The 144,179-nt window shown below is 41.1% G+C and overlaps 6 protein-coding genes and 1 non-coding gene across 13 annotated transcripts in view; 5 read left to right on the top strand and 2 right to left on the bottom strand.

The window, feature by feature from the left end:
* Positions 1–7,960, top strand: part of LOC131461407 (WD repeat-containing protein 37) — a 16,317-nt gene extending 8,357 nt beyond the window's left edge. For 2 of the 3 annotated variants that reach the window (XM_058632655.1, XM_058632667.1), the window contains 9 exons: positions 1,023–1,158; positions 1,301–1,372; positions 1,549–1,593; positions 1,673–1,743; positions 1,822–2,065; positions 2,488–2,629; positions 3,048–3,182; positions 3,269–3,383; positions 3,752–7,960. In XM_058632655.1, the coding sequence (XP_058488638.1) occupies positions 1,023–1,158; positions 1,301–1,372; positions 1,549–1,593; positions 1,673–1,743; positions 1,822–2,065; positions 2,488–2,629; positions 3,048–3,182; positions 3,269–3,383; positions 3,752–3,883 (1,092 nt within the window). In that variant the 3' untranslated portion in view covers positions 3,884–7,960. Of the gene's footprint in view, positions 1–1,022; positions 1,159–1,300; positions 1,373–1,548; positions 1,594–1,672; positions 1,744–1,821; positions 2,066–2,487; positions 2,741–3,047; positions 3,184–3,268; positions 3,384–3,751 lie in introns of those variants that run through there. The other variant, XR_009240475.1, reaches the window with a different exon arrangement.
* Positions 7,961–8,870: 910 nt separating this feature from the next.
* Positions 8,871–35,847, bottom strand: LOC131451698 (double-stranded RNA-specific editase B2-like). 4 transcript variants are annotated; one of them, XM_058622324.1, is made up of 10 exons: positions 35,652–35,847; positions 23,318–23,506; positions 15,702–16,606; positions 14,165–14,276; positions 13,626–13,794; positions 13,401–13,555; positions 12,627–12,783; positions 12,374–12,555; positions 11,869–12,065; positions 8,871–10,100 (listed from the first exon to the last, which is right to left on the bottom strand). In XM_058622324.1, the coding sequence occupies exons 2-10, from the start codon at positions 23,385–23,387 to the stop codon at positions 9,963–9,965; spliced, it is 2,085 nt and encodes a 694-aa protein (XP_058478307.1). In that variant the 5' UTR covers positions 23,388–23,506; positions 35,652–35,847; the 3' UTR covers positions 8,871–9,962. The 4 variants fall into 4 exon arrangements, with proteins under 4 accessions (XP_058478307.1, XP_058478333.1, XP_058478316.1 ...); XM_058622350.1 differs by having other exon boundaries at positions 12,651–12,783; XM_058622333.1 differs by lacking the exon at positions 35,652–35,847 and adding an exon at positions 24,793–24,883.
* Positions 19,626–19,707, bottom strand: trnas-cga (transfer RNA serine (anticodon CGA)). Its single transcript has one exon. It is a non-coding gene; the product is annotated as a tRNA-Ser (tRNA).
* A 4,473-nt stretch (positions 35,848–40,320) lies between the features above and the next one.
* Positions 40,321–61,599, top strand: LOC131451540 (solute carrier organic anion transporter family member 5A1-like). The gene is made up of 9 exons (XM_058622312.1): positions 40,321–42,686; positions 50,879–51,011; positions 52,406–52,623; positions 53,679–53,843; positions 54,548–54,746; positions 56,874–57,033; positions 57,136–57,380; positions 57,454–57,518; positions 57,781–61,599. Exons 1-9 carry the CDS (start codon positions 41,726–41,728, stop codon positions 58,299–58,301), a joined length of 2,667 nt encoding a protein of 888 aa, XP_058478295.1. The 5' UTR covers positions 40,321–41,725; the 3' UTR covers positions 58,302–61,599.
* Positions 61,600–68,671: 7,072 nt separating this feature from the next.
* Positions 68,672–97,024, top strand: vipr2 (vasoactive intestinal peptide receptor 2). The gene is made up of 13 exons (XM_058612349.1): positions 68,672–68,948; positions 77,301–77,412; positions 79,420–79,533; positions 82,859–82,950; positions 83,765–83,862; positions 86,619–86,751; positions 88,033–88,183; positions 88,737–88,797; positions 89,757–89,826; positions 91,121–91,212; positions 91,431–91,560; positions 92,616–92,657; positions 95,108–97,024. The coding sequence occupies exons 1-13, from the start codon at positions 68,898–68,900 to the stop codon at positions 95,282–95,284; spliced, it is 1,323 nt and encodes a 440-aa protein (XP_058468332.1). The 5' UTR covers positions 68,672–68,897; the 3' UTR covers positions 95,285–97,024.
* A 2,194-nt stretch (positions 97,025–99,218) lies between these two features.
* Positions 99,219–106,393, top strand: stard3nl (STARD3 N-terminal like). 2 transcript variants are annotated; one of them, XM_058650457.1, is made up of 9 exons: positions 99,219–99,346; positions 99,773–100,126; positions 101,945–102,022; positions 102,153–102,230; positions 102,414–102,467; positions 102,695–102,812; positions 104,659–104,757; positions 105,096–105,151; positions 105,261–106,393. In XM_058650457.1, the coding sequence occupies exons 2-9, from the start codon at positions 99,920–99,922 to the stop codon at positions 105,321–105,323; spliced, it is 753 nt and encodes a 250-aa protein (XP_058506440.1). In that variant the 5' UTR covers positions 99,219–99,346; positions 99,773–99,919; the 3' UTR covers positions 105,324–106,393. The 2 variants fall into 2 exon arrangements, with proteins under 2 accessions (XP_058506440.1, XP_058506448.1); XM_058650465.1 differs by having other exon boundaries at positions 105,096–105,163.
* Positions 106,394–108,235: 1,842 nt separating this feature from the next.
* On the top strand, positions 108,236–143,931 carry LOC131458573 (extended synaptotagmin-2-like). Its single transcript, XM_058627750.1, has 23 exons — positions 108,236–108,410; positions 110,237–110,624; positions 116,505–116,546; positions 117,357–117,491; positions 118,021–118,097; positions 118,314–118,386; positions 121,411–121,500; positions 123,780–123,835; positions 126,223–126,343; positions 126,735–126,911; positions 127,053–127,135; positions 127,423–127,471; positions 127,815–127,904; positions 128,028–128,123; positions 136,512–136,586; positions 137,381–137,467; positions 138,053–138,202; positions 138,756–139,201; positions 140,078–140,176; positions 140,284–140,415; positions 140,956–141,061; positions 141,148–141,197; positions 141,419–143,931. Exons 2-23 carry the CDS (start codon positions 110,244–110,246, stop codon positions 141,462–141,464), a joined length of 2,661 nt encoding a protein of 886 aa, XP_058483733.1. The 5' UTR covers positions 108,236–108,410; positions 110,237–110,243; the 3' UTR covers positions 141,465–143,931.
* Positions 143,932–144,179: the final 248 nt, after the last annotated feature.

Below are 144,179 nucleotides of genomic sequence, written 5' to 3'. Positions count from 1 at the left end.
TTATTAGATGAGCAATTTATTAAGTGGCTAAAATCACTTCAGGGTCAAGGGTCAAGATCTTTCATAACCACGCTTCAAAAAACACCAAACTATCCCTTTAATGTGTCTGTTGATGCCAGATCTGGGTTGACGGTCATTGACGGTGTTTGTTTTAAAGCACACAGAGCATCACATTGGTGGATCCCTGCACTCATTTGCTCAGAAAAACTCCAACACTGATGTTCATGGTCTTGAACCCAGAACTTAAATGAATAACTCTGTTGACTGCCAAAGCTTCTTATTAGTCCCGGGCTGGCATATGATACAAGAACCCCTGCTGAGCAGCTCCTCGTGACCCTGCTTCCTCCCTCCACCACAGCAGGGCTCCTACACAGCTGCAAAACTCTAATCACACCAAGGCCTCACAATGATCATTCATCATTTGACTTGATTTAATCAGGGCTGATGTTTTTATATTACAGCCTGTGTGTTGCATTCAGGTGACTGCATGTATGTGCTGCTATAAACTACTTATTCTCCTGCACCAAAGTCCACAGAGAAAATCAGTGATTTTAGCTCACAGGAGCTGCTGGTCCTCTGCTGCCTCGCGTGGGCACTTTGTGTCACTGAGGTCAATCTGAACAAAGGATTTCAAACACTGAATTTTACAAAATAAGAAATCCAAACTTAGTGATGGAGGCAGCAGTGGATCAACAACTCCTTTGTGTGTGATGTTGAAATCACTGATTTTCTGACTTTGGTGCAGGGGAATGAGCGTTTTACAAAGTGACGCAAATTTAGTTTTCCTGTAAGAAAAGTCTTAACAGTTGAGATAAAGCTGTGAAAATATAGTATTAAGATGTTGTAGATCTCTCACCTGTATGTCACACACAGAGGACTCTAAAATACTGAAAAATCCATCTTCATGACCTGATGAAGACGCCATGATGACACATACAGTGTGTAGGAGCCCTCTTAAAGACACGGCCGTGTTTTGGTTTTTTGTGTTTGCGTGTTAACTGGACTTCTAACTTCGGTGACAGATTGTGTCCAGCTTCAAAGCTACCACGTCCAGAGCAGTGTGTCAGCTGGTCAGAGAGTATGTCGGCCACAGAGACGGCATCTGGGACCTCGGCATCACCAGGACACAACCAGTGGTGCTGGGCACAGCATCTGCAGGTATGACGCTCATGTTCTCTGCCACAGCAAGTCACACTGTGTTTGTTCCTGAAATTCTTATTATTCACTACACTACACCACGCTACACTGTGCTACTCTGGTTTGAGTTTGTACAAAGTGCTCCTCTTCCTTTGGTCCACAGACCACACTGCAATGCTGTGGAGCATTGAGACGGGGAAGTGTCTCCTCAAGTATCTGGGACATCAAGGTTCAGGTAAAACCTTAGAGACATGTTGCACTTGTGTTTGTGATTTCATATCTTTTGTTATTCAGTCATTTTTAAACCCTCTTAATATTTTAATAAGGACCTTTTTTTGTCTGAATGAAACTGGACAGTTCAGTGTTTGTTGTCATGTGAAGTAAATAAAGCTCTGAACTGTTTGTCCACAGTCAACTCCATAAAGTTCCACCCCACAGAACAGATGGCTCTGACAGGTACTGAATCCAACATCCAATGTGTTGTCATGGTAGTTGTGTATCGTCTCTTATCGTCTCCTCGTCCCCGTGTCCTCAGCGTCTGGAGACCAGACGGCTCACATCTGGAGGTACATGGTGCAGCTGCCGACTCCTCAACCTGTAGCTGAGGTGAGTGTAAGCATGGACAGCTCACATGTTTATTTCTCTGTGATGTAACTCCCCTCTTATATGTCCGTCTCTCGGCAGCAGCAGCAGACGCCCTGCGAAGACGACGTGGATTTCTCAGACAAAGACGAAGCGGACGGCGAAGTCGAGGGTCCGAACGACTGTCCCTCCGTCCGCGTGGCAACCACGACTCTGCGCAGCCACCAGGGCGTCGTGATCGCTGCCGACTGGCTGGTGGGAGGCAAACAGGTGGTGACGGCATCCTGGGACCGAGCTGCCAACCTTTATGACGTGGAGACGTCGGAGCTCGTCCACTCACTCACTGGTATGATGTACGCAGCGTTATGTAAATAATAATGTGTAAAAAGAGGCATAATCTCAATAAAAACATCTTTTAGCCACTAAACAAAACTTGATAAAATCTACGTCAGTTTAAGTCCACGATGTCTTTAAGAACACGTTCACATCTTTATCTCAATGTGAGACACACTTTACAACAGGAAACTAATGTTTGTAAACCACTCACTGTCCCACACACATACATGTGCATGCGCGAAAGAGTGAGTGGTTTACAGACGTCTGTCTCACAGTGAGATCATGTTCTTAAAGACTTGTTGATCTGGTGTAGGTCCTGCATGTGTCAGGCTGGTTCGTGCTGCAGGGGGCGCTCATACCTCATTCAGCACTTTTGCTTTCTCTCAAACTTTAGTTCAAGTGTGGTTCACACATGTATGGTGTGTGTTTTAGGCCATGACCAGGAGCTGACCCACTGCTGCACACACCCGACCCAGCGTCTGGTGGTCACCTCGTCCAGGGACACCACCTTCAGACTGTGGGACTTCAGAGACCCGTCCATCCACTCTGTCAACGTGTTCCAGGGACACACAGAGTCAGTGTGACACTCACCGCACCTTAACCTAAACCTAAATCCAATTCTCGCCCTAAAACCAGGTTCTGACCCTGAAAGTAAAGCCTTGAAGGTGTGAGGACGTGAAGACAGGTTTGTGTCACTGTCACAGCTTACTTACTAATTAAACCAGTTCCTCAGACACCAGGTTCTGCTTCATTAGGACCAGGTTTTGGCTTCCATGAGGGCTACTGGTCCTAATAAGGTCAGTGTTTATGACAGAAAAGGTGCTAAACACACAACACACACATATACATATATGTTTTTATTCAGTGGACTCAACCTAATAATGTGTAGTTCTGTTTCATGACAGATCGGGGCGACACACTTTATTATCCTAGATTTCCACCGAAGTTGAATGAAACTAATCCCACGCTGTCGTCCGTCTGTCCGTCCGTAGGACGGTGACGTCGGCGGTGTTCACGTTGGGAGACAACGTGGTGTCCGGGAGCGATGATCGCACCGTTAAAGTGTGGGACCTGAAGAACATGAGGTCGCCCATTGCAACCATCCGCACCGACTCTGCCGTCAACAGGTGAGGAAAGACGAAAAAAAAAACAACTCTCCCGTCACCTGAGACAAAACTCCTCCTCTGTGGTTTTAACCTGAGTTCCTCTTCAGGATCAGTGTGTCGGCAAACCAGAAAATCATCGCTCTTCCTCACGACAATCGGCAGGTCCGGCTGTTTGACATGTCCGGTGTGCGACTCGCTCGACTCCCGCTCAGCAACAGACAAGTGAGTGTTTGCAGGAGGAGGCGGAGCCTGTTTCAGCTCAAAAACACAGGAGGATGGTAACAGTGTGTGTGTGGGGTGTGTTCAGGGTCGCAGGAGGATGGTAACAGTGTGTGTGGGGTGTGTTCAGGGTCACAGGAGGATGGTAACAGTGTGTGTGTGGTGTGTTCAGGGTCACAGGAGGATGGTAACTGTGTGTGTGTTTGTGGTGCGTTCAGGGTCACAGGAGGACGGTAACAGTGTGTGTGTGTGTGTGTGTGGGGTGTGTTCAGGGTCACAGGAGGATGGTAACAGTGTGTGTGTGGTGCGTTCAGGGTCACAAGAGGACAGTAACAGTGTGTGTGTGTGTGTGTGGTGTGTGGTGTGTTCAGGGTCACAGGAGGATGGTCTGCTGCTCTGTCTGGTGTGAAGACAACGTCTCCTGTAACCTTTTCACCTGCGGCTTCGACCGACAGGCGATCGGCTGGAACATCAACGTTCCTGCTCTGCTGCAGGAGAAATGATCTGCTCCTCCTCCTCCACCTCCACCCAGAGTTCATGTTTCCAGTGTCAAACGTCTACAGACTGCAGGTTTAGTTTTATGCAGTTCAGGTAAATTCACCACGTGTTAAACCCTCATGTGTCGTCCACTGTGATGCTCAAAGCTCTCTGACGTCCAGGATAGACAAACGCGTCCTTCGCTGTGTTTCCAGAACCTTCTCTCCTGGGATTCACAAACTCATCATAAGTGGAATCACTCAGAAAGTCGTTTAATTTAAAGCCGCATCTGTAATCATTTTTAATTGGTAAACAAATCATTTCCAAATTCATGAATCTGAACTAAAACACTGGAGGGAATTCTGCTCAATTTGTTGGACGGACCCAAAGAGAATCTCCCGTGACCCTTGTGTGGGCCGTGACCCAGTCTTTGGGAACCACTGCTCTGAATCACATTCACAGAACACACTGATTTCTGTCACAAACAAACAAACAAACCTGGTCCAAGAAGTGAAAACTACATCCGAAAAAGTATGAGGTGCTGCTTTAAGCTGTTTAACAAATATTCATCTTTATTTAGAAACAGAGAAGGTCACACTGATGCTTTTAAACCAAACTTTCCTCCTTTTGTCTTTTTCAGAAGTTCATCTTCTCTACAGAATGTGAAGAAAAAAAACTCTTTAGCCACTTTTTCCTTCAGAGTTTCAGTAAAACAAATGATTCAGTGGCTCATGAGATACACTGCTTCATATCTGTAGACATGAGTAAAATGATAATAATAATAACAATAATAATAATTATGATACTCGGCTCTTTGTCATTCTGCTTCTTTAAGAATGTAGAATTATGTAGTGATTAATGCACCTTTTTTTTAAAAAAAAAAACACAAAACAAAATTGTTAGTAGCTGTTATGTTTCCGTTAATCTGATGTTAATCACTCGATTCATCGTTTGGTTCAAAAACTGTTTGGAAATGTTGATCAGTTTTGTCCACAAACCTACGGAAGAGTGTGAGGGCCGCAGGTCAAAAAATAAAGAATAAAACCGCATGAATTCTAAGATTAAAGTCAGAATTCTGAGAAAGAAAGTCGGAATTCTGAGATTAAATTCAGAACGTCGGAATTCTGAGATTAAATTAAGAAAATTGGAATTCTAAGAACTTTTGGAATTCTGAAATAAAATTCAGAAAGTCAGAATTCTGAAATTAAATTCAGAAAATTGGAATTCTAAGAAAATCAGAATTCTGAGATTTAATTAAGAAAATCGGAATTCTGAGATTATGTTAAAGTCGGAATTCTGACTCTATTAAGAAAGTCGGAATTCTGATATTAAATTAGGAAAAATAGAATTCTGATGTTAATCTCAGAATTCATGCTGGTTTTTTGTTTTCTGTCTTTACTTCTTTAAATGTTAATACACAAACCAAAATAATTCTGTTTTTAATGATTTCTCTTTTTTATGGAACAAAGAAATCAGAAAATATTCATGTTTAAGAAGCTGAAAAATCTTTTTTTTTAAAACACTAAAATAGGTGACAGTTAATTTAGTAATCGGTTAATAACCGATTAATCGTTGCGGCCCTTGCTGTTTGTGAGATTGTTCAACATGTGACTTTTTCTTGACAAAAACTAATGTTGGAACTAAAATAATCTGCTGATTCTTTTGTGGTTAAAATAATAAAAATACACAAAAGTCACTTCTATCTTGTAAATAATTAAATCTCATTTCTTGAAACCGCAAAAAAAAAAGAAACTTGTGTCATAGTTGACCTGAGAAAACTCTTCTTTGCTGTGTTCTACCAATGGTTAAAGGGATAGTTAAGGTTTTTTATAAGCGTGGTTTAATGAGTGCCCCCTGCTGCTGAGAACCATCACAGCGAAAACAGGGGACACATGGACAATTAATGAAGTTTTCAAATCAAAACAAAAATTGCAGAAAGGCTTACATTTATTTCTTCTGTTTACGAATAACCTTCAAGTTCTCGTCCTCGCAGTACAGAACAGAGTTGTACATGCTTTGTCGATAATATGGGATAATAATAACAAAAAATCTAATTAAATTATACACAAATCTAATGATATTTTAAAAACATGTTCACTCACTCTCCCACACCAAAGTCCATAGAGAAAATCAGTGATTTTAGCTGGCGGGGACACAGGAGCTGCTGGTCTACTGCTGCCTCGTGTGGTCACTTTGTGTCATTGACATTATTGCAAATGATGAATTTTAAACGCCACATTGACAAAATAAGACATGTGAACTTAGTGATGGAGGCAGCAGTGGATCAACAACTCCTGTGTGTCTGATGTAAAATCACTGATTTTCTCTATGAGGTTTGGTGCAGGGTGTGTAGAAAATGCTGTTAAACAGCAAAATAAAGCCTCATACAACCACGCTATATAAAAAAATATTCGTAAAGTATTCCTTTAACAGGATTGTTACTATTAATCATTTTAAAAAAACATATTAGATTAAAGTTTATCGCAAAGCCCTTTAGTGGTTAGAAGCTGAAAGTGGTTTGCGTGGACTCTGTCGGTCTGTCGTGGTTCTCGTGATGCATTCACTGTCACCTGCTCTGCCACTGCCGTTAAAACTCTCAGCCAAAGCTGCATTCAGGAGCAAGGGAGAGGTGTGTGTGTGTGTGTTTGTGATACAAATCTATGTATTAACTTGACGTGTGCGGCAAGCATTTACGACAAAGACTTAATTTGCGTCATTAACGCGATGAATAAACATGATTGTGTGTCGTTGTTTAGGTTTAGATCCGTTCTGCTCGCACAGCGTCACCGTGTGTTCCCATGGTAACGTTTTTTTCAGCCTCGCAACAGAAAAGCCGAGTTTTCTGTCTTCGGTTTAAATATTTGAACAATCTCAAAAGTCACTCAGCGCTGACATTCTTCCAACATAAGAATGAACGTGAATGCTTTGATGCGAGGCCATTTTTTCAAGTTGTTAAAAAGTTACTTGAGCTGCGTTTTCTTACCAGGAGCTAATGCTAAGCTAACTGTGTTTATAGAGACGCATACTTCTAAAGACGTCCAACTTCTTTACTCACTTCCTGTCCCTCAGCTTCAGTCCTCAGCTGTCCCAGTGGACTTTGTTGTGGGAGAGTGAGATACAACGACTTACCCAGGGCTAATGCTAAGCTAACTTTGCTCGTAGTGATTTGTCCTCAACTGTACTCTGAGGACCTTTGTTGTGGGACAGTGAGCGGTTGCTTCATTTGCTTTCAATTCAAGATGCGACTTCTGACCTGACGCTAATGCTAAGCTTACTACGTTTATCGCGACATGTAATTTCCAGATTTAATCGAGACTTCGTCCAACTCTGTCCATCCTCAGCTGTCTTTGCATTTCCAGATTTGCCAACATCGCTTACGTTGAAATAACTTTAACACTGACTGGTTTTTACGTTGACTTTGCGACTTTTCTTGTTGAACTCACGTGAACCTTCTTCGACTCTAACCTTTACCGCCGTACGATATAAAACGCAAAATATACAAAAATATACGTCGGATTTCACCTGCAGCTCTATCATTTGCTTTTTAACGTCCGCGACGTCGTCATCCTGCACATTGTTACTTTGACGACATCTGTCGTACGACGTTAAAAGAAAACATTGTTTTCCGTTATTGTTCATGAACGCAAAGTAGAAGTTTAATCACAGATTAATTTTCCAAAACAACGTTAAAAAGTATTATTGACATTGTACTGTGTGTGTGTGTGAGAGAGAGAGTGTGTACGTGGGAGAGAGTGCGCGCGTGTGCTATCTTTCGTTTTCTTAATTATGTTAAGTTTCACCGTATTCAGCTTTGTCTGACACCGAGCCCCTTTCACGACTCACCGGTTTTAACTGAATGTTCGTTTTTAGTAAGATTTTTACGTTGTCGTTAGTTTTCATGCTCTCGGTCATGTGATCACGTAACGTCAGCCATCTCAAACCAAAGCCTTTGTTAAACCGCGGCTCTTTGGTGTTTTTTGGTGTCTTACGTGTGACGCCCCAGCTTCGTCTCTCAGATTAAAGAAAAGGGGGTTGTGGATTATATCTGTGATGTGACTCGAGGAAAAGAGGTGAAAAATGGAAATAAAAACATTTGTAGTGTTTGAATGTGTCCGTGTCGAGTTGTTTTTTTTGGAGTGGGGCTGTGACTCACGTCTCTGAAAAATTCCGTTTTTGTCTTTGTGTGAAAAATGAAAGTAGCCATTGGCCACCAGGGGGCAACTCCACTGGTTGTAAAAAGAAATGAGATTCTTCTACTTCTCACTGGATGTATTACGTCACCTGTTTCAACTCTTTTTCTTTTCATTTTGTAAAATTATGTTGACATTCGGAGGAAAAGAGACAAAAAAGAGGACACGTGAGTGACAGCTGGTATCGACCAATAGGAGCCTGGTTGAAGTTGACGCCTAAAAACTGACAAAATCTCAAATCTTGAGGCTTCAACATGGATTGATGATTTTATAACTGGAAAACTACGTACGTTTTTGCATCACAGTTGTAGTCGGAATTTCCGAGTTTCCATGCTACGTTCTATTTACGTCGAAAGTCTGAGGTCGGAACCCGGAGTGAGTGACGTTGCTCCCCGATTTGTCCGCGTTAATGTGACGTAAGCAATCGTGTGTACGACTGATTTACTGGGGAACTGATACAACTAAAGTGCAGTGAACAGTAAAAGTCGCAGGAATCATCCTGTGTCGGTTGGTGAGGTCGCTCTGAAATTCCGTCATCTTCCGACTACTTCCGAAAGTCGGAAAAGGACTCAAACGTATCTTGAGCTATCCTTTGTTTGTGTTTTTTAGGGATACAAGCCAATAACAACACTCCGATTTGGGAAATTCCAACTTCCGACAACAATGTTGGATATGGGATTACAAGATGGCCGCCAATTGTCAATAATGACAAACACTACTTTTCCAGATTTATTTAAGTGGAACGTGGTGAACTCGGAGGTCACTCAACTTCCGATGTAAATGGATGGCACCGTCAATGACCACGTCAACAAAAACACAGAAATTAACACAAACAAGTGGATTTTATTTGTTGTGGTAAAAATATTCACGACCGATATAAACTACACACACACACACTCTGCTTATATCATCATAATAATAAAAAGTGTCTGAGTTTCAGAAAACTTTTACAAAAATAAATACAGGAGATGGAGAGAGGACATGACTCTTTCAAAGTAAAAGCCTCTCAGAATATTTGAGATTACACTGATGATCTAAAGTGATAAAAGGGAGGATTGTAAAAATGACGAAGACAAAAAACAACAGTAATAACTAATGACTCCACATCTTGTAATACATGTGATCGTCCTCTAGGTGGCGGCGTGTCTTCAGCCTGTTGAGCATTCGCAGTTACACCAATTCTTTTTTTAAAATACAGTTCAAAGAACATGAGAAACTGAACTGAAGATCAGAGAAACAATAAAAAAATTACATTTTCACAGAAGAAAAGAAAATATCATTTAGAATAAAATACAGAATTAATTTAAATATGGGGAAATAAAAGTGAATTCACACTCAGATTGTTTGTGGTGAAGTTAAACAGGAGCTGCTGGTCCTCTGCTGCCTCATGTGGTCACTTTGTACTCACCGTGAGCTGTTGTAATACTAATGCGATAACGACAATGTTTTTTCTCACACGAACACTTTAGTGACGTCGCAGGAATCATCCTGTGTCAGATGGTGAGGTCGCTATGAAATTCCCACCACTTCCGAAAGTTGGAAAAAGATACAAACCTATCTCAGGCGAGCCTTTGTTCGCAGTTTTTAGCGATACAAACCAATAACAACTTAGTAATAAAGGCAGCAGTGGATCACAACTCCTGTGCTGTGATGTTAAAATCACTGATTTTTTGAGGTGTGGTGCACACACACATACACACACAGAAAAGTTTACCAAGGGACACAGTTTCTCGTGTAGTAAAGCTGAACCGTTAAGATGTCTATGATCTCTCAGACTAGTTCTAGACACAAGAATCCAGCAGGGGGCGCAGACACAGCTCACAACCACACACTGTCAGTGTCTCGTACAAACACACACTTTATATAAAAACCTCATCCATCACTGGAAACACAGTTTTTCATTGACGTGATCCTGCTATGGAGATTTCCTGAGCCACGCCCCCAGACCTCCGGCCTGCAGGGCGGCAGTGAAGAGCTGCAGCGCCCTCTGGTAGGGTCCAGCGGTCAATTTGGAGCCACAGTACGTCTCCGTAGTAACGTCTGCTCCCGATATCTGAGCGTTAAAGAGAAACGGAGACGTTCACCTTCATGTCGACTCTACTGCTAAAAATAACTTTAGCACCCGTCACGTGAAAATGGACATTTTATCATGGATGTATTATAAGAACTGGATAGAGCTCCGCCCCTTTGGCTCCTCACCCAGCGCATATGCCACAAAAGTTTCTGTATTTTCTGAGTTTATTTCCGGGTTGTGCAGCCCATAAAGCATGCGCATTAGTGTTACTCCCATAATGCCTCTCTGCAATGTGAACGAGCCGTCCACGTTCTCGACTTGCTCAGCGTGTCCATGAATAGTGAAAGGCATGATGGGAGTACGCTACTGATGTGCGCAAGTGGATTTCATGAATACCGATGGCACGTTTGCTTCAGGCTTTAAACCATGGTCAAAATCAACGATAGTGAATACAGTAAGATGAAAAGTATAATGACGTCATGACAGGTTAAAATGATCAATTTAATGGTTCATTTAATTGACCGTGACTATTAGTTTATGTGTTGTTACAGGAATTATTTTTGTTTTATTCCATTTACTGATATACTGTATGCTAATCATCAAAAATGTTGTAAAATACAACAATTTCCTGTCACAGAACTCAGAACACATTAAGTACTTTTATGATGATTAAAACAACAATTACATTGAGTATTAACCATGGATATGATGTTTGGTCTCATTGCTATGCTTTGTATTTTGGTTTAAATTTTGAAGTTCAAATTTCTAACTGTTTTTGTAGGTGGTTTACAAATAAAGCTAACTTATCGTTATAATTACAATTTATGGTAAATATAATAATCATAAAATATTAAAATAAAGTCAGGCCAGAAAACCTGCAGACTGACGATCATATTATTAGGAACAATAACAATGTGTTATAACTCACATTTATCATTAACTTTATGAACCGATAGTGGCGATAAGACAAGCAGCCTCCCTGGGAATCAGTGGTGAAGTGAGCACAGGTCTCAGTGCATCACACGGTCATCTGCCCCGTGTTCACGATGTCAGTATGAATCCACACAGCAGCTTGTTAATACATCGATAATAAGTTTGTAAATAAATCCTAATGAGCAACGAATAAATAACTAAAACCTGCTTTGTTGTAATATTTTAAAAAATGTAAAAGAAAACGCCTTCATTTATTCACATCTCTCATGAAGTTTTCTTTTGGTTCCCTGACAGTAGCCACTCCCGAGACACCACATGACCGCGCTTTGCTGTGCTCGTACACACCTGTGACGTCACTCTGGGAAATAAGATTTTTATGGCCTTTAGGAAGGTTTTACAAATGTGAATGTGAATTAAAAATATAGAATACAAAGATCTATACATCCCTTTGTCCATGTCTCGAGGTGTCCTGTGAACACTTTTATAGGCATCTCTTTTACTATTGTGGTCAATGGGAAAATTTTGGGTTTTTGGGCCCATGAGTATTTTTTGTTGCAGTACCACGAGTGGCCACCATGACACAATTGTCTTCAAGGCAGAGGGGGCGGTGCTCTATCCAGTTCTTATAATACATCCATGCGTTTTACACTCGGCCGACATTTCCGACACGCTAATTTCATACATATTATTTTTTATAGCAAATGGATCAGAACATCTGGACTGATTTTTGTGCTAAATCTTGGCAAAGAATAATAAAATAAGAAGGAAATTCAGAGCTGCTGTAGAGTTCTTCCACAGCAGCTTCAGGAGAACTTTCTGCTTCATCTTCTCACATGAAGCTGCTCCAGCGTCGTTTATTTATGTTTGGACTAACCTGCTGCTGCTGCTGCAGCCGCTGCAGCCGCTGCCAGTGTGTGAACAGTGAGTTTTTGCAGAGCTGCGACGCCGTCCCGCAGTTCCTTCTCCTGCCTGTGGAGGTGCTGATCTCCTCCAGGACTTCGTCACCACAGCTCCAGTTCACGCTGATGTTTGGAGGTTTCCCTGCTGGACGAACGTCGCTGCTGCTTAGACCTGAGTCCACGAGAAAAGCAGGTGATGTTTGAGTAAACAATAATCTGATATATTTGTGTATTTAAGTGGGTCGTAGTTTCAGTTTTTGCAATTAAAATGATGGTTGACGTTCCTTTTTTTTAAAGGGAACTATTTAGTGGTCCCTGTGGGATTAAATTGGTTTTAATCTGGGATCAAATAGGTTTAAATATGGGACTAAATTGGTTTAAATATGGGATTAAACTGGTTTAAATATGGGTTTAAACCAGTTTAATCTGGCTAAAATCGACATAAAATCTTTAAAAGTTGCCGCAGCAGCATGGACGTACCGCTGAGCAGCAGCCGCTGCCTTCGGTATGGGAAGGGTAGGCGTTTGACGCCGGCAAGGCGGCGAGTCAAAGCTCTGCTCAGGTGACCCGTGTGACTCAGTGTCCCCACCGTCAGGCTGTGCAGGTAAACCGGCTCCACCAGGTGGGACAGGAGCGCCCCCTGCAGTCCGACAACGCTCCACCTGCGGAGACAAACATTTAAAAAACAAATAAGCAAAAAAAAGAATTTTGGTTTTCAGAACCGATGACTCACTTTGCCATTTTGTCGGTGCACGACATTGTGACTGGTGGTTTCCCCGCCGACGCACTGTCCTGTGGCTGATTGGCCGCTCTGCGCGGCGTGATGGGCAGTGTTCCCTCGCCGCTGTTCACTTTCACTCTGAGGTGACATTGAAACCTCCTGCTGGAATCTGTCACAAAAGAATTCACATTACACTTTCAACCAAATATTCTGATCTCTGAGAGTCCACTGTCCGTTAATTGCATTTTCCTTATGCATTCTGGCTAGCTACGTCCCAATCCACGGGCTGGAACCTCTGAAGGACGCAGTCAACGGAGGCGGTGAAGCCAACAGGACACTGACCGATGATGTCGCTCATACTTCAGCGAGCATGCAAAGTATTCTCCTCTGGGAAGAAAGTCTTTCGTTCACTCTCCAGCCCGTGGATTGCGACATTTCTCCAGTTGTCTCGTCGCTTCTTCCACCGCCATCGTGTTTGTTTGTTGTCGCCTGAAAATCTGCGACTTTGCACTGCCCTCTAGTGGCCCCAAACAAGCGTTTACGGGACGTTTGTGGACCGTGACGTTGGATCAGCGCATCACCTTTACTGCATAGTTAACTCGTTAAGGGACAGTCAATTAGGGCGAGGCGACACGCGGAGAAGAAGAACCTCGTCCTGTTCTTATATTCCAGATATTTTTAAGAACCTTCGGGAGGGAATTTAGGTACAAACGTTCACTTGGACTCATAAAAGATGAACGGTTTATTGAGGTTTGTGAGGCTAGAGGTCAAAGATCGATGTCTCACATGCCGCCGTGCTCTCATAGGGACAGTTGAGTCGAGCGTCTCCGCACGGGGATGAGCCCACGTACATGTGGAAGAGGACGCTGTCCCGCAGCCGCAGGCCGCCGCCGCCACCACCTCGTACAAAGACGGATCGTTCCTCATGGTCGGCCGATTCACTTTAGAGAGAACAGAGACAGTAATTATTCACATACGACAAAATAAAATAAACACTGTTGTTGTTCGTACCAGAGCAGCAGCTCCAGCTGAGCGTACAGGAAGCGAAGCAGCGCCCTCCGGCTGAGGACTTCTGCGTGGCAGTCGTTGAGCGTCCAGTTGCAGTCGCTCGTGACGTCCAAGTCCCGACACTTTGTCCCCGTGGCCAGTGACACGACCTGAGCTGATCTGAGGTCAAACCCTGCACAAAGAAGAGGAAGAGGAATGAAATCATGTGACTCAGATTCTCCAATCACAACCACTCACTCTCCCACACCAAAGTCCAGAGAGAAAATGATTTTAACATCACACACTCAGGAGTTGTTGATCCACTGCTGCCTCCATCACTCAGTTCAAATGTCTGATTTTGTAAAATTGGACATTTAAAATCCTATGTTCAGATTGACCTAAGTGACACAAAGTGACCACACGAGGCAGCAGAGGAGCAGCAGCTCCTGTGTCCCCGCCAGCTAAAATTGCTGGTTTTCTCTCAAACTTTGGTGTGGGAGAGTGAGTGGTTTACAAACTTGGATCACACTGAGGACGAACGTCTCCGAGGCTCCGCCTCTCACCTCTGGTCATTACGATCCCTGCCAGGACCTTGTGACGGTGGGCGTGCGAGGTAGCGGCCGTCAACTCTGCGTATTTCTCTCTCACCAGGTGGAAAATGGACTCTGCGAAAAACTGAGCAGAGGAAGAAACATTAGCGTGAGATATTCCGTAAAACTCTAGCAGGCACAGATTTGACGTGTTTTGTTGTTTTGCCTGGTATCAGCTATACTGTTAAAGTAGCTCATTCTGCTTTTAAAAGAGGAGTTTTTTCCTACATTCATTCCCCATGTGTGTCGTCACAGACTCTTCACTTCATTAACCACATACACGACCTCAGAGTCTGTGGCTCTTTTTAAACGACGGTGGCACAAGGTCGTTGTTTAATGAGTGTGTTAAACAATTATCTGTGACATTATTATTATTTTATGCTCTTCACACCCGCTTTACCTCAGCCCTCTCTGGTCTGCCACCAACGCCACTCATTTGAACTTAGTGATGGAGGCAGCAGTGGATCAACAACTCCTGTGTGGGTGATGTTAAAATCACTGATTTTCTCTATGGGCTTTGGTGTGGGAGAGTGAGTGGTTTATAGACGTCAGTTTCCTGTTGGAAAAGTCTGTCTAACAGTGAGATAAAGACGTAAACATGTGCTTAAGATAACGTACACTTAAAGTGACATTTACATCCCCGGCTCTCTGTTACCAACACATACACAAGTTTGTAAATCACTTACTCTCAAACACCATTGAAATTGATCTGTTCCAGTCTCAAACACACTTTGAAAACCCTGAACTATCCCTGTAAAATCCAGGTTGTGAGATTACACGAGTGTGAAACCACTTATTTGTTGGTGTTTGTTCTGGATTGGCTCGTCGTCATAGAAACAGCTCCAGGGTTTAATTTCTCTTCATCGTCAGCCATCGTTCAGTCTCTGGAGACAAAGAACGTCCTCATGTATTCATATAAGACATGAGGATGATCCTTGCAGGCTCCGAGACTTAATGAAGCTGTTTAGATGCAAAAGATATGTGACACGTCCCACTCTCAGGCCTCGGGACGTCACCGTGGTTACACTGATGAACGACACAGGACACACATTTATCTGTGTGTCACTGCTCGAAGCTGAGAAACGCGAAGGACGCGACCTGTAGGACATTTTCCTTTCAGCCAGGGTTCAGTTACATTTCTCCTGTTTCCTGTTTCTCTATAAATGAGACATATGAACGTTTACATGGAGACCAGACCAAAACAATGACTCCAGAATGACCCTTTCAGCCTTCCCTAAATCAAGCTTTTCTTTCTCTGGACTGTTTTCAGTCTCAGTGAAGAGCAGATTTTGGCCACTTAATAACAGGTCATCAGGATACAACCTATGAGGGGGGCCTCCAGCAGATTCTGGAGAACATGCCCAGAGCAGAGGGGTGATGGTCCAAAGAGGGCTCCCAATGTCTGTCTCTGCCGAGGGCCTCCTGAGACCCTAGTGACATCTCCGCTAATGTACGGTATTAAAGGCAGGAAACATGGATCGCTTGTGGTGTTTGACAGAACTCGACTCACCTGAGGTAGTTGATTTTTGTCTCTGCTGCCCTGGAGCCTCATGACCTTCCTCTCTGGTCCCAGACTAATGTTGCACAGGGACTGTAGAGCCGCTCCAGCCGCCCGAGCCTTCGCCAGCTTTTTACTACGACCACACCCCTCAAACACCCTGCCCTCCACCACGACCACCATCACGAAACTCCTCTTCAACCTACCGCGGACTCTCTCTGCCAGGCACGTGTACCGGAGTCCTGGTCGAAGCTGGTTGAGCAGCACCACTGAACTCCGGTGCTCTAGAAACGACGTGCCGAGGGCTTGACATTTTGGATTTGCTGAGGTGACCAAGTCCAGTGCGAGGTGAACAAGTCGTTTGTGGTTGTAAAGGCTGGAGAAAGAAGTGTTGCAGTGAACAAGATGACAGATTTCAGGCTCCGAGTCTTTGAGGAACACATCAGAGACGTCTAGTTTATCTGCCGTAAAGTCCATCGATGTGCTGGTAAAGTTCCCCATGACAGCGTGAATCTGTGACGCGTTTGGGAACTGGACGAAGGAACGTAGAGCCAACTCTGCGGCCTTTATCTTAGCCCACTTCTTTGTTGGGCCTCGACCCTCGAAGTGGAGACCATCGACGTCCACAGTGACAGAAAACACTGGGGCGTGCAGGGGACCGGCCTTCGTCGTGATCTCGTATCGTAGCCCGGGTCGTAACTCATTCAGCTGCACCACAGGGTTCTTCTGAGTCACCGTCCACACTGCTGTCTTACTTTGGTAGAGCAGCCGATCTTTTCCGTCCTCCAGCAGCTGCCTCGCCTTCACAGCTCTCGATCCGTGTCTGGTTGTGCAAAAAGTCGCCGGGTGATGCTTTGGTAGCAAATCGCAGTCCACCTGGATTTTATGATTCTCTTTCACTTCCAGAGTGCTTGTACCTGTCAACAGATCATGACACCAAAGTTAGCAGTCATGGTTTTTTTTAGCAAGTAAAACATTTTCAACTGTTCCTGCTTTCAACAAATATTTGTTCATCCAAATTTTTATTTTAAGATGTAGGTGTGCGTTAAGGCCCTGGTATACTTCTGCACACTACACTACAGCACGCATGGACCCGGCAACTTGTGCATGGCGCAAATTGGCCAGATTTTGGAACCACGTGTAAAGAGCACGTTGGTTGACAACTCATGCGTGAACTGAATTTCCACCCAACTGGTAGGTGGAGTATAAGCCCCGCCCCTCAACAAGCAGAAAAAACATTTGGACACCAGATAAAATAGTGTCTTGTTGAGACATTTTGTTGTCATCGGTTCAACGTCACCCCACCAGCCAAACTAATGCCTGACTGAGGACTTTACCATGTTAGAGACTAGAGGAACAGCAAAGTCTTGAGTGACAATATTGCACAGTTGTTTCTCATGAGGTACTCGCTGTGAGCAGGATTTGAACCTGTGCAGGGATTTCAAATCCAACTCCTTAACCACTCAGCCATCACAGCTGTTTCTTACTCCTGTCATTGGCTTCTTGCTCGTGAAAAGGAATGTCTGTCTTCGTATTGAGGTTGAAACTCACGTCTTCCCATGTTTTATGTCGTTTTTATCACTTCATTAACTAAAACCCTTTCGTGAGTTTACCCAGGCAGCTAATTTATTATTTTAATAGTTTGTATAATGTACCTATATGCAGAATGCTGCTGCTGCTTTTTCTGCAACAGGCACAGATCTGAGGCAGTAAATACACTGATTTTTATCACAATTCAATTCAATTCAATTCAATTCATTTCAATTCAATTTTATTTGTACAGCGCCAAATCATAACATACATTATCTCAGGTCTCTGTACATAGACAACATCAAGGAGAGCAGAGAAACCCAACAGTTCACACAATGAGCATCAGTGGAGAGAAAAAACTCCCTTTTAACAGAAGAATAAATCTCTGACAGAACCAGGCTCAGAGATGTGCGGTCATCTGCCTTGACCGGTTGGGGTGAAAGGAAAAATGGGGGACAGCGGAGAGGTGGGGGACAGAAAGGGGGGAGAGAAAGGACAAGAGGGAGATGAGGTAGAGACAGGAGAGAGAGACCAGGAGCAGAAACACAACAACTGTATCAAGTTACAAGTTTATACAGTCAATGATGACATGTTTATAGCAATACAATGTAATTTATATAAGCAGCAGCAGAGAGTATTGATAAAAATTATACTGATATCGACTTTTAATTATAGCATAATTATAATGGTGATGATATTTATGATATAAATAGCCTCGAAAACTGGATCTGGATCCTGCAACCTGCAAGATGAGAATACAGAGAGAGAGAGAGTGAGTGTGAGTGCACCAAAGGAAAATCCCCCAGCAGTCTAGGTCTATAGCAGCATAACTAAGAGATGATCCAGGTTTCCCTGAACCAGCTCTAACTATAAGCTTTATCAAAAAGGAAAGTTTTAAGTCTAACTTTAAATACAGAGAGAGGCTCCGCCTCCCGAACTGTCATTGGAATCTGGGTCCACAGGAGAGGAGGAGCCTGGTAACTGAAGGCTCTGCCTCCCATTCTGCTCTTACAGACTCTGGGAACCACAAGTAAACCTGTATTTTGGGGCCCTAAGTGGTCTGTTAGGGTGATAAGGTAAGACTAGGTCTTTCAGGTATGAAGGGGCCTGACCATTAAGTGCTTTGTACGTGAGGAGGAGGATTTTAAATTTAATTCTAAACTGTACGGGGAGCCTGTGTAGAGAAGCTAACACTGGAGTTATATGGTCTCTCTTTCTAGTTCCTGTCAGAACTCATGCTGCAGCATTTTGAATTAACTGAAGGGTTCTAACAGACTTGTTGGAACATCCTGATAATAAGGAGTTACAGTAATCTAACCTAGATGTAACAAAAGCATGAACTAGTTTTTCAGCATCCTGTAAGGACAGAATGTTTCTAATTTTCATAATGTTCCGCAGGTGGAAGAAGGCTGTTCTGGAAATTTTATGTGTGAATCAAATGACATTTCCTGGTTAAAAGTAACTCCAAGGTTCCTCACAGTGGAACTGGAAGCCATGGTGATGTCATCTAAAGTGACAATGTTATCAGAAAGTTTTTCTCTGAGGTGTTTAGGGCCGAGTATAAAAGTTTAAAAGTAGAAAGTTACAGGTCATCCAGGACTTAATGTCTCTGAGACATTCCTGGAGTTGAACAACCTGATTTATTTCATCCGGCCTCATTGATAAATATAGCTGTGTGTCATCTGCATAACAATGAAAGTGTATGTGTATATCTTTCCAGGCTATATAAAATTCCTCTAGGTTACTGGAACACCATTTTCTTTCTAATCTACATAAAGCCTGTTTAAGAGTGCGAATATTACAGTTAAACCATGGTGCTCGTCTCATCTGATTTACCACTTTCTTTTTCAGATGGGCAGCGCAATCTAATGTAGTACGTAGTGAACAAGGTTATCTATAAGGGCGGGAGTAAAATCACAATAAAGGTTGTACTGTCTCTTTGAATGTATTAATATTATTATCAGACAGGCACCGGCTGTAGCTGTATTTTTTATTTATGTTATTGTAGTTCATTATTGTACAATTAACTGTGAGTAAATAATGATCAGTAAGGAGAGGGTTTTGAGGAAATATGTTTAAGTTATCAATATCAATAGCATAAGTTAAAACAAGATCGAGGGTGTGACTAAGGCAATGAGTTGAAATCCAATGGGAGGTTCGAACCCTGCTCACAGCGTCAGATGTGCAAGTTAAGGACTTATTCAGTTTAAGTACTGTGAATACTACGCTCATGCATCACAACCTGATCCTGTTACAGATTCAGCCCATGAAATATATTACACAACTTTGGATCAAGACTTCGACTGACCAACATAATGACATCTGAGACACATTCAGGGTAGGTTGTCACACTTTGATCCCACAGCTAGTAAGGTGAACAATGATCTGAAACAAGGATGAGGATCACGCTGTGAGCAGGGTTTGAACCTGCGCGGGGTAACCCCATTGGATTTCGAGCCCAACGCCTTAACCACTCGGCCATCACAGCTGCTTCTGCTGCTTCTAAAGACACAAAAATGACGACTCTGGTCATGTAGTACAGTTTACAACATTGTCGTTTCAGGCAGGTGCACAAAGGTTTTTGATTTGAGGGACGGTGGCCAAGGCCAAGTGGTTAAGGTGTTGGACTTAAAATCCAATGGGGTTTCCCCATGCAGGTTTGTACCTTGCTCACAGCGTCAGAAACATAAAGTACAAATGTATTTACTGTAATTAACACAAATATTGTGTATCTGTGTCAAATGTGAATACAGGGACGACGTGGTTCTGCATCGAGTTTGAGTGGTCGATGATTCGATTTCCCAATCGTATCATCACATTCGTCATCACTCAGTGTGTTAAAATGCAACGTGGAGTTCCAGTGGGAAGTCACTTTCTTGTATGTCCCACTCTACTCGCTGTAGCGACATGCCCCCTTTCAGCTTGTTTGTATTTGGCAGTATCTGTGTGACCTATGACATCACAGACAAAACGACTTTAGCAGACAGCTACTCGGTACCTTCTCAAGCTCCATTCCGTGTTTTTCAACTGTCCGTTGACGTCAAAATATCCTGAAGTTGTGTCAAATTTTGACAAAATTATTCTCATAAATTGAACACTTCACAGTGGTTTTCTGCTCCTAGTAATCAGATTTCTGTCTGTTCTCTGTTGATAGATGGAATTGGTTTACGCCATGGAATCACGTCTAAGCAGAAAAAAATAAACATTTGCTGTCAAATTGACAGGTCAATGATCATTATTTGGAAGTAAGTGATGAAATTACCGTGTGAAACATAAGGCAAAGTGCAATTAAATCCCAGCCAGGGACAATAATGATAATCTATGGCTGTGAGCGTTTAATGCTGCTGCTTTACTGTCACAGCATGTTCTGTTTTCATCAGCGTGGGTTTTTTTCCTCTAAGTTTGTCCTTCCGTCAGCAACTTCCTGTTTACAGGAATTTTATGTGACGGGTAGGTGATCATGCGAGTATGTTCCCATTCAATTTTGGTAAGAATCCGCCCACTGATGACGTCACAAAAATGATCTGAATTTCAAGAAATCCCCATTTCTTTTGAATGGGCAAAACTGTAAAATAAACTAACATATCTTTGGCAAACTTTATCAGATTTAAATGAAATGTGGTGTGTGTCTGCAGAATCAGACTCTCTACCAACACGATAAGTTTCATGTGGATCGAATGCTGATTACAGATTTGGCGACAATTTAAATGTGAAGTGCCGTTGAACAAGTTCAGATCTCGGCAACAACTTAATGGATCAGCGCACGTTTTGCCGCGTTAAAGCGAGATGGTAATATCTATACGCAGGTAAAGTTGCGGCAGCAGTTGTCTCCATGCTGAGCTTCACAGGGAATAGAACCCTCACCATCCCTCGCAGAGCTGCTGCCACTTTTTATCCGCAGAGCACCCTGTGCAGTAAAGTAAAATGGGCACAGAGTGAAGCCAGCGAAGTTTCAGAGAAGTGAGGAGTTTGACGGATTCCACCACTCACATGGTCTACTGTCCTAACGTGTCCCCATGTTGTCCGAATGTGTCCCCATGTTGTCCAAATGTGTCCCCATGTTGTCCTCACGTGTCCCCATGTTGTCCAAACATGTCCCCATGTTGTCCTAATGTGTGTCCCCAGACATGAGTCGCTCCACACAGAGCAGCTGTTTGCTCCAGAATCATAATCCGCGCTAAAAGCCCGACAATCAAATCATTTTTACAGCCAGCAAATGACGGTTTGTTACGAAATCCCCGATTAACGGAGCAATTCCATTATGTACACAAGAGACTTTGTGCTGGCAGGAAGTTCTGTTTCCTTCACTCTTTTGTTTTTTGGCAAATTCTCATTCTCATTTTCATTCAAATGTGTCACAGATTTTGAGATTTTGCTTTGGAAAAGCCTTACCTGACATAACGTGTGTCAGCTTAAGTCTACGATATCTTAAGAACATGTTGACTGCTTAATTTATCCATAAAACCAACTTTTGTGACAGGAAACTGAAGTTTGTAAACCACTCACTGTCCAACCCCAAAGTCCATAGAGAAAATCCGTGATTTTAACATCACACACAGGAGTTGTTGATCCACTGCTGCCTTGATCACTAAGTTCTAATGTCTTATTTTGTCACTTCGACTTTCAAAATTCTTCATTCCAATTTATTTCAGTGACACAAGGTGACCACACGAGGCAGCAGTAGACCAGCAGCTCCTGTTACCACGCCAGCTGAAATCACTGATTTTCTATATGGGCTTTGGTGTGGGAGAGTGAGTGGTTTACAAACTCTCACAGTGAGATAAAGACGTGAAACATGTTCTTAAAGATATCGAGACTTAAACTGACGTAGATTTCATATGATACGTCTTTTTATTAAGTGGTTAAAATCAGTTTTTCCTTGTGTACTTGCTGGCAGCTTCAGTGAGTTCGTCTCCTTATCTGTCTGAATATTTGTGTGAAGTATGATTCAAACGACAGCTGGTATGAAACCATGGAGGCATTAGTTAAGTGCATCCCGCCTCTTAAATAGAGGGATTTAAGAGTCTGTGTTTTTCAAAGAGAAAACACTTTGTCTTCCGTGTTGATGTACACACACAAAAAAGGGCTAGTGGTTCATAAATTAAAGTGGAAATGGTCTCGTCGGCGCACTTTGAATAACCACTGGATTTAAAACAAAAGCCACCGCGGATTAAACTGCCACATTTTACTCAGGATTAGCATGTGGAGAATAACAATGCCGGTTTAATCTGAAACAGCTGACCTGTTGAGTGTAATTACGACGACTACATTGATGTGACGCACACAGACAAAATTAAACATGTCCTCGCTGTGTTTTCTGGCTCGTGAAAAATTTTCTTTCCCCACTTCTGCCTCTGCGCTTTATGTGTAGGTGAATTTCAACACGGTAAACTTGAGATTTGAGCAGATTTAAGTCTCCTCTAATACTTTCTACATTTCTGACAAGTGTCTGCCAAAATCGCCCAATTTTCTTCCACATCCCCAAGTCTTTATCTGCATCTCGATAGAAACACTATTGAATCCTGTTAAAGGCGGTTAAAGTGAGCTACTTCATAAAAGATCAGAAAATCAGTTTAAGTCTACGACATCTTTAAGAACATGTTAGACAGACTTTTCCAACAGGAAACTGAAGTTTGTAAACCACTCACTCTCCCACACCAAAGTCCAAAGTCACGGATTTTCTCTATGGGGTTTGGTGTGGGAGAGTGAGTGGTTTACAAACTTCAGTTTTCTGTTGGAAAAGGCAGTTTTATGGATTAATAAAGTGGGCAACATGTTCTTAATATATCATAGACTTAATCAGGGGAGTCTTTTGTTCAGTGGCAGCGGCACATGGGTCGCCGCACACGTCGTATCAGCACTGAATTAACACATCATATCATGGAGCCATGACCTCAACCAAGCCCAAATAAGAAAAGTAAAGGTTCTATGATTGTTAAAAAACAATTTAATATTTAGTCATGTTATATATGTATATATAAGTCATAAAGTTTGAATCAAAGTAACAATAATAACAACAATAATAATGATAATAATACGTATATTATTGTAACACCCTGCTATATTCACCACATAAACTCCATCAGATGTGTCCTGACCTTTGACTTTACTCCTCCTCCTCCTCTTCCTCCTGGACGTTCCTCTCACATGGTGCTCTGACCTCTCCATGTTCCCTCATGCACCGCTGCCTCTCTGCCCACCAGAGCTTTGTCTTCTTCTGCTGCTGCTGCTTCTTCTCTTGTGTCCGTGTGAAAGTGAACTGCAGCTCCAGCTCCTCCCGCCTCCAGCTGTGACATCACGAGGAGAGACAGAGCGTCGTTCACCAAGGCTGTGATTCAGTATCAGTAGCAACTGATCCACCACTGAGCCCCTGTTCATTTGACTTTAAAACCATTATCTGAAGATTATTGGTAGAAAAATAAAAACACCACAATGTGTGTGGCAAGAGACTGGATCTGTAAATATATAACGAAGCCCCTAAGGAGAAAATGTGACCATGAAAATGAAATGTTAACATTTTAACATGAAATGTAAAAAAACAACTGAAATTTATGGGAAAAAAATATAAAACTGGGATGAAAAATTATGCACAAAATACAATAATATGACATTTGATTGTAAGTCATATTATAAAAGGGCATTTAAAAAAAAAAGAAAAAAAGGTGAAAAAATTAAGCTTGTAAACCACTCTCCCACACACGCACACACACACACACTCACTCTTCCCCCCCCACACACACACCTGCACATGCACACACACACTCACGCACACACACTCCTTCTCCCACACACACACACACTCCTTCTCCCACATACACACTCACTCCCCCCACACACACACGCACACACACACACACTTTGGTGTGGGAGAGTGAGTGGTTTACAAACTTCAGTTTCCTGTTGGAAACTTCACTCCACAATCACACTTCAATCTGTAAAAAAACCTGTAAAAAAAGATTTTATAGTAACTAAACAAGAGGAAAATGAAAGGTGGCTGTAATTTCATCTATTCCCTGTTTTGCATCCTAATCTTCACTTTGCATAATCTCCCCTCACTCGAAACCTTTACCTCCAATTAATATCAGCTGTCTAATCCCTGCCAATCAATGTCCTCAAACTGGAAATCTGGCGTCGTTAAAATCCCAGGGAAGACTCAAGTTGTTCCCCTTTGTTGTTCGTCCCCGGGGTCATTTTTTATCGCGGCTATCGTCGCATTTCATCGCGTCACGCCTCCTCTCCCCGCTCCACCTGCACCCATTCTCCCTGGGGGATCAGCGTAAGTGACGATGTTTATCTCCAGGTGAAAGTGTTGAGGCTGGGAGGCACATTTTTTTTGTCATTCTCCACCAAACCTCATAGAGAAAATCATATTGTAGGCAGTAGGAGTTGTCTCCCTTCCGTAAAAGAGCAGCAGAGCGGTGCTACTAAATGTAGTAGCCTGGCACAAGTTGTTCCAGTGTGTACGACAATTCACAGTACGACAATTTAGTATTTTCCATCTGGCAACACTGACCCAGATGGAACCTGTTTTTTAGACTGCACATGAAAGCATTGAAGTCTTGATGTAACGTACAGGACTGGACCCAAATGCAGGACGGTTTTATTTCAGAGCACACTCAGGCAAACAGGCACGTAGATCCTCAAGTAGGCGACGAGATCAACGTGGACAGGAAGTTGAACAGATGAGTAGTCACAGAGATCCTCAAATAGGCAACAAAGACGTGCCGGCGCGAGATCAACGTGAGGCAGGTTACTGACTAGAACAGGAGAGCAGACGTTAGCAGAATCACAGGAGCACAGACGTGCAATAAATCCACAAAAAACGAGATACAAAAATAGGGAGAGCTCAAAAGGTGCGAGTAGCACTGGCGACGGACGAAGACAAACTCACAACAAGACACAGGAAATGGGAGTGGTCATATACACTAAGGAATCAGGGGAACAACAAACAGCTTTTTTCACAAAAACAGGTAATCACGGAAGTGAAAAGTAAAGAGCATGCAGACGAGGGACGAAAAAGACTTCAAAATAAGAGAATTTCACAATAAAATAACATGGACAAGGGAACAGTGTGCATTTGGACTTTCTGGGTATCTCATAGGACTACTGGAATTAAGCTAAGTATCACTTCTGTAGGTCTTTCTTATTTGGTTGCTATTTCATTAATTGCTATTGTATCTAGCTGGGTTGCTTGACTTTTGACTTGTCTGTTTAGTTAAGGTGAAAGTTTGTTGTTGATATTTTGTCTGCTCGGTCAAAGAGAAAGTTGTTATTGTTGCTGTTTTGACCTAGTTTCTATTGAGACATCACCATCACCAGGTGTGAAGTGTCATTGGCTACAGGGGAGTGGCCAACACTGCTGTAACCAATCAGGCCCTAATCAGGTGTCTTTTAAAAAGCAGCACTCACTTTGAAGCGGCAGCTTCAGCAGCAGACTCTTCAAACGAAGACTCAGGAAGACAAAGACACAGGAGCCTAAACCGGAGTCTAACAAGGAGGCTAATGAGGCTAAGTACCTGCCTGCAATTGTTTTACTACCTTTCACATATGTGCACTTTTTCCACTTTTTCTTCACCAGAAACTGCTCCACCTCCGACCTCACGGTAACTCCACTTCATGTCTCTGATCATTTCTTCATTTCCTACTCTCTCCCACTCTCCCAATCTGATGATCTCATCTCATCAGATATTGCACTTGTCCGTCGTAACATTCACTCACTCTCTCTCCCTCATCTCGCTCCTCAACTGTTCTATCAGCACTTCCTTCAGCTGACTCCTTCTCACTCATGCATCCCAACTCTGCCACAGACACCTTCCTCTCTACTCTGTCCTCCTCTCTTGACTCTCTCTGTCCTCTTACTTCACGGCGGGTTCGTAAGTCCTCCCCAGCCCCGTGGTTGTCTGACTCAGTGCGTGCTGAGAGAGCCACGATACGGGCAGCAGAAAGGAAATGAGGGAAATCAAAACACCCTGACGACCTGCTTTCCTATCATTCTCTTCTCTCCACCTTCACTGCCTCTATCTCTGCAGCCAAACAATCTTTCTATCAGACTAAAGTTCAATCCTCTTTCTCTAACCCCAAAAAACTTTTCTCGATCTTCTCTAACCTCCTTGACCCCCCCCACTCCCCCTCCCTTCTACCAATTCACTTTGTCAACTACTTCACAAAAAAAGTAGATGACATTCGCTCTTCTTTCTCAACCCCACCTCCTGATCTCACCACTCTACCAGCCACAAATTCATCTCCTTCTCTATCCTCTATGAATGATGTTGTTTATTGTACTACAAACTAAGAAGGACTTAAATTGAGATACTGTATCCTCATGAAAAGAAAACCTTTTATACTAATATGTTTTGGCTATGTCAACACCAGCTAACTTAGCCAGTAATATTGCTCTTCCAAAGTTTCTTACATGAAAATGAGTTTTCTTTGTCTCTGTTTCCCTCTCTAACATTTGAATCTTTTGATAGGAATAGTGCTAAATATTTTCAAAAGTTCCATGTTTATTGAGTTTATTTAGTATTGAGTAAGTTGACAAGATGCTACACTACCTTTTTATATATTTGAGCATTTTAAAGAATTAGCAGTAGGCTAGTTAACAGATTAGTAGCCTAGACTACCATTAAACATGCTATTACTAGAAGTACTATCAGTATTACTATAGACATTGATATTGCTCCACTTTGTTTACAGTAGCTGATTTCAGAATGCATTTGTTAGCTGTATATAAATTATATAATCACAACAAATGCTAAGATTTTCAATGTTCAGTTTCTCATTGTCTCCTCTCTAGGTGTTGATGCATCTTCCATTATATCTCAGTCTAATAGATACTGTGACAGTTGTCCTTTGTTAGTCCTTGGAAGGATCAATCTCTTCATTTATTAAAAACATCTCAGAAGCAGAGAGAGAAAGGATAATTCAACATTAAAAAGAATCAGACCAAGAGGATGAAAATGAAGAACTCACACCAAACAACAACACAGACAATGAAACTCTTACTGGACCACACGAGGATGCCACACTGAATGAACCTCATGATCATTACCAACTAGATGAACCCCAAAATGATATCCATCTAGATGATCAGTCCAAAGATGCTCTGCTAGACATACCCCAAGATGATGTCCAGCTGTGTGGACCTCCAGATATTGATACGGAAAACAGAATACATGGCACACCCACCTTGCCTACAGAATTGCTGTCATTTGTCAGACATGTCAATGACTGACAAATGACTGTGCTGTGGCTGAGTGCTATCTCGCTCGTTGCTACTGCGTTAGTTTTGTTTTTAACTGAGTGTTTTCTCGCTCTGTTGTTACGGCGTTAACTTTGTGGCAGTCGGGTGTTTTCTCACTCTGTTGCTGCACTTTTATGGCGCCACAGGTTGTCTGACTGGACTCATAGCCGAGTGTTTCTCGCTCAGTTATTTCTAACACTGCTGGTGTTTTTTCTCTGTGACTGCCCCTTGTCTATGTGATTGTAGCTGGGTGTTTCTCGCCCTGCCGCTACGTCGCCAGCCTCGCAGTCAGGTTAGTAGGACTTCAACGGCCTCTGTTACTTCTGTTACTGACTGTTTGTATGTCCTGCATGGCTCCTCTCAGTCCAGAGGACGGCCATGACAGATGTCCTTCATGTCTTGGCATTGAACACCTCAGGTTGGCACTAACTGAAGATGCTTGCATTAATTGCTCCTGCATGCCATTGGCAGAGAGCACTGCAAGGTTGATTAAACTTGACAGTAACTTTGCTGAGGCTGGGTTACCGCCTTGGGGGACCCTAGCATATAATCCCCCTCTGGGCTCCAGGCGCCGGGAGTGGTTCAGTCTCCACTCCCGGGGAGTACACCATCTGAACACATCTGTGGGAGAGGTTCGGCAGAGCAGGTGTCGACCGACTGCCTCCTGTATGCCTCCCCTCCGGTCCCACTACTCATGCTGACTCTTCACAGGATAGTCAGGAGCAGTCACACAGTGTTGTTGGTGGCTCCCTACTGGCCCGGCAGGATATGGTTTCCTCTCATCCGTCAGCTTCTCAACGGGGAGCCCTGGCGTCTTCCACTGAGACAGGATCTTCTGTCGTGTGATCAGGCTGTTGTCGAGACCATAACCAATGCTCGTGCGTCCTCGACTAGACTGCTGTACGCCAACAGGTGGAAACGCTTTTCTGTTTGTGATAATCAGAATGTGAACCCAGAGCATTGTTCTGTTCCTGTACTTCTTAGGTACTTGCAAATGCTGTTAGATAGAGGGCTCTCTGTCTCTACTATAAAGGTATATGTGGCTGCTATCTCGGCTCGACATGCCCATGTGAATGGTCGATCTGTGGGCTCACATGTTCTTGTGAACAGGTTCGCTCCGGTTACGGCCCCCACATGTTGCTCGGGTGCCATCGTGGGATTTGTTGGTCGTCCTGGAAGCCCTGTGTTCTCCTCCATTTGAGCCCCTGGAACATGCTGACCTCAGATGGCTGTCTGGTAAGACTGCTGTTCTGATGGTTCAGGGGTTACCATGTGGCCAAACCCCTCTTTCCTCCCTAAGAGGCTTTCTGCTTTTCATGTTAACCAACCCATCAGTTTGACAGCCTTTGGGGGCGGTCTACGTTCTAATACCAACTTACTCTGTCCTGTTCGAGCTCTGAGACAGTACATAGAGGTTTCAGCTGGGTTTCGTAAATCCGACGCTCTATTTGTGTGTCATGGTGGGCACAGGAAGGGCTGTGCCTTGCATACACAGAGGCTCTGGCATTGGGTTGTTGATGCCATTTCTCATGCCTACAGGCTTAAGGGCCTTCAGATCCCTCTAGTGAAATGTCACTCGACCAGAAGCGTCTCCACGTCGTGGGCTGCTTTGAAAGGTGTTCCACTGAATGACATCTGTGCTGCAGCGTGGGCTTCTTCCTTCACCTTTGCCTGCTTCTACAGGGTTAATGTGGCCACGCCCCATCCTGTGGCGGCAGCGGTCCTGTCTGTTCCTTCGGTCTGCAACTGGATTTCGGTGAGTGGGGATTCCTCATGACTTTGTTGGTACAGGTCATCCAGGTATTTCATACCGTCTCTGGTGGTCAGGAGAATGAAATAGAACGAGAGTTACGGATGTAACTAAGGTTCTATGAATGACCGCCAGAGTTTGTTGTCACTCAGAATCTTGATGAGAAGATTCTGTAGGAGACGATCTCTCGGTGCCAGGCCCCTTTATACCGGTCGCTTGGGACATGTGACTTTGTTGGTATTATGTCTCGATCTGCGAATGCGCATGATGGATATCCAGGTATTTCATACCGTGTCTGGCGGTCATCCAGAATTCATAGAACCTTAGTTACATCTGTAACTCTCGTTAATCTGTTTACGGTCATCAGTGCAGCCCCCCACAGGCTGCAGTCTATGGGTCTAACTTCAACGGGAGGACGGCAGCGCTGAACACCGTTAAAACGCTAAATACACCAGGTTTGAGAATGTGAAATTGTGCGTTCGTTAATATGAATTACAGACTTGTCAACGTCTGGACAAAATTTAACGTTAATGACGTGACAGTTTTAGTGCCACAGCTCAAGAAATTAAACGCTAACAAGATCATCCTTTATTATTCCCGCGGTGAGGACATTTACAGTAAAGGTAGAAAGTAGCAAGAGCTGCTGCAACAGGCTGTGTGTGTGTGTCTGTGTGAATAGGTGATTCAAGAGAAAATGTCCAAAACATTCTCCATTCCAAGACTTGAGGTTGTGAGTGGAAGTCCACCACCTGACGACTTCAGAGAGAGATGGCCTGCTTTGTTTTGTGAAGATAGGGTAGGTGAATCTAGTATATAGACTGAGATTATATGTCATAATTTACTCATTCTGTGTCAAATTATTCAGCTCAATTCCTGATGTATTTTTGTTGTGATTTTGTCAATGCAGATCAAAGAGGAATTCAGGAGAATAACCACAATTTCCCTGGAGCAGAGCTTCATGGCAAATTTGACCACTACACACCAAAACTTATTACCTTGATGAAGGCCAAGGGAGGTGTAGTGGGGACCAAGCTGAGGCCATTCCTGTACATACTGAGTCAGGTGTGTTTACAAGTTGTACTTTTTTGCGGGGAGATGGGACCCTCTGTTTATCTCACTCTCACACACACTTACACTACCTAACACATATGTTTAAAGCCTACATTGACCGGAAGCTCCAATTAACGCTGCGTTTGTGTGTGTATCTGCGTCATTACCTCGTTTATGAAACCCTAAAGTTTCAGAACAAACAGTTCAGCCACTGCTGAGAAAATAGGGTTTTATTGTTTTCCTGGGCTCTGCGAAGCGGATCGGCACTTCCGTAATTTGATCTCGTCATCAGAAATCCTCACCACTCCTCTCACCACCGTAGCGCCTCCTGGTGCGGGCACTAGTCCGGGCACATCCGGTTGCATACATTCAACCGCAGAAGAAGAAGAACTACTCTCGTTGTAGCTGCTGAGATGCAGAGCATCCACCGTGCCAGAGGGGGAGCTGTGTATCTGAGAGCTGGCCTATCTATTACGTCACTTCCAGGTACCTGGCCAATCACAGGACAGTGGGAAAGCTCTCGTTGGCTGGCCAATCACAACACAGTCCACATTCTGGGGGTGTGGTTTTGGTCTGAAACAGTGCAGCTGGCGAGAGTGTCAGTGAGGAGATATTTTGATCGGCTCGTTTGCAGAGATTAGGTTTTTAATCATGAAAACAAGTTAATATATGTAAGTAGACCTCCATAACTAACATATATGTGTGATACAAGCATTCTATGTCACCTTTAAGATATTACAGCATAAATACTTGCACTCAGGAGCTTGAAGTATTGTTTTTGGAGGCACTGTGGGTCTGTCACTGTTTGTTTTTTTTGTTTGTTTGTTTGTTTGTGCTTCTGCACTTGCCACTATGACCAACAGAGGCTTGTTGCATGAATGGGGTGAAGTTTGCAATCTCTGATTGCCTTGTTTTACTTGTAAATTGTATGCAGGAGGACTGCCGCACTGATGCCGCTCAACATGTTCTGAAGATCCTGATTGTCCATGGTGTTGATGGAGAGGATCCCATGAATGTATCCATCGTTCTTGAAGGCAAGGAGATATTACAAGGATGTGGCAGCGCTGCTAGAGCTTATGGGACTGATTTCTGCCCTCAACCATGCATATCCCCCAACACTGCGTTACACTTTTGAGATGTTTCATAAAGTTTTCCGAGAACTGGATGGGATTAAGCTGTCCCCAAATGTGTAAGCATTGAAATTAGAATTGCTGTCTTAAATGCGATCACCATGATGACTACGGTACAGTCTCAGCTGTTATGTGTCGATTACACAGGATGTTTTCTGTTAAGAACAAGGATGTGTTCATGCAATGCTTCATTTTACAGAACAGCAGTCCCTTGTATTGTCTTTTCCCTTGTATGACTTATGCCACTTTATCAGAGTGTCTTGTTTTGTGGGCTGCCCTCGACACTATTTTTTATTTTTTTTTGCATTATTTAATGACTGGCAAAGGTAAAGGTTGGCAAAATAAACTGTTGAACCTATATGAACTGCATTATTGTGTGATCTGTGTTAAAAGTAGCATATATGGGGAAAAAAACAAACATTTACTTAATTGAAGTGAGTAAAATAACTTAAATCCGTTAAGTAATTCCAATTTTCAAACAGAACAAATAATGTAGAATTTACTTGTAAATGTAATTACAGTGAATATTACAGTCATGTAAGATTTACTTAATACTTTCATGACTGTTTTTTCTTATATGAATGTAATCAAGAAACATTTATTTAATATTTTTATGACGGATAAGGTTAGTAGTATGTACATTTTACTAGATCCTGACAAGTCAGTTTTACTTAAAATAACAGAATTACAATTTACTTGAAAAAATTGAGTGCAAATTGTTAGAAAGATTTTTTTATGTAAATTCTACAAGTTATTTATTTGAGTGTACGTAGTGCTGCTGTGCACAACCCATGTTTTATTATTTGGTGCTGTATGTCTTTTCTTCACTGCTGGTTGAGCAAAGACAGAGATTTAGTTGACAATTCTATAATTTCTACGGTTCTCCTGCAACAACCACACAACATAAACAGGGTAACTGCAACGATTAAAGAAATAAGAATAGAGGAAATAAGAGTTTTCCATTTACCAAACATTCTATCCATTAAGTCCTCAAACGGGTTATCAATGCCAGAGTGTTCTGCCATTTCTTCAGATAACATTTTTAATCCTGTCAAAGCTCTGGTCATCAGAGAGCCATCAGGAGCAGTGTTATTGGGTATAAAGATACAACAATCTTGACCAAACATAGCACATAATCCCCTGTGGTACACACATATATACATCATACCCTCGCCAATCTTTTGGCTTGATACAAGTCATAGTATCACATAAATCGAATTGGAAGGAATGTGTTTGGTTGTCATGCGGTGTTTGTAACTCTAATGTAGGGATCGTCTGGCAGGGCTCGTTTTGTCCTTTAGTCCGTCTGTATTGGCATTATGTCAGTCAGATTGTGATGTTTTGTCTCTGCTTTCTGACTTGTGTATTCCACCTAATAATTGGTAGGACTATAGCAAGTGAGATTAATGTCAGGGTGATCAGGCCTTACATCATCCACACCCAGCTCGCCTGAAAGTGTTGAATTGTTTATTGTTCGTCATCATCGTCGAGTATGTCTTGTAGTCCTTGTCTTATGTCAGTTAGACTTCTCTCCCCCGGGTTTTCTGTCAGGGTACACTGTGTCTTATGCCACCAGTTACTAAGTCTATGCTCGTCCAGCCACACCTTTAGACTGTAGTCGGTAACTCAATAAATTCAGAAGTCCAGCCGGAGCTACAATGCGACCATCATTGTTTCTCCATAGTCTTGTTTCTTTACATGTTGTGGCCCCCTTATTCAGCCATGCCTGTTTCTCAATCGGGGCAGCTTTCTACTGTACTTCTATTATCTCTTTCTCTTCATACCTGCCTGGCAACCTTTCTATTTCCTTCTTTCCCTGTATCATCTGTTTACTTAGATCAGGCTTATAATCAGCAGCTAATTTTGCAGCAGCATCCGCAGCATTGTTTCCCCTAACAATGAAGCCATCCCCCTTTGATGTCCTTTACACTTAGATATACATACTTCTACTGACACACTGTAGTAGTACACACAGTATTGAGTCGTATCATATCATCAAGATCATCAAGATCCTCAAAACTCTCTTTCCTCCTTCCCCCTTTTGAAACAGAATGGCACTTACAAAGCCATTCTTTTCATAAACATCTATATGAAAGGGCTACCAATTTATCATTCTCATCCCCATCTTAACTCTTGCTTTCCCATTCGCCTCTACCTCCTTCACCATCTTCATCCTGTTACGCTTCATACTTCTTCCTTTCATGTTTTTTCTTCCTTTCTTCCAAATTTTCTTCCAAATCAGTTATCAGATTTAAGGTCTGAACCTCTTCATTATCCACTTCCTCAAAATTCACTGTCCCGCCTTTTACTATTATCATAGGAGCCACGATGGTGTCTTGCTGCTTCTGGTCTTTCTTCTGATATGAGACTGCAGCTGCTTCTAATGCAGCTATAGAATCTGAATAGGCGCTTACGTATGGAGGGGGTGACACACTTGCTTTTTCAGGGAACTGTGCTGCAACTATACAAGGATATGGTCCAGGTGTATTTCCGGTGGCAGTGACTCTGGAGCTATAATGGCTCAGCTATATTGATGTAAATTTCATTATGTCTTCTTCTTTTCTTATGCCCTTTTGATTTTTCCTTTTTTTAACCGAGGAGCTTTAGTTAAAATCTCACTCAAGTTTTCCATTTTGATTTTGCATTGTTTAATAAAGCCACTTAACACAGAGACTGGGACCATAGGCCAACCCAAGGACCAAATATGCCCCTGTTTTTCATTTCCAAAGCCCATTGCAAAAGATTATTTTGACTGGAATCCAAAGCCTTTGTGGGCAGAATGCCTTTCATTTTTTTGCCCCATATAATGTAATATATATCTTTTAACAGGTTGGCCATTTCTAAGTTTTTGCAGTTGAGTATTATCCAACTGTCTTACACAACATCAAATTTCAAAAAATATACACACATGCAGGTGTTTGGTGTGATTGACGCAATGTCGGGAGTTTCGAGTCCAGTCAAGAAGCTTCTACAGCGATCCTTTGTTCGCTGTGCCTGACTGCTAGGCCTTTAAACCAACTCTCCTGTTAATCACCTCCTAAATTGCACGTCCTTACCCCCTTATCCTATCACCCGTAAAATCTCCACAGAATCAACCTTGGCAGGAAAAATGTCAGCAGACCACTGACTTCCTCCCTTTAATAGTACTCAAGGTTGAGAAACCACCCATAACAATTGTTCAAGAATTATTTCTTTTTTTATTGAGCCTTTGTTTAACACTAATCCGTGCTTGTGCAAACAAATGTCTTTTGAGTAAACATTGATTTTATTTTAATATATAGGTAAAAATGTCCTGTTTATATGGGGCTCATATATTTTATCATTTATCAGTTAAGTCTCCCTTTTGAAGTTCATGTGTCATCAAAAATGAGCTCATTCATTTTAATTATATAATGTCCCCATACAGGCTCATATATGTATTTTAACACTGAAACAGTAACATATATCCTCTTTATTAAATTCTAATAATATTGATTACACATAAAAAAACTCAAACCACTTCACACGCACACACTCAGAGCTCAGCTCTCCAGCAGACTAAAGCACATTAACACCAAAACAAATTCAATGTGATCACAACACACAAACAACACTAATCCCAAATTCTCAAGTCAACTCATTCATACTTTCCTATAGCATGTTTTTTGCCGCTTTTTCCTTTAATTCTCTAAATTTATGCTACATAGGCTTCAAAGAGAGGTCTCATCGAACACTAGTTCGTCAACTTAATATTCGGGAGGGGACTTACATTTGAATTCAATGCTATATCTCCAATTCCCAGAACTGAATCAAAGAACCAACTATTAGTTCTATAAGGTTTACGGCCGGCCTAATGCCTAATGCGGTTCTTGTCACCGGACTCTAACCGGGACCTTTTTCCCGGAATCTAACCGGGACCTTTTCCCCGGACTCTAACCGGGACCTTTTCACCGGACTCTAACCGGGACCTTTTCACCGAACTCTAACCAGGACTTTTTTTCACCGGACTCTAACTGGGACCCTTTCTCGGACTCTAACCGGGACCTTTTTACCAGACTCTAACCAGGACCTTTTACGCTTTGTTTGTTTTATCTTGTTTTTCTATTTTTTTTGTTGTGTTTTTTTTTTTATCCGTTTGTTTTATCTTCCTTAATTCATTACCATTACATGTGATAGATCACAACATAATGAAACCTTCTATTATTATTAAAATTACTTTTACTAAGGACCGTTTAGCACCATTAACACTGACAACTTTTTCATGAAAGAGGTATTCTGCTTACCTTTATTTTGGAACTCTCAGCTGGAAACGTTCCTTTCCAGCTGGCCCAAATCCAGCGAAGATGTCCCTGAACTCGTAAGTGACTGATCCGGGTCACGGCACCAAAATTGTTAAGGTCAGCCATCACTACCTCACCCCAATTCTTTGGATCAATTCACAATGGTTCAAATGATGAGACTTAAACTATGAAGAAAAGTTGATCAAAAAGCTTTATTCTAATTATCACGGGTAATGGTCTTCAGCACTGGTCTGCTCAGACATAGCTCCTGCAAGAGCTCAGTCAGAACAACAACAGAGTGAGGGCTTCACAGAAATGGATCAAATGTGCATGACCTCCTATCGTCATTCTAACAGTGGTAATCAATATTAATCAAGATTAAATCAGATGTATGCAACTAAAAAAGTTAAGAAAAGGAACTGTGTCAGCATTTAGATACAGAACAACAATCATCATGTGAGTTCATCAGGAAAAGATACAGATGAGGCTACAGTATATCTAATATCTCATCATTGGGAACGTACGGCCACTGGCGAATAAGATAGATGAGCTGATGGCGCTGGCCCAAAGTCAGCAGGAGTACCGGGAGTGTAGTTTAATGTGCTTCACGGAGACATGGCTGCACCGGGACATTCCTGACGACAACGCGTCAATCACGGGCTTCCACAGTGTTCGGGCTGACAGGGACTGCTCCGCGAGCGGTAAGAGGAAAGGAGGGGGGCTTGCCGTTCTCGTCAACAACTGGTGGTGTAACCCTGCGCACATCCACATCAAAAAACAGATTTGTTGCCCGGACATTGAACTGTGTGCTGTTGGACTCAGACCATATTATTTGCCTAGGGAATTTTCCCATGGGTATTTTAGTGGCCGTTTATGTTCCTCCCTCTGCCAACCCCACTTCTGCATGTGAGACCACTGGTGACACCAAGTGGCTGAAAGAAGAAACTGCATTAAAACTCACTCACTCACTCATCTTCTACCACTTTGTCCTCCACATGAGGGTCGTTGGGGTTGCTGGTGCCAATCCTAGCTAACAAAGGGTGAAAGGTTGGGTCACACCCTGGACAGGTCAACAGTCCAGTCCATCATAGGAACAAAGAGAAACAGGTTCAATTGCTATAGGCCACGTGATCTAGCGCCATTCATAAACACTAAGCAAAACTGGACTGTTGTCTCTATCGAAACGAGCATAAAAGTGATTTGGCTTGTTCAGAAAGGAGACATCTGTTGTTATTGGGGTGGAGTTGCTGGGTTTGTAGTCACTGATGGCCTGGATGCCCTGCCACATGCGTCTGGGGTCGGAGTTGGAGAAGTGTTCCTCGACCTTCTGCTTGTAGCAGTGCTTGGCCTTGATGATGCCCCTCCTCAGGTTTGATCTGAAGGCGATGTTGCATGCTTTCAGCAGGAGTCGCACCTCTTTGTTCATACATGGCTTCTGGTTTGGGTATGTGGTGATCTGTTTCCATGTTGTATCACTGTCAATGGTGGTGTTGATATAGTCCAGCACAGAGGAAGTGTAGATGTTGGTATCTGTGTGAGAACCACAGCCTGAGAAGCAAACATACTCCAGTCTGTGTGATGGAACTTGTCCTGAAGTACAGTGTCTGTCCCCACTGGACACACTTTGATGTTTGTCACTGATGGCTTCACAAGTTGGATGAGTGGGGAGTACTTGGGGATGAGGAACAATGAGAGGTGGTCTGACTGACCCAGGTGGGGGAGGGGAGTTGTGGTATAGGCTCCTGCAATGTTTGAGTAAACATGATCCAAAGTTTTGTTTCCTCTTGTATGGCAGGAAACATGCTGATGAAATTTAGGGAGCACTGTCTTTAAGTTGGAGTGGTTAAAATCACCAGCAACTATAAATGCAGCCTCTGGATGACCAGTATGTTGTTTACTTATGGCAGTGTAAAGTTCACGCATTGCAGCTTTGGCATCAGCATCTAGGGGGATGTAGGCTGCAGTTACAATAGTGGAGCTGAACTCTCTGGGCTGATATTATGGCCTACACTTCACCATTAGAACTCAAGGTTTGCTGAGCAGTGTCTCCGGACAGTGATAGAGTCTGTACACCAAGCATTGTTAATATAAATGCACAGTCCTCCTCCTCTGGTCTTACCGGAGTCTTACCGGAGTAAATTACCGGAGATTTACTTGAAGCTCTTACTTACTTCTAGCTCTTATTTGTACCCAAATGTTTAAATGCACTTATTGTAAGTCGCTTTGGATAAAAGCGTCTGCTAAATGACATGTAATGTAATGTAATGAGTCAGCTGCTGTCCTGTCTGCTCGGTGTGTGTGTCAGCCGGCTAACATGATAGCATTGTCCGGTACTCCGTTGTTTAGCCATGTTTCGGTGAAAATCAAGGATATGACTCCGTCAACCGCACACTCCGGAGGACGGCTACATTAAACCTTTAACGTTCAAACAATTAATAAATATATAAAGGGGCTCCAAGTACAAGGCTTGACAGGGACTAGTCTACCTACCCCACTGGTTACGTCTTCTTATTACGGCACGCGGTAGACTACGCTAGCAAGCCGTCACCAACAGCTGAGCAAACTGAGCCTTACTGGCTGCAGGCCCTGACGGTGTCAGTCCAAGGTTTCTCTGAGCCTGCGCTGAACAGCTCTGTGGAGTCCTTCATCATGTCTTCAACATGAGCCTGAGCCTCCAGAGAGTTCCTGTGATATGGAAGACTCATTCCAGTGCCAAAGACGCCACAGCCCACTGTTTTCTCGGACTACTGACCGGTGGTACTGACATCACATATCATGAAGAGTGGGTGGAGTGGCTCAGTGGTTAAGACTGGTACCCTGTGTGCCAAAGACATCATGGTCACGAGTTTGTACTCAATTACCTTGTAAGTCGCTTTGGATAAAAGCGTCTGCTAAATGACATGTAATGTAATGTAATGAAGACCCTGGAGAGACTCGTCCTGGAGCAGCTCAGGCCTTTGGTCAGGCCGCATCTGGATCCCCTCCAGTTCACCTACCAGCCCCGGATTGGAGTTGAGATGCCCTTATATACCTGCTGAATCGTGCTTACGCCCACCTGGACAAGCCAGGGAGCACTGTGAGGGTCACCTTCTTTGACTTCTCCAGTGCTTTCAATACCATCAGGCCTGCTCTACTGGGTGACAAGCTGACGGCGATGCTGGTGGTTCCCTTGATTGTGGACTACCTCACTGGCCGACCACAGTACGTGCGCTTGCTGCACTGTGTGTCAGATGCAGTGGTCAGCAATGCTGGGGTCCCACAAAGGACTGTCCTCTCTCCTTTCCTCTTCACCCTTTACACCACAGACTTCAGCTACCAGACAGAGTCTTGCCATCTTCAGATGTTTTCTGATGACTCTGCTGTTGTTGGATGTATCAGCAAGGGTGAGGAGGCTGAGGTCAACAGTCCAGTCCATCACAGGGACACATAGAGAGACAAACAACCATCCACTCTCACAGTCAATTTAGAGTGTCCAATTTTGCCAAATCCCCAAATCTATAATCACATTTAACACATTTTAAAGAAGTACTGTTGATTCTTCTTTTTAATAAATGTACATTTACTGACATCAGCAGAACAAGACACTCAGGTAAAAGTGAATTTGGATTTGATGAGACATTTTGGGTCCATAGAGAAAATCAGTGATTTTAGCTCACAGGGACACAGGAGCTGCTGGTCTACTGCTACCCCATGTGGTCACTTTGTGCCACTGAGGAATGTCTTAATTAAATGTTTGAAATGCCAAAGTGACAAAATAAAAATTTGAACGTAGTGATGGAGGCAGCAGTGGATTTTCTCTCTGGACTTTGGTGTGGAGAGTGAGTGGTTTACAGTCTGACACAAACTAAAGTTTACAGTTGTACACACGGTTGCTTTTTTTACATCACATATTTCTGTGTATTTATTTCATTTACTAACATGTTTTTGGGGATGTTCAATATTTAATTGCATATATATTGAGTTTTATTCCACTTAACTTTTTTTGTTTGTATTTTAGATTTACCTAATCACACTAGACATTCCACTATTCATTGAAGAAGTTCCCCATACTTTTCTTGTCTTTGATCAGTTGTGTAATGTTGTACCTATTCTCTTTGTCGTGACATAATTGTCATGTTTGAATTGTCGTGTGGTGTATTTTCTTGTTTTGGGGTTCCACCTGCACATATCTCCATTATGGGTTTGTATTTCTTGTATTTTAAGCAGATATTTCAATCAATGTTGTTCCATTTATGTGAAATAAATAAAGAACTTAAGAAAAACCTTCACGTTTTTCTACTTTGTCCCAGTGCTTCTCCATGGTGATATGTAGGTTACTTTTACTTCCATGGTTAAAAAGAGCTCTTAAATTAACGTATATACATAAATAAATACAAATACATACCCGATGTAGCCGAGATTGGCACAGCAACCCCCGCGACCCTGGGGTGGAGGATAAACCGGTAGATGATGACTGACTGACATAATATAACCACCTCTCTCTCTCTCTTTAACTTTGCTTTTATTGTGAAAGCAAAACCGATGTTTCCGGTGTCCTTTTAAAAACCTCCTTCGATGTTGATGTTTTTGTTTTTTTTTACCAGATTATCTCGTTGTTTCAGGTCACAGAGCGAGCGCGTGTCAATCGGACATGAAGATTTAATGACCACGAAGAAAATTTGTCATCGAGGTTTTGATTTTGTCTTTATTTACTTAGGCTTTGGCCGCTAGCTGTCCGGCTAGCTGACGCTTCCGGTTGTTCTTTTCAACTTAGAATCCCCAATGTAACCGCAGCCTTTTAAAGTCAAGGTGTACTCTGTTTGTAGTTAACCTACCGATATAAGTATATGCATTTTTATTTGATTTACGCGTGTGTACATGTGGTTCTTATTTTCCCCTTCCATATCTGAAGTGATGTTGAATGACGCATTTATTTATGTTATATTTTGAAGTTCACCACTTCCGGTTCCGCGTTGTCAGCATTGCAGCTTGACGCCGTTGTTTTGAAAACAGGACCGAGCAGCAGCAGCAGCGGCGGCGGAGCGACAGCGGCATTGCGGTATTTCAGCGCCGCGACCTCCGTCACGAAAATTATTTTTTCTCGCTCCTTTTACGTCGATGGTTCACGTCGTTTTTATGAATTTGTATTTAAATATTTTCCTCATAACGGAAAAACGACCCCCCAGCCCCCCCTCAACTGATGCAGACGTTTAACCACTGAATGACAGCGTCGCTCTCCCGCTGGGAGGGCAGCTGGTGCGGGTCTCGGTGGTGGGGAGAGGGCGGAGGAGGATGCCCTTGACTCGAGAGAGGAGGAGGACTTAAGGAGGTGAAGCGGACCTCCTCCACCACCACCTCCACATTCTTTACATTGCCGGTGGAGGTGTAGGTGACATTGTGTTGTTCACCTGCAGCGGCGTCGGGGATGCTGCAGAAAGCCCCCCCAACTTCATTTCGTCCCTGGCGGCCAAGCACCAGCAGCAGCCCCGGCCCCGGAGCTCTCTATGCCGGCCAGGCTGAGACCCGGCCCCGGCCTCTATCTCCGGATTACATGTGCATGACAAGATAAACAAACCGCAGAGGCTGTGCTGCAGTTAAGCCGTGAGTCTGCTCTGGCTTTGCTTATCTTTTTTTTGTTGCCTTTTTTGGAGGGTGGGGGTCTCTTTAGGTCACAGGGACTCTGTCTGTGGGAGCACATGCAACTATTAATAATACATGGACTGGGAAGCACAGCTCATGGACTGTAAATGGATGTCAGATCAACCTGCTCTCACAAGTTTTGATTTGAGCCAAAATATATAAATAACTAAAATTGAAATGACAACTCTGAAAATGTCCTGAAATATCGCATTTGTCTCACCGTTAAAGTGGAATGAGAAAAAGTTAAAGCGAATAATGGACAATTGGAAATAACGACGAGTGGACGAGAAGATGAATGTGTGGACTGACTGATCTACTTATCCCACTTCTGTGCTGACCTGGACTTTTGCGCCACCTACTGTTAATGTTAGTGATCCAAGTGGACAGAAACACACATACGTGAGCATTTTCTTGCCTTTTTTTAATCCCCTAAAGAGCGGCGGTATTGACTGAAAATAATGGCAGACCACGAAGAAGAGGAGTTGTCCACGTCCCTTCAGAAAGACGACGGGGTTTCCAGTGAGCTTGAGGATCCCAGCGCAAACTTTAAAACTGCAATTTTGCCAGTATTAAATGATGCTGAGCCACAGAAGGAAACCTTGCTCGCTAGTTCTGTGCAGCTGTCCATAACAGCGGAAGAGAGTGCAGAATTCATCCAGCTCACGGCTAAAGCGGAGTCCTTCGAGGCAGAGTCCCCAACAAGAACTAACTACTTGCCCAAGTCGGGCAAGTCGGCGCTGAACAGACCAAGCTCGTACATGGAGAACACGGAGATCCGGAGGAGTAAAACCACAGTGAGAAGAAAACCCCCGGGGTTCTTTGCTTCCAGGGTAGCACAGATCCGTCTGCCCTGCAGGAAGTACCTGGGTCTTATCTTACAGGACTCCCGCTGCTTCCTGTTCTGCATGTGCTACCTAACGTTCATCCAGTCGCTCATGGTGTCGGGCTACCTCAGCAGTGTCATCACCACCATCGAGAAGAGGTACAGCCTCAGGAGCTCTGAGTCGGGCCTGCTCGTCAGCTGTTTCGACATCGGGAGCCTCCTTGTGGTCGTCTTCATCAGCTACTTTGGTGGGAGGGGCCAGAGGCCTCGCTGGCTGGCAGTCGGTGGGGTCTTCATTGCCGTGGGCGCCGCTCTCTTCTCCTTACCTCACTTCATCTCCCCGCCCTACCAGATTCAGGAAGTCAACTCGTCCTCTGCCAACGAGGGCCTGTGCATGAACAGCAACACCAGCGGCAGGGACCGTGTCGACATCACTTCCTGTCCCAGAGACCAGGAGGGCAACGAGCACAACCTCTATGTGGCACTGTTCATCATCGCTCAGATCCTGGTGGGCATGGGATCCACGCCCATCTACACGCTGGGGCCCACCTACCTGGATGACAACGTCAAGAAGGAGAACGCGTCGCTGTATCTCGGTAAGAGTTCTCAACTTTTTTTCAAACATGAGAGGCTTCACCAACCAGGTTTGAAAGCAATGTAATCAATGAAATGAGCTGTGCGCTGATTGGTTTGAGTAAAATTCACAGGTGTTGCATTTGTAATCTTCGTAGGATCAGCTGATGCTCCTATTAGGGGTCGACCAGTTATCGACCTGGCCGATTATTGGGCACCAATATTAGGCATTAACATTATTTTTTAAATTTAGCTCACAAGGGGACAGTTTAGACCTGGGTTCCCAACCCGTTCGTAACAAGGAGCGTGGAGTTCACATATTCTCCCTGTGTGTGTGGGTTTTCTCCGGGTTCTCTGGATTCCTCCCACAGTCCAAAGACATGCAGATTTGGGCATTAGACAAATTTGACACTCTAATTGACCGTAGGTGTGAAAGACGGAAGGGCAGTTATCTTCTTCCTTAAGTCGTAAAAATCCCCCAATATACCTAGCAAGGTGCAGAACATGGCTAAACGAGTAGACTAAAATATTTAAATGCAATTTTTCTGACATGCGACTGCCGATTGATTCGCGACCTATATCTTTTTAAGTTACACTTAAGTTAAATATTGTCGTTTATGTTGAAAACAACATGACAGCACATTAACTGCAAAACTTTAAAAGCATAACTCCATTCCATTGTGTCCTAATTAGCAGTTTCGAAAATATCCTGAAATATGAACCAGTTTCTCAAATTGAAAAATGTGTGTGCACACAATTACAAATCTGAAGTTGATTTAGTAGTCAATTAACCCTAATAATAAAAATAAAGCAATTTAAGTTGGTTTATAAATGAAATCATTGATATATTATGCTTATTTGTTGTAACTCTATATACTTTTTATAATCTAAGCCTACGCTTTTCCTCATGGATTTTGTTCTCATTGTTTGGTCTGTAAAATGTCAGATTTCTTGTTTTTGTCCACAAACACAAAAGGATTCAGTTTTAATGATTTTTCTTTGTTTTTCTGGAGCAAAACAAACTAGGAAATATTCACATTTAAGAAGTTGAAGAATCCGAGAAACTTGTTTTAATATATTAAAAATGAAACACCGAAATCGGCGAGGAGATTATGAAAATAGTTGACGATTTGATTTAGTGACCGATTTATAATCGAATAATCGTTGTAGCCCTCACACACACACACACACACACACACACACACACACACACACACGTGGAAAGTTTCCCAATCACATGCCTCCTTAGAAGTTCTCGGCCCAGCTGCCTCAAACAAGGTAAAGCCTAATTAAAGCTGTGTTATTATGAAAGAGCACCAGGGAGGGAAAGGGCTTATGTACATTCCTGAAAATTGTGTGTGTGTGTGTGTGTGTGTGTGTGTGTGTGTTTGTGTGTGTGTGTGTGGGGGGGGGTTAGAAATGATTCTTTAAATAAAAGAAGAATTAAATGCTTTATTATGGTAGAAAGTGTAGAAAAATGCAGATTTCAAGCTAAACTATTCCAATATTTGATGAATAATAGTTAGAACCATCATGATAATTCAGGTCATCTGGATTTATTTTAATTTTATGGCTTTAGAATTGTCAAAGAAATGTCCAGTGAGGGAGTTCCTCTGGCCCTTTTTTCCAAGATAACTTTCACTTTCCTTATCTGGCAGTTATTCAACCGTTTGGACGGCCATTGTTCCCGTGGAAGTCCTGAGGTTCTAGTGTAATGATAAAGTTCTATTTCTCTGCTTTAGTTTTGAAAAATTGACGATATCACAAACGGTCTAGGAATTACGGTAATGAGAAGTACGTGGGCCAAATCCTGCCGGCGACGACAACACAAGCTAACAGAAGGGTTAAGTTATAATGAGTTATTTGAGTTTGTTTCATTTTGTGAACAATATGTAGTTCCGTATCAAAACCCCCTTTTTCTCCAATTTTGACACATCCTTGTCACAATATAATTTTTTATAACCCACCCCATTTCTAAAGGGTTCCCAGTAAGTTGGGCCACGAGGAGCAGCGAATAAGATGCGTTCAACAGCTGTGTTTCCATCACGGTACAGTATGGTGCAGTCTGGAATGATAAAGCCCTCGGTCAGGCTTGCATTTTGATTGAGTACAGTACATTAACTTGGTAGGCGGTAGGGTGTGCGTCGTGCCCAATGGCCGTGTCAGTGAGATACATTGCATCTGTTTTCGGCTGTTTGTCTCAACAAGACTTTTCTGTTGTCCAATCAGCTGACTGTCGTGGGTCTTGCTCCACCCGTACCGTACCATTACCCTGGTACCCCAAGGTATGGTTGCTGAAAATTGGAACGGTTGGGGCTGGTAATTTTGGAACTATTCCTAATGGAAACACACAATAAATACTCACCCGAACAAAACTATGCCACTCTGGGACACATTTAGAGGAGGGACATTAAGGAGGGACATTAAGGGTTCTTTCTTCAGGTTCTTGGTTAAGAAAAAACTCTTAACTTAATGTTTTAAGGTGTTAATTTATCTCTGCAGTGGTTCTTATATTGGCCATGGAATGTTCACAAAGGGCTGTGCAAAGATGGGCTTCTTATGCTACTGAGCCTACTTAGGTTATTATGTTAGTGGCAGAACATGAGAAGAATGGACAGAGATGATGTCTTTAGCAAACCTGAAGCCGCGCTGTAGATTCTGCTGGAATGTCGTCCATATTCGTTTACCTCGCTGCTCTGCCTCTGCATCACTGTCTAAATCAAGTTTGATCGAGGGCATACAGAAGCAAGGAGGTGCTTTACTGGCACGGCGTTAAACGCAAACAGAGATCAATCTGTGTCATTTGACTCGAGCTTCACTTCTCAGTTTTCATTTTAAAAGGCATCAGCTCTGCTCAGGATACGACGTCCACAGTATATTAGCGTGTCAAGCATTTAAAATGGAACTGGTTAGAAAAATGTGTCTGACTTAACAACAGTCGCTGTAGTACCTATGCCAGGCCTGTATGTGGCACTGTATCATTGCCTGACATAGGCCGTTTCTCAATACCCAAGTAAGCAAGTATGTACTTGCTTACTTGGGAAGTATATACTTGAGAAGTACGCTGGGAGTATATACTTGCCAAGTATGGGAGTACACAAGTTTGTGGTTGTTTCTCAATACTCAAGTATGTATTGTTCTGCTGTTCGAATGGTGGCTGGCGCCAAGTGCTGCAGCCTCATTACCGCCACCTACGTTGTTGATAAATGAACATGAAATACTTTTAATAAATGCATATATATGTTGTTATTATTTTTACATTTTAAATATTTAACTTCATTTATTAATTTATTTCTATTAAAATATACAATACAAATAATAATAATAATAGAGTAGTATATATATATATATGACGTGTACAAATATATACTACTCTACATATCTAATATTTACATATTATATTTAAATACAGATACAATGACCGTGCGACTTTAATATAAATCTGACATTGAAAGTTAAAATAAAAAAAACATTAATAATATACAAACTTTCAAACTCAGCTCCTGAAAACCAAGTGTGAAGAGGTGTAAAACTAGTGTTTCCACTTTTTATACAAGATTCTGATTAGTCTGTTTAAATCTCCATGTGTGTTTGAAGCTTGTCGTAATATCTGTTTCTGAAACTTGTTTTTTGGAAACGTGGCAGCTCTAGTAAAGACAAAGACAAGGGTCAGCATGTCGTCTCCGTCACCCTGATTTGTCACAGCTTGGGTGCAGCACACTTGCTTTTTCGTCTCTTGAACCAACAATTCTGGTTCCTTTTGGCCCTGCTTTGCATTAACCTACATATGAGATGGGAGCCAAAGGCGGGAGCAGACATCCATTAGAATAATTCAGCACAATATTGCTTTGTAAGGCCAATAAGAGATGCTCTGTTTGGCTCTGACACGCGGCAGCAGCAGCAGCAGCAACGCTGCAGAAACTTTAATGAGCCAGCACAGCGATGCAGTAGTGTCGTCACTTTTCTGCTAACTCTGCTGCTCGTCTGCATGCCTCGTCTCTGTGGACCTCTTCCAGGATTTGTTTCCTTCCGTTTAGTTTCTTAACAAAAACACTCGCAATTATCGATAACAAATGTCAGGTCAGTTCCACGTCCTTGTGATATTACAGAGCGGCAGGACGACAAAAGGAAGTGACCAAATGTCGTCCTGTGGATGAATGAATGGATGAATTGAAATATCATTAGCTGTGGTTTGTAGCTGTGTCTGCGGACGTCGCCTCGAAAGTTTTACCGCCATTTCATAGCAGAGCCACTTCTGTTTCTGCTGAAAATAAGGTCTTGACAGTAGTACGTATGTTAGGGAACAACCCGCAAACACAATCCAGAGCACTACCAGAACAGGGGTGTCCCTGTCTATTTTCAAGAATCTTTTGAAGACCCAGCTCTTCCAAGAGCATCTTTTCTCCTAGCACTCACCTTACCCCCTCCCCTGCACTCTCATCCTCACTTTTTCTATCTAGACTACTTCTTTGTAGCTTATTTCTCTTTTGTAAGTTGCTTTGGATAAAAGCCTCTGCTAAATGCTTAAATGTAAATGTAAGAATGCTACATTTCTTCCCATTAATCCTTCTAAATGTCAAACACTGGAACCTTTTAAAGAAACAAAGTTTGTGTTGATTCTTTTAGTGTTAAAAATAAACAATAGCTTAGCTTCACAGGTTGCTCTCCTTGGCACTGTGGAATGTTATTGACGCAGACAAAGTGAGGCTCATGAAAACCGGGGGAATCTGACGCTGCTGCTCGTCAGCAGACAGTGCTTCGTCAGCAGGTTGCCATGGCACTGCAGCTATACCATAACACTCCACTGTAACCCTCCCCCCAACACACAGACACACACACATAAACTGTCTTTTTATGTCTTTGTCCGTTAGTCACTTTCACAGTGGTTTACTCCTGCTGTCCAGCGGTGGGACAAAATTGGAAAATGCAAACGCTCCGGTTTTGTTGTCTTTAACCTCTGCTAATCAAAGATCTAATAAAAGTCCAGTGTGACTAATGTTTTTTAAATTTACGACGGATCAGCTCTCGTTGAACGTGTCCACTTCTTAAACCTCTGAATGTGACGTTTTGTCTTTCATTAGCTCTGATTTACTGCTGCCATTCGTCTCTTTCTTTTTTACGGTGTTGGTCGCTGGCACTCAGGATTGTAGGCAGCGACGCTACAGATGCTACTTTTGCTCGTGATGCATTAACACCTGAGAGGTTCTGTGTTGTGTGTTGTTGTGTGGGTGATGGTGATGCAACAGCCCGGCTACTTTATAGAGTTGAGAATCACTCTCACTCATTTTACACACGTATACAAAAATAAAATGGAGATGTCATGAAAGCAGACATTGAATTGCAGGCACTTGAAGAGTTTGACTGATGTTTGACTGAATTTTAGAAATCTGTTCTGTCAATCACCGATATTTGTTGCAGAGACCTATAAAAACACCAAGAAACTGAAACACACAAATAGTGAGCTCTTCTATACATCTATGAGCTGCTATCGATATTCACCAGCAGACTGTTAAATAATGAGCTATTCTATACATCTACGGACAGACTGACTGCTAAATAATGAGCTATTCTATATATCCACGGACAGACTGACTGCTAAATAATGAGCTATTCTATATATCCACGGACAGACTGACTGCTAAATAATGAGCTATTCTATACATCCACAGAAAGGCTGACTGCTAAATAATGAGCTATTCTATATATCCACGGACAGACTGACTGCTAAATAATTACCTGTTCTCTATGTCCACTAAGAGGTTGCCTGCAAAATAATGAACTGTTCTAAACCAATACAGATCTAAACACATCAGTTTTTTTTTTTTTTTTGGGGGGGGGGGGGGTTTCCCACTTAGATCCCTCTTCATCATGTTACGTAACGCGACAGTCCACCGGCAGCAGGTTTTTTTCCCTTTTTTTCCAACGAGATAAGAGATTATCCTTGGTGCCACAAGGTCTCCTTGGATGGCCTGAGCCCTCAATCCTGTCGCTTTGCTCCATCATCCCGAGCTTGGATGATGTAATAGTTGAGAGGAGAGTTGTGATGAAGCATCTGCGAGGATGATCCGCTGATGAGTAACTGCTCACCCTCCAACAGCTGCTGGCATTTCTGGAATATAATGACTTCCGTATGAAGGGAAAAGGGTTGTAAGATATGAGGAATCTCTCAGTTATTTACAGGGTTAAAGGTCGTGTTCACACTGAACGCATGTTCTTTGTGTCCATGTTACACAACGCCTCGCCTTTCATTGGGGGAACAGATCTCCAGAACGTCACGCATCATTCTGTCACGCTGCTACACTCGTAAAGAAACACCGCCATTTTGTCAGGAAGCCACACTCGAGCTTCAGACGTCAAGTGTGGTCACAGCACCACCAAGGATGTAGAACAGGGCCGGTTCTGGATTCAACCTGTCGCTTTAAACGTCCGGATCAATCACACATACACATCCTGTTCCTCTTTCAAAATAAAAGCCCTCCCGTGCCTCAGTTGCATGCACCCATTCACGTCTTTTAACCCCGTTTTGCTATGAAACCACTGAGCCACTGGAGTGGCCACTGGAGTGGCTCAGTGGTTAAGACTGGTACCCTGTGTGTGAAAAACATCATGGTCGCAAGTTTGACTCCACCCCTGGCCGATTGTACTCAATTCCACTGTAAGTCGCTTTGGATAAAAGTGTCTGCTTAATGACATGTAATGAAATATTTACAGCAACGATGTCTGTGTGGCTTCATACTACATATTCAAGCTTTTACTTACAGTACAGGCGGCTAGGAGCAAATGAGTAAGTTTTAGGCTGATTTAAGGAAGTGAGACGACCAAAAATGAACATCTTCTGGCAAATAATGAGCTGTATTCAACAAAAAAGGGAATGGCCCCAGGAACTCTTATAAAAGTATATTTAAGACAATTTAAAGCAGCAGACACACACTTTGTTTCTGAAAATCTAGTTTGAAAAGATTTTACGTACATTTCTTAATGCATAGTTGTAGTAATATAGCAGCTGTGACATCGCTGTAAAGATTGATTGGCTGTCACTGTTAATATTTTCTGCATTAAACAGGAAATGAACGCACAGATTATTCAAAAACAAAGTCATTTTCAGTTAAATCACAATCGTCTGCTGTCTTTTGGTTTGTGTTTTGGCCACGCTCTGCCTCAAATGACTCAAAATAAGAAAGGAATTACACTAATTTAATGTTTCTCTTCAAAGAAAGTTGACATTTATTATTCCTGAAAAAGAAAGAAATCAAATAGAAAATTTGGGATTATTATAAAATGAACAAATCTTCCTTCATGTCTGAACATTTTACACAAATTAAACAGCGTTTTTGTCGGCCGTAGATGCAGTGATTTTTATTTTGAAAAGTACGATACTGGAGATTTGGGACCGGACCCAGTACCTGGCTCTGACGGAGTTTTTCAGTCACGCCATCAGTGGATTTTTGTGTCAGCCTTTAACTCCGGCCAAGGAATTTAAGATTTTAATTCCCTCTAATTGGAGAAATCTGCTGCTGCTGCTGCTGCTGCTGCTGCTGCTGCCGCCGCTGCTGCATGATCATATGATGTGCACACATGACCTCCACACACACACACAGGGCCTTTTGTAACACACACTTAATGCTAGATTAGCTTTGATTTGAAGTGTTGCATAAGGGTTGGTCAGACAAATGTCAGCGAGTTTAGACGAGTGTTTAACTGTAGATTTTCCCTTTTTTTGCTTTATTGGAGAAAGAAAATGATATTAATCCATATTAATTAGTCTTTTTATGGCTGCTGGATTTGTTCATATTCATATATTTATTATATTTAAAGGATTATTGCATGGGGTAGAATCCACAGTGAAGTTTGTAAACCACTCACCTTCCCAAACCAAAGCCCATAGAGAAAATCAGTGATTTTACCTGCAGAGACACAGGAGCTGCTGGTCCTCTGCTGCCTCGTGTGGTCACTTTGTGTCACTGAGGTCAATCTGAAGGAAGGTTTTAAAATGCTGAAGTGACAAAATAAGACATTTAACCTTAGTGATGGAGGCAGACACAGACAAGAGTGCCATAAATATTGGCTTGTCTTGAACTGAACACAAAGTCCGATGGCAAAACAACATGACGTATTGTTTTATTTTTAAATGCATGTCTCGCCTCAGTTGCAGAAATGGATTATTGCAGGATTAAATCTATTATCATCTGTGTGTTTTTTTCCCTCCTATCCTCAGCCATCATGTATGTGATGGGAGCACTGGGCCCAGCGGCGGGTTACCTGCTGGGTGGAGTCCTCATCGGCTTCTATGTTGACCCCAAGACTGTCGTCAACATTGACCAGAGCGACCCACGCTTCATCGGCAACTGGTAACAAGAGTCTGTTTGCTTTTACTTTGATGGAAATGTAAATTATGACCAATTTCGAGTCCCATTTTCAGCAAATCTTAAATTAAATTATTTCTTATCAATTTACCAATTCAAAATGATATTAAGTGTTAAATACATGGCTGTAAATTAGTCACTACATTAGGAAAGAATTTGCAGGGTTGTTTGCCATCTTTAAAATAGTGTAAACCACTCACTCTCCCACACCAAAGTCAGTAAATCAGTGATTTTAACATCACACACACAGGAGTTGTTGATCCACTGCTGCCTCGCCTTTAAACTTCGCCTTTAAAAACCTTTGTTCTGATTGACCTCAGTGACACAAAGTGACCACACGAGGCAGCAGAGGACCAGCAGCTCCTGTGTCCCCTCCAGCTAAAATCACTGATTTTCTCTATGGGCTTTGGTGTGGGAGAATTTGGCTGTTGTTACCACTTTAAGGTGTGAGTATTACACACAGACCGTAAAATATACAGTCTTCCAGTTTTGCTGATTGAGGACAACATGGAATTAAAAAAATAAATATATTGAATAGCCACCAGGGGGCGAGTGCACTGGTTGTAAAAAGAACTTCTAATTCTCACTCGATTTAAAACGTCAATTAACATTTTTCTTGAGGAGTTAATCGTCTCAATCCCCAGTTTCATCTCTTCATGACTAGATTGTAATGTCACTTTTGTAAATTATGTTCACATTTAGAGGAAAAAAGTTTCAAACCCGTGCAACCTTTGGAATGGTCAAAGGTCAGCCGTTTGGGTGTGGTCATCAGTCAGTCATCATCTACCGCTTTATCCTCAACCAGAGGGTCGCGAGGGGTGCTGTGCCAATCTCAGCTACATCGGGCGATAGGCGGAGTACACCCTGGACAGTTCGCCAGTCCATCGCAGGGCCACACACAGATAGAGACAAACAACCATTCACTCTCACACTCACTCCTATGGCCAATTTAGAGTGTCCAATTTACCTATCCCCACATTGCATGTTTTTGGATTGTGGGAGGAAGCCGGAGAACCCGGAGAGAACCCACGCACACACGGGGACAACATGCAAACTCCATGCAGAAAGGCCCTTCCGGGGCTCGAACTCGGGTCTTCTCGCTGCAAGGCGAGAGTGCTAACCACAACCCCACCGTGTGGCCCCTGATATTTCATATCCTCTGCAAATCTGTAATAATTTGTCTGTTTTTGTCGTTTTGCTGCTCTTACTGATGCCATCATCTCACCGACAACATAACCAGTGACTCACCAGCAGCCACGGCTTCCTACATGAGTCATGAGTGATGATGGCAGGAAGAGGGCCGACGAGTTTGCCAGTGATTCATGTGCTGACTCTAAAGTTTATTCATTTTATCCCACCACCTTCTCGCGTGTGTCCAGGTGGAGCGGGTTCCTGCTGTGTGCCGTGGCCATGCTGCTCGTCATCTTCCCCATGTTCGCCTTCCCCAAGAAGCTGCCGCCCCGACACAAGAAGAAGAAGAGGAGGAAAAAGCTGAGCATGGACGATCTGTCCAGCGACGACGACGTCCTCAAGGAGAAGAGCAACAACAAGAGCCAGGCGGTCACCTCGTCCATGGGCTTCGGCAAGGACATTAAAGGTACCGGAGATGTGACGTCACCGATGTCTCTCTCTGGTGTTTGAGGGTGTCCCAACACATGTCAAGTGCAAAATAAACGCTATGATTACAATATGACCAACAAAAAACAGAAAATTATACCAGAAAATATACAAAAAGAAACAAATACAAGAGACCTAGATCAATTTATAAGCAGTAAAATGAAATTGGGAGGCGAAAGATATGGAAGAGTGTCGCATTTTATGAATGAATGAGATTTTTCCCTGGTTAAATTGTATGACTAGCAGGAAATCTAACTCTCCCAGTGTCTCTATTTCATGGCAAAATAAAATTAATCGGGAACGTGTTTGCTTCCAGTCGAGCTCCCAAAAAGATTCAGTAAAGTATCTCATTATTTCCAGAAAACAGCCGGAAATATAAAAAAAAAATCCAGGAAAAATTCTGTCAGAATTTGAAAAAAAAAAAGTAAAAATTTCAATGGGTCCTTAAAATCCTTAAAAGGATTAAGGGGGGATTTTGAAAACTTTCAAGGGCCTTGAATTTGGTAATAAAGTTTTTCAAAATTGTCCCTTAATAGACATGTCTCCCTCCACTGTCATGCCCTTCTGGGTTCGCACAGGTCCTTGAAATCCTTGAAAGTTTTTGGATGTGAACTTCTTTGTCAAGGCCCTTGAAAGAAAAGAGAAACAGTAAAAATTTAAGGAATCAAGGAATTATTTAAGTGATAAATGATCACGTGACAGGGGCTTGGAGGTTTGTATGTTTGCATTAGAAAATAGGGTGTGATGTACATATAGTCATATATAGTCAATAGTGTCATCAGCATATACACAGATTATTTGGGGCAGTCAAAGGGTAACCCTAACCCTGCCAGATCATTGGGGGGGACCCTTAAGCAGAGCCTTGAGGGACGCCTTTTAATCGAGTCAAGCTTCTTCGAACGTGTCCTCCCTGTCTTAAATGGACGGGACAGGAATGTTGATGGTGTGTGGTACAAATAATCGGGAAGTCAATTCAGAACGAAGGAAGTCACAAAATGCTCTTCTCTCCCCACCTTCATTCATTCATTCATTCAGACCTTCCCAAAGCAGCAGTGAGGATCCTCAGCAACGTCACCTTCCTCTTCGTCAGCTTGTCGTACACAGCAGAAAGCGCCATCGTCACCGCTTTCATCACCTTCATCCCCAAATTCATCGAGTCACAGTTTGGGATCCCGGCCTCCAACGCCAGCATCTACACCGGTGAGTGGAATCAGCGCAACACGTTCAAGGCTCTAAATGTCTCCCGCAGAGACATTGACCGTAATATGTACTTAACTTTTTTTTCCCAAATTCAAGGCCCATGAAAGTTTTGAAAATTGCCCTTAATAGACATGTCTCCCTCCACTGACGTGCCCTTCAGGGTTCCCACAGGTCCTTGAAATCCTTGAAAGTTTTTGAATGTTAACTTTTTTCAAGGCCCTTTAAAGTTGTTGTTTTTTTTAAATGCCCTAAATAGACATAGGTCATTGAAAGTGCTTGAATTTTGTGCAAGAAAGAAGTGAAGTTACAGTATATGATATTTAGGTAAATGCCTTCCTACGCCCATCTCTCTGCTCGTTGACTAGAGATTCCGTGCGGAACAACGAGCGAGTAAAGTTAAAACAAGAGTGAGCGAATGACGACGTGATGTCTGGGAAATGATAAATTCCAGGATCTCTGTCTCACCAAAGACAAAGACTGACTTTGACCAAGATCCCAAGGACAGTCACTTGTCCAGATGCAGAGTGTGCTGCAAATCAATAAAAGTGGACGCCATCATGGATGAAGACAAAGCTCTTACAAATTGTCCTCCCATCTTAAGCTGAGTCAGCACATTCTGTTGAAAATTCACACCAAGGTGTGGGGACCCTGTTTAAACACGTGAGGCTTTTTATGAATCGATATTTGCGTGTTTTCCCTTCCAGGTTTGATCATCGTGCCCAGCGCCGGCGTCGGAATCGTCCTCGGCGGCTACATCATCAAGAAGCTGAAGCTGGGAGCGCGTGAGTCGGCTAAGCTCGCCATGATCTGCAGTGGCGTCTCTCTGCTCTGCTTCTCCACGCTGTTCATCGTGGGCTGCGAGAGCATCAACCTCGGAGGAATCAACATCCCCTACACCACCGGGTGAGGCTCTGCGACACAGACAGGGGGCGGTAGTGAGTCACTGTCGACAGGAAAGAGAAACGATGTGGTCACTTCTATGTTCAGCTCTTTGTTTTGTGTCAAGTCTGAAGTGGAAGTTTTTTTCCAGTTTGTCTTTTTACGATCTCAATACTTTTCTGCCCTCTTTACGTAGTGTAGAGTCGAGCCGAACCCGACCCAAACGCGACACAGGCTCCATATGTTTAGTCAGTCAAGTTTGTTTTTAAAAAAAACATACATTTAAATTCGCCCTTTATTCACTCCATATTTTTAGTTATGCATTTAAAAACAATTCATTTAAATTCACTCTATTTTACTTTATGTTTCATGAGAAGAACTTAAAATAACGCGACTCGAGCCTGATCCGTGCCCAAGATTTAGAGATTTATTATCCATATTTTTAATAAAGCAATTTAAATTCACCTTGTTTTACTCAATCTTTTCTCGATTTTTGTCCGAAACCTGGCTCGTCCCGACAGGACCACAGCTCACTGTAAGTGTAGATGCTAAATGTAAATAAATAAATATAAATTAAATCAAAAGCCAGACTGAAAAGGAAAGTTTCAAGTTCCAAGGATCTTGCAAGGTGTCTTAAAGGTCCAGTGTGTAAGAATTGGTGACATGAGTGGTGAGACATGTTATGGTGAGATGGCATAACAAACAATAACAAAGGATTCTTTAAGTTACTTCTGGGTCATTTGTTACATTTCCTCTCTAAATGACATTTAAATGACACAGGAGAAAAACAAAGAAGATGTCTGCTCATAATTGCAGGGTTTTTAACTGCCACTTCCTGTGTGCAGCGTGGTTCTTCTCTTCTCTCACATCCTGGCCTGACAGAGTTACTTTTTATCGCTCATCTGTGGTCGGCTGCGTGGAGGAAGTGAGTTTTCAGACGATGGAACATGTCCAGGGAACAGAGCGGAAGATCCTTGGCTCAGTGCCCTTTTAGTCCCACCTCCATCTTTTCTGATCGTTTTTATCTCGTTATCACTGATGTTTGTCCTCGTTTGCATTTCCTCCTCCAGTCGTCAGGATGTCTAGAGAAACAGTGGATGGTTGAGGTGGTTAAATTTTAGTGTCTCTTGTCCTGAGCAAAAAGGCAAAGACACAAATTTTGGGATCACGTGAGCTGAACTGTGAGTGCTGACTGAACACTGTCCAGTCCAGTTGTTCATAGAGAAAATGAGTGATTTTAATATCACACACAGGAGTTGTTGATCCACTTCTGCCTCCATCACTAACTGACTTTGGCATTTAAAGAGGCCATAGCCCGGAAGTGCCAATTAACGCTGCGTTTGTGTGTGTATCTGCTGAGAGCGCAGGGTTTTATTGTTTTTTTTTTATTGTTTTCCTGAGCCCTACAAAGCGGAACGGCACTTCCGTTGGCTAATTACGTCACTGGTGATTGTTACACAAACTTCGGACAATATAAAGCAGGACACAGCACCAAACTTCACCTAAAGGAAGGAGCAGTGCCAACAATACGTATATTACAATATTTACAAACTGTAAAACTGTCTTTGTGTGCTTGTTCTGTCGTTTAGCATTAGCGATAGTTGGCTACAGGCTAATCTACACGCGTTCGCTCGGGTTTCATATGCATGTGTGTTTATCATCTTGGTGACCACAACGTTATCCAAGCTACAGGCGTCCTGCAGCAGTCTTTCACTGTCACAGTGTCTTCTGACTCTGGATCAGACTCCAGATCAAATGCGTGAGGGATTACAGCGAGCGGTCGTGACGACGGCATTACTCAATGTTTTGATAATTGCTAGCAGTGTATCCGCCTTTCCAGAGGGGGAGCTGCGTGTCTGAGAGCTGACGTGCCAATTACGTCACTTCCAGGTCACTGGCCAATCACAAGACAGTCCGTGTTCTGTGGGCGTGGTTTTGGCCTGAGAGCGTCAGTGATGAGACATTTACATCGGCTTGTTTGCAGTGACTAGAAGGTTTTTGACCATAAAAACGACTTAATGTTTGTAACAGAGGTCGCGCTAGACTTTTTCGTTGTCTGTCATTTTGACTGACAGGGTCATAAAAATCCCGTCATAATCAATTTTTACCGGTCACTTTAAATGATAATAATGACATGTTTCTTCTCTGCAGACCGACTCTGACCATGACCCAGAGGAACCTGACCGGTGGCTGCAATGTGAACTGCGGCTGTAAAATCCACGAGTACGCTCCGGTCTGCGGCTCGGATGGCATCACGTACTTTAACCCGTGCCTGGCCGGCTGCAGCAGCGTGGCCAACGACAGCACGGGGGTAAGAGACGAGGACACTGGAGCCAAAGCATCTGTTTTTATTACGATAAATTTACACTCCTACCACACTTGTCAAACTAAAACTCTGCACTCTGCTCCCCAGAGTCGTAACTACTCAGACTGTGCCTGCGTCCAGAGTCGGCAGGTCATCACGCCGTCGTCCGGCGGGCAGGGCGGCAACCAGCTGCAGCTCGTCATCGTAAAAACTTACCTGAACGAGAATGGCTACGCTGTGTCGGGGAAATGCAACCGCGCCTGCGGCACCCTCATTCCCTTCCTCATCTTCCTCTTCATTGTCACGCTCATCACAGCGTGCGCTCAGCCCTCCGCCATCATCGTCACCCTCAGGTACGAGCGTCTGGTTTCGTTTCAAACATATAAATGTTTTGAGTGCCTCAGTGTGAACGTTGATGTGTTGCAGGTCTGTAGCGGAGCAGGAGAGGCCGTTTGCCCTGGGAATGCAGTTTGTTCTCCTCCGGACGCTCGGTGAGTAAAATCCCTGCAGGAAAAACCACAGAAGCAATGATTATTCTTTAATTAGTGCCAGAGGAGGGACTTTTGTAAAGCCCTTATTGTATCTGCTCATTAAATCCTTAAAATCCAGACAACCTCTGATTCATGGCAATGTCGAGAATAGATGTTTGCAGTTTTTATTCTCTTCTTTCTTAAATTTTCCTTTCATTCTTTCTCATCTGTTCTCTTCTCCTCTTTCTCCTCCTCCTCTGTCCTCCCTCTCTCCCTCACTCAGCCTACATCCCAACACCGATTTACTTTGGTGCCGTCATCGACACCACCTGCATGCTGTGGCAGCAGGACTGCGGTGTCCACGGCTCCTGCTGGGAGTATGACGTCACCTCGCTGCGCTTCGTCTACTTCGGCCTCGCCGCCAGCCTCAAGTTCTTCGGATTCCTCTTCATCTTCCTCACCTGGTACTCCATCAAGTACAAGGAGGAGCGGGTGGAGCGGTGGCTCAAGCGCCACCTGTCCCCCGTCGACACGGTCGGCAGCCTCGTTTGCCACCCGGGTGGCCACAAGGGCCACGCCCGCACACGCTCCTGCCCCGTCAACATCCCACGAAGCGACCCCAACGCTCTGCCGGCTAACGGCCCGCTGCGCGCCGGCCCCCTCAACCGTGGCGTCAGCACCCAGAGTTGCCCTGGCAACGAGATCAAGGGGTTGACTCCTCCCCCTCCGGCTGCACCGTCACCTGCGGCCACGCCCGCTCCAACGCCGGCCCGATCACTGGAACGTGTTTCGGTCCGAGTCTGAGTTTTTTGGGGGGGTCAGCTGGATTTTAGCTTGTGTTAAAGGCTCTGCCCATCACAGGGAAGTCTGCCTCTCATCTCCAAACTCATGTTGGTTGGTTGAAAGCTCTAACTGCAGGTCAGAAACCACGAACTGGAGTTCCTGACTAACCCTGAACTTCTGGAACTGTTGAATACTTGAACTAGTCTGGAGACTGTGCAGCCTGGAGACCCCGGCTCTGCTGCAGGACTTGGCAAATCTCGTTGAATAGTAAAAAACATTTAAAGCGGCAGCCAGGTGTTTGTCTTTATCGTCCACCAGCCGCCGCAGCAAGAAGACGGAAAGGCTTTTCTTCATCACTAGTCACCACCACACCCTCCCTCACCCTCCCTCACCCGGCAATACGTGCCTTCCATTTCCACAGTAGTCACACCTCACGTGTAAAGAACATATACAGACGCACCTGTGTCACACCGGCACGACTCCAGCGCGGTTCTGGTTCCCGAAACCAAATTTTTAACCGGCCAACGCGTTCACACCAAAACTAGAGGGGTTAACTTCCTGAGAAGCAACCAGCTTTGAATTAGAAGAAGGAAGGACCTTGCTGCCACTGTCGATGGTGGTGGAACTTTGCGTGAACGTGGACTGGTTTCAGATGTCCATGACAGAAACTAGAACCTGATCGGAAACCGTGCCGGTGCCCGTCTCTGAGCGTAATCTCAGAACTTGTCAGAATAAACGTCACCTGAGCAGGTGACTCCTCCTCCTCCTGCCTCTTCACCTCACGCCTGTGTGCTGCTGCTTCTCCATCTTTTTTTAATTTCTTAAATATCGTGTGAGTGATTTCTGTTTTACGAACTCTGCATATCATCAACACTCAAAAAAAAAACAACAAAAAAGGAAAAACAACCATGGAAATGTGAGACACTGCGATCGAGCAAGTGTTAAGAACTGGAAACCGATGGCATGGTGCTATGTAAAAGAAAGAAAGAAAGAAAACGATGTTTAGCATCTGGTTTTTTTTTAGGGTTAAAAACTTTGAAAAGAGGTCACTGGGCTCAGCAGCTTTACTTTCCCGTGTGACGTAAATCCTTTTCTTTTGTTGCTCTGCTGACACAATGACATGTAGTATTAACACTGGAAGTCAGATTGTTCCACACAATCACAGCCTCCCCCACTGCCACCCACCCCGATAAAGTGGTTTAACCTGAAAGACAAAAACCACAAAATCCCAGCTGGATCGGTCACTGAGGTCCATTTGCAGGATCCTGGAAGAAGTAGAAGAAGAAGAAAGAAGTAGAAGAAGAAGAAAGAAGAAGAAGCCGTGTTTGCTGAAGTTTTGGATGTTGACATTGTACTCACACAGTTAACACTTGATGGATGTGCCTGATAAACATGGCCTCTTTAAACATAACAGTATGTTGTGTTTGTGGAACGTCTGCCGAGTGGAATATCCTGAACCAATCCTCAGCCCTAATCTGCGTTGCTGAGCGACCGCGTAACGATACGTTACGTTTGTTATGGTCACATTTTTAGCTACTTATACATCACGTTCAACAACGAGGAAACACAGCGAGCATGAAATAGCGTAACCGTAATATTTAGCGACACGTTGCGAGACTGCATTAAAAGTACAGCAAGGTATCTTCTGTGTGGAAAATTACGTTCTTAACCGGTATCGTTTCGGAAGAACCCGATAATGAAAAGAACAGGAGGAGCAGTTTGTGAACACTTGAAGTGTGGAACGTGAAAATGAAAAACACGGTAGCAGCTTTTGCGCCGTTTGAGCGGAATCACAGGGAAAAGCTGCCGATCACCGCAACTAATAATTTTCTTTAATTATATAACTACTAATATTTTTTTTTATTTCTTTTCAATTAAACTATGAATAATTCCAATAAAGGTTGCACAGTGAAGAGGAAATGACCTCAAAGTGACATTGACAACCGTGTTTTTGACCAATCGCATAACGTTCTTTTTTGTTATTATTTAGCCATAAACGTATTTTGGTAGAACCCTGGTAGAAAGATTACCACTTAATACGTAACGTTACAATTTTTAGTAATACGTAGGGTATTATGTTGCATTCCATTTACATCAGAACTCGGAAGTTAGCTAGTGTCAGAGAAGTTGCTAGCCAGTCGTTAACCATCTCTGTGGTATTTGTCAGACAAAAGTGCTATTACCATTAAAATTAGTGCGTGTTTGGAGGCAGCCGTCCCAGGAATCCGAACCCAATGTACGAGAAAATTCCGATGTTCTGAATTATGATAATATCTTTTTTCTAATGTACTAGCTTGGTAGCAATGGAGGAAATAACACGATAATATTCCAGTATTACAACGAGAGCTGCGTCGCATTTCCACGTGTGTAAAAACGCCTGAGATAACATTCATATTGTCACGACGAGTGTTTTTGCGTTTCATAACTTCACAACCTCCGACTTTCACAAGATGTGAGTTTAATCAAGTTGTGATTCTTCACTTGACGTAAAAACATCCTTAACATAGTAATTAGCTAAGTTTGAGTTTTTAGAAATCTCGCATATTTGATCGCCACATGTAAAATTCTGAGATTAAAGTCTGTATTATGAGTTTAAAGTCCGAATTCTGAGATTAAAGTCCGAATTCTGAGATTAAAATCCGAATTCTGGAAAAAAAGTCAGAATTCAGATGAGATTAAAATCAGAATTCAGAATTTACATGTGGCACTAATACTCTTCCGTATTATCGGCTTTAGCTCCGACTGATTTGAGGAATTTTACTAGGTCAAATAACTTTTCTTTAAATGTTTTGCCATTAAAACAACATTTCTGCCTAAAAAACGCAGCTGATTCATCTGCCAATCATTAGCATAGCCATTGGCGTCAGTGCTCAATATCATACATTTCAGCAATCCGATCTTTTAAGCGACAAAATTCACGCAGAAGTTAAAAATACAACAAAAAACACTAGCATCGGGAATCATGTTATCACGGTTTTATAGCGACTTCACCTGGGTTTAAAAATCCGACTAATTTTAGCGTGGAAGAGACTTTAGTGAAGTCTGAATGTTATCGTAGGTTCTGTAAAAAAAAATCAAAAGAAAAGAAAATCTGTCTTTGTGACAGCAGGGGGCACTTTACCTCTGTACACACATATAGAGTTTTTTATTTTAAATCAGTGTTATATTTATTTCAGACGTACAGTCTTTTAAAGTGAACACACACTGGACAGAGATGTCGTGGAAACGCGTGGACTCACACGTTCACACGTTCACACTCGTCTCTCACTCATGTCATGAAAACTCATGAAAATGTGAATAAAAATAAAAGAGTATTACAGGAAAATCTGTGGTCGTCTTCTTTCACTGAGTGCAGACATGGACTAAGTTTTATTTTCACAACAAAAAGCAAATCATTAAAACTGAATTATTTGTGGACAAAAACATCATCATTTCCAGGTTTGATCAACATATTCTGAATCAAAGAACTAATCAATAAATTCAGAAAATAGACAAATGTCAGAAAATGGAAGGACGAGGAAAGGTTTTAGGTGGAAAATAAAGTTTACTTGTTATTTCGGACAAGAAATTTCATTTTAGATATTTTGAAGCTCCAAAAACAGTTTTATTAAAGAAAGTCAACATTTTATTGATTATTTCCTGATCAGTGAAGGTTGCTTTCATGTCTCTACTCTATAATTCATCAATTATTCATCAATTACTGAACTTTATTTTAGTTTAAAACCAGTTTGTGTGATTTTTCAGCTTCTTAAATGTGAATATGTTCTGGTTTCTTTGCTCCATAAAACAAATAAATCATTAAAAGTGAATTATTTTGAGATTATGGACAAAAACAAGACATTTATGTATGTATATATACGTATATATATATATATATATATATATATATATATATATATATATATATATGTGTGTGTTTATATACATACTGTATATAACTGACGCTTTTTAGGATAACACATAAATAATATAAAATGAATAAATTCTACATTTTAATAATATTCACAGAACAAAGTCATTGTCAGAGAAAAGACAATAATTGGTCTGTCTGGACAGAGGGCGCCCTCTTGTGGTGGAACATTGTTGGTTTTTTTTTTAACATGAGCAGTGAGGTTCACTTCAACTGTGAGCTGTCATCCAATCATGACTCAGCATTTTATAAACGTCAGAACTGTATCATGGAAAAGAACCACAGCTTCACTGAGTCACTTGTGTTTATGTTGTTTGTTCTCTGTTGTCGTCACACAAAGCTTTTACACAAAACCTTTGCGTAAAAACACGAAGAAATGAAGAGTTTCATAAATAACAAACTCTCTCTGGACGAGGACGGGGACAAATGTTTCGCACCAGCTCACTGTTTAAATTCACTTTTATACACAAGCAATAAAACACTAAAAGCAGCTGTGAGACGTCTTTGTCTCCACACACTTGACATTTGTGTTGACATTTGTGTCCTCTGTAGAGCTCGTCACTTCTAGCTCTGTGTAAATATGTGCTATATACACACTGTGTGTGTGTGTATATATATATATATATATATTTTAAGGGTCGCGTTAACCGAATATTTTCCGTCATTGACCGTTTTTTTGAAACGGTGACGGAAAAATCTGAGAGCCATCCGTCATTTTGGCAGATTGCAATTCACAGCCCTAAAAACTATGTTGATAAAAGAGGTGAAAAAAGAGGGATAGATGCAGATGAAGGACAAACTCAGCCCTTGGCCTCAGCGGAGCGAGGAAGCGGCAGTAAGGAGGTTAGACGAGTTCAGTGGGAGCGGGAGTTCTCCTGGCTGAGGAGGGAGGATTGAAAAATGTTGTGCGACAAAATAAAGATTCCCATCGGAGAATCTGAGCATAATTTCTGACCTGGACACTGTACTCAATGCATCTCGCTATCCTTGTAGTGCTGCAGCGTGTTAAAGAGCTATGGACAGGAGGCTTTGGAGCGCGTCTGTGACCGGTGCAGCTGATCCACTGGTGCAGAAGGAGCGCATGTTGCGGGATTTCCTACCACGCGCTACTACACGCAAGCAGGCACGCGATTATAGTCCATGTGGACCAGGAGGAAGGTGTGAGACTGTGCGTTTAGGCCACAGGTGAACTGTTCATATTCCACTGCAATATGAACAATGCAATTGAATATGTCATTATTATCATTTAAAGTGACCGGTAAAAATTGATTATGACGGGATTTTTATGTCAAAATGACAGACAACGAAAAAGTCTAGCGCACCCTCTGCATATATATATATATATATATATATATACATACATATACACATATACATACATACATACATACACACACATTGCACCTGGAAAGTATTCACAGCGCTTCACTTTTTCCACATTTTGTTATGTTACAGCTTTATTTCAAAATTGATTAAATAAAAAATGTTTCCTCAAATTCCACACCCAACACCCCATAATGACAACATGAAAAAGGTTTTTTGACATTTTTGCAAATTTTATTAAAGATAAAAAAAACTGAGAAATCACATGTACATAAGTATTAACAGCCTTTGCTCAATACTTTGTTGATGCACCTTTGGCAGCAATTACAGCCTCAAGTCTTTTTGAATATGATGATACAAGCTTGGCACACCTATCTTTGGGCAGTTTCACCTATTCCTCTTTGCAGCATCTGTCAAGCTCCATCAGGTTGGATGGGAAGCATCAGTGCACAGCCTTTTTCAGATCTCTCCAGAGATGTTCAATTGGATTCAAGTCTGGGCTCTGGCTGGGCCACTCAAGGACATTCACAAAATTGTCCTGAAGCCACTCCTTTGATATCTTGGCTGTGTGCTTAGGGTCATTGTCCTGCTAAAAGATGAACCGTCACCCCAGTCTGAGGTCAAGAGTACTCTGGAGCAGGTTTTCAGACAAGATGTGTCTGTATATTGCTGCATTCATCTTCCCCTCTTTCATGACTAGTCTCCCAGTTCCTGCCGCTGAAAAGCAGCCCCACAGCATGGTGCTGCCACCACCATGCTTCACTGTAGGGATGGTATCAGCGTGGTGATGAGCGGTGCCTGGTTTCCTCCAAACATGACGCCTGGAATTCACACCAAAGAGTTCAATCTTTGTCTCATCAGACCAGAGAATGTTGTTTCTCATGGTCTGAGAGTCCTTCAGGTGCCTTTTGGCAAACTCCAGGCGGGCTGCCATGTGCCTTTTGCTAATGAGTGGCCTCCGTCTGGCCACTCTACCATACAGGCCTGATCGGTGGATTTCTGCAGAGATGGTTGTCCTTCTGGAAGGTTCTTCTCTCTCCACAGAGGAACTCTGGAGCTCTGACAGAGTGACCATCGGGTTCTTGGTCACCTCCCTGACTAAGGCTCTTCCCCCCCAATCGCTCAGTTTAGATGGCCGGCCAGCTCCAGGAAGAGTCCTGGTGGTTCCGAACGTCTTCCACTCATGGATGATGGCAGCCACTGTGCTCATTGGGACCTTCAAAGCAGCTGAAATGTTTCTGTAACCTTCCCCAGATTTGTGCCTCGAGACAATCCTGTCTCGGAGGTCTACCGACAATTCCTTTGACTTCATGCTTGGTTTGTGCTCTGACATGCACTATCAACTGTGGGACCTTATATAGACAGGTGTGTGCCTTTCCAAATCATGTCCAACTAACTGAATTAACCACAGGTGGCCTCCAATGGAGCTGCAGAAACATCTCAAGGAAGATCAGTGGAAACAGAATGCACCTGAGCTCAATTTTAAGCTTTATGGCAAAGGCTGTATATACTTATGTACATGTGATTTCTCAGTTTTTTTATTTTTAATAAATGGGCAGAAATGTCAAAATTCACATTGTCATTATGGGGTGTTGTGTGTAGAATTTTGAGGAAAAAATGAATTTAATCCATAACAAAATGTGGAAAAAGTGAAGCACTGTGAATACTTTCTGGATGCACTGTATATATATACATATATATGCAAATACATATGTATGTATATATCCATATATATATATATATATATATATATATATACACACATATATACATACATATGTATATATATATATATATAGTATGTGTGTGTGTGTGTGTGTGTGTGCGTGTCAAGCAGTTTCCTGCTGAGACAGAAACCATGTGCAGATCTGAGAGAGAGACATACGAGAGATTTCTGCACCAGGATGATTCTGCTTCAAAGTGTCTGATGTGAAGCTGAAAAACAAACTTATGTCTCATCAGGAAACTTCACACTGTGGTTTGATGAATCTGAAAAACCAAATTCTTTTTACTTGCGTTTCTGTTTTTTCACGTACTCATACTTTTTAAAGTCTTTTGTGGAAGTAGGACAGGTGAATGATCATGAGGACAGGTGAATGAATGATGAGGACAGGTGAATGATCATGAGGACAGGTGAATGATCATGAGGACAGGTGAATGAATGATGAGGACAGGTGAATGATCATGAGGACAGGTGAATGATCATGAGGACAGGTGAATGAATGATGAGGACAGGTGAGAATAAATTTGTGGACGGTTTAACTTCCTGTTAAAGCAGAGAACTGAACAAAGTCACTCACATGATTTATTCATTACACGGAGAAGATAACGTTTTCAGCACAGGAAGAACAGAGCCTGTGTGTGTGTGTGTGTGTGTGTTCAGTTAATTGTCTGCTCTGTTTACTTCATTTAAAACCTGTTCTCTGTTGTTCCAGCGTGAAATGACTCACAGTGGAATTTGCTGAACAGTCACGTCAATTTTGTGAGGAAACACCGACACCTTTAGGTTTGGCTTTTTTACAACAAAACGCAAAGACAACAAGCAGCCGCTGTGCTGCCAGCAGGTGGCGCTATGTCCTTGACTTAGTTTTCATGTGCCGATGTTTTCTGGTTGAGACTCTTGTCTCACATATGAAGTTTTGAGCAGATGTTTGTACAGCAAAGTTACAGCTACTTCCTGTTTTGTAGCAAAACAGCGGCAAAATTCGCTAAAATTCTGATGGTTGCCGTGGCCACGCCCTTTTGAATCTGCCAGACCTTCTGTTAACTAATTTGTTCATTTGCAAAAAGTGCAAATCGCCAAGATGGACGCCAAATGCATCAGGTCCTGTGAGACTTTTTTGTTCGTCTTACTTCTGATTTTGCGCGACACTCTGACCAATCTGTGAAATTTGGAATTATAAGTCGATTTTGAAACGACTTGGCTTTGGTTCTTGTGTCGGATGTCGTGCTCACGACTCTTCAGTGACGACCCCCCGACTCATGTATAAACCGTGCCTACGCTTGCTTTCACGCACAGACGGCATGTATAAAATGTACTCTCGAACAATTGTCAGGTGGAGGCGCTGCAATATTAAAGGCGACCATGAATGCTTGTATCACACATGTTAGTTATGGAGGTCTACTTACATATATTAACTTGTTTTCATGGTTAAAATCCTCCTAATCGCTGCAAACGAGCCGATCAAAATATCTCCTCACTGACGCTCTCGTCAGCTGCGCTGTTTCAGACCAAAACCACACCCCCAGAATGTGGACTGTGTTGTGATTGGCCAGCCAACAAGAGCTTTCCTACTGTCCTGTGATTGGCCAGGTACCTGGATGTGACGTAATAGATAGGCCAGCTCTCAGATACACAGCTCCCCCTCTGGCACGGTGGATGCTCTGCATCTCAGCAGCTACAATGAGAGTAGTTCTTCTTCTTCTGTGGTTGAATGTACGCAACCGGATGTGCCCGGACTAGTGCCCACACCAGGAGGCGCTACGGTGGTGAGAGGAGTGGTGAGGATTTCTGATGACGACATCAAACTAAGGAAGTGTCGATCCGCTTCGCAGAGCCCAGGAAAACAATACAACACTTTTTTCTCAGCAGTGGCTGAACTGTTTGTTCTGAAACTTTAGGGTTTCATAAACGAGGTAATGACGCAGATACACACACAAACGCAGCGTTAATTGGAGCTTCCGGTCTATGTGGGCTTTAAGCTCTGAAACTTATCACAGTCTTTCAAAAATAATATTATTAATGTGTCTACAGTGACAAACGTAAATTATTCTGTGACAAACAACCAACTGATACGGCACGTACATTTGAACACATGTGGATAACATCACACACACTACAAACCTGTGTGTGTGTGCGTGCGTGCGTGAGAGAGGAAGACTCACTTTGAGAAAATTACTGAAATTAATTTTCTACAGATGAATATTTTCTTTTTGTAACACAGTGATGTAAATAGACACATGAAACATGAACACATGAACACACGTCAGGCTATAAGGTTTTAAACGCTCCAAAATAAAGTTACGGACTAATTTGTTGTAAGAAAATGGGACTTGAACATTTTCTTTATCCCATTTTAATCCATATGATAACGAAATAACTGCAAAAAAGTTATTCCGCCACCGCTGCGCCTTTCATCGGAAGAGGAAGGCGATGGCGGTGCGCGCTCGTCCAAGTACTCCGGAACACCGGCATCTTCTTCCTTCCTCTTCCTCCCTCTTCCTCCCTCCACAGCTTCCACAACACGATCAGTGACAGTAATGAATGGTTACATGGAGTAACTCAGTGATCTCTGTCTGTCTATTCTGTGCGTAATGTGTGTAGATGATGACGCGTGACACTGACACTGATTGTTGAAATGATCTGTAAATTCAGCTCACACGGATATGTGTCTAAACATACATGCAAAAAAACATGCACAGGATCAATGCACAGCCAGTTTTTTAAGCATCAATATTAATATTAATAGTAATATTAATATTACTATTAATAACCATATTAATATGAGAGCAGTCGCGGTGACCCTGACATTTAGTTACTTCGTTTTTATCACTAATTCCCAAAAAACAAACGACCAAAATAATAGATTTTTACAGATTAATACATCATAAATTGATGCGTTGATTGCGCACTTTCCTTCTTTATTTTTTATTTCCCTCTTTCTTTGCTGCCTCATTTGTCCTTTTTCTTCAGAAATAAGGCGTCAGAGACGGCGTTTTACAGTCATTTGTATATTGATTTGTGGGTGGAACAGGGGCAGGTGCTGTGTTACTCATTCACCTCCGCTCAGTTTCACGTTTGATGGGATGTATAAAGAAAAGGTGCGCAGGACTTGGCGTACGCACGATTTTCAAATGTTGTGCGTACGTCGTCTTTTAGTATGAAAGCTGGCTGTCCTATCACAAAAAAGTGTCAAGTCCAGTTGAGCTGGAACTGTACCGTGGAAAAGCACCAACAGTAACAACTAAATCACAAATTATTAAAGATTTAGTCCAGATTGAATAACAATAGTTCAATTTATACTCGAGTTACAATGAGGGTTTTATTTTGAAAGTCAGAACAGGAAGTGTTTGTGCTCGCCACTGTGAGTTTGACAGTGAGAAGTGCAGGCTTCTCATCAGTGGACGAATTCAACACATTGAGCTCAGTGGAGGCGAGCAGTGAGGAGGAACAGCAAATCACAGGCTGGGATTTTTATCAAGATATAATCTCTTCTTCATCTTCTATTTTTTTTTAATTATTACTATATTGCAATAATAATATTTTATTATCGTTTTATATTTTTTTCATCATGGAGTTAGAGAAGGAAATGTCCCAATGCTGTTAAAGGGATGAAAAACTTGAATGAAGCTGTGTTCTGTGTTTGAGCAGCTGACGACTGAACATGAGAAGTTTGATCCTGTTCACACTGTGTGTGTCCACGTGTGTCCTCATGGTGAGTCTCCTTAATACACACACACACACATACATACACACACATACACACACACACACACACATACACACACACACACACATACACACACATACACACACACACACACACACACACACATACACACACACAGACGCATACACACACACACGCATACATACACACACACACACATACACACACATACACACACACACACACACACACACACATATCTGTCCGAGCTAATGTGTGCTTACTAATGACATATTTTTTTAAAAGAGCCAGTTAGCTCCTCAAGCTAATGTGTGCCTATGCTAACAACAGTTGTTGAATTTGATGTTGAGTGTTCAGGATGATGCTAACAATGACATACTTTAGTAAACAGTTATCCCTCATGTTCAGGGTTTACTAAACAACATGCTAACTTTGGTCGGTGGAGCTTTAACACATTCATACAAGTTTATTTAGACAGATAATTCACCACTTCATTTAAGATTTCCCAGCGTAATTAAACGCCTGAAAAAAACGAGTGTTGTCGGGTTTTTCGGAACAGTCACAACACAACGACATCTGTTAAAAAAGCCACCGTACTAGGAGGAAGTTGTTGATGACATCATTGGAATAATCAATAATGGATTATTCCTTGATGAAACTGGAACTGAAGTTATCACTTAATCAAACATCTGGCAGGAAAATTAATCCTCATCATCCCTGAATTTTGATGGCATCAGCTTGAATTAAAAATAATGAGCGAAGGTTTTGAACTTATTTTTGTTTTATTGATTGGAATAATTTGTGGGAATACGGTTGTCATGGTGGAGTCGATATCCTCCCCTCTCTTCTTTTCTTTTGGCCTTGCTCTCTTCCACTTTGCAGGATAAACAGTTAAAGTGCTCTGTGTCACTCTTCCCATCAGCATCGTCCTCGGACTAAAAGCAGACCGACCAGACTGTGCCACTTGTTCTTATGCCTCATCCACAAGAAGCTGGGTCTTTTCTAAAAATAGAAATAGCAATTTCTGCTGTCATTTTATTCACAGAAGCTTCATCGACGCAGGGTTCATTTTTAAAAATATCTGCGCTGTCAGGAGCGGTAATGATGACAGCGAGAGAAAGTTGGAAAATTCTCTCGCCATTCTTTGTTACTAAAATGATTCCACCGTCCCGTGGTTTGTCTCGGCCTCGTCCTGAACCGGCTTCATCTCTGGCTCCTTCAAGTCAAAGTCAAAAATCTGGTTAGTTTTTTAGTTTGTTTGATTGTTTTTTTGCACTACTTAGAGCTGGATGCAAAACTTTAACTGGCTAAAGCACACAGTTTGTTTACATTCATGTTAAAATTCACGTTGGTCCAACTAAAATCGAGCGAGTCTTAGTCTGACTAACATACCTGGATAGTGTGATTCATAGTCCGATTACTCCTGCATGTATACACTTAGTCGGACTGGAGTCAGACTTGGTGTTTTGTGCATGCACCAAAATTTCCTCCCCGGTCTTTGACCCGGAAGTAGAAGGAGAAGTTGTCCAATTGTCTTAGTTGGACTGAGCTTGATTAAACTGTGCATGTAAATGTACTGAGTGGTTTCCAAAGACTGGGTCGGGGCCTCAAATGGGTCGCAAGTGATACTTTTTTACCTCCCCTAATAAATTAGCCAAATTTTCCCAACCTTTTAGATAAGATTTATGTTTGTATATGTTTAAATAACCCTTAATTTAACACTTAAATACCAAAAATCTAAATGTTATTAGGTGTTAGAGACATGGCTGTAAATGATCGATACTTATCGATACTTAAGTCTCAAAGAAATTTTCTTTGAGACTTAAATTTTCAAAAAGTAGCCATCTTGAATTGTACAGCTAGTGCGAGTTGATTGTGGAGATGTTCCACATGTTGTGTTTGAACAAACTCTCCCTGCAGATTGAACGTGATTTGGGTCATGACTGTTTGACGTCTTTAAAAAGTGGCGCTCCACATCCAGAGTTTTGGAAACACTGAGTTAAATCATCAGCCCAGAAAGTGTCACAGTCCTTTGAAAATGCAGCATTTCAGCGTGTGAAATTCGTTTATTTGTCACTTTGGAAACGGCTCATTTATTTACAGAATCTGGGTCAAATTTGGATGAATTCTGTGACAGGGTTTTGGATTTGCTGCCTCTCTGATCTATTTCTGCCTCTTTTTCCTAATCCTGAACCAAACTTTCTGATCACTGAAGTTTATTATCGCAGTAAAAAGCTGCAAAAGAAACTTTGATTTCCTGTGCAGCAGAGTCCACTCTGTCCCAGACAGGTAACTGCAAAAACGAATCATTATTAAAGCTGCTCCTTGCAGCAGGTGGTGCTATTCTGATGTTTTCTGGCCACATCTTGTTTTCTCTAATCTCACATATACAGTTGTGTGCAGATCAGTCAAAGTTACAAGCACTTTTGTTTTGTGGCAAAACTAAATCCAAAATGGCGACTTCCTGTTGGCTCGTCGGTCGGTGTGTTGTGTCACGTATGAAGTTTCGAGTAGATCGGTCAATGTACGGCGAAGTGACAGAGAAACTTCCTGTTTTGTGGCAAATGTTAAAAATTCTCCCCAAATTCCGATTTGATAACTTTTCATCTTTGATGTGTCTAGTACAAACTAACATGGTTTTTTGTTGGTACGATTATCGTGTTCATACGACTTTGTTCATTAACGAAAACGTGCAAATCGCCAAGATGGACGGCAAATTCAAAATGTCTGACTTCCTGTTGAGTTGAGACCATGGTCCCAATAGGCTTTTTTGTTCGCCCTTGGACTGTGACATGTTTCCAACAAGTTTCGTGTAATTTAGTGTGTTTTACCTTTGGGGGCGCTACTGAGCCATTTTGCACCACTTTTATATATTTCCCTTATTTTTCCCTTAAGATTTTCTGCCAGTTCTGATTTGCGTGCCAATTTTCGTCCAATTTTCACCAATGTTTATTACGTTAAAAATGCGATCATTTGGGTAAAAAAAAAAAAAAAAGACAATCCAGGAATTCAAATAAGTTCTTGTGCTTGAGCCCTAATAATTAAAATAATATTAATTGTTTAATTGATTTTATATCATCAGAATCAGGTTTATTGACAAGTAAACATTTCACAATGTAAGATGAATATAAGTGTGATTCATAGTCTGATTACTCCTGCGCGTAAACTCTTAGTCAGACTGGTCAGGGGTCAGGGGCCACCAGTTGGTGACCCCTGATTATTAAAACATTTCAAATATCAGCCTCTGCTGACAAACTTTGATGTAAAGGAGGAATAAAAGTCAGTGAAAGCTGAAAACATTTCCCTGACACTGATAAGTGATAAGTGTTTTATGTAATTGGAGAATTTAGGCGTTTGATGCATTAATTCTTCAGAGATCTTTTCATTTTTGTTGTTGTTTCTCTGTGTGTAGGTTTGATCACTGCCGCGGTGGGAGCACATACTTTTGTGCTGATGCCACGTTATTAAAATGCTGCTGTATGTTAATATATGCACCATATATTGTATAAATTGCCGCCTGGCTGTGCTGAAAGCACAACAGTGTGGGCGCGGCGTGGGTTTTTCCCGTTGATCCCTCTGGAGGTGGACGGCGCTGCCCTCACCCTGACTCTGTCTTCTATCAGCGCTGCCAGCTCTCAGTGTGTAGGCACGCACCGTCATTTAAACACCACATGAGGTGTTTACAGCAGATCCTTTGTGTGCCGGGAAAACTCAATGAGGTGGAAAAAAACTGGACTCGGAGAAAAATCAAAACTAAACTCCCGCCAAAAAAAACACACCTCCGAAAAACACCTGAACTGCACCACAAGGCAAACACAAAGAGCCGTATCTGTACAACTGAAAAGAGCCAAAAAGAGACTTTAAATACGTATCATGCAGTTTGATGCTGTTAATACTGATTTTAGCCACATTGCACCTTCTTTATCTCACTGTTAGACAGAAAACTCATGTTTGTAAACCAAGACATTAGAACTTAGTGATGGAGGCAGCAGTGGATCAACAACTCCTGTGTGTGTGATGTTAAAATCACTGATTTTCTCTATGGACTTTGGTGTGGGAGAGTGAGTGGTTTACTACCTTCAGTTTCCAGACGAGATAAAGCCACCGTCTGTCACGTCGTTATTTTAAACACATGACAGAGAGTCGTTGATGTGCAGTTTGAAGAAGCAGAGGCTAAAAACAGCTGGATATACTGATCAACGCGTCCATGTCACAGACACTTTTACAGTCAATCATCTGACAGAGGCGATGCAGCTACTGAGCCTCTCTGTGGTTATTGATGTAACCCTATAATTGTGGCTCTTATTGATGTCTTATTGGATGAGTCACCTGCGACTCGGTCCCTGTCACACGATAATGTCTTCACTCATGTCAGCGCTGACAAAAATAAACTCCTGGTGTCGTTTTTTTAATCCAGCGTCTCTTCACTGTGAAAACACATTTTTGTGCTGATGCATTTTACCTCCTACGGCCATTATGAGACATTTCAAAAATATAGACATAATTCTCCCAACAAATATTCTGCTCCTGTAAGGAAGAAATAAATAACCCATGAACAACATGACTGAGCTAAATTGCTGATGCTGCTGCTGATTTTTATTTATATTTATTTTTACAGTCTGTGTAAAGTGAAGCATGCGACGTCACACAACCAAAGTATTTTTCATTTTTATTTAGCCTTTATTAAACCAGTTAGAAGTCATTGAGCTCAAGATCTCTGTTCCAACAGAGACCTAAATATTAGATATTTAGGAGACACGTTACAAACAATAATCTTGACATTTAAAGTCCAATTTTCAATGCATATTCGACTAGGGACTTTTAGACATAAATGTACACCAGGATTGATGCGGTCGCAAAAATGTATGAGATTTGGGGTCTGTTCAGGTCCTCAAAAACACAATTAACTTTGAGGAAAAATAATAATAAGTTAAATATCCTCCGCACCTTGTGCGCTCGGACCTTAATAATAATTAGCGTCACCTTATCCTCCACGTTGAGAGGAGCCAGCTGAGATGGTTCTGGTTAGAATGCCTCCTGGACGCTCCGTGAGAGGAGACCTCAGGTCTAACACAGGACACACTGGACGGATTATATCTCTGAGCTGACCTGGGAACACTTTGGGATCCGACCACATGAGGTGGCACAAGTGTCCGAGGAGAAGGAGGTGGTCTGGGCATCATTGTTAAGGCTGCTGCCCCCAAGACCCAGATCCAGATAATCGGAAGACGACTACTTCAGTTAATATCTTAATTAAGGACACATTCACACCGTGATTGTACGGGGAATTCTGAAAAATTTCACACCTTCATTTGTTGTTCTGACACTTTATTTATCCCTCAGGGATATTTCTTCTCTGTGATGAACTCATCGTCTACTAGGAACCTTCCTAGAGTTAGGAGCAGTGGACAACCACTGAGCAGCACCCAGGCAGCAATGGGGGTTGGGTACCTTGCTCAGAGGTACCCAGCCGACTTGTTCACCACAAAAACAAACAACGGATCAATACCAAATGTATGCAGTCTTTGGGATTTCTGTCTCTCATTGGTTCACTTCCTGTGTTTGCATTTCCCACTGTTAGTGAAGCGAGAGCCACTTTATCAGGCAGACCAGAGTTCAGCACCAGAGCTTTCACACCTGCTCAAACAAAGGACCATCAGAGGAAAACATTTTTAAAAAATATCTCCCACGACCCAACTGTGGGTCCCGACCCAGTCTCTGTGAATCATTGATTTATCAGGCAGTGATGTGCGAGAAGACGGAAGTAAACACGAGCTCTTGTTTTATGTCCCTGTGGCACAGCAACGAGTGTCGGTGAGCAGCTGCACATGACGAATCACAGAACTACGCTTAATCATAACAGGTCATGCCTCGCTGCTCTCTGTGGCCTAAATACCAAAACAACACGTTTAAAAATCACTGCCTGCTGGTTGTTTGTCTTCACTGAGCAACTGTTTCAGTCTACATCATTATTATTATTTTACAATCTCACAAAAAGCCCCAAAGCGACAACGTACCATTACATCTGTCCATTTTGTCCAACAGTAAAAGCCTCAGAACTTTGGTCTCAACTGTTTGATGGACGTCGTTCTAATGTTTGGTCTCCAACTATTAATGAACTGTGTGGTGGACGTCTTGGAATGTCCTAATAAGACGGCACCAATCAACTACAACTCTTGTGTTTGCTCTTGAACTGTGTGGTGGACATCTCGCTCTTCGTAAAAACCTGTCAGAACATCCTCTGAAGTTTGATCTCATACTACAGCAACATCATTTAGGAATATCTTGCTACAGTTTCCTTACATTTGGTCTTGATCTGTTTTTTCAACTGTGAGATAAAGGTCTCACAATGTCTTCCTAACACAGCAGCAACCAAAAACTTTAGATTAGAATTTTACTGGACGTCTTCGTCTCCATAGAAACATGCTGGGATGTTTTCTGATGTTCGTCTTGATCTCTTTAACAAACCACTTGGCGATGTCTTGAAATGTCCTTATAACAGCAACTAATCTTCCGACATTGGTCTTGGACTGGTTTGTAAACTGTTTCCTGAACATCTTACTCTCCATACAATCACGCTGAAAGGTTTTCTCATGTTTGGTCTTGAACTTTTAGGCGGACGTCTCAGAAAGTCCATAAAACGTAGCAAAGCTCTTGACATTTGGTCTTGAACTGGTTGTGGTTGCGTCTCAAAATGTTTGTTAACCTCCTCTGAACAAATCTTGTCTTGAAATGTCCTTATAACAGCAACTAATCTTCCGACATTTGGTCTTGGACGGGTTTGTAAACTGTTTCCTGAATGTCTTACTCGCCTTACAAACACCACAGAATGTTTTCTGATGTTTGGTCTTGAACATTGAGGCGGACGTCTCATGAACATAACGAGTTCATGATCATGAATATTTGGTCTTAATCTTGTGCTCTGATGTCAGGTGGACGTCCCTGAGTCACTTTGTCTTCCACCTGGAGATAATTCACCTCAAATACTTGACATTAGAACTGATGATATTTATATTGATGATATAACGTGGACAAATACGTTCTTCTCTGGTGGAGAAGGCAGTTTGTGTGTGTGGGAATATAATTTCCGCTGAGCTCGGCGTTGCCCGTGACTCTCCCCCCGCAGAGTGATTACTACGATAAAAGCAACACTGGGAAGCGTCATTTTCCTTTATCCGTGTGATCTGTGTGAGTTGTGCCTGCTAACAGGCTTTTCTGCCCACAAACACAGACACGCTGATGACAGCCGTCAAACTCTCTCTCACAGAAAATCTGTGCCGTGGGCAGCTGATGCTCAACATCGCCACCTTATTTTTTGACTAAGCTTCTTATCCACACAGAAGAATAAGGTCCATTTTTCCTCCTCAATCAGTTCACATTCAGAACGATTAAAGACGCGCCGCTTTTCAGTCATCCCTCACTAAACAAGTTTGGAAACGCGCGTCCATTAAAGGCAACGCAGAGAGAGGTTTATTTAAGGCGCAGAGATAAAAAGAGCGGGAACAATGTACAGTTATTATGTCGTATATAAATATCTATGTGAATCCAGCAGATAATACAATTCACCCTGTAATCATCTCCTCTAGCTGTGAAACCTTGAATCTGCACAGCAGTGCATCAGCGCTGGATAGAAGATTTCAAATTACAGTGTACAAGACAGCAATCTAACACTAAATTTGACTTAATTAGCCATGATAGGAAAAAAACATAAGGATTCATCCAGCAAAAAAATTAATTCACTCACTCACCCACACGCACAGTCAAATTAATCTCATGGCTCATTTTTTACATCTTACTCATCGACTCCATATAAAGAACGGATCAGACTGAGTGTGAGGGTGAGGTCACATGTGAAAACACACAAATACAAACGGAAGAATTCTGAGAAATCCGAGATTAAAGTCGGAATTCTGAGTAAGGGGTCAATCAAAATTCTGAGGGAAACAATTCAGGAATCTGAGAATACAATTTTTTAAATCTGAGATTAAAGTCAGAATTATGAGATTAATGTCAGAGTTCTGAGAATAGAAATTTGAGATTGAAGTCGGAATTCTAGGATTAAAGTCAGTATTTTGAGAAAGAGGTCAATCAACTCAATCAATTCAATCCAAATTCTGAGGGAAAAAAATTGGAATTTTGAGAATATAGTTTTATAACATAACATGAAAACATGCATTTTATTTTGTAGGAATCACTACTACAACTTAAGATAACATAACTAATCTATATTTCCAGCCATTTTCTTTCCTTCACTTTAAAATATGGTCTCATTATTAGGTACAGCTGATAATAACACACACACACACACACACACACACACACACACACACACACACACACACACAGAGTGACCTTTATTCTCTGTTTCCTGTTCAGGTCGACAGTCGACATCCGACCTGTAACTTTATGCTGGAGGTGGAGCGAGATCAGACTGAGTGTGTGAGGCGTCTGAGGGAGGACGAGGAGGAGGAGGCCAGAGGCAGCAAAGGTCAGAGGTCAACACTGTGACCCCTCACTACCCGGTCTGTTACAGCAAGACAGTTGTGGAATAATTGTGAAAACTAAAGATAATAAAAACATACATATAAACATATAAACATGTATTTTATTTTGTAGGAATTACTACTACAGTGAAAGACAACATAAAAACATGTATTTTATTTTGTTAAAATAACTACTGCAACAAAAAAAAAACATAAATCGAATATTGTCATGAAAACACGAAAGAGAATCAGTAAAAAAAAACAGCCAAAGTGAAAGAACTGAAAGAGTAAAAGTGAGAGAGAGAGTCAGATGTTAAGTGAAGCTCAGTAAGAGCAGAAAACTTGACGTGTGATGTAACTCCACCGCCTTCATAATTATCTCCAGACCGGCGACTCTGTGCTCTGTGAAATATAACGAGTTTGAGCTCTGTTATGTTTTTATCTTTCCTTTCATTAAAAGTTTTATCTGTGTTTCTACCTTCTGGAAATAATCCCGTCGCTCTGCTCGTGATTCTTCACCTCAGAAGCGGCAGATCTACACTGAGAGTGGACTTTTATTTAATATAATTTTCATGAATCCAAAGCCCGGAGCAGAGTGTGTGAGCCGACATGGGTGAGCGGCGGAGGCTGCGTCTCCCCCTGCTGTGCTAATTAAAGCTCAATGACATGAATTAGAGCACAGTAATGACATGGACCTGGACGTCACTGAAAGGAGAAGTGCTGTGGAGAACATTTATTTTCGGTCGGAGTGACACAAGCCCGTAAGGAATCAAACATCAAACCTTTTTTTGACCCTGAAAGTGATGCAGCGGGTGTTTGGAGAAGTCTAGATTTATGAAACTCACCCGATTAAAATCTACATCAGCTTCAGTCTATAATCTCAATGTGAGACAGACTTTTACAACAGGGAAACTGAAGTTTGTAAACCACTCACTCTCCCACGCCAAACCTCATAGAGAAAACCAGTGATTTTAGCTGGCGGGGACACAGGAGCTGCTGGTCCCCCTTTGTGTCACTGGGGAATGTTTAAATGTTTGAAAAGTCGAAGCGACAAAACAAGACATTTTAACTGAGTGATGGAGGCAGGCAGTGGATCAACAACTCCTGTATCCATGCAAGCTAAAATCAGTGATTTTCTCTATGGACTTTGGTGTGAAAGAGTGAACCAAGCTGTTAAAAAAACTCAAAACCTTGTGTCTATGCTCATAACTGGGATTACATTTTTGTTTGCCTACAATAATTTAAACTAACATGTAAATCTTGTCTTGTTATAAGAACAACAACATGAGATTTGGGCCAGTTTTGTCTCATAGTTCATTTTACTTAATTGAAGCTTAAACTAAGTAAACATTTAGTTTTACAGTGCAAACGTATCAGTTTGACCGCAAGTCTTTGTCCGGGCTAAATTCTGACTCCATTCATGCGTCGCCTGTTGACTGTTGAGTTCTTAGCCGTCAGCAATTTCTCACCCATTAAAGCTGAAGAAGCAGCAGCAGCAGCTATTCTGGGAAACAGCGTGTTTGCTTTGCTTTGCTTTGTTTGTTTGTTTGTTTGTGTGTGTGTGTGTGTGTGTGTGTGTTCTGAAGCCTCTTCATAAACACGGTCTTTGTTCTCTGTGGATTTATTGATTGTTGTGCAGTGAGTTGGTGCTAAATGTATCACAGGAGGGAGTTCTTAAAACTATAATCTCTGAACAATGATGTTCACGTCTTTATCTCACTGTTAGACAGACTTTTCCAACAGGAAACTGAAGTTTGTAAACCACTCACTCTCCCACACCAAAGTCCAGAGCGAAACCACACTGCTGCCTCGTGTGGTCACGTTGTGTCACTGAGGTAAATCTGAACAACGGAAAACTGAAGTGACAAATGAAGTGACATGAGAACTTAGTGATGGAGGCAGCAGTGGATCAACATCTCCTGTGTGTGTGACGTTGATGAAAATATTAATATAAGTAACGTTTATATCTTAAAAAAAAGTAAAATATACAAAATGTCTTTTTCTTGTATCAGCTCCAGGTTGCAGAGGCATGTGGGACAACATCGCGTGCTGGAATCGGGCTGATGTCGGAGACACCGTCACCATCGCGTGTCCCAGCGCCCTTAAGACTTTATTTGGCAGAAACGGTGAGTTATATATTTGTGAGTTAGCGTGTGTTTATTTATCTGGTGTGAAAACACCATAATCTGTCTGTTATCCCAAATACTGCTGCTCACAAAATCATAATTGACATTATTTGTAATATACACTCTCCACTGTTGCTCTCTGGCATTTAATATTAAGGTGTTTATGTCTTTATTTGTTATTTGTTAAGTCTTTTATACATATTTGTATGTAGAAAGGGAAACTGTGAAAGTACATTGTGTTTTTCTTTTTGTTTGTTGAGAAAACTTAGTTAAAATTCATATTAAAAATTACATTTCACTGTCAGAAGATATAAATATTTGCTAAATACTGAAACCTTGTGTTTCATTGAGTTTTCTTCAAATCTAACTTCTAAACTCTTTGGTAATGAATATAACCATGAATATATGCAATAAGTGCTGCCGCCTGTTTATTTAACACTAACAAAGCAAACTGGGTTTTAATAAACTGTTAATGTCTTCACACCTCATTAGCTTTTCCTCGCAGCCTCTGAATGCGTCGTCTGTCTGTCTGTGAAGCTCCGGCAGCTTCCTGCTCTGTCGGCGTGTCAATGTGACTCATTAACATGCACCAGAAATTAAATATTGAATAGACAACAAAAGCCTTTTTTTAATTGCACTCGTACAGTGGAATTGCAGAAGCTTCTGCTCGTCGTTCAGGGATTAAAATCAACTGAATTTAAAATAGAAAAGAAAGAAAATAATATAAAAAATCACAAAATATTTAAATAAAAAGTATAAATTGTTATTGTAAACATAAATGCAAAATAAACATGTGAGTCAAATTTCCTGTGTGTACATGAAAGCAGTGGCTCATGGCTGCTGATTTTACAAGTTCTAGGTGGCGCTGTCGCACAGTCCTGTCCTCATTTAAAGTGTGTCAGTTTTTTTGACTGTTTGTCGTCCATTGAGACCAATTTCCTCTTTTATGCCCAATGTCCTATTTTGCACGGTTGCGATAGCAACACCATTTTTTTGACAAGAGTAAAGTGATGATATCCAAAACAAGGAATATATATGTCCTTTTAACCATTTTTTTCAAATTTGGACTTGGATCCAGTGTAAAATATCCTGTTTCCTGGTGCCACTAGGGGGCGCTGTGCTCAAAATGTAATATATCCACACAAACATCTTTAAGGTGAGTCTATTATCGATGGTAGCAGGTTTTGTTCAGATTGGACCTTCAATAGTGGAACTATAACATTTTTATTTTTTTTGCTGACACACTAGGGGACGCCATTTTGCCGCCCCCTAGTGCCAACACTGTGCAACATTAAGTGACGCTTTTGATAACTTTGGATCCACATCTTGTCCAGTGTGACATGAGCAAATTTGAAGTCGATCACAGAAAATTTCACTCAAATACGTCATGTTGTAAAATCGTGGCCAATATTTGCTGTTTGATCCAAAATGGCTGCCTTCCTGTTGGGTTTGGCTCACAGGTCTTATTGACTTTTTGGTTTGTCTTGACCTAATACACGTGTGTACTGATTTCCATGCATTATTTGCCAAGCCCCTATTCACCAATCGAAACACTTTTATCTATAAAGTGTGAAAAAGTGTGTTTTCATCTTAACAGTTGCAGGAGGTCTAGGGGTTGAGAAGAGAAGCGCTGGAAGAGAAGTGTTTTTGACCTTACTCATTTCAATGGCAACCCAGGGGGGAGTCTCGGCAGATACCTCCATATTATGTCCTTCCTGCCAATAGACAAGGGCTCTAGCATTTGCTGCCCAGTAGTAATGCAGGAAATATGGCAGTCCTAACCAACCCATTCTCCCTGGTTTATGTAAATGAGTTTTTGAAATTCTGTGAGCTTTAAAGCCCCTAATAAAAGGTAGAACTATCGAATCCAAAGATCTGAAAAAGGTTTGTGCCAAAAAAATTGGTAAATTTTGAAAGAGATACAAGAACCTCGGCAGGGAAACCATCTTGATGGCATTTATTCGACCCACCATAGAAAGAGGAAGAGTCGTCCATTTCTTAATGTCCCTCCTCAGTTTCTCCACTTTCTCAAGAAAGTTCAGCTTAAAAATTAGTTTAGGGTCTTTTGGCAAAACTACACCAAGATACTTCAGCCGGTTTGTAATTTTGAAAGGGAGATTCTGCCAGTTAATTGTGTATCCCGAAACTTCACCAAATGTTCTACTAAGATCCAGCAATACAGGAACTGATTTCTCTGGTTGTGATATGAAAAGAACAACATTGTCCGCATATAGGGAAATATGGTGATCCACATTACCCAACCGGATGGGTTCAATAGAAGGGTGATTCCTGATACTAATGGCAAGAGGCTCAATAGCAGTGGCAAAGAGCAATGGGCTGAGGGGGCAGCCCTGGCGTGTCCCGCGGTGTAATCGGAACGACACTGATCTTTCTTGATTTGTGAGAATGGAGGAAGATGGATGAGCATATAGCATCGTAATCCACGATACAAATTGACTACCAAAGCCAAACTCTTTTAAGGCCTTAAGATGATTGATATGTATTTATTTAACCTATTTGAGTTCAGTTGTGCGATAGGACGAAAAGATTAAGGTTCATCCCTACCTTCTTTTAATAGCAATGAAATATTGGCTTCATACAATGTGGGTGGACATTTCTGGGTTCCAAATGAATGATTGAACATCCTCAAAAGAAGGGGAGCAATCTTCAGAGAAATTTTTTTATACAGTTCAATTTCCGAAACCATCTGGGCCAGCGGCCTTGCCATTGGGAAATGATTTTATAGCATCCAGAATCTCTTGCGTGGTAATATCAGAATACAAAGCTTCACGAGCAGCCTCACTTAATTTAGGGAGTCTTGGGCGCCCCAGCCAGTCAGAAACATTCCCCTTTGCTTTTGACATGTATAACTCTTCAAAATATTCCCTAAAACGATTGTTTATACTTTTAGGATCAATAACTAGTTCTCCAGTCTTTGATTTAATCTTGTGAATGGCTCTACTAGCTTGCAAGCCTCTTAAATGTTGGGCCAGTAATTTATGGGGCTTATCCCCCAACTCGAAATGTTTCTGCCTGATCTTAAACAATTGATCGCATACCTGACTGGATAGGATAGTGTTATATTCATATTTAAGTTTAAGAATATTTTGTAAGGTGGAAGGGCTGGAGGAAGTCCTGTAGGCAAGTTCTAACTGTGATAGTTCAGTTTCAATTTCTGACAGTCGCTTCCGCCTTTTCTTCTAAAGAGAAGATTCAGAAGAAGACCCAGAAAAGCAGGGTTACATAATATTAAGATATGGTAGACTGATATAGATTTTATCAGATAACAGACTCTGACTCTGAGTCCTCCTCCTCTCCTTCACAGGTAACATCAGCAGGAACTGCACGTCGACAGGATGGTCCGAGGTTTTCCCGAACATCAGCAGCGTGTGCGAGTCTGACCCGAGCCAGGAAAAGGTACGGAGTGGTGACTGTGTCAGCAGCCTGTCAGGCCTCCAGGCCGGCGGGTAATTAACACCAGCTAGTGGTGAAAAAGCTGCTTCTTTTAAAGGTTAATGTGCCCGACAGCACTGTGCGTGTGTGTGATCTCATGGTTTTTCAAACACATCTCAGAAACAGCAGCAGTTTCCACTGAGCTGCTTTTTTGTGTTCAGCCATAATTTTTGGTTTTAGAGGAAAAGGAAGTTTTTTTTACAGTGTAATTCTGAAAATACAACATAGTAATAACACGTGTTATCATAGCACCATAATCGCTTTGAATCTGCAAAACCAACTTTTCACCTCTGATGTGTTGAGTTTTTTTTTATGTTGGTGTGACAAACACACTCAGATGAGTTCGCTCATTTGCGTAGGTGCAAATCGCCAAAATGGACGCCAAAATTTCAAAATGGAATCCTGTTGAGTTGAGGCTGTGGTTACGGTCGACTCTTTTGTTCGTCTTGGTCGATAACATCTTCTCACCAAGTTTTTTTTTTTAAATTTGGTGGAACTCGGGTCCAGGAACAATGCCAACATCGCCTTTTCACCACACCTGACCTCCATCCCAAGTTTCAAGAGTTTTTCTGCTCGTTAACATCCTCAGAAATGACCGCAAATCAAGCAATATTAATAATAATCTGAAGGATTACAATAGGCTCCTCGTATGAATTCGTATGTATCTGCATTTATTTGTGAAAACATGGGATTGAAATAAACTAACAATAATAATAACAGTAACATGATTGTAACCCTTTCACAGTGATGATGTCACTTGTTGTCTCTGTGGCTGCAGTTACTTTTCTACGTGGTGGTGAAAACTCTCTACACTCTGGGCCACAGTCTGTCTTTGATCGCCCTCATCACAGGCAGCGCCATCCTGTGTCTGATCCGGTAATAACACGCCGTCACACTGATTAAGCGTCACATGACACAACGTCACATGACACTGACTCAACAAATCACAACGCATTTATAATAATAATAATAAATCATTTAAGTCGATTCGCTTTATTTCTGGCTGCTTTTAACTGTGTTTATTGTCTTATTGTTATATTAGTTTGTTTAGTACCAACCTGGCGCATCAAAACAATTATGAATAAAAAATACATGTTCCCCTTTTTCCACAAAATCTAAATTCTGAAAGAGAAAAAAGATTTTTAATCTATTTTATAACCTTTTTCCTGTTTTTCCTCAAAAGAAATCACAATCTTAAAAATTCAACAAAATATGTTTCACTTTTGAAAAAAAACCCACATAGGAAATCATAATAAAATACAATTTAGCAAATTTTTACTTTTTATATATTTCTTTTTAATATTTTTTTTATTTATTTTCTTTCCCAAAAAAGAGAGAAAGACAAAAAAAATTGTGAAATCAACAACACAATACATATATGTATATATTACATTACATTACATGTCATTTAGCAGACGCTTTTATTCAAAGCGACTTACACTATCACTTTTGAAAAAGAAAATCGGCATAAAAAATATTATATAATATATTTTTATTTATTTGATCAAAAAACTTGGAAAATCATCATAAAACCACAATATAAATAATTTTTACTTAATTATATCACTAAGTAAAAATATATTATATCACTTTTCCCCAAAAAAACAGAAGTTGAGAATAAAATAATAGTTTATAGATGTGATTTTTTTTTATTGTGTTGTTTATATTTTGTGACTTCAGTCTTGATGTGTGTTGTTCTAAAGCTGTTGTTACACTTTTGCCCTCCAGGGACAGTGACGTGCCTCTCATTTCATTAGTTTTAAATCGAAAAAGCTTGTTCAACGTTTTCCACAATTTTTTTCATTTGGATTCATTTTATTGAGCAACGCGTCTCCACAGTCTGAGGGAAAACTGTCGCTTTAATTTTAATTTAAATCATCAAACATTGGCTCCAGTTAAAGGCGTGTGTGTGTTCTTTTATGTGTCGCCTCTTCAGGGTTAGGGTTAGGGGTAAGGGACCAGTAGTCCCCGAAAATTTCAGGTTCTCAGAAGAACAGCTGCACAAACCTGTGTGTGTGTGACTTTGTTCATGTATTTGTATCTTTGTGGGGACATGACACCCACAACTGTGTGTATGTGTGTGTATCTTTGTGGGGACATTTTGTCTGGTCTCCACAAGTGTAAAGGGTTTTTTCCAGGGTTAACGTTTTAGGATTAGAATCAGGGATTAGATTAATTAAGGGTTAAAGTTAAGACATCTGGTTGTGATACTTAAGGTAAGGTAGGGTAGGCTAAGGTAAGGGGGTTTGTGAGTGTGTTATGTCAAATAGTGTCCTCACTAAGAATACTGTATAAGAATATGTGTGTGTGTGTATGTGTGTACATGTTTTTCTATACTTGTGGGGACCGTGCAATGTCCACCCCTATCTTTTGACCTTGTAGTGCCATTTTGTCTGGTCCTCTTCAGGGTTAAGACCTGGTTTTAGGGTTAGGGACTTAGTTCTGATGTTTATGAGGATAATGCATTATGACCATGAGGTTTGTGTGTGTGTGTGTGTGTGTGTGTGTGTGTCAGTTTACAGGTGTATTAGATTCATTTTGATTATTTGATTATTTTGTGTTATTTTTGAGGTTTGACCACAGCAGTGAAATCTTGGTATTTAACGGCGTAAATATGCAAGAAAATGAAATGAAGGAAAATCTGAGAAGAGAAATTTGAGTGGAGAGAAAACAAAGTTTCCTCGGGGCTTGATTAATTTAACACATGTGAGTCGTTTGATTTTAGTAAATCCTCTTATGTATAAAGTGAAGCTTTAGTTTTTATAACTGAAGGCTTTTTATATCTACGCTTTAATGAGCACATAAGGAACAACACTTTAAAAAGTGATTGTAAAGAAAGTGAAGGATTATTATAATATAAGAACAGTGATATAATACTTTTAATTTTAACATAATTTTTATGGTATTATACAATTTGATATGTACTATATATTTCTCCTTCTCTTTATTTTCTTATTTTTATTTGCTCTAATATTAATTTTTTTTAGGTTAGAAGAAAATTCTCATAATAAATAGTTTTTGTCTTTCTCTGTTTTCAATGATTGTTGTTTTCTTTTCTTTTTCATTTCCTTTTCTCTAAATGGTAACCAGGGAAACGGCTTGTTTTCCAATTTCACTTTGACTTTCTCAAAGTGAAAATCAGCCGTAGAGTATGTGGACCGCGAGTACACCTGCCAATAAACCTGGTCCTGAAGTAGCTCAGGAAAGTGGTTTCCATCAGAGACACCAGGAAAATACTCTAACACCACAAAATCTACATCACCTTGAGTTTACGATATCTGAAGATTATGTTCTCGCTGTTCTGACAGGAAACTGAACGTTTGTAAACCACTCACTCTCAGACACACACACACACACACACTCACTCACTCACTGTCCCACACGCACACACGCACTGTCCCACACACAGGCACACACACACTGCTGCCTCCATCACTGAGTTCAAATGTCTCTATAATATTTTGGCTTTGTTCAGATTTAAATCAGTGACACAACATGACCACACAAGGCAGCAAAAGACCAGCAGCTCCTGTGTCCCCGCAAACGTCAGTTTCCTGATTGATTGATTGATTGATTGATTGATTGATTGATTGATTGATGATTGATTGATTGGTTGTGTAACCCGTACACAGGAAGCTTCACTGCACCAGGAATTACATCCACCTCAACCTCTTCTTCTCGTTCGTCCTGAGAGCCGTGGCCGTGCTGGTGAAAGACAACATCCTCTTCAGCCGAACGTCGCAGTGCTCCAACCAGCCGTCACTGGTGAGGTCGTCACGGAGACACGACAATTCCCGTAACACTAACGCTAAATGTCGCAGAGGAGGGAAATTGAAACCGAGCAGCAGATGGCGCTGTGCCCATAACTTTTATGGCCGGGTCTCTTATCACACATGTGAAGTTTTATGCAGTTCAGTTAATGTACGCCACAAGTTCCAGGGCACTTCCTGTTTCGTGGCAAAACGGCAGCTGAATTTAAAATGGCTGACTTCCTGTTTAGTGAAGTTCATGTTCGTAGACGTGTTCAGGGTCGGTCTCTTGTGTTTCCAGCACATTGACCGAAGTATCGAGCCGATACAGAGCACTTCCTGATTTTTGTGGCGAATGGTCGAATCTCGCCAGAATTGGTTGCCGTGGCCACGCCCTTTTGAATCTGAAGGACCTTTTGGTAACTTTTCATCATTGATGTGTCTAGTACAAATTAACACTTTTTTAATGTTTGTATGATTAATGTGTTCGAGTTTACAAGTTCATTTAGGAAAGGTGAAAATCACCACGATGGACACCAAATTCAAAATGGCCAGCTTCCTGTTGAGTTGAAGTCATGGTCCCAATACACTTTTTGTTCGTCTTGGTGTGTGACATGTTTCCACCAAGTTTCGTAAAAATTTGGTGCAACTTAGTTTCAAGTTTGTCCTACCAAGTTTCAACTTTGGGGGGCACTACTGAGCCATTTTCCACCACTTTCGCATATTGACCTTATTTATAAAAAAATGTCACCAGTTCTGATTTGTGTCCCAATTTTTGTCCATTTTCACCAGCATTTATTACATAAAAAACGCCATTTTCTCTGTGTCTCTCTGTCCGTCTGTCCCTCTATAGTTGGACTGTAAGGTCAGCCTGGTCTTCACTGTCTGTCTGTCCGTCTGTCCCTCTATAGTTGGACTATAAGGTCAGCCTGGTCTTCACTGTCTGTCCGTCTGTCCCTCTGTAGTTGGACTGTAAGGTCAGCCTGGTCTTCACTGTCTGTCTGTCCGTCTGTCCCTCTGTAGTTGGACTGTAAGGTCAGCCTGGTCTTCACTGTCTGTCCGTCTGTCCCTCTGTAGTTGGACTGTAAGGTCAGCCTGGTCTTCACTGTCTGTCTGTCCGTCTGTCCCTCTGTAGTTGGACTGTAAGGTCAGCCTGGTCTTCACTGTCTGTCCGTCTGTCCCTCTGTAGTTGGACTGTAAGGTCAGCCTGGTCTTCACTGTCTGTCCGTCTGTCCCTCTGTAGTTGGACTGTAAGGTCAGCCTGGTCTTCACTGTCTGTCCGTCTGTCCCTCTGTAGTTGGACTGTAAGGTCAGCCTGGTCTTCCTTCAGTACTTCGTCATGGCGAACTTCTTCTGGCTGCTGGTGGAGGGTTTGTATCTTCACACTCTGCTCGTCGTCATCTTCTCTGAGAACAGACACTTCATCGTCTACATGTTCATCGGCTGGGGTAAATAAACCACGACAACAACAACAACAACACAATCTAAGACTTCATAATTATTTCAATTCTGTTTTTTCTATATTGTACTTATTACTTCTTGTACTTCATGCACATGTAGTGTGAACGACTTTCACGGTTTACTTTTGGAGTAATCCAGGGTCAAAGTAGATTTTTAGCAACACAAGTTTTGTTATTACTATTATTGGATAAAATGTTTGGGTGTTTTATTGTTTTGTCGTTCGCCTTTGATGTGTCTTAGGGCACAAATCGCAACAAAAGGACACCAACGTTCAAAATGGCCGACTTCCTGTTGCGTTAAGGCCATGGTTACGGTCGAGTCTTTTGTTCGTTTTGGTCTTAAAACATATTCCCACCAAGTTTTAGGAAATTTTGTGGAACTCAGTTTTGCCTCTGTTTTCACCTTAGGGGGTGCTGTAGAGCCCTTGAGCAACACACGGGCCCGGGAACTATGCCAACATTGCGTTTTCACCAGACCTGAAGTTTCAGGATAGTTAGATTATGAATTATGTCGTAGATCATATTTGTGTGTTTTTCGCAGGAATCCCGACAGTGTTCGTGTTTGCGTGGGTGATGACGAGAGTTTATCTGGAGGACACTGGGTGAGTGACAGCCGACAGTCGCCAATCAAAACACAACGTCGTAAACACATTAAGTTGTGGATTAAGTCCTGACATTTGAATTATTATTATTATTGTTATTTTGTGTGAGTCAGCGTGCGATGAGGGGGTGGGGCGGGGGGTTTGGTTATTGATCTCTGGGGAGTTCACTTGTGTTATTTCATTAAATCCACAAGTGAAACATAATCTGTAAGCAGCTATGAGACAAATATCCCACAAGAGCAATTTAAAGCATCATTCCACTGCTGCTGCTGATGCTGAAGGGTGTGGGTAGCTCAGTGGTTAAGACCGGTACCCTGTGTGCAAAAGACTTCATGGTCGCAAGTTCAACTCCACCCCTGCCAGGTTGTACTCAATTCCCTTGTAAGTCGCTTTGGATAAAAGCGTCTGCTAAATGACATGACATGACATGACATGACATGTATTGCTGATGCTTCTGCTGCTGTGTGGGTGTATTTACTGTGCCTGAGAATTGAAATAAAAACATATTAAGTAAAAAATAATCACTGAATTGTGAGGAAAAACACAACGTGTGGTTTCCATTGACATCACACATTAAAGCTGCAGTCAGCTATGACATCTAAAGAACATGTTTGTCACTTCGTCTCATCAGGAGAGACTTTTCTGACCACTCACTCTCCCACACCAAACCTCATAGAGAAAATCAGTGATTTAAACATCACACACACAGGAGTTGTTGATCCACTGCTGCCTCCATCACTAAGTACTCATGTCTGATTTTGTCACTTCAGTGTTTTAAATCTGTTGTTCAGATTAACCTCAGTGACACAAAGTGACCACACGAGGCAGCAGAGGACCAGCAGCTCCTGTGTCCCACAAGCTAAAGTCACTGATTTTCTTTATGAGGATTGGTGTGGGAGAGTGAGTTTGTTCTTTTAATAAAATAAATGTTTTTTATTCTTTTTTCATGGTGACCTCAGATGCTGGGAGATAAATGACAACCCGATACCAAACTGGGTGATCAATGGACCGATTGGATTCTCCATCATGGTAGGCTGAGGTTCTGTTCTGTCTGCACATGTTTTTAATAAATAAAAAAGATATTTTAGCAACTCCTGTGAATGGAAATGTTGACTCTAGGTTCTTTCACTGAGAATTTATTTATCACTTTATGATTTATGGAAACTGATTTTCTCTGTGGACCAAAGCCCATAGAGAAAATCAGTGATTTTAGCTTGCAGGGACATAAGAGTTGTTGATCCACTGCAGCCTCCATCACTAAGTTCATACAGTGTGTGTTATTTAGCGAGTTCTGTGTTGGAAAACCTCCGTTTGGAATAATCTCAATGACACAAAGTGACCACACGAGGCAGCAGAGGACCAGCAGCTCTGGACTTTGGTGTGGGAGAGTGAGTGGTTTACTAACTCCAGTTTCCTGTTGGAAAAGTCCATTCAAAGATCATTCTAAGTGGCCGTTGCGTACATTAGTTAAGTGCCAGTTTGTCCTTGTGTCTCATGTCACTCGATCACACCTGAGCTGTCACTTTAAAATAATATAAATTAAAACCCTTAGATTATTCATGGAATAGTGTGTATCTGTTTTAGCATCGCTAACAGAAACATCACAAATTGACGCCCATCCCCGTTCTCCCGCTGAATGACGACCTTTAAGGGTCTCAGCGGGAGGACGTTGGTCTTAAAAGGAAGATGAAGGTGTTTTCTGGGATAAACAGGCATGTAAATGGAATTATTATGAATCACACGCGGCATATTTAACTCATGACATGAAAGACGGCTCGGTTTCTCTGGAGACAGAAGCTCATTTTAACAGCGCGACAAGAGTCCTTTAAAAACTGCTCGTCTGTCACATGACTGTTACTGATTTATAACATGTCTCCCTTTGTCAGAAAGAGATTTAGTATCATACAGTTCTAACATAACGTCATAGCAACGGCTGCGTGAGACTGGTGACGTCACACACACAAACACACAAACTAGTGACTGTGGAATTATAAGTAGATTTTCCCATTGTCATTTACCACAAAGTTTCAAATCATCGTAAATAAAATACATACAATTAATATTAGAAAAGTAAAATGAACGTCCTTATTTTTACAGGGTAGAAATGGCTGGTTTCTTACATAATGTTCCTTTAAAAGAACGTAGACTATCTTTTGTTCAGTGGCTAAAATCTTTCTTTTCTCCATATTTTCTTGTTTTATACCAGTTTTTAACACACGTGTGCAGCAGGGGGCGCACGTAACAACGCGTCAGTGCCTCCAAAATGAATCTCAAATATCTTTTTAATGCTCAGGAGTTGTTGTTGTCTCCTCTCGTCCCACAGGTGAACTTTATCCTCTTCATCAGCATCATCCGGATCCTGGTTCAGAAGCTCAGGTGTCCTGATGTAGGCGGCAACGACCAATCACAGTACAGGTACAGGTCACATGAGCGACATCATCTCTCCCTGGTGGAGGAAGAAGGAAAGAAAAAGAAAGTTAATGAAACATGACTAACATTAAAGCTCCAGTTTGTTTTTTTTTACATTCTTGAACATCCATTTTTACATAGTAAAAAAAAGCATTATTTGGCTACCAAAAAAACACTTTTGTTTGTCGTAAAATGCTGTGTCTAACGTTTGCTTCTTTTCTCAGGAGATTGGCCAAATCCACTCTCCTGCTGATTCCTCTCTTTGGGATCCACTACGTGGTTTTCGTTTGTTTCAGTGAATCCATCGCAGAGGTCTATAAAATTTTCTTTGACCTGGCCCTCGGATCTTTCCAGGTATTTTCTTGATCGTAAATGGCGTTGCAGAGAGAGCGGAGGCTTGTATTTGATGTGTTTAAAGCTCCAGTGTTAATCACATTAATCACACATAATAACTCATTCCACTGGCCGAAAACCAAATCAGGACTTATTTTCATGCCAAAGGGTTAGTATAATATTGAACAGTTACATTTGAGGTCAGCATAAGCATAATATGTAAAACATGATTTTACATTCTACAATAATGGAGGTGGAAATAGTCTTTTATAACGGTTTCAGTTGGTACATTTATGTCTTTAATGTGAAGAGCGTAACTATTTGTTTGACACAGTAAATTATAGACAAGTCATGGGAACAGAAGTCAAAATGTATGCCATTTATAATAAAACACTGCCGCCTAGTGGATTGACAGGTGTATTTTTTCTATACAAAGGGGTACATTAAAAAATGCAAATTTGAGATCAACATAAGCAATAATATGGAAGACATGATTTTACGTTCTGATGGAGGTGGAAATAGAGTCGTTTATCACGGGTTTCAGTTGGTACATTTATGTCCTTAAGGTGAAGAGTGTAACTATTATTCACTTTTAAAGGGTTTTAAATCCGCATGAAATTTCTCTGCAATGAAAACGTGTTTTTATCACTTCTATCACATCATCGTGAGTGCACGACCCCCGCGCAAATTTCCTCTTTTTCGGCTCTATTTCTTTGCGAACAGTGAGAATTTTGTTAACAGGCTTTTTTAACGGCTTCACTTGGGTTTAAAATCCCAGGTTTACCCACTTATTTTCAGTATAAAAGAGGCTAAAGACAATTTCTGAGTGTTTACGACACATTTTCAGCATTATTGGAGCAGCGCTACAGCGCCACATACATGCACTACAGCATTAAGAGTCGTTTTGGTGGCTTTTCCTGTTTTATGAAGAATTTTTTCTTGAAATGATGCCTAAACTTTTCAAGAAAGAACAAGAAAATCAAGTTGTGTTTCCGTTGAATGTGACAGATATTTGTTTATGTTTAAAAGTTACGCACTACAGCTTTAATATTCATTAGTGTTGTTTATATTTTCAGGGTCTGGTTGTGGCCATTCTTTACTGTTTCCTGAACAGTGAGGTAAGACTTTTTCATGTCGCACTTCCATGACTCATTGTTTCCTTGTTATCGTGTGACTTTACAGAGACGAAAAATAATAACACTGCGTTGTCGTTTTTTTTAATATCCCTCTGCATTCCACTGATAACACGATGTATTGTTTTAAAAATACACAGCTTCATCTTAATGTCATTAAAACATTTGATGAGCAGTAAATTATTTTGGCAGTGAGTGTGCATGTCCCAGTTTAATCATGAGGATAATTTTCATTACAAATATTTAGGATCACATTTACCAAAAATATCTGGGACAAAGCAGCAGAACATTGCTTTGAAGGTACAGTGTGTAAAATTATCCTGGAAGATAATGGCTAATTATATAATATGACAAATTAGTTATAGTTATATTTTACTTGAATTTGTGTTTTGTACCAATCATATTTGACCTAAAACTGCTATTAATCACTATATTAAATATATATATTCTTAAGACTTTGAGTCTCAACATCAAACCTCATCTTGTCACATTTTCACAAAAAAGTACACAATTTTCAACATTAAAAAAACTAAATATGTTGTAATTTTTATATACTACATGATCATGATATGATATGATATAACACAACCCTGTCACAACAACATTGACTTTTTTTATATTATTATTATTATTTTCTTGTGTAGTGTCACTTGTAAAAATTAAAACTACCCTCTCAGGACCTTAAGGGCAAAACTGTTTAAACCATTATTAAACAGTAGGTTTGTTTGTTTTTTGAAACCATCATCACTACTGATTATTAAGACAAACAAGCATAATTCAGTTTTAATAGTGTCAGTATAGGCTTCCATTGGTCATTTATATTTAAATACTGCCACTTATTGGATGATCAGGAGTAATATTTCCATGCCAAAAGGTCAGTATATTGCTGAATAGTAAGTATAAATGTAAGGTCAGTAAAACCATAATGATATTGAATTTTGTTTTGATTTTCTAATCTTAAGGTGAATAGTGTAACTGTTTGTTTTACACAGTGTATTATTGGCAAGTCATGGGAATACAGGTCAAAATTGTAACTCAACACAAACTTTTGGCAAAATGTATGTCATTGATAATAAAACACTGCCACCTAGTGGATTTTCAGGGGCATTGGTTCTATGTCAGTGGGTCAGTGTTGGTAAATAGTAAAACAATATAAATTTAAGTTCCGCATAAGCATAATAATATGGAAAACATTATTTTACATTCTCATGGGGGGGAAATAAAGTAGGTTATAATGGGTTTCAAATGGTACATTTATGTACCTAAGGTGAGGAGTGTAACTATTTTCTTTCACAGTGTATTATACTGTAGACAAATATATGCCAAATTTGATACAGACAAAATTATATATATATATATATATATATATATATATATATATATAAAAAGATGAAAGTCTTTAAGGACACGAAGATTGCGTGAAGATTGAACAACTTTTCAATCTTCACGCATCTTCACAACAATTCTCCTTCAAGAGGATTCTGTAGGGTGACCATACGTCCGTATTTCCCGGGACATGTCCGTATTTCACGTCCTGTCCCGGGTGTCCCGGGTTATTTTTAGAAAGTGAGGAAATGTCCTGGTTTTTAAAATGACCTTCTTTGGACCATTACATTTACATGCACTAGGGCACTGCCCACGGCGCTGCGTGCGACGTAGCCTAATCCCCGCCCCTATGCTGTCAGCCCTATTAATCAGAACGTAGACAACGTGACTGTCAGTCATACGCAAGCAACATGCCGAAGCGCAAGTGCTCGTTTACCGACGAATTGCTAAAGAGTTTCCCGGCTTTCAGATCGGGTCGAGACAAATGGGAAGCCTTGTGCACAGTGTGCAAAGCAGGCACATATGTCTCGGTGTCCAATGGAGGTGCAAGAGATCTGAAAATCCACCTGGACACAGAGAAGCACAAAACAGCTGTCCGAGGCGAGGGTAGTGCTAGCTCGATCACACAGTACTTTCTCAGACCAGGGAACGAGGATGCAGTGAATGCAGCGGAGGCTGCATGGTCATTTCACACAGTGAAACACCACAACAGTTACAGATCCATGGACTGCACTAGTGCATTGCTCAAAAAGAGCTGTTCATTCATTACAGGAATTGTTGACTCAAGCATTTTGAATAAATACATTTTGAATAAAATTATCATTTGTTATTGGAGTTATTGTTATTGACTTTTACTGAAAAGCATTTTTAATAAACCAACTAAATATCTTGTTCTATCTATATAATATAATATACCGGTATAATTGAATAATAATAAAATACTATTAAAGCAGCAGCATCCTCCACATGACCGCCCACCCCCCAGCCCGCCCCGCCCCACCTTCAACCCCCCCCCCCGACAAGGTGTCCTGGTTTTCCCAAATGAAAATATGGTCACCCTAGATTCTGTTTCAACAGAAAAGTCATTATTACATGTTTGTTTCTTGCAGGTTCAGTGCGAGCTGAAGAGGAAGTGGCGTAGCATGTGTCTGAACTGCCGATTTCTGAGCAGAAATCGCCAACACAACAACACTTTTGTGTCGCGGAATGGCTCGGAACACATGGTGCAGTTTCATCGTAACTCCCGAACGCAGTCCATCCTGCAGTCAGAGACGACGGTGCTGTAAGAACGCGACGACAAACACAGTCTTCAGGAAATTCAGTAACAAACCATGACATGGTCCCTTTGTCGGACCTAAACGGGTTACCATCTATCCCCTGAAGAGACAAAAACGCAGGTTTAAGTTCTTATAAATAACACAAAATTCATAATTGAGATTATATTATTGGCATGCAGTATATATGTTGTGTTACGTGTTTAACATCAGCCCCAAAAAATTTAAATGCAGGCAGCATTGTGTAGGCCCACACAGCCACCGTGCTGCCAGCAGGTGGCGCTATGCCCTTGACTTAGTTTTCATCTGTTGATGTTTTCTGGTCAAGTGTCTTTTGTCACTTGTGAAGTATTGAGCAGATCGGTCAATGTACTGCAAAGTTACAGGGTTACTTTCTGTTTCGTGGTGAATGAAAAATTCTGATGGCTGCCGAGGCCACACCCTTCTGAATCTGTGAGACCTTTTAAAAATAAAAAGGCTTCTGAGGCTTCTAAATTTTCATCTTTGATGTGTTTAGTACAACTTGACTCTCAACTTGTTTTTTTTAATGTTGGTACGATTAACGCGCTCGGACGATTGTGTTTTACAAAACGTGCAAATTGCTGGACACCAAATTCAAAATGGCTGACTTCGTGTTGAGTTGAGGTCATGGTCCAAATTGACTTTTTATGTCTATGAGGCAAAACAGCGAGCTAACGCTGGGGAATTTAAAACCGGTTTTATAAAAATTGCAAATCGAGCAGATCGCTCAACGTACGGCAGAGTTACAGGCCACTTCCTTTTTTCATGGCAAAATAGCGTCTGAATTGGCTGACTTCATGTTGGGTCAAGTTCATGTTCGTAGTCGTGTGTGACCTTTTGATAACTTTTCATCTTTGATGTGTTCAGTACAACTTGTTGCATTTTTGTATGTTGGTGCGATTAACATGCTCAGTCGAGCTCATTCATTTAAGAAACGTGCAAAAAAAACCCGCCAAGATGGATGCACCCCCTTTACGTGTTACCCTTAAAAGTTCTGATGTGTGTGCAGATTTTCATTGGTTTTCACCAAACTTTAGTTTGTCAAAAATGTGATTCTGGGAAATCCAATAGGTCCTCGCACCACTGTGTGAGTGCTTGGACCCTAAATACGTGACAATTTTCAATATTTTCAGTATTAATCATAAAAAAACAATATATTTTAATGTTCTAATGTTGTTCTTATTCTTGTGCAGCAGTTGCATGATAATGTCAGTGTTTACGTAAATGTGTAAACGTCTCGTAGAATCCAACAGGAAACTTTGTCAAGTGATGCCACGAAAAAGAAAAACATGCTATACTTATTGTGTATGTTTATGTTACGTGTTGTATTTAAATGTTGCCACGAGACAAATGTTTTATTTATTCTACTCTGTCCAACACTGTGCCTTAAACGCGTGAAAAAAAATCCACCTCAGTTGTCTTCCAGAATCTGCGAGGACTGAGGCAAAGACGAGGTATTTGAGGCATATATTGGAGTATCGTCTGCTTAATAGCGAACTTTGTTTCTGTTTTTGTTCATTTTCACAGGTGAGCTTTTTGTATGCATGTCGATGGAGTTTAATAAAGGGGCCATGTATTAAACCTTGTAGGACTCCATGTTTCAGATGAGCTTGGGACCCCCAGGCGACTTCTCTAAAAACATTTGAATTTATTGAAGTTATTTTATGTTTTTAGTAGCAAAATAAAATACGTGTTTATATGTTATCTTTTGTTTTAGTCATGTAACCAGTAGCAGTTTTGTGCACATAACTTTCACACTGGCCTTCAAAATAAGAGCCACTGACTTTTTTACTATTTCCTGTGTAAACCCTTTGCCATGATACTAAAAAACACTTTTACTTGTTATATAAGATAAATAAGATACATGTTTTTAAGTAATCTTTTGTTTTTGTAGTGGTTGTGCATATGGCCTTCAAAATAAGAGCCACTGACTTTGACTTTTTACTACTTTTAGAAATAAAAATGAGCTTACTGTTGTTATTCCTAGAAAATAAAAGACATGTTTTTATGTTATCTTTTCTTTTTAGTGGTGTTTTTGTAGCGGTTTTGTACACCTTAGCAAAATAAGACCCACTTTTTTTTCCTGTGTAAATCATTTGCCATAAAACATTAGTGGCAACAGGAAGTTGTTATGCTAATTTTGGCTCCAGTTTGTCATCAAGCCATTTTAGACACTAACGGAAGAGAAAAGCTGTTTTTACATCAGAGAGCAGCAGCTCCACGATTCCTCCTAACTCTCTGAATGTTGGCTCCGCCCTCAGAGCTGCGCGGCCTCCAGGGGTCAGCGATGTGCACGTTGCGTTCATTCACCCGCCCCGAGCTGTCGAGCTGCCGTGATCCGAGCTGACACGGCGGCCCCCTGAGGAAGACGCCGCTAATTGGTCGGAAGAACAGTCAGGGCTGCGGCGATGAGCGAGAGCTCGGCTTCACGTCGCTGTTAGAGATGTAAGAGAAAGAACAGAGGATCCAGCGAGAGACGACAACATGTTTTTAAAAAGAGGATAAAACCCAGAAACTTTGAGGCTTTTCTTTTAATTGTCTCAACTCAAGTTCTGGAGAATTCAGCAGATTATCTTCAGAAAGTCTTACAAGAGATTCAACCACTTTCTCTCCACGATTTAAAAGAATGAATAATTTTTATCACTTTCCACTTAAAATGTTGTAAACTAAGTGGAACCCATGGCTCCATTCTGTCATAATCTGGCTTTAAAATCTGTTCTTCTGCAGCGTCAAAAAAACATGTGAGCATGTATGAATCTATGCTGCTGTGTAAGTGTCTGAATGTTGTGGAAGTCTCTCGAGTCTGAAGACTGTTCCATTAAAACTGTGCAAGCTCTTCTTCTTCTTCTTCAAACCTCCAGTGATGGATCACATTTCCTATAATTGCAGCTGCAGGCTCTGACTCCGTGTCTGTCGGCCTTTTGTTTTCCATAAATCCATCGTAAGTGAACTTTTTAAAACCACAAGTTTCACGGCTGCTTTTAAATCCACGATTCAGTGATGACTCCGCCCACGTTCAGTAGGTACTTTTTTTGCAACCTAAACCCGTGTCATGCTGAGGCGAGGCGGGTAGAGCTAGTGGAAATACACCATTAGTGATGGAGGCAGCAACAACTCTTGTGTGTAAAAATCACTGATTTTCTCTATGGCAGGGGTCTCAAAGTGGCGGCATCAAGTTGTAATGAGTAATTTCTATATGTTTTTATTTTTAAAAGAATAGATTAATTTTGCATCTTTTTTTATTGTTGCATATTAAAACAACCACTTATATTTTGAAATTATCCAACCCAACTTTATTTGTAAAGCACTTTAAAACAAACACAGTGGACCGAAGTGCTATACAGAATAATGGATAAAAGACAGAAGAAGTAAAAGACAGAAAAGCTCACACAAGGCAATAGAGTACATATTAAAAAAAAGGAATTAATACGGCATATTGCTGATATGAGCTCATAACATCCACCGCAACTGTTGCTTTTCCCAAAAAAGTTGGGCTTTTTTTTTTACTTGACTGGCCCCCCCACTGACCACACGAGACCGTCAGTGGCCCACAGGTCATTTGAGTTTGAGACCCCTGCTCTATGGGGTTTGGTGTGGGAGAGTGAGTGGTTGAGTGACAAGGAGTTTAAAACAAAGAGTACAGAGTGTAAGAAATTATGACATATACAGGTGAGACTGCAGATTTAAACAGTAACAATGAGATAGACTTGGAAGATATGAGATAAAAACAAAAATATAAAAGAAAAATTTAAATAAAGCCACACAAAGAAGAAGTATAGAATGAATATGACGTTAAATAAGATATTAACTGGTATAATAATCATCAGAATATTGTCTGAATGAAACTGAATGAAAAGAGCTGCGAGAGTCTGATGCAGGGGGCAGCAGCGAGCCGGCGGAGACACGGTGTCGTCTGTCAGAGCGTAGAAGAAGAAGGAGGAGGAAGGAGCGCGACCGTGAGACCGGAAGCGGAAGAAGAAGAACAGCTGACTCGTCCGCTGTTGTTGTTGAGTGACAGTTTGTGAGGATTAAAACCTTCAGACGAGGAAAAAGGTAACGAGTTTTTATCGAGTGTGACGCTTCAGCGTCGTTTTTTATCGTTGTTAAATAAAAGCTAACAGGCGAACAGTGACAGAAAGGAAAAATGCACTGTGTGTGTGTGCACACACGTTGTATAGTTAGGTTAGTAGTAGTTATGGTTATAGTTAGCGTAAATCCGCAGGAAATGAATGTAAATCAATGTAATGGCTCAGAGGTCATTGAAACCAGACCGAGTGTGTGTGTGTGTGTGTGTGTGTGTGTGTGTTATTCCGTTTGAAAGTGATGTCGTTTAGCTTAGGTTAGTAGTAGTTATGGTTAGAGTTAGTCTCCAGAAATTTAATGTGAATCAATGTGATGTCCTCTGAAGTCATGGAAGTGTATGTGTGTGTGTCTGTATGTGTGTAATCTCAGAGCTGACTTGTTTTCCTCTTCCTTCAGATGCAGGAAGCAGTTCCACGAGCTTGCTGATCCAATGACCGTCCTGCCCTGAATCCCCTCAACGTCCGTCCGTCCGTCCTCGCTTTTGAACGTTGTTTACCAGTGGGTGGGGGGGCCAGTGCTGGTCTTGAGGGGGCGTGGTCAGTGATGGACAGCCGGTGCAGCAGCAGTGCGGACTCGCGGTTGAACAGCAGAGTGGTCGGGTCGGTCAACGCGGCGGCCCTCTGCGCGCGGGTGGAGTCGTATGAGGCAGCGGCGGAGAAGAAGTGCATCTCCGACGTCAGGAGGACCTTCTGCCTCTTCGTCACCTTTGACCTCCTTTTCATCACCCTACTCTGGATCATAGAGCTGAATGTAAGGCTTGTGTTTGTTTTGGGGATACTGAATGTACATAATCAGGTTTGTATGTACTGTTTGCGCCCCCTGCTGCTGAGAACCAGCCTGAAAAACGGTCACAACAGTCTACGATTAGTTTAGAACATGTTCACTTTTCCAACAGGAAACAGAAGTTTGTATACTACTCACTCTCCCACACCGAACCCCATAGAGAAAATCAGTGATTTTAGCTGCGGGGACACAGGAGCTGCTGGTCCTCTGCTGCCTCGTGTGGTCACTTTGTGTCACTGCGTTAAGTCTAAATTAAATGTTTGAAATGCTGAAGTGACAAAATAAGACATTTAAGACAATAATACACTTAGTGATGGAGGCAGCAGTGGATCAACAACTCCTTTGTGTGTGATGTTAAAATCACTGATTTTCTCTATGGGTTTTGGTGTGGGAGAGTGAGTGGTTTACAAACTTCAGTTTCCTATTGGAATAGTCTGTCTAACAGTGAGATAAAGCTGCAAACTCTTTCCTAAGATCATCATATCATTGTTCATGACTCACTAGTCAGGTGAGGGACCAGTTGATTTCCTTTTATCAGTTCTATCTACAGCTGTAATGAGTTCATGGTCAGATGTGTTAGTTTGACTAGTGTCAAGGTTCGATCAGGAACCCGGTCACATGCTGACAGGGAAGTGACGCCGCTTAATAACTCTGTGTATTGAATGAGGAAGCGCTCTAGATAATGAAAACTTGGCCGGCAGCACTGAAACTAAACACAGGTGGAGTCAGACTGAAAACAAAATCATTTTTATTTACATTCTTTATTTTGGACACTTTGTTTTTATTGATTTGTTTTTATGACTCAGAAACTCAGTGCAGGGGAATTAAAAACCTGTAAATCAATAACAAGGCAAAAACCTCACAAACAAGCAAACCTCACTTTCAGGGAGGAAAATACCAACACTGATGTTTGGAATTCCCCTCAAACCAATATCATTAACAAAGTGAATCTGTGACGTTTATCGACGTCTTCTCTCGCTAACTCGCTGTTTTTTTCCTCCTGAACGAGAGGAAAATCTATATGATTGAGCACAACGTGTTCACCACTTTTGAGATGAGAAAATCTGAATCCAGCAAGAAGTTAATGTAGTCATTTTGCCTCTGTACATCACAGCAGTGAATTTGAAATGAAACAATCAAGATGTGATTGAAGTGTGGACTCTCAGCTTAAAAAACATCTTATTAATTGTTGAGGAATTCTAAGCATTTTGTACGTTATTGTCCATTTTCAAAGCAGCTTCACGGCCAGGGTTACGCCTGTTGCCGTCAGAAGAAGCAAATTAAAGGTTGGCTTGTTTGCATTTGGTGGCTTTTCACTGAAATTGTCAAATATGAGGTCTGGAGATTATGTCAGTGCATCAACATCAACAATTGGACACATTCTTAAAAAGAAGGTGAACTCACAAACACCAGAAGACGAGTAAAGTAGATGATCGCATGAAGAAAAACCTCTGTAACAACCACTGCTCACACTCAACAGCAGGGAGATTAGACCCGATTAGATTAGAATTAGAGTTAGAAAATAGACTTTTTGGGAAAAACAAACATGGACACATGGTCATGGTATCAGTGGCTCTGTGGACAGGATTATAATCTGCTCGCTCACATTCTGCCAAATGGACAATGGTTTAAAACACACAAGAGAATGTTCTTCAGTGACTGAGTCAGTCAGCAGTAACTGAAGCTCATACAAAATTGTATGTAATTTAAAAAGACTCCCATGCTGAACTGAAGCTGAGGTTGTTGTGTTGTATTTGTGTGTTTGTTGTTGTGAATGTGTGACAGGTGAAAGGCAGCATTCAGGAGCAGCTGGAGAAAGAAGTCCTGAACTACAACTACAGAGCCTCCTTCTTTGACATCTTTGTAGGTTTCTTCATTATTCACTTATTTATTCATTCAACTGTGATTTATTCATTATTTTCTCTTCTCTCTTTGTTTTCTAACACATCTCTTTTTTTAATCTTATCATTTATCCCTCCTCTCGTCTCCTCAGCTGCTGGCAGTTTTCAGGTTTGCTGCTCTAATCTTGGCGTACGCCGTCTGTAAACTCCGTCACTGGTGGGCCATCGCTGTAAGTTGTTTTTTCCTCTTTCTGGGATGCCTGTTCTCTGTGGCGTTACATGCTTTTTCATTTGAGTTGTGATGTTAAATTAAATTCAATTCAATTTAATTCACACAACATTTGCTGTAAAGGAGAAGAAAAAAAAAAAAGGCTAAAAATATTTTAATTGTGTGTGTGTGTGTGTGTGTGCAGATCACCACTGCGGTCAGCTGTGCGTTCCTGATCGTCAAAGTCATTTTATCAAAGGTATGAATCTGAAAAAAAAAACACTCCACGCTACACCTCATCCTTTTAATAATGATAATATTTAAGAAGCTCAAAGATAAAACATTATAATTACTATTTATTATTATCATTATTTTTGGTCAAAATCAACCCAAAACATCTGTGAACCTTTTATTTACAGTATTTGTCAGATGAGGTCATTATACAGAACGTAATACATGTTCTTCACTGTGTGTCTGTGTGTGTAGCTGCTGTCTCAGGGAGCATTCGGGTACCTGTTGCCTATCATCTCCTTCGTGTTGGCCTGGATTGAAACGTGGATGCTCGACTTTAAGGTTCTGCCTCAGGAGGCCGAGGACGAGAACAGTGAGTCCCTGCACACGCACACGCACACACAAAGTATGGTTGTACTGGCTGTGAGTGCCGCCCTGCTGCTGAGAACCTCTGAGTAACATCAGTAAACCACTCACTCTCACACACCAAACCTCATAGAGAAAATCCGTGATTTCACCATCACACACACAGGAGTTGTTGATCCACTGCTGCCTCCATCATTAAGTTCTCATGTCTTCTTTTGTCACTTCGGCATCTTAACTCCCTGGTTCAGGGAACGAGGCAGCAGAGGACCAGCAGCTCCTGTGTCCTCACCAGCTAAAATCACAGATTTTCTCTATGGACTTTGGTGTGAGAGAGTGAGTGGTTTCTAAACCTTAGTTTCCTGTTGGAAAAGTCGGTCTCACAGTGAGTTAAAGACAACTTTTATATCTTGTGTCGCCTGGTGACATTCCCACACTCCACTGCACACAGGAAGTACTTCTTTTATGTTAAAAAGAACCCCGGCTATGAAGACTTGTAGTTCCTAAAAGATAAATGTTAGTATCAGTTATAATCAAGTGATATAAAAAACCTTCTTGATGTCTTCGTTTTTATAAAATTTGTAAAAATAGTTCAACTCGTAGGTCGCCATTGTTGTTGACGTTGCAATGCACTCTGGGTAGTGTCATCATAAGGTTGCACTGGCGGGCTTCAGGACCCTGTTGTGACTGTTCAGCGACATAAACATGTCATTTGTTCAGCCACTACAATTTGAACCCGAGCGAAACAGTAATGAGGAGGACAGCACTGACAATGTTTCACAAAACGAGCATCAAAATGAAGAGCGACAAAGACGGGATGAGGCGAGAGTGGGACAAAACCAGTGGTGTATGTGCGGCAACTGCGTCTCCATGGTAACAACTCGGTGCACATCGGCTGGCCACTGTACCGCTGCATCTGACGTGTCTGAATCTGTCTGAGTGGCAGCGTCGATCATATTTGTCCGATGGTTCGTCTAACGGTACAGAAGCGGCAACTGCAGGAGCGGGTTGTTGGCTCAGGAGAGAATCCAGCATCTCTCGCTTCCCAAGGGCGTTTAGGCTTCTTAAGTTGGAAAATTATCGGAAAAGCGTTTGGTTTTAGTCTTCGTTTGTACCCAGCCGCTCCGGTGAGCTCTTTCAGCAGTTGTGGTCGACTAAAAGCCTCAAATGCATCAGGAGAAAAATGTCGCGAACACAGCCTTGGATCTTTGGGAAGTTGTGTCCGTCCACAGGCATCTTCCCACTCCTTTCTCCTCTTCTTGTCAGTAGGAAAGCATTGCAAACTCACATCACTCCCCTTGTTGCCCTTTGACTGGACATTGCATCCAAAAGCAGAACAATGTGGCATTTTACTCAACTGTAAGCACGTCAACAACACTAGCATCAATAGCTATTCTACCAAGTGCAACCACCATACGTCATCGCCCCCAGAGTGCATTGCGCGCGAAAAACATGGCGTCCTATGTATGTCAAAATATGTACTAAATATTATAGATTTTCAAATCAATGGCAAAATCTTATGTGTTTCTGACAACATATTTAGTACAAGAGAACAATTGTGGCTTATTAGGGCCTACAAGTCTTCATAGCCAGGGTTCCTTTTAAGATGGATGGAAGGAACATCAAAAGATCCAGAAAGAAAAGTTTTAGATGTATAAAATCCCACTCATTCAGCAGTTGGAAGGCATAGACGCCCACCTCTGTGCGTCTACCTTCAGCAGGAGGTGTCTCCACCCACCTCTGCTCTGCTGCTGTATACACACAGACACTCCCTCTGACATTTCACAGAGAACAAACAGAGGCAGAATAATCACATCAACAACAATCTCACCTGTGCGGTCTCACCTGTGTTTCAGGATTCCAGTCGTTCATGGACGTCGCTGAGCGAGCACCTCTCATGTGTCCTGGTCCTTTATCAGACGGACAGTTCTACTCTCCTCCAGAGTCTGTGGCAGGTCAGTTCACCCCCCCCCCCCCCCACTGATCCAGAACCAGGTCCAGACTCAACCCAGCCCAGTCTGCGACACCAGAGATGAGAACTTGAATCTAGACCTGCTTGTGCTCAGCTTTAAACTTCAATCCTGAAGAAATCCTCTGAAATGTGGTCTGGTTTGGAGTTAAAGTGACCTCAACTCAAACTGCTGTTTAACTTAAACTATAGTTAATTAGAGGTAGAGTTGGTTAAACTAAAGATGTCCCAGTCTTTATGCTAAACTAAGCTAACTACTCTTTGCCTCCGGCTCTTTTGTGTCATTTTACTCGTTTAACGTTGATCTTTTCTTCTTCTTCTCAGACTCTGACGAGGATCTGGACGATAAACATGATCCAGAGAAAGGGCTGATTCAGCAGGTGACTTAACAGGTCCGACCACGACGATGACGACGATTATGATGATGATGATGATGATGACAGCTCGCACACACGATTAACTCCACTCCTCTGTTTCTCCTCTCCTCAGGACGCTGTCGTTGCCTCAGAGGGAAGAAAAAAAAATCCTGCCTTACACATTCTGACATTTTAGTTTTTAGGCTTCAGAGCCACGAGTGCACTTCAGGTTCTTATGTGAGTCTTCTGCATGAACACAGAGATTAAAAAGAAGAAGAAAAGAAAAAGTGACGCTACAAAAAACTCTGTTATTTTCTGCACCTTTTTGAGGAAAATTCATATTGATGAAAAACTGCACCTTATGCCTGACATTGTAAAGGGATTTACAGTTTTTTTTTTTTGTTTTTTTAAATGTTTTGTTTCTTAGTGTGGATTATGAGATACTGACACTGCGCAACGCCCCTCTCAGACTTGGAGGCCGGCTCTGTCTGTGACGGAAGGAAAAAATGATTTTTAGCCACTTAACAAAAGATTCACCTGATTAAAATGTTCGTCTGTTTAAGTCTATGATATCTTGAAAACATGATCTCGTCTTTATCTCACTGTTAGACAGATTTTGCCAACAGGACCTGAAGTTTGGAAACCACTCACTCTCCCACACCAAAGTCCATCGAGAAAATCAGTGATTTTAACATCACATCAGATGTCTCTTAAGATGTCATAGACTTAAACTGATGTCAATTTTATGAGCTGAGTCTTAAGTAAAGTGGTGAAAATCAGCATCCGGACCTCCATGTTTGAGGCTTATCCTTTAAAACAAACAAATAAATCGATATACGTCAGACCAACTGTTTTCTCCTCCCGGGTTAATGTTAATGTTGTATCATTGCGACATCATGTTTACTCTCAATATCCATGTGCTTGGATATGAAGTCACTGAAAAGCAACATAAGCTTGTTTCACAGACTCCACGTGGGAAAAAGGGAAGGATTTTTATGTTTTATTTCTGTGGGCCTGTATTGAAGTCATGGACCACGTTGTTCGTAGCAAATGAAAGATGAAAAAAGTATTTATGATTTACTGTGTTTACAACGAACATAATCAAGATCATACAGGTTAAAGATACTGAAAACTGTCAACTTTTGGCGCTTGATGTGCAGTGGATAAAAAAATAATAATTGTACATATCTTCATGCATGCCTTGTTTTTTTGTTTTTTAAAGAAAAGCTTGTCTGTAAAATGAAATCATTAAAATGTGAAATTTGATGAGTTTTTCCTTTATTTCTTTATTAATTTAACATATTAAAGTTAAGGTTTTCTGATTATTTTATGTGTGGTTGAATGAGGCACTGACACATAGTTAATGTTTTTACTTCTTAGGTTAACTTTTCGAACAGAGAACAGAAGTTTGTAAACCACTCACTCTCCCACACCAAACCCCATAAAGAAAATCAGTGATTTTAGCTGGTGGGGACACAGGAGCTGCCGGTCCACTGCTGCCTCATGTGGTCACTTTGCGTCACTGAGGTAAATCTGAACAATACAAAACAAGACATTAGAACTTGGTGATGGAGGCAGCAGTGGATCAACAACTCCTGTGTGCTGTGATCTTAAAATCACTGATTTTCTCTATGAGGTTTGGTGTGGTTTACAAACCTGGGTTTACAGTCAGAAAAGTCTGAAATAAATGCTAGGAAGTTCCCAAAAATGATTTGAAGTTGTTAATTGTGTATGGGGATTATGTGCACGGAGCTGATTTGTTTTGTGCAAATGGAAAATCCAACTTAAGTTTGCCTTTGTTGGATTTTCTCTTCTTCTTCTGTCAAACTTAGACACAGAAAATTTGCATGAAATTCTGATTTAAAATAGCATTTGTAAGACATCACAGTCAAGATAGATAGCGTTTTACTCAGTAACAATGCTGGTATTATAATAATAAAAACACAGACAATCAAGTGTGTCTCTAAATTAAGAATGGTGAGTGGAAGAAAGATGAGTTTTATGCTTCTTATCATCTGTGGTGCTTCAGTTTACAGCTCTATTGTGCCCTCTAGTGGTGGGTTCAGTGTTTGTAAGGCTGAAATGTCCTCCACACGCATGGAGTTTGCATGTTCTCCCCGAGTGTGCGTGGGTTTTCTCCGGGTTCTCCGGCTTCCTCCCACAGTCATGCAGTATGGGGATTAGGTAATTGGTCACTCTAAATTGACCATAGGTGTGAATGTAAGAGTGAGTGGTTGTTTGTCTCTATGTGTGGCCCTATGTGATGGACTGGTGAACTGTCCAGGGTGTGACCCGCCTTTTGCTCTATGTCAGCTGAGATTGGCACAGCACCACCCGCATGCCTCCGGTGGAGGATAAAGCGGTAGATAATGGATGGATGTCCTCCACACTTATTTACAGTCCACGTAATGATGCTATTTTGATTTTTACAAACTAAATTATGGTTCTTAAAGCACCTGATTGGTTGGCATAAACAGATGCCTAGCTCCCTATTATATGTGAGGGAAAAATATTCTTAGAGCTATTTGGACAAATACAATTAATTATATTTTAATGTTGTGAGTGCAATTGCATTTGTCAGAAGTCAGTAGGGAAATATATACAATGGTTAGACATCATAGTGAGGCAGTTTACAAGTGATTTTCCATCATTATTAAACTTTATCATATCTATATATTTTTTTTACCAAAAATGAAAAGTTAAAGATGTACTGTATTTTATTTTACTTATATTAAATGTGTGTTACTATAAACACATACACATGTACATGTATATGGGTACATACAATGAATATATGTGTAATATTTGTATACATGTTTGCATTTGTATATGAGATAAACCAAGCTAGAGATAAACCAGCTCGATTCAAGTTTGAAATCTTATAAAAATGTTCTTAAAGTTGTCTTACTGTGAAACAGTAAATAAATGAATAAAGTGGGATTTTAAAATGTGTTAGTAGGGACCTGTTTTACTTTCCATACATTCCCATAAGTTTTTACCTGACACAAGATGGCGCCGGGTCCCGCAGTTGCCGCCGCAGTTTGAAGCTCCCTCCCTTCCTTCTCTTGCCACCGGAGGCTGACCTTCTTGTTTGCCCGCGATGACAGCTTCCTGCTGCGGGCTGGTGGAGACGGGCTGTCCGCCCTCATACAGCAGGATGTGCCCAGGAGGAGGCAGGGTCGTCGGAGTGTAAGCTGGTCGGTATGCTGTGGACTCGGCTGACGGAGTGAATTTGAGTTTGTTTTTTTTCCCCAACAAGAGCGAATGTCGCAGACGGAACGCGGTGAGTGAGTCGCTGTTTTCGGCGGTTGAGTGTTGCCGGAAGAAGTTGTTGTTTTTGTCGCTGATGTTTGGTAGAAGCCGCCGCTGCAGCCGGAGAAGCCCCATACGTGTCACTTTGGAGATAACGTCACGACGGACTCCATTCGAAAATCCGACATTTTAGTATTTCTCTACCCAATTACTACATGTTACATTTTGTAAACGATGTTCCAAAACTGCTGTTGTATTAAATCAATTGTGCTATTTAATTCGGCGTACACTAATCAACACCATAACGTACATGTTTTAGTCAAAAATCTACTTTTACTTTCGGTACGTTCACTTGTTGCCAATCGCGGTAGTTGAGGTAGGAAACTGCGGGGCCGCGGATTGAGGCAATTTTCAAAGTTTTAGTACTACCGAAAGACTTGCGTGTTTGTGTATTGATCGTATGCCGAATTACAGAGGGGATTTAAACGTGTCATGGCATTTATTCACTTTAAACGTGCTCCTTCCACATGTCCCAGAATTGAACGTCTTAATAAATTTGACAATTCTGTAAGAGAGTTTTGTTTCGGGTACTGCCCAGATACGGGAATGACAGTTCACCTCGGAGTGTGTGAGGAGACTGTGGCAACACGTTTCAAATGTCTCTTTTATTTAAGCCGTTATAGTGGAACTTATCAAACTAACCGAAACATGTCATGAACTCGTTGAAATTGTTGTAGAAATTAGTAAATATAACAATTAACCAGCTTTTTCCACCTTGCTAGCAAAGGTAACTACTGCAACTTGGCAGTGGAACACGGGCCATTATCTTTAAAACAGGGCATTTCCTGCTTAAATATCCGTTATTCTCCTTCTTATGACACTTTTGATAAGATTTCTTATATAAATGTGGGTCATTTAAACCATGGGTTTATGCTATTGGCTTCATCTCTCAAATACCACACATTTCTCAGCCCAGTGCATTAAATCTGGTATTTTTATGGGGCTAAATTGTTAACTCTTTGTCACCGTGTAAAGTCTGATATCCTTACGAAACCTGTTGGCTATAATTCTAAGTCTATTTTAGTATAATTGTTCGACATTAGAGCCTTGGACAACTAATGATTGGTTTTATTTTTCATAAAGTGATGAAAACAAAAACAACCAATTTGTTGAATGTTTTTGAAAGAGAAGCAAAAACATCTGAATTCTGAGATTAAAGTCAGAATTCTTACTTTTTCCCTCAAAATTATGATTTTAATCTCAGAATTCTGACTTTATTCCTCAGAATTGTGACGTTATTCCTCAGAATTTTCACTTTAATCTCAGAATTCTGACTTTCCTCAGAATTCTGAACTTTTTCCTAAAAATTTGGACTTTAATCTGAGAATTCTCACTTTTTCCTTATAATTCTGACTTTAATCTCATAATTCTGACTTTTTTGCTTTCTTTCAAAGAAAATGTTTTCATGTGTCTCTTACATATAGAAATGCTAATTATGCTCATTTTAAAGCTGCAGTGTGTAATTTTTTTTGTTTTCAGACCAGCAGAGTTCAGGAATTGTTGTTTTTTATTGTATTGACTTTTTATTCACATGAAAACAACGTCGTTCAATCACTGAAACACTTTAAAAAAAAATAACTATAGATATTATGCGTTTTCTTGTACTTGCGGTTTTATGTCCAAGTCTTCTTCTCTGTCTTGGGTGTATTGTCGTGTCAGTGTTACAGCGCCACATACAGGCCTGGCGTACACGCTGCAGCGTTAAGAGTTACTATACTGTGTTTTTAGCAAACATTACAACGTTAAATGATTGTATCACAATTATCTGATATTTGCTGTAATTGTTTCTCTCTCCAGTGGGGAAATGAGTAACAGGATGGAGGGTACGTCAGGACCCGGTGTCCGGGTGAACGGACCAGTGGTGCCGCCCAGCAGCTCGGCAAGCTCCTCCATGGGAGTGCCTCTGTCGCCACAGGAGCTGCAGGAAGAGCAGCAGTCGTCGCTGGTGGACGTCTCCCAAATGTGGATTAAGTTTGCCAAGACCTTCGCCATCATCTTGCCCATCTACGTCCTTGGATACTTTGAGTTCAGTTTTAGCTGGGTCCTGGTGGGACTTGCCGCGCTCTTCTACTGGAGGAGGAACCATGGCAACAAGGACTACAGGATAAACCGAGCCATCGAGTTCCTGGAGCACGAGGACAAGGCGGTGAGGCAGAATGTGGCAACGACGGAGCTGCCGCCATGGGTGAGTCCTCCTCCACCACTTAAAGTGATTCTTACATCCTCGGACATGGAATATAGGCATGTTCTATTTGTAGTTTCTGAGGTCATGGGAACTGGGATTTCCAACTCGGAGCAACCTCACCAATCCAAACTTGGGATTCCGAGGTGGCTGCCACTAGTGTTGTATTTATTTCACAGTAAATCAGTCGCGTACATATACATGGAGTGTATTTTTCCGACTTCCATTTTCCGATGTGAAGGTAACACTCTGGATGAAAACATGGCTGCCACACAAGGAAAAAAACGAAATAAGAAAATACGAAATACGAAAATACAAGTTTGCAAACCACTCACTTTCCCTCCACACCAAACTCCATAGAGAAAATCAGTGATTTTAGCTCACAGAGCGGGGGAATGAGAAGTTTCCCCAAGCAACACAAACACTCAGTTCTCAGTTGTCAAACAGTGAGATTAAGTGATGAACATATCCCCAAAACGGGAGTAGATTGTAGAAGTGGTGACAAACAAAACGTTTGGAAAATTTGTGTCTAAGCTTAAAAACATGTCTTTAAAGTGGGTCTGACTGTGAGTAATGTACACAGGAATGTTTGGAGCTGGAAAAAAAAAAGAGTCGTTTCGTGGCAATGAGCGGTCGGGTCTGAGACGTGGTCCGATTCAAACGTCTCGTTCTGTGTTTCTGTCGCAGGACAACAGAGACTGAAGATCACACACACACACACACACACACACACACACACAGTCTTCGGCCTGAGGGAGCAGAAGTCCTTGTTGAATAATTTACACCCCCCCCCCCCCCAGCAAACTGGGTTCCCCGGGAGCTCGAGCCGTGAAGTGAAGCATCGCAGAGTCATCGAAACTGTCCTGGTTTTCGCTCTCTGTGCTCGTTTTTGTGTCGTTGTGTGTGTTGTAGAGGGAGGGGGAGGCGGCTGGGTTACATGCCCGTCCACATACTGTAGCTGCCTGTCTTTGTCTGTGTGGAAAATCAAAGATCTGATTAGATGTTTTTGTGACATCACGTCATGTTTGCTTTAAATAAGATTATTTTTGACGTGGGAGTTCATATCTTTTATTATTATTGTCTTTTATATTGATGTTAATCGTTAAGATCTCGATTCACAGCTGTGATCTTATTTGTAAATGAAGACGACTCTTCTGCATTTTATTTCATGAGCTGCGTTGCAAATAAACGATAAACAATTTTCCTCTCAGAGATTCTTGTCGCCGTCTTCCCTCTCAGCACATGAACCCTTTACGTCACGTGATTCAGAGGAGATGAAGTTTGTCTCCAGCGCTGAGTGAGAGCGGCACAGAACGCAGGAGAAATGAACACACAATGGACGGGGATGAAAACCCAGGTGTTAGTGATGAGAATCACACGTCGCTAAATCCACCAGACTCCTCTGACATTTGCTAAATGTTGGAGATTAACCCACATTTTCAAGAAGTCTTTTTAACTCGTCTACAGTTCAGCACTGTTCGCTTTGATTCCTGTGCACAGCAGTCTGACGACGTCACGCATTCTCCCTGGTTATGATGTCACAGGTCGAGCTCGTGGAAACACGCCATGTGTCACTGAAGCCACTGTAATAACAACAATAACAATAATAACTACAATAACAACAATAATAACAATAAGCCCATTATGCAGGGCCATTTTCAGGCTCTTTATTTGAATGCCTCATTGAATGTTTCTAATCTAATTTTGTTCATGAGTGCGATAAACATTTCCATTTGTGAAATAAATGGTGATTCACATGTTTTCCAGAATTGTGCAGCCCTCACTGACACAGAGTTTCTGCAGGGAAATATATTTTTCTTCTCGTCTGGAGATGACAGATTCAGACACAAACTCGGTCTTAAAGAGAAACATTAACACTCTCCTGCTGAAATATTTTGTGTAATTGACACCAGATGACTGAGCAGAGTGAGGCTGAGTGGATGTCAGGTCGCCGGCCTGGGCCAGACATCTTCCCATCATCTCGTCCATGATCACACAGAACTTTTGTTCTTTGTTTGGATGATTAAAGGGAAACTGAGAGATGCAATGAAAAGGACGTCACAGCATTGATTTGATGTCGTCCTGCTGATAATGAGCTACAGTGTAACGGTAATCAGCTGTGACCTTTGACCCTGCGGGGAAACACGGTCTGTCCCTGTCCTTTATCTGTTCACCTCTGTCACACTGACCTCACAAGTCAGAGTCATTAAATGCTCAGTCAAAGTTCTGCCACCATTAACTTCATCAAGCTTCTGTAATCTGTGTTTACACGTTCATCTGATAATCTCAAATTAGAGAATAAAAAAATGAGGACAAACCCTGGGAACATAGATTTTAAACTGTGGGATTAACTCTAGATTTTAAATTTTGGGATTACTCTAGATTTAAAATTTTGGGATAAACTCTAGATGTTAAACTTTGGGATAAACTCTAGATGTTAAACTTTGGGATTAACTCTGGATTAGATACTTCATGATCAAACCTGTTAACATAGATTTTAAACTTCAGGAACAAACCTCAGAGTATAGGTTTTAGATTTTGGGATCAACCCTAGATTTTAAATTTTGGATCAAAACTGGAAAACGAACTATTTCAAACTTCGGGACTAAATTTAGGAACATAGATTTTAATCTTGGTCTTCCTGTGAATGTACATTTAAATATTTGGGAGTAAAACCCCCGGAATATCAATCGGGGACATTGCTGGAATAAATTTGGAAACATCGATTTTGGGATTAAACCCTGGAACATGGATACTTTAATGTGCTTTAAAGCTTTGAAGAGACTCTTTGATGTGTTGCGTTAATACATTTTCATTGATTGCGATTGCTTCGTCACACTTTTCCTAATCAGACGTGACAGCTATAATGTACAGTGTACACACTGTACATTATACTGTACACAGGGCTGCTGCTATAGAATCTTTACTTATTCTTTATTTGTCTGAGTCTTTTTTGCCTTTAGCTTTGAGGAGAAAACCTGAAACTTCCTGCTTCACCTGCTCAGCCGTTCGTTTATATTCACAAAGGTCAAAGGTCAGTTTATGTACTGTGTGATGTCAACGTTTTAGAGGACGGCCCCTTTTCCTGACTCCTCTTCTTCTTCTTCGTCATTATCAGAATCAGAAAGAAAGAAACAGAATCAGAAAAAGCTTTATTGCCAAGTACGATTTTACACATACAAGGAATTTGTAATGGTGTCGTTGTCGTGCATAAAAAACATTCTCTAAATATAAACTATTAAAAATTAAAAATTTAAAATATAGCAATATAAGTGTATATACACAGTATGTTTTTAAGTTTGGTTTTTTTAATTAAAAAAATTAAAAAATTATAAATTATTACACACACTATTGGACACGCAAGGTTGAAAGCTAACTGCTAAGCTAATGAGTTTGCAGATTTTTTTCGCAACATTGCCGTCTTTGGAGGACGGTTTAGCTTGTGTCGTCACAGAAAATCACCGTATTACCATATTATCACAATATTTAAAGGCGACATCGAATGCTTGTATCACACATATATGTTAGTTATGGAGGTCTACTTACATATATTAACTTGTTTTCATGGTTAAAAACCTCATAATCGCTGCAAACGAGCCGATCAAAATATCTCCTCACTGACGCTCTCGTCAGCTGCGCTGTTTCAGACCAAAACCGCACCCCCAGAATATGGACTGTGTTGTGATTGGCCAGCCAACGAGAGCTTTCCCACTGTCCTGTGATTGGCCAGGTACCTGGAAGTGACGTAATAGATAGGCCAGCTCTCAGATACACAGCTCCCCCTCTGGCACAGTGGATGCTCTGCATCTCAGCAGCTACAACAAGAGTAGTTCTTCTTCTTCTGCGGTTGAATGTACGCAACCGGATGTGCCCGGACTAGTGCCGGCACCAGGAGGCGCTACGGTGGTGAGAGGAGTGGTGAGGATTTCTGATGACGACATCAAATTAAGGAAGTGCCTATCCGCTTCGTAGAGCCCAGGAAAACAATAAAACCCTATTTTCTCAGCAGTGGCTGAACTGTTTGTTCTGAAACTTTAGGGTTTCATAAACGAGGTAATGACGCAGATACACACACAAACACAGCGTTAATTGGAGCTTCCGGTCTATGTGGGCTTTAAGTCACAATATGATTAACTATAGGAGGTGGAGTGGCTCAGTGGTTAAGACCGGTACCCTGTGTGCGAAAGAAATCATGGTCGCAAGTTCAACTCCACCCCTGGCTGATTGTACTCAATTCCATTTTAAGTCGCTTTGGATCAAAGCGTCTGCTAAATGACATGTAATGTAATGTCATCTATATATTATTGTAGTGATTTTTTATTGTCTTTTTAAATAATTAAATCAAATGTAGTATTTATTATGATATTTAAGTCACAATATTTGAGTCACGATACGATATTATCATGATATTGGGATATACTGACTCCCGTGACAGTGAGCACCATCTAATGGTCTAAAACGGAAATATATATTTTTTTATGCTAATCCACCAAATGTTGAATGTTTATTTGTAACATCAGTTAAACATAAATACATGCTTACTCTTCAGAAGCGATATAATGTCGACACATAAAATATCACGATATTTCTGAGTTGATTGTACGTATTACACCCTAGTGTGATATGATTCTAAGCTGTTTTTGTGACAAACTAATATTTCCTCATTAAACTCCATAAACTTTTCTTTTGTATTGTTTTTAACAGCAACAGCGTTGGAGTGTTTCCACAGTGAACTCATTGATTATTTTTTATTGTAAAATTCAAATAATAAAAAATTATAAAAAAATCGTACTCGGTGGTTTCATAAAAACAATCACGCCGTCAGAGAATGTCATTAACATGCAAACTAACGTCTGTGTGTGTGTGTGTTTGATGTTCCTGTATCAACACGCCAAACACACCAGCACATACTTTAGATTCGCTTTTCCCTCTTTAAAAAAAAAGCAGCTTTGTTCCTGCTGAATCTGCAGGAAAAGCAGATTATTTAAGAGTTAGGATTACATAGACAACACCTAACCTTTGTGTAACCGGATATTAGTTATTAGTAGATTTAAATAATTAAATCAAATGTATTATTATTATTATTATTATTATTATTGTTAATCAAGCAAAGACGATCATCTGCTGCAACAAGATGAGAAAGTTAAATATTACATTTTGTCCCTTTGTTGTTTAACCCTAATACTGATTAAAAATCTCTTTGACGAGGCAGATTAAATCCAGACGTCCTGATTGTCACGACCAGTTTAATCCTCGCTTCCACCTTTGATTTCAAACATGGCGTCGATCGTTTTTCTCCACTGGAGCTGGAGACGCCTCGTTCGTGCGTGCGAGCTTGCGTGTGTTTCTCTGCGTCATGGTTCAACTATGCAACAGCTGTTTGGAAATCCTCCTCTCCCCTTTTCCAGCTAGCCACACCCCTCTCTTGCTACTTGCTTGATTGTGTGTGTGTGTGTTCTTGTATTGGTATCTTTGTGAGGACCTAACTAATTTATATCCCAAAGGAAATGAGGACTGTTTGGTTTGTCCTCACATTCTGAAACCCCTAAACATGTCTTTTTCAGGGTTAAGACCTGGTTTTAGGGTTTCGGTGAAGGGATGATTAAGGTGTGTGTGTGTGTGTTGTTAGGTGTGGAAACAGTGAATAATAATAATAATTCCTGCTGGATTATATTATATTCAAACGTGACGGACAGATGAAAAGCGTTTCATGTCGCTGCCTGTTCATGAATAAACATCCTGACTCACAATAATCCTGGACTCATGATGTTAATGAAATAAACGTTAAATAAAGTTGTTTTGTGTGTTTTTTAGTGCAAACAGATTTATTTATGATTGAGGGTGAGGGTTTTAACTCCGCCTCCTTTCTTGTTGTTTTTCTAGGTTCATTATCCTGATGTGGAAAGAGTGGAGTGGCTGAATAAGGTCAGACACAAACACACACACACACACACAAACATACACATGTTCCTTCCTTTCATTTGCACAAACTAAACAGCTTCAAAGGATTCATCTGTGTCAGTGTTTGTTTAGATTGTTTCAAATGATTAAAACCAGTTTCTGTGATTTTTCAGCTTCTTAAATGTGAATATTCTCAGATTTTTTTTGCTCCATATAAACATAGAAATCATTAAAACGAATCGATTTAAATAAGAAAATAGTCGACATAAAGTGACAAATACAAATATGATGAAATGATGACCAACGTTTTCAGGTGGAAAATAAAGTGTTCTTGTCAAGCGTCAACATGCTATTGATTATTTCCTGATCAGATTAAGGTCATTTTTATGCTCTAATCACTGATAACTGGGTTCTGCCTCATCAGGACCAGGTTTTGGGCTAGCACTTGCTCCCTTATCTAATTCATCAGGCCCTGTTAGCCTGTTAGCCTGTTAGCATGTTAGCCTGTTAGCCTGCACACACAGGGAGAGAAGCTGGAGTATAAATAGCGTCTGAATGTGGAGCGATGATGATGATGATGATGATGATAGACCCTGACCCAGAGCTGCTGCTGCCGCCCACACACGCACACACACAGTGTGTTACCTGGATGATTATCACTGTCAATGTTCACACACAAATAACTTCCTGTTTAAAGTGAGTTATAAGGAGATTATTGTCTCATTTTTGTGTCGTCTTCATCGTCCTCCTCATCTTCCTTCTTGTCCTCCTCTTCGTCGTCCTCCTCCTCTTCCTCCTCCTCCTTGTCCTCCTTTTCGTCCTCCTGTCCCACAGACAGTGAAGCAGATGTGGCCGTTCATCTGCCAGTTTGTGGACAAGCTGTTTAGAGACACCATCGAGCCGGCGGTGCAGAGCGCCAACCCTTACCTCGGCTCCTTCTGCTTCAGCAAGATCGACATGGGCGACAAGGTGACGACGGAACAATGTCAATACATTTATATATATATTGCAATTAGGGAAGTATATGTCTGCCAGTGGGCACAGAAGGAAAAACAGATGTTTAAATAAACCACTCACTCTCCCACACCAAACTCCATAGAGATCAATGATTTTAGCCACATGAAATCGATTGGAGGGCCACATGTGGCCCCCGGGCCGCCACTTTGAGACCCCTGATTTTAGCTGATGGGGACACAGGAGCTGCTGCTCTACTGCTGCCTCGTGTGGTCACTTTGTGTCACTGAGGTCAATCGGAACAAAGTTATTTCAAATGCCGAATTGACAAATTAAGATATTTGAACTTAGTGATGGAGGCAGCAGTGGATCAACAACTCCTGTGCCTGTGTGTGATGATAAAATCACTGCTTTTCTCTATGGGGTTTGGTGTGGGAGAGTGAGAGTACCGTACGTACCCAGAGAATGCCTGAAATCCAGATCTTGGTCATTATTTGACAATGAGTTGTTCACTTTTTTTATATTGTGTTGTTGTTTTTTTCAGCCGCTGAGAGTCAACGGGGTGAAAGTTTACACAGAGAACGTTGACAAGAGGCAGGTGATCATGGACCTGCAAATAAGGTACACACTCAGCCTTGTTCACCACATTCACATGTATATATGTCTACATAGATATATATATATATATATGTCGGGGAGGGGGAGCGGAGGGGAGGGGGCTGGGACGGGAGCCGAGAGAGAGCAGTAGACGTAGAAGTTAAAGAAAAAAATCGATTATTTTTTTAGTTTCCTGTCTTTCTTCTTCTTTCCTAAAATGATCTACTGTGTTTTTGTCAGTTTTGTCGGGAATACAGAGATTGACGTGGACATCAAGAAGTATTACTGCAGAGCCGGAATAAAGAGTATACAGGTATGTACAATAATATTAAAACAGCCACGGTCACTTAACGTGAAGTGAAACGTTGAGATTTACTGCTTTTCTTTGCGTGTTTTTACTTTCTCACTGAATGAATCAGAGAAATTTGAGTCAGAAAACTATTTTTCTGGTAAAGGTTGATTTTTGCCCCCGAGTTAAAATATATTAAAAAATTGTGATTCCAAATTTTTTTAATGGGAAAAAAACTAAAGAAAATCACACATTTTGTTTCCATTAGCTCTAATTATTATTGTTGTTTATTTATTGCCTTTATATATACATAACAATTTACTTAAAAATACTTAAAATAATGAATCAATCATTAATTAAATTATAGTTATTTTTAATTAAAACATAATGCAATAATTACACTGGTTATCGTCAAACAGCAAATGATATTAAATGAGAAGTCACTTGAAATAAGAGGATTAATAATTTTCTGTTGATTTGTTAAATGAAAAAGCAAAGAAAGCAAAGAAATTGAAGTCAAACAAACACACTTTCAAATGAATTTAGAGCAAAATTGTCCATATAATGTTGGAAATTGTCATATTTTTGATCCACACATAAATATTACATTTCTCTGGTTTCTTCATCAGAAAGGAGCAAAAAAACAGACTACACATTTAATCACGTTTTTATTTTCTCGTCTGTCATAAAAATCACTCTCCAACTTGTTTTTTAATCAAAGCTGCTGCAGATTAACATAATAATCAATTAATATTTGATAAATTGTTGCATATCTATTCCGTTAACCCATTCTAACAATGCATATGTGTATTTTAATAGACACAGGCCAAAAAGACACTATATATACAGTATATATACATGTTTATGAGGTTCTGTGTTTCCGACCTCAGCCGCCACAGACAGCCGTGACCTTGCCACACTCAGCTTTACATAATGTGTTTACAGCGAGGCTGATAATGGAGACGTTATCCTCTCTGCTGTTGGCAGAGGATCAGGCCATATTTGCTCTTCAGAGATCTGAGAGGAGGAGGAGAGAAGGGAGAAAGTGAAAAGTTGGAATGATTTACAGAGAGAAGTGGCTCACACGTGTCAGGCAGAGTCAATATTTGCCTTCATTTAGGACTCACGTTTTATAGCTGCACACACCGGGTCGTTCATGTGACGGAGGAGTTTATTTGCGATATTCAGACGGAGAAAAATTAAGTTTCTCCCTCTGTTTACGGGGAATATTGTGTATATATAATCTCATGTTTAGACAAGATTTTTCTGACCAGAAACTGACGTTTGTAAACCACTCACTCTCTCACACCAAACCCCACAGAGAAAATCATCGATTTTGACGTCACAGCAGCACACAGTAGTGATCCACCGCTGCCTCCATCACTGAGTTCATATGTGTTTTTTTTGGGGAATTCAGCATTTGTAATTTTTCGCTCAGAAAACACAAAGTAACCACACAAGGCAGCAATGGAACAGCAGCTCCCGTGTCCCTGCGACCTGAAAACACAAGTTTTCTCTATGGACTTTGGTGTGGGAGAATAAATGTCAAATGTCAGTTTCCAGGCAGCAGCAGCAGCTTTGTTGAGTGTAAGAGCAAGACATGATCCTGAAACTTAACATATTTCCTGAGATAACGTAGACGTGGGTCACTGCTGGCAGCCATACAAACACACATCAGAAGATAAAAAGCCCAAACTGTAACTTTAAACTTGACATTGATGCAGCAGAATCCTCCTCTAGGCAGGAAGAAGAGAATAAACACCATGCTATCTTCTATCTCTCCACTGCACTGGGTTTGATTAGCAAAATGTTGCTATTTGGTTACTCATTGAAGACCTCTAACCAAATTTGGTGATGTAGACGGAGCCATCCACATATCAGAGGTTTGAGTCACTGCAGCCGCTGAGAAAAAAACAACATCCTCAGTAATGAGGAACTCCGAGGGGATCGCACTTCTTTTTAAACACACAACATTGTGATTGCGATCTCTCAGGGCCGTCTCAAGGGAATCCTTCCAAATCTGATGCCCAAATTTTACACAGACTTGAGAATGGACGGATTAAATTGATGAGCTTGAGAATGAATTTGTGGAATGTTCATTCAGTGAGGAGGAGAAGGAAGAGGAGGAGGAGGAGGAGGAGGAGGCGGCTCCAGGAGAAGCCATGAGCAGTTATTCCCAATGACTGGGATGGGGCCCAAATATGGGTCACGGAAGATTTCTTTTAGGTCCCACAAACAAATCTGCATAACATGCATAAAATGTTTTAATTCATTTAACCAAAAATGATATTAGGTGTGACAGAAATAGGGGCAGCTCAAGGCCTAGTGGGAAGGGAACTTGGCTTGTAACCAGAGGGTTGCTAGTTCAATTCCCGACAGGTGTGCTGGGCTACCAATCCCCTATTGATTGGGTTAATTGGACACTCAAAATTGGAGGGTTGAGTCGGGAAGGGCACCCATCATAAGATTTCTACCAAATTAAAAAATGTGTGGCGACCCCTAGAGAGGTAGAAGCACCAGTTTGCTTTTGTGATAAATCATCTTTGAAAAATGGGTCTCCATCTAGACAGATTGGCAAACACTGCACAAACTTATCTTTAGGCCAAATTCCACTGAGAGAACTTTCAAGAGAACCACTGATTATTGAGGAGGAAGAGTGGGGGACCTGCCAGACACGGAGGATGTCCTCAGTTACATCTATTAGCCACTCTCCTCCCGGTTGTTCCTTCTCCACACTGTTGTCTCCACACTGTTGAAAACACTGAGGCAGTACCTGGCAGTACCTGTAAATACTATGCTTCACACCAGTCAAGAACCGCTCCAGGAAGTGGTTCGAGACCATCTCTTTGAAGCAGGCCAGAGTCCAGTTCCCTGGTTCACATCAGAGATCTTGGACTAAGTCACTTCATCATCAGGGATTAAAAACGAACTAAACTAAAACTAACAAACTAAAATAGGAACTAAACAACAAGTGTGTGAGGGTGTGAACGCACCCTAAGACGAAGACTTTAATTGCTTCATTTCATTATATTGTTGTTGTTTTTTCAGCTTCATGGGGTGATGAGGGTGGTGATGGAGCCGTTACTGGGGGACATGCCTCTGGTCGGTGCACTGTCCGTCTTTTTCCTCAAGAAACCGGTGAGTACCTTTTTAAAAATGTTTGCCTCCTCTTTATCAGAGGAGGAGCATTTAGCTGTTTCGTGTCCAGCTCACGACAGTCAGCTGGATGTCCTCCATTGTTGTCGTGTCCGATGTTGTTGTGTGTTGTCGTTGCACTGGTACAACGTCACACTACGTATCTCACTGACTTGGTCCTCAGGGCACAGCCCACAGCCACGCCTACCAAGGAAAGTTACTGTTCTCTGGTAAAACCCAAGCCAGACCCAGGGATTTTCACCGTTAGGAACTGTACCGTACTGTACCAAAGCATTTAAGGTGGATTTGAAATGTCTTTCAGCAGTATCTGATGGTGATTCTTCTCCTGTGGGTCCCTCTATCAGAGCCCAAAATCAGGAAGATGAAATGTGTTGAGGCACAGGAAGGAAGTCGTCAGTCAGGAGGGAAAAAATGCAATGATAAACGGTTCAGGAAGACTTTGATTTACCTACAGTTTCTGAGTCCAAGTAGAGGCACGCCAACTCAAAAACGAAGCCATGCTTTGGTTCTTATTTTGACTCTTAGTTCTTGCAGATTTATCTTGGATTATTTAATTATGGATCATTTAATCCACTAGATTTTCAAAGAAAACATTGTGAAACTCTGAGGTACCGAGAGATTCTTCTTACTTCTACGTGTTTGTGCTGGAAAGAGATCTGAGAAGTCATAGAAGTCTAGTTCTTAATTGCATATCTTGATTTACTAAATCATTAGTACTACAACTACCGATTATTTTCCCGATTAATTGAGCACTTGTTTGGTCCGTACAATGCCAGAAAATCCTGGAAATGATGATGTCTTCAAATGTCCTACTTTGTCCAAAACCACCTTTCTTTGTTGTATGGAGCGAAGAAACCAGAAAATAATCACATTTAAGAAGTGGAAATTTTAAAGAACTTAAACTTAAACACTTAAACTGATCAAAATATCAAAAAAGTTGACAAATAATTTAGTAAACAAGTATAATCGATGAGTCTTTGCAGCCCTAATTATGGAATTATTGCTCAGTAAAAGACGCTGCAGCTTTGAGTTGTATGAAGAAATTATTTTGCTTTCTTTTAAAAAAAATGGCAGCCTTAATTTATGGTAGATATTTTTGGTAATTTAGTTACAGTTGTCAAATTAATTGTCAGATTATCGTGTATTTATTTAAGTCTACATCCTCAGGCCAGCACCCCCTAATGGCCAATATCTGTATTACAAAAACAAACAGAAAAATTACATTTTTTGGGGGGATTTTAATTAAAAAAAAAACTTAGGAAAATCGTGACAGAATATATATATTTTTGTGTGATAATTTTTGGTAAATGTATTAGCAGGAGGTTTGTTTTTGCCGTTTGGATCAATATCATGACACCTGTAACACCAGATTACCTCAGATATCCATCTCTTCTCAGACAGGTGAAAGGTTTGACTTCACCGAAACATTTTTTTTAAACCATCCAGAATTTTTGAGATGCCTCCAATGAGTCTGATGACATTCGTCAGCGGCAGTAAAAGTGTTTTAATAATTACTAATAAAATACCTTCCCTGTTCTGAAGTGACTTGTGGTTGCTCTGTTGACGACGTGATGTCATCACACTCACATTCCTGTCATTATCTGCTGTCATGTGGCATAAATCATTTAATTGTACAGTATTTCCTTCATGGCTGTCAACAGCTTTCACGACGGATGAGGAACGTTTGCACTCGAGCGTTTACAAATCACAAAGAGTTTCACGATGGATGAGGAACGTTTGCACTCGAGTATTTACAATTCACAAAGAGGGTCTTAAGGATTTTAACCAATACTGACCATGATAATCATTACTGATAATTATGGCCCGAGCCATGAATGGCAGGGGCCCGAAGGGGCGGAACCTATCATTATCCTTCAGATTATTCTTATATCTGTGTCATTTTTGAGGAGGTTAATGTGCATAAAAACACTTGAAACTTGGCATGGAGGTCAGGTCTGGCAAAAATCCAATATTGGCATAGGTCCCGGACCCGTGTGCTGCTCAAGGGCTCTATAGCGCCCCCTAAGGTGAGGCTAAATTGAGTTCCACCAAATTTCCCAAAATTTTGTGTGAAGGTGTTACAGACCAAAACGAACAAAAAATTCCACCATAACCATGGCCTCAACTCAACCGGAAGTCGGCCATTTAGAATTTTGGTTTGCACCCTATGTAAATGAGTTCACATCAATGAGATTCCGATAATAATCTCACAAGGTTTGTGTCCACAGCCGAAAAAATTGACGTCTGGTCTTGTTTTTCAGTTGTTGGACATTAATTGGACAGGACTCACAAACATGCTGGACATTCCCGGTGTCAAGTAAGTAACTGTGTGTGTGTGTGTGTTGACCTTTACCTTAAAATCCCTTAGTGTGAACTTCTTCTTGTACAGAATTCCTTTCTGAGGACACTTAAGGACTCCCTTAATCTTAACCATTCAAACAGTATGCCTAATCCTAATCTCCAACCCAGTGGTTGCAAATAAATTTGTTTTTTTTCTTTCAGATTTAATTTTTCTACTAAATTTAATCAGTCTCCAACTAATGTAATAAATGTATTAGTATTAAAAAGACTTAAGTGTCTTAAAAGGTTTTCAGTCGGAGATAAAACCAACATTAAGATAACAACGATGTCCTGGCAATAATGTGGATGTTGTCTTTAATCGGCAACAAGCAAAATTGCTCTTAACAAACTATATTTTCCTCGATTTGTCTCAGTTTTTTTTCAGAATAAAAGCTCTGAAATTCTCGATGAAATTGTCATTTTTGTGAAGATCAGATCATCAGATTTTTCCCGGGCCACAGATACTGATGGCCCGCGGGCCACCTATTGACTTCTAACCCTAAAACTGAGTCTTAACCCTGAAAAAAGCCCTTTAAAGTCGTGAGTTTGTCCTCACAGAATACTGACATACACACACGCACGCACACACACACAGCTGAAAGCATTACTGTAACCACTGGATTACCGCATGGATTAAAACTTGTGTTTCTAAGTGTTTTGTGATTATTGACGTGGACGAGACGCCGCAGACGAGAAGAGACTTTGAGGAGAATCTTTTCCACATCGTCCTCACTTTCTATGTTTGACTGTGTCTTTGTGAGGATGTATACGTGTGTGACAGACAATCGACTTTAAATATGGCCAAATTCTGCTATGATACAAAGATTTAGGCTTAAAATGAAAGAAGTGCACAAAAACGGTCCAAATATTCTTTCATTCATTTCAATTTAAAGCAAGTTTAGCTTGAATTCATTCTTAAAACTAGTTTGTGAATTTTAGCCACTTTAAAATTGTAAAATGCTTTAAAACTAAAAAGAAAACAGGCCAACGTTAAGATATTAAAGATATGATGAGATTATTCCACTCAAAATAATTAAAATCTTGTTTTTGCAGTGTGACTTTTTTAATCAATATGTCATATTTAGCGTTTTTAAAATATCAACATGTATTCGATATAATACCGATTTATTGTGTAGGACGAGCGCATTTATATGTTTAAAGTTAAATATTTAACTGTGTGACTAAAGAACATAATGTTTATTGTACGTGAGACCGTTTTATTCCAGGTTTTATTCAAATCAAATCAAATCAAATCAGAGAAGGAAAGCAGTTTTCACATGAAACACGAGCTTCACAACCTAACGTTTGTTAACACCCCCCCCGTCCCCACCTAGCCCCGCCCTGGCCCCACCTAGCCCCGCCCCTCCCCCCTCCCGACTGACCTGCTGTTTGTACAAAAACTCAGTGTAGATTCCACAAGAGACTCCGCCCCTGAGAAATGAAGCTCTGCCTGTTTGACGAGGTGTGTGCATGCACGCGTGTGTGTGTGCTGACCACACCCTCATTACTTTTATTCGTGTGTGTGTGTTCTCATATTTCCTCAGTGCTCATTTACATTCTGTGTGTGTGTGTGTGTGTGTGTGTGTGTGTGTGTGTGTGTGGGGACCATTAGTCCTCATGCATAAAACCTGGTCCTAATGAGGCAGAACTGAATTTTTACGAACTGTGTTAAGTTTAGGACTGAAATTTGGGTTAAGGTTAGTCATTAACTGGTTATGGTTAAGGTTAAGGTTAGTGATAAGGCTTTTGTTTATTCTGTTTAAATTAATGGGAGTCAATGCAGTGTCCTTAAAACTACAGCTAAACAAATCTGTGTGTATGTGTGTGCTCAACTTTTAAGGGTAAAGAGGTGGTTTTAGGGTTAGAATTAGGATTAACCCAGGGGTCGGCACACCTAAGTGCCCAACCTTAACCCAATTCTGACCCTAAAACCAGGTCTTAACCCCAGAAAAGCCCTTTAAATTTGTCTCAAGGTCAAAGCGTCCTCACAAAGATATAAACACAAGTGCTCACAGCTGAGTGCTTATTTCTAGGGTTATGATGGGATACGTGAGGCTCAGTGGGACAGGAAGTGGTCACATGGTCGTGGTTCTATCGCTGACCTGAAATCACATGAAACTCCAGAGTGAGAGTGAGAGGAAATCAGCAGCAGGACGCTGCTGCCCTCTAGAGGACGTTCTAGTGTTACTGCTATTTTTAATGATCAATGGAATTCCACTTTAAAAAAAGTCACTATCATAACATCTTTTTTTTTTAAGTCCTCTGATTGTTGACTTTGTTCCACCCTGTGGTTTAAACATGTGCTTTATAATATAATCATGGACTGGATTAATCCTGTTTTCATCTGTCCTTTGTGTTTGTCAGTGGTTTGTGTGACAACATCATCCAGGACATCATCTACAGCTACCTGGTCCTGCCCAACTCCATCAAAATCCCTCTGGTGGGAGAAGCTGAGCTCGCCCAGCTGCGCTTCCCCGTTCCCAAGGTAACGCACGCACAAGCACAAAAGTCAGAATATTGAGATTAAAAGTCCGAATTCTGAGATTATAGTCAGAGTTCTGAGATTATAGTCAGAGTTCTGAGATTAAAAATCAGAATTCTGAGAGTATAGGCCAGAATTCTGAGATTATAGTCAGAATTCTGAGATGAAAAGTCAGAATTCTGAGATGAAAAGTCAGAATTCTGAGATTAAAAATCATAATTCTGAGATTTATGATTTATGAGATAAATGAACCAAAACATAAAAAAATACACAAATTGAAAATAAAATATTGATTTATTCATTCAGAATTATTGTTGGAGAATGCACTCTGGTGGAGGTCCGTGCATGCGTGCGTGACCTCTGAGTGACCTTTGTTGACCCTGTGTCTCCTCAGGCCGTCCTCAGAATCCACTTCCTGGAGGCCCAGGACCTGCTGTGTAAAGACAAGTTATTGGGCGGGCTGATCAAAGGCAAGTCGGACCCGTACGGTGTCATCCAGGTTGGGACTCAAGTGTTCCAGAGCAAAGTCATCCACGAGAACATCCACCCCAAGTGGAATGAAGTGTACGAGGTCAGTGATCCACTCAGGACTCTTCAGTCAGGCTCTTCAGTCAGAGTCAGGACTCAGAGTTAGATTTAAATCTTTCACACCGGTTAAGTTTTGTAAATTAAAATGAGTATTTTTCTTTTCTACGTCCTGGTTATGGTTCAGGCTCTGGTTTACGATCACTCAGGACCAAACGTTGGCATCGAGCTGTTTGATGAAGACCCAGATAAAGACGACTTTTTGGGAAGGTACTGCTTATTTCTTATTTATTTCTCATTTACTTTATTTAATGTAATGTAATGTAATGTAATCTATTTCTGCTCAGAGTATACAACTGTATGTTAGGGCTGAAACAATGACTCAATTTCATTGTTAATACAAGTTATGATTTTTCAGATATTTACATTTTAGAAGCTAAAAAATAACAGAATTATCATAATAATAATAATGATTAACTGTTGCCTGCGGTCTTGTAAATTGAAGTTAATGTCAGTGTGATGATTCGTCTTTAATAAGACATTGTGTTTATTTTCAGTCTGGTCATTAATTTGGCCGAGCTCCAGAAAGAACAGAAGGTCGACGAGGTAATTTACATTTTTCACCAGTGTTACTTTTTATTTTACTGTTGGAAACATTTAACTTTTTTACATTTGATTTATTTTGAAATCTGACTTTAATCTCAGAATTCCAATTTTATGACTTTAATCTCGAATTCAAACTTTAATCTCAGAATTCCAATTTTGACTTTAATCCCAGAATTCCAACTGTAATCTAAGAATTCCAACTTTATGATTTTACATCTCAGAATTGATGCTGTTATTTTTATTGTATTATTGTTTTATTTCACATGTGGCCATCATAATCTTGTTGTTTGTTATTATTTCTTGTTGTTTATTGTAATTCTGATTATTTCTGTTTGATCCTCAGTGGTTTGATTTGGACGAAGTGGCTTCAGGGAAACTGCACCTGAGGGTGGAGTGGTTATCTCTGCTGTCCACACCTGAGAGGCTGGACCAGGTACTCACTCACTCACTCACTCACTCACTCACTCACTCACTCACTCACTCACTCACTCACTCACTCACTCACTCACCCACCCACTCTCTCACTCACTCACTCACTCACTCTGTCATGTCTCAGGCTCTGTTGAACATCAAAGCTGATCGAGGAAAAGCCAACGATGGTCTGTCGTCTGCTCTGCTCGTCGTCTTCCTGGACTCAGCCAGAAACCTGCCGGTGAGTGACTGAATGAGTAAGTGAGTGAGTGACTGAGTGTGTGTGTGTGTGTGTGTGTGAGTGACTGACTGAGTGAGTGTGTGAGTGAGTGTGTGTGTGAGTGAGTAAGTGAGTCACAGTAGAACAACATGTTGTCAACCCCAAATATTTCCAAACTGCTTTTATAAAAAATTAAAGAAACACATAATTTTGCTTTTACAACCTTTACTACACACACACACACACGGGTGAGTGAGTGAATGTATGAATGAATGAATGAATGAGGTTTGTGAGAATAAGTTTAAATGAGGTGAGTGAAAATAAAGTGTAAACACACTTAAACTATAATCTACTGTTTATACTAATCTGTATTACATGATCTTAAAATACACTTAAAGAAACACTTATCAAAGCTAGTTTATTCAATTTGAACTCAAAGGTGTTTTAAGGTTTGATTTTTAACATTTTTCCTCAACGTTGAAACAGTGATTTTCTGATTTGTGGTCAGACCGTCATAGGGCGGGCTTTACCTTCCTCTTTTTAGCCTCTTCTTCTTCCTCCTCCTGCTCCTCCTTCTCCTCCTCCTTTTCCTGCTCCTCCTGCTCCTCCCCCTCCTCCTTTTCCTCCTGGTCCTCTTCCTCCACCTGCTCCTCCTGGAGTTAATTGTTTGTTTGGTTCACTCGTTTGTCCTGAATGTGATTTTGTTGGAGTTTGAAGCTGAAGAGCAGGAAACAGGAATCATCATGAGGACGTTAAAATAAAATAAAAGAATCTTTATCTCAGTCGATAGAACGCATTTTCTTCCAGAGAAAAAGGACCATCGTCCCCTTTTCAACAACATTTGTCACAGATTTTGAAAAATATCTAATTGTGATTATTTCATTACATTAGATTAGATTTGATACTGATTTAAGTAGAAGTGGCACCAGTTTAGCACAGATGTTAGATTCTGTTCCTCATCATAAATTTACGACACGTGAGCGGAAGTTCCTTTTTTCTGGAAAAAGTAGGCGGAGCTTGTGCTGAGCTTTGTTTTTGTTACGAAACAAAAAAAAAGGATTTTTCTCATTGTTTATGTTTATTTAACATTTCTCACCTGGGGCCCGTTTCAGAAGGCAGGTTTAGTGGAAACTCTTGAGTTAGTTAACCCTGAGACGAGGGAAACTCGTTTTTCGGTTTCACAAAGCCACTTCAGCTTACCTCGTGAGTCGGTTACCCTGGCAACATACTCCGTGAACCTAACCTGATCACTGGCAGATTTTCTCTCTGTCTCCTCCTGCTGGGCCTGAAAAGTTGTCTGACACACTTATGTCCTCATTCATACAGTCGATATCAAAACACGTATCAGAGCGCATTCACCTGCAGAAATCCCAATCAGATGTTACTTCCAGTGTGCGAACTATACCGCAGGTTGCGAGGGGCTACGGGACGGACACTTGTGCGTGCCTCAGAGTGAGGACTTGCGGCTTATTTCCACTGGCTGTACTCGCCACGGCACGACACGGTTTAGGTTACATCTCCACTACAAAAAAAGTACATACTCAACTCAACACATCCATTATTACAAGCCTGTATGTCTACTTGCCTTAAGTCAGCGCATATCACCACATATCAAATCCAACCTCCACACACACATCAAATCTTAGTCAAATCAATCAAAAAACAATATTTGCCAATATTGTAGAGATGCCCCAATCTCACAAATCATGTTTCCAGGGGAGCTCATGTCTCATTAAGGGGGCTGAGACCCCCCCTGGTACCACCACTGTGACTGTGTGAACATTAAGACTCAGATTGTTTTACTGTGTTACTGCAGGCTCATCATCACTGTAGTCGCTCTCTGGTACTGTAGACATTGTTGTGAAATGTTTCTATTAGAGTTGCACGGTACCCAGCGGTGCCAAATCGTAACGGTTCCTACTATACTAGAATTCTACACGACGGTACTACCGTGGATTACTATACTACCGGTGCCAGTTTTTGCTACATTGCGGCCGCCTCTACTCTCCTCCCGGCCTTTCACTGCATGCTACTCCCTTGTAAACAAACCCACATTGTAACTACTGCAACCGAACGACACAGCTGCTGAATGATTGGCTGTTTGCTTGTTACTGGTGACGTCCGGGGATATGATAGGCTGTTTCCGCACGCTGGGTCCGCCCGTCTGTTAGCTGATTGGCTGTTCGTGTGTTTCTGCCGGCAAGAACGAACTCCATGAAGACAGCTCCGCTTCGATAGAAATTCGTTTCAAAACGAACAACAAGCTAAAGTTCTGTCTTGCCCAGACGCGCGCACGGCTTACAGTCACAAACACGAGACAACACACTCACCATGGCAGAAGCACCGGGCCCGAGCGGCGAGTCTGCCGCGGCGTCGTCGTCAGTGGCACCGCTAACTTTGCTAAAAAAAAAAAAAACTCCAAAAGTCGCATTTGGAACTATTTTGGCTTTAAACGAGACACAGACGGTAAAGCAATAGACGATGGCCGTCCGCTGTGCAGGCGCTGCCACCAAGCTATAAGAGCCAAAGGAGGGAACACATCCAACCTCATAAAACACCTGCAGTGTCGTCACCCACATTTATATGTCGATACCAGGTTAGTATTGGCTAATATTAGGCTATATGCTCCGTGTACAGGCTGAGGAATGAAGAGTTAAAGGATCTCAAAGTATAAAGCACATAGAAAAGCCATAAAAGTACAGTTTTCACAGGGAATCAGTTCCTGTTTATTGTAATTTGTTCTCTATGGTTTATTATGTTGGAAAATAAGCATTATTGTCAAATAGTTTTTTTTAAAAAGACAGTGGATTTGTTATCCTAAGTTGATTATTTATATTAGTTAAACATAAATTAACGTGCAAAGGAAACTGAATGATTATATACATATCAAAATATATGTTATATATTTATCATGCACCAAACAGCATTATAAGTAATTAATAAGTATTTATAACTTGTACAAATACATTGCAGTTCATAAAATAATAATAATCAAAAAAAGCCGCAGTATCGCGATACTACCCAGAACCGTGATACTTTGTCTGGTATAGTATCGTGGTTACTCATTTTGGTATCGTGAAAACTCTAGTTTTTTCATAAATCACATCATGATGAAGATTATAGCTGATGTTAATATTTCTGATGCAGCTGGAAACACTTTAACTTCAATGTAGTTCAGAAGTGACTTTTTGAATCTCGCTGTAGACGAAATCTTAATGTTTGACAGCATTTCAGGGACTGTGTTTATATTTACACGTGGAAATATAGTCATGAAATAGCGTTGAGCAAAATGTTTTAATGTAAAATAGAGTCAAAAAAAGTGAGTCTGTTTGAACATCAGTTGGACTTTATATTTATAGGTCCATAAGTAAACTATGTTTTATGAGTTTGATCCATATTCTCATCTTCAGTTTGTGTCTCGTCAGGTTACAGCTAAATAAATATCAAATCAAATGTAACATATGGTAGGACTGCAGCATTTATCATCATTAATGAAATTAAAGTCTGTTAAATGATGAATGAGTGGATTACGCTGTATAAAATGGAATAGTGTTCATTTATTGACTCCTCTCTTCACATTAATGTCATGGTCATTGGCATGTGTTAATATTTCTGCTCAACTGGATTAAAATGGAGGCTGTGCTCTTTGTTTACCTGTTGCCATGGTGAATCGTAGTATCAGAGCTCCATTGATGATGACTTTTTTCATTCCCAACACACGCTTAACACAGAGTGAACATACTCAGAGATGATTGAACTAATGCTGATCAGCTGTTCTGAAACCCAAAACTCAGAGTTTGACAGCTCAGAGTTGGTCAACTTAGAGTTAAGGTTTTAACTCAGAGTTTGTTGAACCTGCTTTCTGAAATGGGCCCCAGGTGTTTTTTGGGGGCGTGTCATCATTAACCATGTGATCATTTATGTTTGTTTGTGTTTTTGTGGTGACGACAATGCTCCTCCTCCTCCTGCATGCTCCTCCTTCTCCTCTCCTGAATAACCTGAGGGGTATTCCAGAAAGCGGGTTATGTGAGAACTCTGAGTTTGTTAACCCTGAGATGAGGGAAACTCTGAGTTATCCGTTCCAGAAAGAGAGGTAACTTAAACTCTGGGTCTGTTACTGCGGTAACTTACTCTGTGAACATAATCTGCTCGCTGGCAGGTTTGCTATAAGAAACCCAGAGTTTCTACCTGTCTTCTCCCACACGAAGAAAGCAGTTAGACATGGATTGCCCATTCATTAGAAATCCAATCGACATCGAAGCCGTATTGATCAGAAATGCATTACGTCGTGCGAGAATCTTCTGACCCAGATTAGACGTTTTGATTAAAAATAAAAGACAAATTCACATGTGATTTGGTTCTTCTTTATTCTCTAAAAGTACAAAAGCAACAGTCAGGATTTGTAATATAGTTCCAACTATTAACATATTTCACATATTCACCTGTTTCACCATGACAATGCCCCCACCTCAACTGGCTTTCAAGTAATAGAATTTCCAAGTCTGTTTTTCTGATTTGCTGGTCCAGGTACACCATTTCTTTCTCGGTTTTTTGAATGGTTTTCATTAGGTGCACCCTGTACAACTCTTTTACCGGCAACTCGGAAACATATGGACGACATTTAATTCCTGCAGTTCTACATACAGATTTAACATGGTATTGACCTAAAATCTCACTGTGTCAAGCTGTGCTCTAGAAGTTGATGGACCCTCCTCTTGGTGATGCCCAGCCATGTTCTGTTGAAGGACAAGAATGTGCTAGTTTGTCCATTATCTATGCTCATCACTTCAGTGTACATGTCAAACTCCAAATTCCACTCAAGAATGTAAATGAATATGAATGGGTAGAGCAGTGCCAGTAGCTATACATAATATTAAGACACACTTCAGTAGGCCCCTCCGGATCTCTCCCTGTGGCAGCAGACAGCGTCTCCTCCTCCTCCTCCTCATATATATATATGTATATATATATATATATATATATATATATATATATGTATGTATATATATATGTATGTATATATATATATATATAAAAATATATATATAAAAGTTTTATTTAAAAAAAAGACATAAGTGTATACTTGCATCTGATGTAGGCACTTGTGTCCTGGGGGGTGACAGGCTCAGATGAGCTTCCCCCGGGGATGCCTTCAGCCACAGGGCGACCCCTGTTTTGGCTGAGAGCCAGCTCCTCAGCCTCTGTCAGAGGTGGTGGAGGTGGCCCTCCACCCGTTTTTCGGGCCTCTGCCTTCTTTCTGTTGGCTGAGCAGAACTCAATGTTTGCAATCTGAATTAATATTTACGTTACGTTTAATAGCCTAAGTCAATTAAAAATAAAAAAATAAATCAAAGTGAGGTGCAATCATAGCCTAGCAAAATATGCCTTACCTTTTTGAATGATGTTTTTATGTTTAATTTTGAGCTGCTTCCAAGTCCTCCTTTCTCCTGTTGGATTGCACCTAAATGAAAAACTCAGATTTCATTCCTACTTATATTCATAACTATAGACTATGTTATGATCTTACGGTTAAATGTTACGTCAATGGAATAGTACATTCAAACTTACGCGTTGACTCGGGCAGCAATTTTCTCCCATGCGGTCTCTCTCTCCTTCGCTGCTGCAGCTGTGTTGCATTTGCGGCGAAATATGTGCTCATATTCTCCGTAGGTCAGCAAAAGGATCTCCAACTCCTTCGCACTGAAATAAGTTGATCTTTTTTTTTCTCGGTTGTCATGGTGACTCGTGGTATCGGGGCTCCATTGATGATGGCTTTTTATAGTGGTTGTGCACGCGTGTACCTCGAGGTTAACATACTCAGAGTTGATTGAACTAACTCAGATCAGCTGTTCTGGAACCGGATACTCAGAGTTGATTGAACTAACTCAGATCAGCTGTTCTGGAACCGGATACTCAGAGTTTCCCGACTCAGAGTAAGTCAACTCAGAGTTCAGGGATAGACTCAGAGTGTGTTGAACCTGCTTTCTGGAATACCCCTCAGGTGTATGCGTGTGTGTTTGTGTGCTCTCTCTTGCCTCCTCCTGGGCGGAAAAATCAAAGCGCAATCCCTTAGAGTTCAACCAGGCGGGGCTGAAGGCGGCCGCCGTCAGTAAGGCCATCAAGGTAACGACACGGTAACAGCGCACACGTTTATCGCTCGCAGACAAATGAAGCGAAGAAGAAAAACATCAACACAGCGATGTGTTTGATGATCCTGAAAAAGTCTTAAAAAATCTCTAAAACACTTTTCTAATAAAGTCTTTTATAATAAAATAAAAACAGTGTTCTTTCAACATGTTTCGCAATTAAATCGCAGAAAGATGTTATGTCAACGATAAATCTAAAAAGTCTTTACCCTCTTAAAATGTCTCTAAAACACTTTCTATAAAGATGAAGTCTTTTATAAAAAAGAGCTTTTAAAGTCATCTGCTAAAGAAAATAATCCTGTATAGGTATATATATACCAGAGGTTGCGCTAGACTTTTTCGTTGTCTGTCATTTTGACTGACAGGGTCATAAAAATCCTGTCATAATCAATTTTTACCGGTCACTTTAAATGTTAATAATGACATATTCAATTGCATTGTTCATATTGCAGTGGAAAATGAACAGTTCACCTGTGGCCTAAACGCACAGTCTCACACCTTCCTCCTGGTCCACATGGACTTCAATCGCGTGCCTGCTTGCGCGTAGTTGTGCGTGGTAGGAAATCTCGCAACATGCGCTCCTTCTGCACCAGTGGATCAGCTGCACTGGTCACAGACGCGCTCCAAAGCCTCCTGTCCATAACTCTTTAACACGCTGTCAGCACTACAAGGATAGCGAGATGCATTGAGTACGGTGTCCAGGTCAGAAATTATGCTCAGATTCTCCGATGGGAATCTTTATTTTGTTGCACAACATTTTTCAATACTCCCTCCTCAGCCAGGAGAACTCCCGCTCCCACTGAACTCGCCTAACCTCCTTACTGCCGCTTCCTAGCTCCGCTGAGGCCAAGGGCTGAGTTTGTCCTTCATCTGCATCTGCATCTATCCCTCTTTTTTCACCTCTTTTATCAACATAGTTTTTGGGCTTTTTAAAGAAACTTCTGACACTCAACTGCCGTGACATTTTTCTTCTTTTCTACTTTCAACTTACTGTAATATGCTCTTCACCACCAAGTGGTCAGGGGTGTGAATTGCAATCTGTCAAAATGACGGATGGCCCTCAGATTTTTCCGTCACCGTTTTAAAAAAACGGTCAATGACGGAAAATATTCGGTTAACGCGACCCCTGATATATACGTATATATATATATATATATCGCAGAAAGGCAGATTAATCTCACAGTGTCAAAAAAATAAGACTTAACCTAAAACGATAAAATGTTCTGGCATTTTAATCAGATTAATTTGGGGTGGAGTGGCTCAGTGGTTAAGACCCTATCCTGTGTGCGAAAGACATCATGGTCGCAAGTTCGATTCCACCCCTGGCTGATTGTACTCAATTCCATTGTAAATCGCTTTGGATAAAAGCGTCTGCTAAATGACATGTACTGTAATTTGGAAAATATTCTGCGTTTTTTTAGTCATTATTGTTCTTCTGTATGCAGATGATACACTCCTGTTTACAGTCACTTTAGTTATCAGAGCGATCATTTTAAGTACTGCACACCAAAATAATCTCTAATCTGCTGCTCCCATTTAGGCTCAAATAAGCCTGGATGACTCTAAATGTCCTGCTTTTCTTCAGTCATTTTTTATGCAGATGATTACACTCCTGTTTAAAGTCATTGCGGTTTAATCTGGAAAAGAACAGATTATGAAAATAGTCCCTCTTCAATTGAGGAAAGCCTGGTTTACTCTCATTGAACTCCCGTCTTTCACAAAAGAGTCATTAAAGTCATCAGTCATGTATTTGGCAGAAAGATGTTGTCTCGCAGCTTTTTTGCAACATCACGCAGTCGTGATTGAAATTCACATTTTCATTAAGGTAAAGAAAGATTATTGGCTTTGACGATTGCAGCATTGTCTCTAAAACATTAACAAACGCCACTAATCACGTGTGTCGTATGTGTTGTAAATAACAGAAGTTGATCTTTTTCTTTCATTCATTTCTCATCAGTTTTTCAAACTTTCTTGGTTTTGGGTCTTTTTTATTTTTCTCTGTTTTTACCTGAGGGATGAGGAGATCTTCCCAGTTTGTAGTCATGTGTAAAACTGACAGTTTTTATTTCTCACATTAGACTGTTAAGTTAATAAACAACAGAGAATTTTTTTTTTTAATCATTTTTTGATTGATCTTTTTTGAATGATCTTTAATTTTACTCATGCAGGATTTTCCTCTGTATATATTTCTACTAGAAATGTCAAAGTACGTCAAGGCATATGTTTAAATTCTGACAGAGATTAAAACCTGTTTCCTTTGCAGTCTGGTAAAAAAGTGACCAGTGATCCCAGTCCGTTTGTCCAGTTCAAAGTGGGACACAAGTCCTTCGAGAGCAAGGTGAGACCAGAATCATGATCCACGTTTTACGACTGTTGTGATTTTTATTGATTCAGTGTGATACTTAAGAAATGGAAATATTGATTTGCTTCAGGAAAAACCAGATTATACATCTGAAGAAAACCGTGTATGTCCATGCAAAGTGAGGCCTTTATTTGCTCTACGTCGATCCTGTGTTAGCTTACAGAAGTGGATTAGAAGTATTTTCTTCAATCTGGAGAAAATATTGTTAAATATCCACTTATTTTGTTGTTTTTCTGTTGTAAAATTATCTCTGTTTCTTTTTCGCCACCATTTTAAATCGAAACGATAGTAAAAACTCTGTTGCTCCTGTTAGTTTATTTACTGCTTTAATTTTTTACTCATTATTCTGCTTTTCTATGCAAATGATAAACTCATCTGCTGATGAATTCTGGATGTTTCTGCCCCTAACAAATAGAGAGAAACATTAGACACTTAGCCAGCGAGCCAGCTGGATACTTAGCTGCTAAGATAGATAGATAGATAGATACTCATTAATATTTCTGTAGTAAAATGACATAAATTACTCAACTTTTCCTGCTTCTTTCAGTCATGATTGTGCTCTTCTACACAGACGATTGTTCACTTCTGTTCTTTCACGAAAGAGTTATTCAAATCATCTGCTGCATTAATATTGTGCAGCTTTTTTCTGTTGTAAAATTCAATCACTGTGTTTCCTTCACAACAGCATTTGTGTGTGTGTTTGTCTTTTTCCGATATAATTTGAAATTTCTCCTGTTAAAAAAATCAATCAATCTTGTGTTTTCTTCCAGATCAGATATAAAACCAATGAGCCGGTGTGGGAGGAGGCGTTCACTTTCCTCGTCCACAACCCCAACAGCCAAGAGTTGGAGGTCGAGGTATGGAAGGAGTTATCACTCTCATTATTATTATTATTATTATTATTATTGTTATTTAAGCTGCTTGGTCGTTTTGTTGTTGCTGATAAAACCCTTTCACAGAGTTAACTGCTCAGAATCGCTGGCTTTCATGTTTACGGAAGCTTTTTCTTTTTACAGAGTTTAACGAAGGCAAACAAAACTTTTTTCTCTTAACATTTTTTACAATACTGATTTTGGCCATTAGGTGGTGCCATTTCACTCTCAGGTGTGTATTTTGATGAGCAAAATATTTTTTTCTATGGTAAAAATGGGTTTTGCATCAGTGCGATTCTTTTACCTCCTATTTTTAGCAGAATTTTTTTGTTTTTATACTAAACCACCAAATGTCCGCCAGTGGGATACTGGCGAAATGTATCCTAATGGTATTACAAAAAAGACTTTGAAAACTTTTGTGGAATCGGATCATTTTGTCTGCTCGTATTTGGTAAACTTTTGCGAAGTTATTTTGTAAGTGGTACCGAGCCGTCCCTAGTTTTCCGATAATCTTGCGTTTTTTTCAGAACAGCTCAAACCAATCGTTTCTTCTTCTCTCCGTGTCGTCAGGTGAAGGACGAGAAACACGAATGTACGCTGGGGACGATGACGCTCCCTCTGAGTCGCCTGCTGGAGGCAGAAGACATGACGCTCAACCAGCGCTTCCCCCTCAAGAACTCCGGACCCAGCTGCACCGTCAAGATGAAGATGGCTCTGCGGGTAAGGGCAGCGGCCAGCAGATGGCGCTCTCTCTCTCTCTCTCTCTCTCTCTCTCTCTCTAAAATACAGGGTTTTATTTATTTGTATTTTTATTTATTATTTATTTTAATTTTATTAGAAACAGTTTTACCAGGCCAGGAAATGGTTTGGAATTGAGTGAATATTTTGTAAAGGCTTTTTATTCGGAAATGCCTCACTTTGAATTCGGTTCGAGTCCCGCATCGGGCAGTCCGTTCCTGCATGTCATTCCCCCTCTCTGCCTTCCCATTTCCTGTCCCTCTCTCCACTGTACTGTTGATTAAAGGCAATAAAAAGCCCAAAAAAGTGCAAGAAATGTCTCCCTGTACACTTTTAAAAGACTTTGATGTTGTTGGGAAAAGAAATGGCACACATTTACTGTTTTTATTCAGTCATGTCTTTAAATCCGTGAAAAAAGCAGGTTTTTATTCATGTGAAAGAGACGAGAATCAAACGTCATGTTGAGTCATGAGTTGATTCTTTCTGGTCCAAGTTGGACAGATTGATCAGAAATTGCATGATTTTTCTGTCCCAGGTTCTGTGCCAGGTCCAGGACTCTTCCGCTTCCACAAAATCCTCCACTCCGTCCTCGGTGCAGGTCCGCAAAACGGACTCCTCCAACCAGACACCTCGGCAGTCGGTCTCCTCCGACCCGCTGAAGCCTCCCCCGGCCTCCACCACCGCTGCCAATATAACCAACGACATCCCCAGCTCCGCCTCGGTGACGGCGCAGGACATCCTGAACCGGCAGAAGGTCAGGGAGGAGTCCGTCCGGTCTCCTGAAACGACAGACTTTGCTCAGGGCGGAGGAGGCGGAGGTCAAAGCCTGGCAGAGATGGGGAGGAGCACGTCTAACTTGGCCATCTCAGGCTCCCAGCAGCACCTGGCCGGAGGCAAGGAGCCGACGCCCAGCATCGCGTCAGACATCTCCAACCCCTACGCCACCCAGGAGCTGCACCAGAGACTCCAGCTGCTCCAGAAGTATCTATCAATCAATAACTAATCAATTTAATCAGAGAGGGTTTTGAAGATGATGTGAGGGACAAAAGGGTTTTGCAGAAGCTTGAACTTCGAACTTCGAACTTAACCCGCTTGAAGCCGTTACATCATATGTAAACATGACAAAATTCATCCTGATGTCGCTGAGATATACACACCTGAACCTGTTGGATGGGACTGAACCATGTTAAATTTGAATTGCTTCGTGAAACGCTAGCTAAAGGGAGGACCTCCTCGATTGAAGCTGTGTTTTAAATCTCGTGTCACCCAGCAACACTCCTGCAACGCATGCAGGAAGTGATTTTTTTTTTTGTCGAGATGCTAGCAGTGTTTTTGTAGTTACTCAGAATTCCTCCGGGGGCCGACAGAGTGGCTTACTGCTCATGCGTATACATAGTCAAGAACTGGCTAATAGCCAGGTTTAGCAAATCTTTGAAGATTGCTGAGAATGTGCTGCCGAAATTTGCAAATTACACTACATTTATTTTGGGGGTGGAGCATTAGCATGAGGAGGCGGGGTGTTTTGTTGTATTTCGTCAAAGTGGTTCCTAAACACTAGGTCAGGACCCACAGATGGGTCGCGGGGAGATTCTTTCTTGGGTGCCCGAACAGATTTTTAAATTTAAATACATTTTCCAAACATCTCTTTGAAATGATTAATCCTAAAAGATTGTTGTTGATGTTACATTTGCACAAATGTCACGAGTTATTATCCTGATTGGGTCATGATTGTTTGGGAAACAGTGTCATTTGTGACCTTTTCTGACTGAAGTTAATATTTTTTATCTTAATTTACGTGTTTGTTGGTGGGGATTATTACCAGCGGTGGATTATTAATGCAGATTTGCTTCTCCGCAGCGGCTCAGGCCCCAGTTATTTCCCGCTGGGTGAGATCCAGCTGACGGTCAGACACAGTTCGCAGAGGAACAAACTCATCGTGGTTGTCCACAGCTGCAGGTACGAGTCGACTAAAATCACATGTTTTTTTTTTTTAAGTAAAAATTCAATCGATCGTCAGTGTTTCTTTTGTTTTCTACAGCGTTTGTTTGTTTTAATCTTTGCAGAAACTTGATCGCGTTCACCGATCACGGCTCGGACCCTTATGTCCGTCTGTACCTGCTGCCAGACAAACGGAGGTCGGGCAGGAGGAAAACTCACACGCTCAAGAAAACTCTCAATCCTGTTTATGACCAGACGTGAGTCCACAAAAATTTGTTAATTATGTCAAACTGTGGCCACTAGTGTTTCAAACGGGTACTGCAGTCCCATTTCAAAACAATTGCTAAGACGTTTTTGAAGACACAGATATCCATGTTGTCTGGTTTAATCCCAAAGTTTTATATTGATGTTCCCAAAGGTTTCTATTTTATGATCCTGGGTTTAATCCTGACGTACTTCATCTTATTTTCTTATTTTCCTGGATTTAGATTTAAATAATGAATCAAATTCCTGATTTTAAATCTGAAGTCTAAGATTCATGATCCCAGTTTAATCCTGAAGTTTATGTTTCATAATTCTGGTTTAATCCTGAAATTTACGTTTCATAATTCTGGTTTAATCCTGAAGTTTCATTTTCATTTGTGACTAAATTTTCTGGACCATTGTTTTTTTTCCTGTTAAGAATTTTCAAATTACAAATGTCAAACTGTCTTCTGTGTCCTCTCTCCTGTCTTCTGTGTCCTGTCTCCGGTGTCATGTGTCGTATGTCCTGTCTCCTGTGTCCTGTGTCTGTCCAGGTTTGAGTTCAGCGTGTCTCTGGCTGAGCTGCACAGACGTACTCTGGACGTTGCAGTGAAGAACAGTGGAAGTCTTCTGTCCAAACACAGAGGTCTTCTGGGAAAGGTTCAGACGTTTAAGTCTCGTTTTTTCTTCTTTTACCGTTTTCCTTAAAACTGAGGAAAAACTGTGTCTTTGTTGTTTTCTTTCAGATTCTGGTGGATTTGACTCATGATGACATCACCAAGGGCTGGACACAGTGGTCAGTGACTCCTTTAGATCCAGGCCTTAATCCTGAATTAAGAAATCTGTTTTTTTCAAATTTAATTTGAAGTTAAAAATGCATGTTCCAGGGCTTAATCCTCAGTTAACAAACCCATTTTCCAGTTTAAATCTCAAATTTAAGATTCATGTTCCAGGGTTTAATCCTGAAGTGTAAGATTCATGATCTTGGATTTAATCCTGCCTTTTCTTCTCCCGCAGGTATGAGCTGACTGAAGACGGTTTGGCGAAACCTCACCAGCTGTAGACGTCACCACGACGACGGTGTCGTCGCGTTAATCGCTGTGTCACCGTATAATCGCCACACTCGCGAATTACATTCACTTCGTCTTAGCTTCAATGTACGACATGCTTTTATTTTGATCTCCATCACAACAGGAAGTAGAAGAAAAAAAAGAGCAGCTTCTTACTATTATTATTATTATCTATTTAATCTCATCATCATCATCATCAGTCGCAAGGCAAAAACCTCCCCTTTAAAACGAGAGTGAGCAAACGCAGCGCGTACAATTCTATATGTAACCTTATATCCCATAATAGGAGAAGAAAAAAAAGAACCAAGACGTTTGTAAATAATGTAAAATGATGCTGGACAGACGTGTGGACATGAGGACAGGCGGACGTGCGCGTGTGTGTCTTACTCGGCCAAATGATTGTGTGTAATTTTATCTTGTTTATTATAATTTTTTTTATTTTTTAATTGGTAAATAATGTGGGCGGGGTTTGTGAAGGCATGACAGGTGCAGACGTCACCAAAGACACGAGACAGGGTTTAATAACAAGTTTATTGATCATGTGATGACAACTTTATTAAAAACATGCGGCGGTCGGTGAAAGATTTAGCACGACAATCAAACTTCATATTTAAATAAAGTTAGCTTAAAAATTATATGATAAACGCAAAATAGATATACTATCAAGACACTGGCATCAATGTTTAACATTAGCACTACTTTAGCTCAATGCTAAACTCCTCTCTGGTAGAATATCAAGTTTGATCACAAGGGCTCAGCGTTTCATCTCCACGTTAATTATGCACAAATGACTTGACAACAACTTTAAATTTAAACAAAAATAAATTTCATGCAAATACCAAGTTTGTTTAGCTGAATGACGACGTTGTTGTTTCACTGCGTTTGTTTCCTGATTGTGTTTTTGCACATTTGTGTGTTTGTGTGTATTTTAAATGTGGTCGGGGATCATCCGTGCTTTTATTTTCTCGAGCTTCACCCAAATTCATCACAGGACGATATTTTTCCTTTTTTATTTCCATTTGTTTGTTTGTTTGTTTGTTTGCAGTTAATTTAATATAAAAATCCACCGTGTAACTTTAAAACTGTAATTAAACACATTCCTGTAATTGTGGTTGGTAAGCCACACCCAGTTTTTTTAATCGCCTTTTAATTTGCTAAATGTTTTTGTCCCATTGTTTATTTGCATCAACTTTTAATCTTTTCACGCCAAAAATTCCCGTCACGTTTGATTTGAATGTCACGGGTGGTATTTTTATCCTGTTTAAGTATTTATTCTTTTTTTTCTTTTTAAATGCCGACTTTAAAAAATAATAAAAAGAATTACCTTAATTTAAAAAAAAATTGCCAAAATAAAATAGTTTTCCTTTAAAGTCATTCCTGCAAAAAATGTATTGATTTATTATCCTTTACAAAAAGTAAATCATTAAAATGAATCATTTCAGATTTTTGCGCCCTCCGGTGGTTGAATTAAGCAAGGAAGCCGTGGAGACAAGCTTTTATTTTTGTTGACAAATTAAGTCAGGTTTTATAGACAACAGTTACAGAATAATGTAAAAAAACGCCCCTTCCTGTCACCCTTTGACAATAAAAGTCTTCATATTTCCCCTCAATTTGTGGAGATTCAGACAAATGAAAGGAAAGCCGAGCGGTGGCTACTACATTACTGAGTCATCGATGTTTGAAAATATATAAAAAATAATCTGACCTTTATTTTAAAAATCTCATACCAAATTATGAATTTTTACAAATTCAGAGTCAATGAGATGAAGTGAACCAGCTTCCTGTTAAAAAGTAAAATTACCAAAACGAAAGCTTTAATTAATAATGATGACAATACGTCCTGTGTCAACTTTAGTCTTAACTTGTCATGAAGGATAATAGCGTCACAGTTCGTAAACAAGTCTACACAATGAGACTTTTGGCCTGAAATCAAAGGATGGGGATATCGGCAAAAAAACTAAAAATTCTTGAAATCCGATAATAATAATTCTTTCCCTCTTTTGAAATTGTCTGGTCACGACTCATGTCAGTTATATAACGGTTATTGGACGGTTGCGATATCGGAACTAGAACGTTTGTTTATGTTGGACGTAAATAAAGTATTTTACACGTAAACTGTCCTACGTTTAATGTGTCTTGTGTTTTTTAAATAATTTTTCATGTATTAGCGCTCGTCCTGTGCTTTTATTTTGTAAAACCTTCGTCTCTCTCAGGATGTTCTGTGTGTGTGTGTGTGTCCTCTCTGTCTCGTCTCTTTCGTCTAATTTAATTTATCTTGTGCCTTAAAATTCACAGCACACGGCTCAGAAACATGAACGTGTTTTTAAAACGACGACAACGACGTGATGTTAAAATGGCTTCCTGTGTTTTTCAGAATGTTTTCCTTCATGTTTATTAAACTGAAATAAAAAGAGCTTTACTTAGCTTTGGCAGCGTGAAGCTGGTCAGCACCGAGCTTAATTAACTCGTCTGTGTCTCTTTTTTCACCGTCTGTGTACGAATACATAGAAATAACTGATTTTAGTCTCTTAAAGAAAAAGGTTTACCTCCAAAAAGTCTTCAGTATCTTAAAGATTCGGTGTCTTAAGACAACGTCCACGTGCTTTATTTCACTGTTAGACAGATTTTCTGACAGAAAAGCAATGATGTGGGATTTTAAAATCACACACACCAGAGCTCATGTGTCCCCGCAGCTAAAATCACTGATT

Source organism: Solea solea, chromosome 1 (genome assembly GCF_958295425.1).
Source record: "Solea solea chromosome 1, fSolSol10.1, whole genome shotgun sequence".
NCBI lineage: Eukaryota > Metazoa > Chordata > Actinopteri > Pleuronectiformes > Soleidae > Solea > Solea solea.
This window is presented reverse-complemented; position numbering and strand designations above follow the sequence as displayed.

Excerpts from the sequence above, each read along its gene's own strand:
- stard3nl (XM_058650457.1), top strand. The coding sequence starts at position 99,920 with ATGGACAGCCGGTGCAGCAGCAGTGCGGACTCGCGGTTGAACAGCAGA. Across the intron at positions 100,127-101,944 it reads TCTGGATCATAGAGCTGAAT|GTGAAAGGCAGCATTCAGGA; the intron begins GTAAGGCTTGTG and ends AATGTGTGACAG. Across the intron at positions 102,468-102,694 it reads TCAAAGTCATTTTATCAAAG|CTGCTGTCTCAGGGAGCATT; the intron begins GTATGAATCTGA and ends CTGTGTGTGTAG.
- LOC131458573 (XM_058627750.1), top strand. The coding sequence starts at position 110,244 with ATGAGTAACAGGATGGAGGGTACGTCAGGACCCGGTGTCCGGGTGAAC. Across the intron at positions 121,501-123,779 it reads TCTTTTTCCTCAAGAAACCG|TTGTTGGACATTAATTGGAC; the intron begins GTGAGTACCTTT and ends CTTGTTTTTCAG. Across the intron at positions 141,062-141,147 it reads ACAGAGGTCTTCTGGGAAAG|ATTCTGGTGGATTTGACTCA; the intron begins GTTCAGACGTTT and ends GTTTTCTTTCAG.
- LOC131451540 (XM_058622312.1), top strand. The coding sequence starts at position 41,726 with ATGGCAGACCACGAAGAAGAGGAGTTGTCCACGTCCCTTCAGAAAGAC. Across the intron at positions 42,687-50,878 it reads GAACGCGTCGCTGTATCTCG|CCATCATGTATGTGATGGGA; the intron begins GTAAGAGTTCTC and ends TCCTATCCTCAG. Across the intron at positions 51,012-52,405 it reads CCACGCTTCATCGGCAACTG|GTGGAGCGGGTTCCTGCTGT; the intron begins GTAACAAGAGTC and ends GCGTGTGTCCAG.
- vipr2 (XM_058612349.1), top strand. The coding sequence starts at position 68,898 with ATGAGAAGTTTGATCCTGTTCACACTGTGTGTGTCCACGTGTGTCCTC. Across the intron at positions 91,213-91,430 it reads AACGACCAATCACAGTACAG|GAGATTGGCCAAATCCACTC; the intron begins GTACAGGTCACA and ends TTCTTTTCTCAG. Across the intron at positions 91,561-92,615 it reads TGGCCCTCGGATCTTTCCAG|GGTCTGGTTGTGGCCATTCT; the intron begins GTATTTTCTTGA and ends TTATATTTTCAG.
- LOC131451698 (XM_058622324.1), bottom strand. The coding sequence starts at position 23,387 with ATGGAGAGGTCAGAGCACCATGTGAGAGGAACGTCCAGGAGGAAGAGG. Across the intron at positions 13,795-14,164 it reads AGGGATCGTAATGACCAGAG|GGTTTGACCTCAGATCAGCT; the intron begins GTGAGAGGCGGA and ends TTCTTTGTGCAG. Across the intron at positions 12,556-12,626 it reads TGCACCGACAAAATGGCAAA|GTGGAGCGTTGTCGGACTGC; the intron begins GTGAGTCATCGG and ends TTGTCTCCGCAG.